We start from the raw sequence: 144,179 nt of genomic DNA, 5'->3' as shown, positions 1-144,179 counted from the left end.
TCCACCTGGTTGGGAAAGGGGGGGTGCATACTCCACCTGGTTGGGAAAGGGTGGGGGATGCATACTCCACCTTGTTGGGAAAGGGGGGGTGCATACTCCACCTGGTTGGGAAAGAGGGGGATGCATACTCCACCTGGGTGGCAATTGTCGGTGATTGGAGAATGCATGCAGAGCTAAACACTACAGACCTGAACCTCCCAAACGGAACATGACACATCACTGGAACAAATTAAACAAATAATGCATATCGATGACAACAAGTAAGAGGCACAACCAGGCCACCATGGTGATGGCAAGCAATGCATGACTGTACAGGACTGCAACTGTGCCAATGTGGCTAGTGTGACCATGCATAGTGTAGAATTAACTTCTTGAATGCGAGGCAAAACATTGTCGTACTACCACAGTACATCCGCCTCAGCATGCATGATTACACCCTGCATCATCTATTGAACGCCCTCCAGACTACCACACCTCATAACAGTATAGAATGCATCTAGGTGACAATTTATCAGACGTACAGGGACATGTGCATGTCCACACCAAATAGCTGCCGCCATGACTGTGATTCCTGAAGGTGGCAGCTCAGAGTGACACACACCTATTTGTATTTGCTTGCAGGTGATGGAGGATATCCTTTGAGGCCGTGGCTACTTACCCCTGTGCGGAACCCGCAGAACAGCCATGAAGAGGAGCACAATCGTGTGCACACCCACACCCGTGTTGTGATTAAGCAGACCATTGGCCCGTTGAAGGCACGTTTCTGCTGCCTAAGCAGGTCTGGTGGGGCACTCCTATATAGGCCTGAGAAGGTGGCAAAGATCACCATGGCCTGTGTCATGCTGCACAACATGTGCGTCCGGAGAAATGTACCACTGCCACCTGGCATTGACATGCATGCCCCGGGTGAGGATAATGAGGATGGAGACGGAGGTGAAGTAGCCCCGCTGCCAGTACGTGATGCACGGGATGGCCATACTGTACGCCAAGCACTAATTTACAAACACATCTGAACCACAGGGACTATGATAGACATGTGTCATTGACACACTGGCTCGATATGGAGATGCACACTTGGATTGTTGGGAGTTGGCTACTGAACACCATCACACATTAAATGAATATGCACAAAATGAACAATGTCCAGGCATTGATTTTTTTGGCACACAACGGTGTATTTTTTCAAACAGGGAAAAATGTGAACACCCCCCTCCAAAACTCCCCAGTGAACTCCCCAATCCACCCTACAAACCCCAAAACCCCCCAGTGAACTCCCCAACCCACCCTACAAACCCCAAATGTCCCCAAATGTCCTCCAAGAAATGTTTCCCTTCACCCACAACCATGTGTCCCACTCCCATTGTCTGGGCACTCTACTTCCTGGCCTTTTTGTTGTCTGGGAGTGGCATCTCCGAGTGCCGTGAACTCCTCCGGGTCATCCGCACAGGGCTTGCGGGGACAGAGGATGCAGGTGTTGTAGCAGTGGATGTGTCCGAGGCAGGTTCCACGCCCGCTCCAGGGCGTTCAATACCGGCATGCTCTGTTTCTAACGATATCCTTATGTGAGACCAACACTCCCATTACTATGAGCGAGCACCATATACCGCAAACTCCAATCCAGTCTCTTCCCGCCAAATTATTTATACAGCCAATTTACTCAAAGATCATCAATCTGTGTGCGATTCCCTCTCAACTATAGAATCGCATAAAACCCTTACTTGATTTCAACCAACAAGGAGACAAAATTCCTTACATGTGACATACAACAGGACATGTATAACAGACACTTGACAGACTAGACAAACACCAGCTGGACACACGTATACCTGCCTTCTAATTAATACCCCGACATGGTGTAAACAAACCCCTTTGATGCCGTCTTTAATCATCACCGTAGCCTATCGTCCCCTATTATGTGGGCTCTGGGGTCACGTTTCTTCTGACCGCTGTATTAAAGCGCAGGAATAAGGCCAATCCTTACGTTTTTCTCTCAGGTGCCCCCCACGGTAACCTTACGTTTTTCTCTCGGGTGCCCCTCTGGTAACCGTACGTTTTTTCTCTCGGGTGCTCCCCCGGAAACCTTACGCTTTTTTCTCTCGGGTGCTCTCCCCCACCCCCCCAGGAACCTTATGTTTTTCTCTCGGGTGCCCCCCCCCCCAGAAACCTTACGTTTTTCTCTAGGGTGCCCCCCGGAAACCTTACGTTTTTCACTCGGGTGCCCCCTGGAAACCTTACGTTTTTCTCTCGGGTGCCCCCCCCCCCCCGGAAACCTTACGTTTTTCTCTCGGGTGCCCCCCCGGAAGCCTTATGTTTTTCTCTCGGGTGCCCCCCGGAAACCTTTCACTTGAACCACTACTGTCCTTCATGATTCTTATTTCATTCTGCTTGCTCTTTATTTATTTGCCATATTTCCCTATTTTATGGTTGCCTTTATTTTCCTGGGGGTCATCTGTTACTACCTCGTGTCTGCAAATGTTCGTAATTCATGGCCTGCGCCTGAATTTCTAAAATCCTTCTTCTCCTTTTTCGTTATTTCTTCACCAGGTCATACCGCTAGCTGTTCTTTACCATGCTGTCATGATAATGAAATCTTTTAGTTTTCACCCAAACATTCTCATTGACCTTCTGCTGCTTTCATGCCTAAAAATCGTGCTTATCCCAAAATGGGGCATGTTCTACATCAAACATGCTTTCCTTGGCAATCTAAATGCTATCATCATGCTTTCACGTATTGTCATTGAAACCTTTCTTCATTCATCTAAATCCTATAATACCTGAATCACAACTGCTCGTCTCAAATCACAAAAGGGTTTTCCCTATTTAATAAAAATGTTCTCCACTCTGGCCGTCGAGGCCTCAAATTATAAAATACCACCCCTGGTATGACTCCATGCAAACTGTCCTACCCCTCATGGTGGAGCTCCTAGAAAAAGCCTTTAGGAGCACCCCAAAAACCCCCTTCTCTACATGTGTGCTATCGCCAAAATTCCCCAAAAGCAGGTCGCAGATGACCCAGTAACCTCCTTCAGTTTCAGGGGGCATTCTAAGTCAAAAATGATACAACACATGAATGGCAATGGACCATTCAGCTACAGGGCAGTGCCTGTTCCTGCCCGCACGTTGATTTAAAACCCCATGTAAAATCGCTTGCTTCTCATCTCATGAAGTTTATCACTACCTCTTTTAATGATAACACTACTTCTGTAGCTGTAAAGTAACCCTTGCTCATGTCATGCCAGGTTACATGCTACACTCTGCATTGTTGCACTTATCGTTTGAGTGTCATTGCAGGGACTTCATTTGGGGGTCGCCAGGGGTCGAGGCTGCAACCCCTGAGGTATCCATTGTTGCCCCGCGGTCTCCTTTGCTACCCTAAAATAAAAACTGTTTAAAACATTTCCTACAGTGATATAATCAGAGGTCAAGGGTCATGAGATGTCACTTCCGCTACCTCTATCATTTTGGTGGAATGACGTCCCTGTGTCATTACTTCCTTTTCACTACCACATATGCTAATGCCTCCGGCCCTTTCCTTTCCCCGCCATACTTACAACACCTGCTCATTCGTTTCTCGTATCACTATCAGTGTTAAATTGTATTACTACACTGCCATTCTTGCAGGCAGCTTACAAAATCTACACAAGCTCTAAAAGTGCGGAGTGCTGCTGTGCGCAACTCTCAGTATTCATTGAGAGAATACACATGATTTCGCGTCAGATGAGCTGCACACTGGCTACCCATGGAGGAAAGGCTAATTTTTAAAATCACGAATGTAAGTCTTACACAGCGCTAGTTTATTTAACTGATGCTACTACTAGGGTCAGTTCATCCCAGTGGCGGCTGGTGACTTTGGAAGTTGGTGGGGCATACATATCTTGGCGGGAATTGCCAGTGGCTTCTCCCTCTGCAAGGCACTTTGGAAAAAATGGCTTCCAAGATGTGCAATTTACTGTCCAAGCCCACAGAAATATGACATCACTAATCCTGGCCTAATTATGAGTTGGAAACAGCCTGGAATCCACTGAAATGTCGGCAATGGTTTTTTCCAGATCAAGGACATCTGGACTGGACTAATGTGAAAGCATTAACAAATAATGCATACAAATACATTTTTCTAAAATGAAGCACCTATCAACACCATCAAAGGCAGTTCACAAAAATGGGAACACTGTGCCTCTGCCATACAACGCACATACACAATAGACTTAACTAAAAGTCCACATATCAGAAATACAAAGCAATATCTGTGCCAAGATGTCTGCAATCAAAGGGTATGAAAGCCAGGTGTCCAAATAGCACACTATTGAGTGACATATATGAGGCTGGTGGCATTCACAGCTATTCACAGACACAGATTCTGCCTTTTGAAGGATCTCTGCCAGCCCAGAAAGGAGTAGAGAGCGCGGAGACCGCTACATGAGACTATAACCCCCGTTCTCTAGCTCTTTCAGAGCCACACATGCTATAGGGAGCAGCATTCATACTCTGACTGCCATATTCCATTTGCCTAAGTTGCTGGTAGTCCTGCATGTATACGTCACTGGGACTGCAGGCGCACTGAACCAGCCAATATCTTCTGTGATGCTCAGCCAGGGTCAGGTTGCCTACCTGCACCAGGCTGCTTGCCACCCCACAATATAAAGAAATAGAAAGGGAGCTGTGACCTGTTTCATTGTCATCACTGGTTCCTATATTGGATGCGCAGGAAGGTCATAGACAGCCTTGAACCCCCCTCCCCATGCAAGGAATAAAATCCCAATTTAACAAGTCAATTAGGCGCGCTCACCCTGCAACCTCAGTTTTAAAATTCACCACTACTGCTAGCATTCTGTTTCCATACAGCACTTACCAATGTATATAAACACATTCACACTCGTCGATGCAGTGCCAACCTACATGAGAAGCTTTTTTCAGCAATGCAATATGAGAGGCAAGCGCTTCTTAAATCCTGAGCTATCTCCCAGTGCTCATGCTCATGGACTCCTTGTCACCAGCTGCTGTCCCCATTAACCAAAGGAGCTAATGCCATAGGGCTAAGCTCCCCCGTATTGTCCCCGAACCATAGAATGCTTTCTCTAGCGAACTTAGGCCGGAGCCATCCCTCCTCATTTCCCGCAAAACTCTCAACCCTACTTTGGTTACCCACCTCTATCAGTTCCCCCAGCGGTGTCTGTACTCATCCCCTTTTGCTAAATTAACCATTATGCTGTGTTTTACTTAATATACTCTAACCAGTGTGAGCTTAACGTGCAGCTCATTCATAGTAATTACAATATATATCTATTTGTCTTATAACTACAGGCGATGCTTCGTTATGCAGCCCCTAGTGTATGCCTTTTTATTGTAAGATTGCAAGCCCCTTCCTTGTAATAGCACCACAATGCCTACGGGCTTCTGTGTACTCCATGCTACCAGGAATCGCTAATTCCTTGCCAGACGACAGTAGGCACCAGAGATGTTTTATTGGAGGGCACATGGGGTGGCTTCCCAGGGCCCCCCACAATGCTGCCTGGCCTGAAGTAAGATTCCAGTTTACATCAGGCTTAAATAGCTCATGCCAGGAAGATTTGATTGCATGCTGCTGAGGCTCCAAACCCATTGCCTGTCGGTTTTGACAAGTACATTCTGCCTTGATCAATTAAAACATGCACTGCCTTTCTTTTCATTGTGGAATACATAGTTTGGGTAACACGACCTTTGTAGCGTTACTTTTCCTCTGTGGGAATGTTGCTGATTGTGTCAAATAGCCAAAGTTGAAATCCATATTCATCCACGGAGGTTCAGAAGTTGTCTCAGTGTGTTAAGCACTTATTGTAGGGATATGTGTTCATGTGAAAGATCAGAAGGGCACATCCCAGTAAGACTGGCTGAACCGTCTTTAAATCTGAAGTTCCCAAACATACCTGCACATTTACTTGGGTTTGCAGCACAAGCGGAGCGATTAACAGCACGGTTCCTGCACCAGATTGGGTTGAAATTAATTTGCTCAGCTGGTCATTCTTAAAACCTAAGCAATCCCTTAAAAGATGTGCATAGAATATCCATCCAAGCGGCAAACAAGCATGCAAATTCGAGACTGTACCGCCAAAGTGTTCATGCTTGTATCCTGGCTATGCCAGCAGACAGCACAGTGATCCTGGTGAGATTATACAGGATCCCTTGCATTACTGTGCTGTCTTCTGTGAGGTTTTACCTACTTGCATGCTGGAACTCCCGTTGATGATGGAGAAACTGATGCTAACATGATTCCCACGTTGTGTAACCCCCTTCTGTAATGTTTTCATTTAAAAATTGTCAGGTTTGGAAATGTGGGTTGCATACTTTAGCAATTGAGTTTTATAACATTAGTATGTTTTGGTTCATGTTAAGAGCTGGAAGAGAAAGTGCTCAACTGCAGTAATTACAATATTGGCACAAATCCCAGCTTCACCCCTTAAACACTGTGTGATCCTGGGCATCTCATTTAATCTTTTATTGCCTAACATTTCTTAATTGTCAGTCTCTAAACCTTTCAAAATCGTCAGCCCTTCAGGGTGATTTCCTTCTCTGGGTATGTTTCTCATCGAGGCACCACTCATAGTTTCACTGGCTATGGGGTTGTTTCCATTATGATAGTGAGCATTGACATATTGCATACTACAGGCACTTGTCCCCTCGATCTCTAATGGCAACGCAATTCGAAAACCATGTCCCACTCCTACTCTCAGTCTGCCTGGATAAAGACACCTTCCTGGCAGCTTCTAATCTGCCTATTCTGGGTTGCATGTATCTTTTCACATACAGTCCTACATTAATGCTGCAGGCTGCACACTTTCCCGGATGCTAAAAGGTATCTAGTTTCTATACTGGAAGAGAAGTAACCTCTTCGTAAATTGCTAATGTTGGCCTTCAAATGCTACTTGTTTCTCATTCTGAATAGCAGAGGAATGGAGAGGGTAGGGGATTTAAAAAGGGTGTAAGCATGCTTATCTTGAATGTTACCTTGAAGCATAAGTATGTATCACAGAGAATAAGGCCTCTAAGCGCTACTGAATATTCCCATACAGATGCCTCTCATGAGACAGTAAAATAATGCATTTCTTGTTAACCTCATTGGCAGCGCGCAAAAGATGTCTTTTGGTCCGCGTTCATTCATCCTTATCGGAATGAATCACTCTTGTTAGTCCTCTAGACCCTCCAGGTCACCCCAATAATATACGCCTATTCTTGAAACTATTCTTGAAACTCCACAAACGGGGCCTAGCTTTAGTCATCCGGCTCCTAAAAGCTAGAATGTCCACCCATTAGTGCTAAAATGAAAGAATCTTGCAGTGCTTTCCACAACAGGCCGGACGCATTAATATGCAATCAAGCCCCTTTCCTACAATTCTTGGGGATGTTCTGCAGTGAGACACATTCATTCTGCATGTAATGCACTCTAGTTTCAAAAATAAATGCAATGTGTAAGACACATTAACTCAAGCATTCTCCAGATTACTGAAATAACCTCACAATTACAACGGCTGCTAGCGTGTCCACCAGGAGTCAAAATGAAAAAAATGTAATGACCCAGCCAGATCTGAGCCCTGCATTTACCATACAGTACATTCCTTTTGCTCAGCGCGCTTTACGGACGAGAACAGTACTTCTATAAATCATTATAATTCAGCTATTTTACTGTGAAAATCTATCGTTCTTGGCATGATTTATCAGTTATCTTGTCTTCCACGAGGACATCACAAATTTAACTCCATAGCTGCTGGTTTGAAACAAAATGTGTTTGCTTAAAGTGTACCAGCTTTTTGCACTTTTCACAGGCTGTTCTAACTCATTTTGGGTTGCAATCCCCACAAATTTGTCTGCTTTAAACTATAATATCTGATCACCTATTTCAATGCAATTTGTTTGCAATTTCAAAACCTTGGCTTGACGCCAATTTTTAATTTAGCTTAAAATATCATTTTATACTAATTCCAATATTTTTACAGTGCACATGCAGTTGTGCGACAAGATAAATCACATAAACAGCCGTAACATACAACAATTAGACACACAACAAAACATGACGTGTCAAAATCAGACACGATCTGGTCGGTTGCATGCGAGCCCCTCACAAATATTTTACTCTTGGTTGATTTTTAAATGCAGTTAATGTTTTTGGTTTGTTCCCAAATCTTGACTGCCATTATTCTTTTTCTCCATGTCCTTGTCTTTATTGGCTAGGGCAGTTTTCACTCACCTTTTTTGTTCTCCCGACCCACGCGATCACTGCCTTCTTCAGGTTTTCGTCTGGTCCGCCGCCCGTAGGAATGGAAATGGAGATGTTCATAAACACGGGCTCCTTCAGGTCCTGTCTGCAGTCTCAATTACACTACCATTGTCTACAGGGAGCTTCACAGTCTACTCAGCCCGAAATGGCAAAGCACTTGTGATTTTGCCGAAGAGCTAGAGTTACTTTGTGTCAACGGCCATTAGGTGTCTTATTTTGATTAATAGTTGATGGTCAATAACCATCCTCCTCGCTACCAAATGTAAACGAGGACCGAGTGACCTCTGACGGGCCCATAGAATCAGAGCTCGCCCTCGAATACCTTTAGAAAAGATAGCTGCACCTTGAGGAGGGTAGGGTGCAGGATTCACATACTCCAACTAGGGGTGTACCGAAATTTGGCTTCGAGTAATTTTTCGGCCGAATTCCGGCTTAAATTAGCTATTCGGCATTCGGCTGAATAATTAATTAATGAATACTCGAAGCCGAAGTTGTGCAGGTCATCCTAACACTCCACTGAACAGTTATCAAAGATCGCTCTCTTGTGGTCAAAGATATGTAATCTTGAAATGAGTTTTGCACTCCACTGATCTGTGTTATTAGTGCATGGGTCATTTGTTTGGATTAAGTTGGGGGATGTTTATTAATGCTGAATAATGCTTGCTGTTGGAATGTTATGCTGGCGACGGGAGCTCGCCAGAGGCATTTGGTTGGTTCGCTTGTCCCCTAACATTGTACCTGTGGGGTCTGATAGCATTGTGAGGGTTCGTTTCTTGCTTTCTCGGCCTCATGCAGAGTGCCTTCGCCATCTGAGGTGGCGGTCTCTGCTCTCCCCTGCTCGCCCGTGTTTCCTCCGGGGGTGGGTCAGCAGAGGGGCCAGTGATGAATGGGGATTGGATAGGGTACTAGTAGTTACCTGCCAGCGAGCACTCGTGTGCATGAATTAAATGTTGAGAGTGGCATTTTAGAAACGGCACGAAGGGCAAGATTAGCCTTTCCTAGATGTCATTAATTTCTGCTTTTCCTTAACCTTGCGCCAACTACGTGCTCAATTGTCTGAACTAAATAAGTGCGCAGTAAGGCCTTGGAAATGTCACAAACCGAGGAACACGAACAGGAAAACAAGATAATGTATCTGCAAACATGTGGACTCTCAAATTGCTCCATTTCAAGAAATATGTATTTCTCTTTTATGGGAATTATTCGTTGCGGAATTTGTGCTTAAGAGGAGTGGAAACTCTTCGTCGCACAATTACGTTGTTAATGCATATTCTGCCGCATGCCTGTTTAGACAAGTTTTCCCAGCAACCGAACCTGTCGTCCTGCACTGTAAGAAGTGTCTTGCATATTGCTGGTTAATTTCCCAACACCCTCCTCTCCACCTTGCTTTTTCAGGGTTTCAGGGCGTTTCTCCTGCTGATGCCCTGTGAACATCAAAAAGGCAGTGGGGGTTTATCATCCTTTATCCATCCTATGAATACTGATGAAGTGTGAAGCCAGAGACAATGTCACAGTGTCTCTCACACAGAGCTCGGGTCAAACTGCAGTTCAGTTTGCTGCTTGGGGCAATGTTTACATACACCGCAGGAAACAAACAGGAAATGGGAGCCCTTTCAGAACCCCTCGCCCCCTGACAAGTATTTACTGCTTCTCTCACACTGAGCTGCAGTCAGACTGCAGCCGAGTTTGCAGAATCAAAGTTTACATACGCCGCAGGAAACAACCAGTTTGTCTGCGGCTTTTCAGAAATCTCTGATCAGTTTGCAGCACAGAAGAGGCGCTGCTCCTTACACTAGAGGAGATGGTCTTCTGGGCTCACATTTCTGAATGCCTTCTTTTAAAATATGTACAGATTTACACTGTGCAAACCTTTATTCACCAAACACCAGTTTCTTGCCTGCAGATGACCTGCTGCGTGCTTCACTAAACGTATACTTATATATTTATTAACCTCATCATAAGTCATTCCATCTCCTGTAGTCCCTGGAACTGGCCTTTACTATTTATAAGCATGTCCTGCACTGAATTTCTGTTCAAACAAGCATTGGCAAAGCCAACTGTTTTGGCTTGTAATGTATATCTTGACATATTTCAAGTACTAATCTACTATTTGGTAACTATTCGGTAACTATTCAGTTCCGGCCGGATAATTTGGGGAACTATTCGGTATTCGGCCGAATAGTACATTTACTATTCGGTACACCCCTAACTCCAACACAATTCAATAAGGACAACTCAAGGATTTGTCAAAGAGACTGTTAAATTCATAGAGGTTTATTTCATGCCACTGCTGAAACAGAGCAACCTTTGTGCCGTGGTCGAGCTCCCAGCCTCATCCCACCTCAGCATCACACAGAGCTCATTTTTATAGCCAAATGTGAGGGAGCAATCTGCCCCCACCATTCCTGCACAATCTTAAGCAACTTCATCGTCAAACATTAGCTCATTGGGCAATTATTTTTAATTAAACTAAACCTTCAGAATTAAATATGCTCTAGCATGCATGTCTAACTTTTCTTCAGTGCTCTGCTCAATTATAATCGGTGCAGCTGGATTCTTCAGATAAGGTTTCAGACAGGGCCTAATTAAGAGTCTAGGTTCTGCCCATTCATCAAGTTTCTGACTGCATGCTACCCTTGAAAGTTTCAACTTTAAAATTACCTCATCTTTACACACTCTGAGCACTACTCAGTTTCTTCTCATTTTAGCCACATTTTCAATTGCATGCATTTTCATTAAAGGCATTAGGGAGCGCTATTATCTGTCTGTATACAGAAAATCGTATTGTCCATTCTGTGCCTTGCCACCTTACCACATCATGATAAGGACATTTTTGACATTATAACCATGATGCTTTTTGACTACTTGTATATACTAACATTATGAATACCATTTTCACATAATTACAACACTACATTAGTCCATACAAATTTCTCTGCTTAGGTTTAAGTGGGGGGGGGGGCGGCCCTCCAATTCATTCAGTTGTTGATTCAATATATCTTAATTGGGGTCCTCCAGTACAGCTCTATGCAACAGAATTTGAGGGTGACATGGTGCAAATAGCTCAGGTTCTGGATTCCCTTGAACCTATATCCAAGGAGGGGGTAGTCCAGTCCATTAAAGGGCTGAAGTCTGGTACAGCACCAGGGAGAGTTGGATTCTCAGTGCAACTTTACAAGCGGTTTAGATTCACACTGGCGCCATATATGGCCCGAGTATGCAATGGAATGCTGTCAGGGGATCCCCTGCCAAGCTCAATGTTGGGAGCAGTGATCGTGATGATACATAAAGAGCGCCGTGACCTGGAGATCTATGCCTCCTACTGCCCAATATCCCTGCTTAACAATGATGTGAAGATTCTGGCCAGAATATTGGGAGCTAGGCTGGAGGGGCTGATGCCATCTCTGGTTCATGGGGACCAAGTAGGATTCATAAAGGGAAGACAGGACACTGACAACATTCGGAAAACAATCAACTTACTGTACCAAGCACAAGCCAAGGGGAGCGATGCGTGCCTGGTCTCCGTTGACTCCGAGAAGGCCTTCAACAGGGTTGAGTGCCTTTCACAATGTCGGTTCTGAGGAGAATGGGCCTTGGGCAGGGCTTTTTGAAGTGGGTAGAGGTGATGTATACCCAGCTGACGGTTCGAGTGTGGGTCAACGGTATTGCATCAGAGGTATTCCACCTGACACAGGGGATGAGGAAGGGGTTCCCCCTCTCGCCACCACTGTATGCTCTCACGATGGAGCCGCTGGCAATCGCTATCAGGGCCAACCAGGGGATCAGGAGCATAAGATGTGGGGAGGTGGAGTTCAAACTGTCCCTCCTCGAGGATGATAGTCTGGCCTTTTTCAATTTGGTGAGCTCCTTGCTGCCTAATTTCTTAGAACAAATAGATAGTTATGGGCACTTCTCGGGGTTAAAGATCAACGTGGATAAATCCACCATTATGCCAGTGGGACAGTCTGCCCAGATTTAGACGAACGCACCCGATACTCGGGTATGAGAGTCAAACAAGCCCAAACTAAGTACCTGGGGGTGACTCTCACAGGGGACCTCACAGACCTTTCTAAGGCAAACAATATTACTCAAGATTAAAGAGGATCTCCACAGATGCCCCCAACACGCTTGTGGTGTCAAGATTAACAGGGTCTCTCCCTTGATCCTCACCTGAATCTTCCTCGGTAGATGGCAAAGGAGACCCCTCCCAGATTGTCTTCTTGTCCTTCTTTTTCTTTTTTGAGGTCTTCCTTTCTTGGAAGAAGAATGGTCTGTCACGAGATGAAGCCACTATGTCCGACTGATCAACAGGCAGACTACGGACCCCTCTCTCGGTACAGCCGAGTATGGGGAAAAAGACAAAGAAGGTAAAAAAGCCTGAAACGAGATAATGTAGATTCCAGAGTTCACAGTGTTGGGAAGAACCTTGGGGAATGTCGTGTTGAGATCAATGGAAGAACGCAGCAACAAGATGGAGGGAATGCACAAAGAAGCTAGCTGGGCTCCATGACAAGCAGGAAGAGATCAGGGAGCAAGCAAAGTTTCAAGGAGGAGAAAGCAAGCACAGAAGAGCAGCAGGGATCCAGGAGGGAAAGCTCTGTGAAACCAGGGAAGCAGGAGATTGAAGGGAACCAGAGAAGCAAAGCCAGGGAGTCAGCATGGGGAGACAGAGCAAAAAAAGAGAAGCCAAAGAAAAGAGCACTGGGATGCCAGAGGTAAGTTCCTAGCACAGCGTCCTACCAATAAGAGTAGGAAGTCTGATGGGTTGCAACGCACAGCTTTAGAGGCAGATGGGAAAGATATCCAGCTAGACAGTGGCCATCTTGGGTAAGACTAGCACACGGATTACATTCCAGGAAGAAACATAGCGGAACGTCTATGGCAGCTCGCCCACCGTTTCCATAGATGCCAGGGGGAAAGCGGCATGACACGTGGTATGGACAAATGGTATAGGTCAAAATGAATGTCCTCCCCAGGTTGCTCTACTTGTTTACCACGCTCCCGCTTAAACTCAAGGAGTTCTTCTTTGGGCAGATTTATCTGGCAGAATAGGAGCCTGCGAGTCAAGTGGGCTACCTTGACGCTACCTTGACGCTTCCACAGGATCAGCGAGGCTTTGGCTTCCTAGACCTGCATTTATATTATTAAGCAGCCCAGCTGAGAGTGATACTAGAACATTCGAGGGAAAGCCTCAGGATCTACTGGTCTTACCTAGACGACTTGGTGGAGCACCCATGAAGGCGAATAGATCTCTCTGAACGTGGCACTCTCCTAGGCATCGGTGTGGGTGTCCCCCCTTTCACCTGATAAAACCGGTGATGAAATATGCCCAGCAATGGTCAGATGATGGCCTGCAAAGGGTGGGGCAGCTTTTTGGGGAGGACCGCTTTCGGGACTATAGGGAAGTGCAAGAGGCATTGGGTCGGGACATGGTCTCAATTTTGGAATCAAGAAAAAACAACAGGGTCAATTAGGCTTGAAAAGCTGGGAATGAAACTGCTTTCCCAAACCGTAGAAACATACTAGTACACAAAAGACGGTTCTCTGGGGAAACAAAGGTCTGCTTGCAGGTGAAGGCAACAAGAAGTGGTTGTGGTGATTAAAAAATAGTCTCAAACGTGAGACACAAGATGGTGAGCTGTTCTGGCCCTCAGGAAGGACACCCTGTCACTGCTAAGGGGGTGCCTGTCCCTAGACAGCAGATGGTGTAACGCCAATCTAAGAGGGATAGAAAGAGAGACTGTCCCTAACTCTCTGCATGTGGTTATCTACACACCGCATTCAAATCTATAACCAGCAGCCTAAAAACAAAAAACAAAAAGGGGTCAACCAACGGTATTCTGGGTGAGTACGAGAGGGGGATTAGATCTCATAGTCAAGAACCAAACTACTTTGGTTGGCATGTGTGGGATGGAGACATCGGGATTTATGACAATTTTATTTACCCTGATGGCTCAATACACTTTGCATGTTAATAGTTGCCCGGTGTCAAGACCGGTGGGGGGGTCTGTACTTCCGCTCTCTATATGGTAGAGGAGAGGCACAGAGGACCCCAGCCAAGATTCTCGATTGTGGTAGCAATGGACGAGCAATCAAGGCCTAGCTTCTCAGGAGGTGATGCAGGCTGGTTCTTAAGTACAGTGTATCCCCAAGCCCCCACAAAGGAATGTCCACACACTGTATTACTGAAAACACAGTCTTTATATAATTAATATTCAAGGGTTATGTACACTTATCACAACAACGCACTTTGTGCTCAGGAAAACCAATAATGATAAATATCTACAATTCTAAAGTGGTACCACTAATATTAGACCTCATAACAGTGCATTCACAATACTGTAGCAATGGCACGCAGATCAATAAGCGGGAAACCAGCGAATAGAGAGAGGAGAGATAACAGATGGTTGAAACAATAGGCAGAAGACTGGCCCTTGCTACTGGACACAGTTCTGTGTGGAGATCCCCCCACCTGGGCAACCTGTAAAATAAAGAGATATAACACAAGCCCAGTCCATATATTGTTCAACAGTCTTATTCTCTCCTACAATGTTTTTACCCCCCCAATGTACCTGGTGGAGTCGAGTTCTTCGAAGAGGCGTCGACAGATCCTTCTTGAATGACCCCCTTTAAAGCAGGAGTCACGGATCGTCGAGAGGCGTCGAGAAACGTCGAAGACCTCGGGGTTCGGCGACGGGGAATCGACGGCCCTTCTTGAATGCCTTCCCTTTCAAGCGGGAGACACGGGGCGTCGAACGTCCGTCGACAAACGAGGTAGAACGATGTCGAGGAGGCGGCAGCTTCGTCCGAGCGGTGCTCGTCGGCGTCGGGGCGTCGGCGTCCTGCAAGGCGGAGGTGTGCGGGGCACCTCGATGACAATAGTTCTGGACCGCAAAGATTGTAGAGACGGGAGCCCAGCAAGGGCGTCGAGTCGCTCGAGTCTTTGGGATCGTGAGGTGGCGGGAAACCCACCGGCGGATTCTCCTCGGCGCGTTGGTCGTCCTCGACTTTCTCCGGTAGGGCAAAAGCGGTCGACGGTGCGGACGAGGGAGTCCTTCGAGTCAAATGTTCTTAGGCAAGGAGCGGACGGCTCCGGTCGTCGGCGGCTCGGCGTCAAGTGGTTCCCACGGCTGGGCAACACAACTTCGACGGGCCTCCAGCGGTTGCACAGACCTGCGAACCCTGGTCGACGGCAATGGACTTCGACAGCGTCGATGTCCGGGTGCTTTACTTCGGTCTCCTCGGCAGTCCCCTTCTCCGGTCGGCAGCCTTTCGATGGTCTGGCGTCCAGGGAGCTTCGGCGAAGATTCAGCGGTGCTCGATGGTCCCTCGGAGCACGGGAAGAGGGCGCCTTACCAGGTCCTCTCTCGGGTCAGTCCTCGACGATTTCGACAACCTTCAGTTCCGTCGAAGCAAATGCCACAGCAAGTCTTCTTCTTCCAGCTGGACGTCGAGGATCAGCAAATCCAGTTACTCTTGAGTGGAGACTCAACTTCTGAATGCTTCTGAACAATTTCCAGTGGTGAGAGGTCCCCAGATATACTATTCTGTCTCTCATCCACACTGCTGGCACACACACAGCAGCCAATCACACAGAAGGGCATTCATGCAGTCAGTCAGCCAATCAGGCACACAGTGCATTCAGGCCACACTCCTCCCTTTCAGACACTCACAACAAGGAATGTGGATTGGGACAAGTACCCAGCCATTCAACACTACACACTGCATTCAGGCCAGTTTCGGGCAGGGCTGTCTCAGTCTTTGTCTCTCATGCCAGAAACCAGACAACCACAACAAGGAGTGTATATTGGTCACACACTCCATTCACCCAGGTCCCACCCACAGGAGGTACCCATAACATACAGTCACTGGGAAGGCTCCAGTCAGTCTAGCTGGGCCTTCACAACAACACCATATATGGAACTTCCACCCAACAGCCAGCCAGGGGGAAGGGACAGAGCCAGGGCTTCCCAGGACTTTGGGAAAAACAAGACAACAGGCAATAGAAAGCAAGAGGCCACAGGGGCCATCTTGTTTCTATCAGGAATCAACTGATCCCAATGGCAGGGCCTGGGTATCCCAAAATGGAGGACACCCAGAGCACCTGTCAAGTTTAGCATGGAGCTGCCACCAGCCCATACCCTGCTCTGTGGGCCACCCACAGGTGCCCAAAAACATACACTAGGGGCACAGGGTTGTACCCCTACCCATGGGTGCCATAAGGGTATCCCATGGGTCTGTTCACCAAACCAAAAGAGAGCTGCACTGCCAGGAGTCCCTCATGGACTCCTGGGCAGAAAACATGACAGAACACACGGTAAAAACAGAAAAAGGACAAGGATTCAGAGGCCCTGTCCCTCAGATGCATTTCCGGCATCACAGTCGCCCCCCCCAGACTGAGGTGGAGGGTGCCTAATCTCCCACGGGATAGACACCCTCATCCAGACGGTCAACATACCTTCTGGAAAGGCCATCTGCATTATCGTGACTCTTCCCTGGTCTGTGCTCTATGGTGAAGTCTAGCCCTTGTAGGCTAATCGACCACCTGAGCAATTTCGGATTCTCACCCTTCATCTGCATAAGCCACTTCAGGGGCTTATGATCTGTTTGGACCTTGAAGGTGGACCCCGTAAGGTAGGGCCTAAAACGCCTAAGGCTCCAAACTATACTAAAACATTCCTTTTCAACAGTAGCCCACCTAAGTTCTCTACCCTTGAGTTGTCTACTGATGAATATGATAGGATGTTCTCTCCCTTTGTCATCTAACTGGGACAAGACAGCTCCAATTCCGGTGTCGCAGGCATCCGTCTGGACGATAAAGGGTCGGCTGTAGTCAGGCGCACTCAACACAGGTGCCCTACACAGACTTTCTTTCAAGCCATCAAAGGCCCTCTGACAGTCTTCAGTCCAATTAACCTTCCTAGGCTGTTTGGGTGAAGTTAGAGCTGTCAGGGGTGCAGCTATGGTTCCATAGTCTGCCATGAAATTGCGATAGTACCCAGTGAGGCCCAAAAAGGCTCTCACCTGGGTTTGAGTAGTGGGAGTCTCCCAGTTCTGTACGTCCTGTACTTTACTGGAGAGAGGTTGGATTTGACCCCCTCCTACCTCATGACCAAGATAGGTAACTTTCCCCTGAGCTATCTGGCACTTGGTGGCCTTGATAGTGAGGTTAGCCCTTTTCAAGGCCTGCAACACCTTATCCAGATGTGTCAAATGCTCTTCCCAGGTGGAACTGTAGACGGCAATGTCGTCTAAGTAAGCCACACAAAAGGCTTCCAGCCCACTGAGCGCATGGTTGACCAATCTCTGGAAGGTGGCAGGGGCATTCTTCAACCCAAAGGGCATGACCCTAAACTGGTAGAGTCCCTCAGGTGTGGAGAATGCCGTCTTTTCCTTGGCATGGTCCGTCAGAGCTATTTGCCAATAGCCTGAGGTAAGGTCAAAGGTGCTCACAAATTTGGCAGCACCTATAGTGTCCACGAGCTCATCAGCCCTGGGCAATGGGTGCGCGTCAGTTTTGGTGACGGCATTGACTCCTCGGTAGTCCACACAGAACCTCCAATCCTTGGTACCCGCCGGGGAACTTGCCTTGGGGACAAGGACCACTGGACTGGACCAGGGACTGGTGGAGGGTTCAATAACACCCAGATCCAACATCTTGGCGACCTCAGCCTGGATGTGGTTTTTGACGGTATCTGACATACGATAGCTCCTGCTTTTGACAGGCACACTGTCACCAGTGTCAATTTCGTGCTTACACCACGGTGTAAGGCCCGGTGTCAGTGAAAACAGAGGGGCATACTGCTGGAGCAAAGCCCGGCAGGCCCTCTGCTGCTCTGTTGTCAAATCTGGAGAGAGTTGTACTCCCTCCACTGAGCCATCCTGAGGGTTGCTATGCAGCAAATCAGGAAGGGGCTCACTCTCATCCTCTTCTTGCCCTGAAGCTAGCAAGAGACATGAGACCTCTGCTCGCCTGTGGAAAGGCTTGAGCCTGTTGACATGGAATACCTGGGGGGCTACCCCAGAGGCTCCCATGTCCACCAGATAATTGACTTCGCCCATCTTGGAGATGATCCTGAAGGGTCCAGTCCACTTGTCTGCCAAAGCTCTAGGCTTGGTAGGCTCCATCACAAGGATTTCCTGTCCCGGAGTCCAATCCACTTGCGAAGCTTTCAGGTCATGCCAGTACTTATTCAATTCCTGGCTGGCCTTGAGATTTGCTGTTGCCTGACCCATCATTTGTGTCATCCTCCGCCTGAGGCCTAACACATAGTCCCCCACTTGCTTGGCGGGACCTGGAGGGGTGGCTTCCAAGCCTTCTCGGATCAAGGCGAGGGGCCCCCTCACGGGATGTCCAAAGAGTAACTCAAAGGGGCTGAAACCAACACCCTCTTGAGGTACCTCTCTGTAAGCAAACAGCAGGCATGGCAGGAGGAGATCCCATTTCCTCCTTAGGGGCTCTTCCAAAGCACCTAGCATGCCCTTGAGAGTTTTGTTAAATCTCTCAACCAGACCATTGGTCTGGGGGTGGTAAGAGGTGGAGAACTTGTAGGTTACCCCGCACTCTTTCCACATGGTTTTCATGTAACTAGACATGAAGTTGGATCCTCGGTCAGAGACAACCTCCTTGGGGAATCCAACACGGGTGAAAATGCCCAGGAGAGCCCTGGCAACCACCTTGGCAGTAACAGTCCGAAGGGGTATTGCCTCAGGGTACCTGGTGGCATGATCTACCAAGACCAGGATGAACCGATGTCCACCTGAAGTGGGAGGGTCAAGGGGACCGACGATGTCGATGCCCACCCTCTCAAATGGTGTGCCAACCACTGGTAATGGCTGCAGTGGGGCAATGACCCGGCCTCCAGTCTTGCCAGACAACTGACAAGTTGGGCAGGTCCTGCAGTGGGACTCCACCTCTACTCCCATCCGTGGCCAGTAGAAATGGGCAGAGAGCCTCTGCTTAGTCTTCTTGGTCCCAAGATGACCAGCCAAGGGCACCTCATGCGCCAACTGCAGTAGGAAGGGCCTGTAAACCTGGGGTACCACCAACCTCTTGCGGGCACCAGGTTCGGGCTTAGTGGGCTCACTAACAAGGAGCTCACCCTCCCAATAAATCTTGAATGTCCTAGGCACTTCACCTTGTGCCTGGGACAGGGCCTGTTTCCTCAGGCCCTCGAGAGAGTGGCACTCTCTCTGTCCCTTACAGAAGTCTGCCCGGGAGGGTCCCCCTTCAGCTAACAAGCATTGAAGGTCGGGATGATCCTCCGGGTTGAGAACCTCTCCCACAGGAGAGTCTTCTGTCTCTTCTCCCACAGGAGTTGAGTTTGGGTTTTCCACTGGACCCAGCCCGTCCGGAGCATGGATCCCAATGGGTGCTGTCGGAACAGCAGGAAGAGAAGGTGTTCCCTCCACAGAGGTGGCCTTCTTGGTCTTCCTTCTTCTTGCCTTAGGCCTCGCCTTTGGCTCGGGTACCTGACTCACAGCCAGACCCGGTGTCACCTGTGACCTAGTGACTGCAGCAGCAGTCATGGGAAGACCATCCGAGATCAACCCCAACTCTACTAGATCATTTCCTAACAGAATGTTAGCAGGGACATTGTCCTGAACCAGGACAGGAAGCTTTGCTGTCTTGTCTCCAATCATGAGTGTGACTAGGGCTACAGGCGATAATTTGGGAGGCCCACCAGCTAACCTGGTGGTTCTCAGAGGAGCACCTACATAGTCCTCTGGCTTGAGCAGGGTCCTGTCCACCACTGTCATGCTTGCCCCAGTGTCTCTCAAACCAGTAGAAGGCTGGCCATTCAAGAGGACACTTCTCAAAAACCTACGGGTGTTCTGCGGGATAGTTGCCAGTACTTCTGCGTACTGGTCCCAGGCCCCAAGGGACACTAAGGAAATCTCTACCGGAGCACCAAATGTGATTCCTGTAGAGGAGGGGAGGACAGTGGCCTCCACCTCAGCCACGGGGTAAGGGTAGGTCAGGCTGACAGCCTGTATTCCAAGTGCCTTACCTTTACACTTGGGGTCACCCCTTTTGTGATCCAGAGCCCCACAATCCCAACAAGCGCCAGGAGTGCGGGGTACGGTACTGGAACCACTGGGAACCTGCTTTGCAGCAGGTGGACCACTACTCTTATTCCCACCCACAGAGGACTTATCCCCACCAGATTTTTGGGTCTTAGGAGAGGAAGGTTTTGGTTTACCCGACTGTGATTGCTTTTGGGACTCCTCAGCTTTCTGAGAGGTCCCCTTTTCTTTGTCCTTGTCCTTCCCACTGGAGTCCTTAGGGGACACCCGGTGGGAGACCCACTTGTCAGCCAACCTAGCCAGCTTAAAGGGGTCCAAAATGTTCTGGTCAGCCACATACTGACGCAGCTCTGGTGAACAGGCTTCAGAAAAATGCTCAAAAAACAAGAGGTGGGACAACTCTACAAAAGTTTTCACCTTGTAACCGTCAATCCACCCCATCATGTTCATGTGCGCAGTACTCACCCAGTCAACCCAAGACGCATTCTCTCTTTTCTTAAAATCCCTGAACCTTTTAAGGTATTGGGTAGGTGTCTTGCCAAACTTGGCAATCAAAGCAGACTTCATACACTCATACTGACCCCTTTCTTCCACACTCAGCTTCAGAATACAGTCATATCCAGTTTGAGGCACTCTGCTTAACAAACACTTAGCCCAATCTCTTTTATCTACATCATGAATTGCACAAGCCATTTCAAACGCTTCAATCCATTGGAGGATATCTGAACCCTCCACAAACACACCAACCAAATCTTTCATAAACTTGGTGGCTGGGGACCTGCCACTCTCAATTGGTCTAGCTGAAGTCTCCACTCTAGCTCTCTCTAGCTGGATTCTCTGACATTCAGTGTCCTTGTCTTTGAGCGCAAGATCCCTATTCTTGAGTTCCACTTGCTGTGCCAGCTCCTCTTTCTTAAGCTCAGCTTCTATTTCCAACTTGCGATATTCAAAGGCCAATTTCATCCTTAATAACTCAAGTTCCATGGAATTGCTGGGGTTTGGAACAGAGGCAGCAGGAATGGTGGCATTCCCAGAAACAGATTCAGCGACAACCCCAGGGGCAGAGTCCTCACTGGTTGCATCCCCCCCTTCATCAAGGGTTTCACCATCAGTCTGGTAGTCCACCAGGGCAGCTATCAGCTCAGCCCTAGACTTATCCACAAAGTCTAACTCCCTGGCTTCACAAGCACTCTGGAGAGCCTCTAAGCTCATCCGAGTCAATTTACCATTTGCAATGGGCTCCATTGCCTGTAATGCAGTTATTTGGTACACACCCAAACCTTAATCTAATAAAGTGCGGATATTTTGTAAGTGGCACGGTTATACACTGAGTCTTAAAACCATAAGCATCCCACCGCTGCCACCAGCTTGTCAAGACCGGTGGGGGGGTCTGTACTTCCGCTCTCTATATGGTAGAGGAGAGGCACAGAGGACCCCAGCCAAGATTCTCGATTGTGGTAGCAATGGACGAGCAATCAAGGCCTAGCTTCTCAGGAGGTGATGCAGGCTGGTTCTTAAGTACAGTGTATCCCCAAGCCCCCACAAAGGAATGTCCACACACTGTATTACTGAAAACACAGTCTTTATATAATTAATATTCAAGGGTTATGTACACTTATCACAACAACGCACTTTGTGCTCAGGAAAACCAATAATGATAAATATCTACAATTCTAAAGTGGTACCACTAATATTAGACCTCATAACAGTGCATTCACAATACTGTAGCAATGGCACGCAGATCAATAAGCGGGAAACCAGCGAATAGAGAGAGGAGAGATAACAGATGGTTGAAACAATAGGCAGAAGACTGGCCCTTGCTACTGGACACAGTTCTGTGTGGAGATCCCCCCACCTGGGCAACCTGTAAAATAAAGAGATATAACACAAGCCCAGTCCATATATTGTTCAACAGTCTTATTCTCTCCTACAATGTTTTTACCCCCCCAATGTACCTGGTGGAGTCGAGTTCTTCGAAGAGGCGTCGACAGATCCTTCTTGAATGACCCCCTTTAAAGCAGGAGTCACGGATCGTCGAGAGGCGTCGAGAAACGTCGAAGACCTCGGGGTTCGGCGACGGGGAATCGACGGCCCTTCTTGAATGCCTTCCCTTTCAAGCGGGAGACACGGGGCGTCGAACGTCCGTCGACAAACGAGGTAGAACGATGTCGAGGAGGTGGCAGCTTCGTCCGAGCGGTGCTCGTCGGCGTCGGGGCGTCGGCGTCCTGCAAGGCGGAGGTGTGCGGGGCACCTCGATGACAATAGTTCTGGACCGCAAAGATTGTAGAGACGGGAGCCCAGCAAGGGCGTCGAGTCGCTCGAGTCTTTGGGATCGTGAGGTGGCGGGAAACCCACCGGCGGATTCTCCTCGGCGCGTTGGTCGTCCTCGACTTTCTCCGGTAGGGCAAAAGCGGTCGACGGTGCGGACGAGGGAGTCCTTCGAGTCAAATGTTCTTAGGCAAGGAGCGGACGGCTCCGGTCGTCGGCGGCTCGGCGTCAAGTGGTTCCCACGGCTGGGCAACACAACTTCGACGGGCCTCCAGCGGTTGCACAGACCTGCGAACCCTGGTCGACGGCAATGGACTTCGACAGCGTCGATGTCCGGGTGCTTTACTTCGGTCTCCTCGGCAGTCCCCTTCTCCGGTCGGCAGCCTTTCGATGGTCTGGCGTCCAGGGAGCTTCGGCGAAGATTCAGCGGTGCTCGATGGTCCCTCGGAGCACGGGAAGAGGGCGCCTTACCAGGTCCTCTCTCGGGTCAGTCCTCGACGATTTCGACAACCTTCAGTTCCGTCGAAGCAAATGCCACAGCAAGTCTTCTTCTTCCAGCTGGACGTCGAGGATCAGCAAATCCAGTTACTCTTGAGTGGAGACTCAACTTCTGAATGCTTCTGAACAATTTCCAGTGGTGAGAGGTCCCCAGATATACTATTCTGTCTCTCATCCACACTGCTGGCACACACACAGCAGCCAATCACACAGAAGGGCATTCATGCAGTCAGTCAGCCAATCAGGCACACAGTGCATTCAGGCCACACTCCTCCCTTTCAGACACTCACAACAAGGAATGTGGATTGGGACAAGTACCCAGCCATTCAACACTACACACTGCATTCAGGCCAGTTTCGGGCAGGGCTGTCTCAGTCTTTGTCTCTCATGCCAGAAACCAGACAACCACAACAAGGAGTGTATATTGGTCACACACTCCATTCACCCAGGTCCCACCCACAGGAGGTACCCATAACATACAGTCACTGGGAAGGCTCCAGTCAGTCTAGCTGGGCCTTCACAACAACACCATATATGGAACTTCCACCCAACAGCTAGCCAGGGGGAAGGGACAGAGCCAGGGCTTCCCAGGACTTTGGGAAAAACAAGACAACAGGCAATAGAAAGCAAGAGGCCACAGGGGCCATCTTGTTTCTATCAGGAATCAACTGATCCCAATGGCAGGGCCTGGGTATCCCAAAATGGAGGACACCCAGAGCACCTGTCAAGTTTAGCATGGAGCTGCCACCAGCCCATACCCTGCTCTGTGGGCCACCCACAGGTGCCCAAAAACATACACTAGGGGCACAGGGTTGTACCCCTACCCATGGGTGCCATAAGGGTATCCCATGGGTCTGTTCACCAAACCAAAAGAGAGCTGCACTGCCAGGAGTCCCTCATGGACTCCTGGGCAGAAAACATGACAGAACACACGGTAAAAACAGAAAAAGGACAAGGATTCAGAGGCCCTGTCCCTCAGATGCATTTCCGGCATCACACCCGGTCACTGGGAATGTAAAACAATGTGAATCTGAATTTTCAAATTATTCTTAAAAGCATACAAGCCCCACTAAATATGGGGTTTGCTGAAGTTAGAACTCGTGCTGTGTGGGTTCTTCTTTATTTGTGGCAGTACCCCCTGCTGGTCTTGGGGATATCGTGTGGTGTTGTGGTGGAGCCACAACAAGTCTGGTCGACCGGTTTCGTTGGTTCACTAGTGGTTTTAAGCCATCTTCTTCAGGACGTGAAAAACTTCATATATTAGTAAATAACATCTTCCTGCTGGCCTCTCAATTGGACAGCAAAAGCAGGCTGCTTGGGATCCTGGAGAGGAGACACAAAGAACATTGCAAGAGGGGCATAAGTATTCCTCAATATGCAATGTTACAGAGTGATAAGTCCAGAAACTACTCAAATTCGAGTTGCATGGCTGATAAGTGCTATCTAGAGTATAGTGTGCTCGCTCATTGTTTTTGGAGCATTGCTGCTATTTTTTGTGGCTAAAAAGCTAGACAACTTGGCACGGGGGGGTAAGGAGTGGTAGGGGAAACAAGGGAGCAACAAAGAAAAGCAAATATTCTTTGAACCAGGTGTGCCAGTATGGTGGCAGAATGAACTCATATTGAATATTGCATGCTGATCTTGCCGTGTGTTGGCATGGCTCATTACGGAGTGTAGGGAGCATGAGAGGGTCGCCTACCTGGATCTTCGGAAATGGTCCAGGAGCCAGGTGGTGTGGAGGTGCAAATCCCCTGCAGATCCAAGCCTGCAGAAAGAAAAGGCAACATGAGGTAAGGCTGCCTAAGCGTATGGTGGACAAACTGTCCTTAGGTGAATGAAGGCCGGGGGACGAACGTACCTTCCTAGCTGCTTGGACAAAAATGCTGCAGCCTGCTCACTAGAGTGGTTGTTTTCTTCCACGCGCGGAGGGGGGCGCGGCTTGTCCTATCCTCAAGCGCACGGCCAATAAGGAGTGTGACCGGCACCCCTCCTATCCAGGTGCACTGGTTCGGGGGAGTGCGTATGATGGAGGGAGGAGGCATGGACACGCCTAAAGGGAGGTGGAAGCACGCTGGGCACTGTTCGGAGGCTGAAGTGAGCAAGACAAAAGAGTTCCTGTATGGAAAAACAAAATTATATTATTGCAACGGCCAGACGCTGGGGCAGAGCACCTGTGGGTGCAACATCCACAAGTAAGATGGGAGGGGCTTCCTGGTCTGCTGTCGTACTGACAAAAGTGTGGGCTGGGTAGCTGCATAGTAATGTGATGGTGAGCACAAGGAAATGTGGATAATCCAAAAAACATTATTGGTGTGGAAAATCCAAAACAAAATATGTATATATGTCTGAGACAGTGCCCTGCACGTGCTGGCACATATTAATCCAAAGGATGAGCACAGGCGTGCAGCGCTTACTTGCGAAAGGGGAAAGAAAGAAAGAAAGAAAGAAAGAAAGAAAGAAAGAAAGAAAGAAAGAAAGAAAGAAAGAAAGAAAGAAAGAAAGAAAGAAAGAAAGAAAGAGAGAAAGAAAGAGGGAAAGAAAGAGGCAGGTGGATGGAAACGGGGTGGAAAAAGTGAGCTTCAGTGTTGTAAAACTGCGAGCTCCTGCCACTGCATGGCCTCATTCAGGCCTTTTTTACACGTATCTAAACGGAAGATCCATTTTTGTTCCAGAGTGAAGAGCATTGCATGATAGTTCCCTCCTCGTTTTGGGCGCTTGATCTTCTCCAAGATGGTCCATTGGAAAGTTTCAGCTGTATGTCCCTCTGCCAGGAAATGTGGAACCACAGGTGCTGACAGTTATTTAGTCCGAATGCATGATCTGTGTTCGATCATTCGTTTCTTGACCTCATGGGCAGCCATACCGATGTAGTGCAGATTGCACAGACAGGTGATCATATACACCACTCCCTTGGTATTGCAATTGGTGAAATGTTTTTGGACCCACAGTGTCATCCACCCTGTGTCTACAATGGTGCTTCGAGTGGTCTGTTTACACATGGAACAAAACCCAAATGGACTACATCCCACTGGGTGGTTCAGATTCCATAGGGTGCCTTGCGTGTCTGGTGTGGTGTCTGCATCTGAGCGTACTGTGTTGACCAGTGCGTCTCTCAAATTGCATCTTCTTTTGAGTGCAAACCGTGGTGGCGGTATGGTGGATGCGCCTGTGTTGAGGATGGGGCAAAGGGATTTAATCTCCTTTTTTAATTTGTTGAGCAGCGGAGAGTAGCTTAATACTGCTGTGATCGTTTGGTCCTCTTTTTTCTTCTGATGTTGCTCCAGTGTACATGGGCGTGGGATGTGTCTAGCCCTTTTGTATGTGTTGTGGACAATCCTCTGTGGGTAGCCACGCTGCATGAGTTGGTTTTTAAGGATTTTAGCCTCAGCAGTGTAATCTTCTGTCCTGCTGCAGAGGCAGGGATAATGCAAGAATTGTCCAAATGGTAAGCTGTCCTTAAGGGATTGTGTATGGTGACTGGAGTATGTGAGCAATTAATTCTTATCCGTGTCTTTACGGTAGACCTTGGAGAGGAGCCCTCCCTGTGACGCCGAGATTGCTAGGTCAAGGAAGCGGGTATGTCTTCTGTCTTTGTCCATAGTGAATTGGAGGCGGATGCTCTGTGCATTAATCCATTCATGGAATGCCATAAGTTATTCTTGGTTCCTCTAAAAATGACGAAGATGTCCTCTATATAGTGACGCCAGATGAGCAATTTGTCACGGAACTGATTGGTGGGTGGATATATGCAGTTGAGCTCAAAGGAGTTGACATATAGGTTGGCCAGGCTAGGTGCAAAGGTTGCGCCATGGCAGTGCCAGAATCCTGTTGGTAGAATTGGTCGTTGAACACAAAGTCATTTCTTGTGAGGGCTATCTCAGCCAACGAGGATATGAAGGTAGATGGTACCTCATATAACTTAATTCCTGAGTCAAGGAGTTCTCTGAGCATGATAAGAGTTTCCTGTTGCAGAATCTTAGTGTAAAGAGATTCGATGTCAGTGGTTACTAGCCAGTCAAGTTCCGGGTTGAACGGCAAGGAGTCAAGGAGAATAAGCATGGCTGTAGAGTCTTTAACATAAGATTTCATTTTGGGAATTTCGTTCTTAATGAAGAAATCTACATATTGAGATAGAGGTTCCAAGACGGACTGTATCCCTGAGACAATGGGTCGGCCAGGCGTAGGAAAGATGCCCTTGTGTATTTTGGGCAAAGCGTATAAGGCTGGAATCCTAGGATGATGGGGTGTCAGGAAAGATGCTTCTCTAGAGCTCACGTATCCTTTGGCCTCAGCTTCTTCTATGATGGGTGCTATCAATGCCTGCAAGGAGGCTGTCGGATCACTGGGAAGGAGCTGATAGCTGGTATTGTTGTTTACGAGAGCATCTACCATCTTGGTGTAGTCAATGGTGTTCTGAATGACAATGGCGCCTCCTTTGTCCGCTAGGTTGATGGTAATGGACGTGTTGCTTGCCAAGGTGGAGAGGGCTTCAAGTTGGAGTTTAGAACAATTATTATGGACAAAGGGGATGTCTGCTTCGATTACCAAAGGTTTCTTCATGAGAGCTTGTTCAGAAGTGATGGATTCTGCAGTGTAGGCACTGGAAGGTACACAAAACTGTGATGGGGGTCTCAACCTGGTGGTATCTTGCTGATCGTTGGTTTTGTCAGCAAAGAATTGTTTAAAGTGTATCTTCCATAGAAGTTGGGTACATTCGATCCAGGTTTGAAATGGATCATATTGTGCTGTTGGTATGAAAGAGAGACCCTTTTGCAGGATTTCTTTCTCTGCTTGTGTCAAATTTTGTGTTGATTGATTCACAATCAGGGAGGTGGTGGTATTGTTGCCTGCCCTTTGCTGCGCATGACCACCATGGATTGCTGTGGTATGTGCCATCTGGGCCTGTGTTGCTCTCTGCCGCACTGACCTAAAAAAGGTACCACAGGAGTGTTGTATTGTGCAGGAAACAGTGAACGGCACTCATTGGCCTTGGCGTCCATAGCTGCCGTAGCTGTTGCTGGAGTTGGAACTGGAGTTGGACCATGTCCTATTCAGGCCTCTCTGTAAATTCTGGAAAGTGAGTTGTGCTGCGTCTCTCCTTGCTTGTCTAGCCTTGTCGGTGAAATATTCATCAGCGACGTATGGATAGACCTTTACATGGGTAAAACCCTGTAGGTCCTTCTTAAGTTTGAGAATTTTCCTGTTCAGGTTAGTTTCAATTTTGGAATACCTGAGGCTGAAGGGGTTGCTGACACCCAGATCTCTTGGAACCTCACCCTGTTTGAGAGGTGGCTCGATGGGACCACTACCCAGAAGTGGGCTCTCACTGTATATGTAAGATGCTGGTCTTAACCACGCAGGTGGGGAGGTAAACCTTTAAGAGATATTGGGCAGAATTAGCGGGGGTGAAATTACAGACGAAGACTGGGCCAGAATCTTTCGGGTGATATTCCACGGCAACATATTCACCTCTACCATTGAACACAATTTCAAGATGCTCCAAGGGTGGCACAGGAACCCGTTGAAGATCTCAAAAAATGTTGCGGGCATCCCCCTTGTACCTTAGAGGTTGAGGGATGGTGGGGTCCCTTGCACACATGTGGTGGCATTGCTCCAAGATCTGCTTTTTTTGGCAGGAGCTCCTTGGTTGGATAAGGACCTCATGGGGATCCAGCTGAGCCTCAACCTGCTCCAAATACCACTGGGAATCCCGGACAAGGACCGGGATGAATACCGATTACCCAGGGTGTGTGAGGCGATGCTGCGGGTGGTTCAACTGGTGGTGGCCCAACATTGGAAGGCGGGAAGGGTGTCCTGAAGACGGGAATGGGAATGTAAACTGTGTAATATTATCATAATGGAGAGATTGGCCACCATTGTAAATGTTTACAGGGAGTCATATTTGGAGGAATGGGGGCAGTTGATGTCCAAGTTGGAAGGAACAGGGGACTGACGTAGAGACTGAGAGGGTGCGGAAGGGGGTTCACCGTGGTGGCCCGGTGGAGGTGAGCTAATCCAAAACTTTTTTTCTCTATTTACTCCATGGGACTCAGAGTACTGAGCACCCACCCCGGAATGGTGTTACAGTTGACCAAACGTTTGACCCCTGCATGCACTGACCAAGAATTGGTGTTGGGAGGGAGTGGGAGGATTGGGAGCTAATGTTGTTGAATAAGACTATAAGAAACACTGTGTTGTTATTGATTGTTCAAAATGGAAATAAAACATTTAAGTCAAAAATTAAAATGGGGAGAGGCGCTTCACCTGAGGGAAAGCTATGTCCATGGGCCACCAGTCGATACCCCTACTTAATGAGAGATGGGATCAGCCAGTCACTGCCATAATTGAGTGGCGTGAGTTAGGGGCTACAGTACAAAGGGAGACAGAAGCATGTCATCAGTGTGGGAGTCATGACGGCGTTCCAGAAAGCTGAGCACAAAAAGCAGAAGACAGTCAAGCCAAATTTGCCTCATTTGGAGAGAGTTAAGGAGCAGGTGGTTGCAAAGCCAAATAGGCCAAATAATAATAGGTTTCAGCATCCGCCTTCCTAGGGGCAAACCCGTGGCTCATATTACAGAAGGGTGTGGACTGGGGTCAAGGGAAAATGGCAGATTAGCCTGAACTTAGACTACTGTTGCCGGGTTACAATTTTTGTGTCAAACATGGTTTAAAGTTGTGTAGCTGCCCCTGTGTGTGATGTAAGATGACAGGAAGCAGAACCTGAGTTGGTGCATCACAGCGCAGTCAAAGGGGTGATGGGCAGAGGGGCGGTGGGAAGAGACATGGTGAAATGATGAGACAGAGTGACAGTCACAGGTAGTGGCTGAGATAGGCATCGAGAAAGACCCAGAGAGGGGACAAAGGCATTGGAGCCTAGAGAGAAGAAGGCACTTAGGGTCAGAAACAGGCATCAAAACTGAGTTACGCAAAGACAGATAAATATATATTTACATTTTCAAAAGCAGACTGAAGCAGCTCCTTGTGTCTGCAGGTCTAGGGGTCTTCCGTGCCAGATTCAGCCAGCTTCTAAGAAGCCAGTTCCTCTCTGGTAAATAAATCACTGATGTGGACCCGTTTTGGACTTTGCCAGCATGGAGGGCGTGCTGCATTCTAACAACAAAGGCAGCTCCCCTGCCTCGTAAATCATAAGCCTGCCTGGCTGCCTCATTCTCTGTCTGCCAACAGATCACTCCGCTTAGACTTTAAACATAGTCCGATAGGAGTTCATCTGACAAAAAGCATGGTGCATACAAATGAAAATCTAATGTGCAGCTAGATAGTGCAGTCATTTTGCTCCTACTTGCAGCAGACGCAGCTCCCCGGCAACAGCAGCAGGCCTGCAGACGTGAGTGAGAGGGTCAAGGCCCGGCTGGTGTATCAGCCATTTCATAGCCAATGCATCAGCAAGTTGACATACCAATGCCATACACTGCTCCCGAACTCCCCTTTCTCCTTTTCTTTTTTTTAACATTTACAGTACCAATGGTATAGCGATTCGGTGGCTTATGCCACCAAAGCGCCAAAACCAATGAGACGCTTCATCAATGCTTGTGACGCTGTTAAAAATTGAAAAAATACAACTGCACCCAGAGGATGTTTTTGAAACATAAAGTATGATAATGTCTATAGATTTCAGAATTGTACTATATTGGTTAACATGAGAAATGTTAAGGTGTGAAAAAGTGTTTTATATAATAAACTTGAATGAAGCCGCCCATGTCACAAGTCTCTCCCCTTCTCACCTGTTTCTGTTGTGTACTTGCGACCTTCTGGGATTACTTCTTCTTTACTGTCCGGGATTTGTATAGACCCGAACGCCGCTCTTCGGCGTCCAGCGTTAGAGTAGCGGTTCAGTTTCCAGGAGCGTTCACAAAGTCCAGGGTAATTCCAGGAAGTAATTAAGGTACGCTCGGAGGCACGGAGGACTGGGACTCAAGTACAGAAGGTTTTCCAGGAGATTGGAGAGGGAAGGGAACAGGAGGGGATTCAAGGAACTGGGAACAAGGAAACAAGCGAGAGCCCCGATCGAATTCCGGCTAAGCACGTCCGACTACAGGCAGCGTTGAGATGCGCAGAGCTGCGTGGCGTGTCTCTTTTGTAGGGTGAGCAGCGTGGAACGCATAGACTGATCCGGAGCATTCCGTTTCGGGCGGCCATGTTGGAAGGATAACTGCATGCAAACCCCTGCGAGTCAGGGACCAGGAGGTCCAGAAAGGACGTAGACGACGGTTCATGACAGTATGCCTCCTCTGGAAACCAGCTCCTCCGGGTTTGCCCGGATGGATCAGATGAAATTGTCGAACCAATCTGGGAACATTCATGTTTGACACGGGTTCCCAGGTACGCTCACTGGAAGGGTACCCTTTCCACTCAACCAGATATTGTAGTTGACCACGTCGATATCTTGAGTCACAAATCCTGGAAACCTCATATTCCAGTTGATCATTTACAATAACAGGGGTAGATCTAAGAGCTGTTCGGGATGACTGAATGTATGGTTTTAACAGAGAAGTGTGAAAGACTGGATGGATTCTTTTCCAAGATTCAGGTAACCGAAGTCGAAAGGCCACTGGGTTGATGATTTCTTGTATGGAAAAGGGACCGTAGTATCTGGGAGCCAGTTTATTGGGGCGCAGGTGTCGACGAAGGAGCTTTGAGGATAACCAAACTTTATCTCCTACTGAATAGGAAGGTCCAGGTCTTCTTTGAGAGTCAGCATAACGTTTGACATCTTCTCGGGCCCGTTCTAGATGTTCCTTAACCTCCTTATGTACTGTGATGAGGTTTTCGATCCAGGAGTCTACTGCAGGTACTGGAGTAGGATGTGAGAGTACGGAGGGTAGGACAGATGGATGGAATCCTTGACTACAGAAGAAGGGACTGGTCTTGATAGCTGAATGATCTGAATTGTTATAGGCAAATTCAGCCATATGTATTAGGAGTGACCAATCGTCCTGAACTTTGGTGGCAAAACATCGTAGACATTGTTCGAGAGTCTGGTTCACACGCTCCGTGGCTCCATTGGTTTGTGGATGGTAGCCAGAGGATAAGGCACGTTGGATTCCCAGAATTCGACATACTTGTTTCCAAAACTGAGATATGTACTGAGGTCCTCGGTCTGAAATGATCTTGGAAGGCAACCCATGAAGTCGGAATATGTGTTCCAGGAAAATTCCGGCAAGGTCTGATGAGGAAAGTAGTTTGGATAAGGGTGTAAAATGAGCCATATGAGTAAACAAATCAATAGTGGCCATGATTGTTGTATAGCCTCTAGAGGGTGGTAATTCCACAATAAAATCAGTGGCAATGAATTCCCAGGGTCTTGTTGGTATTGCTGGTTGGAGTAGGAATCCGGCTGGCTTCTTATTATCGTGTTTGTTCTGATTGCAAACTGCGCATGTTTGGACATGGATCCTAATATCATCCTTCATCTTGGGCCACCAAAACTGTCTTTGTACTAGATAGAGGGTGTTCGTTATCCCACGATGTCCTGAATGTAAGGTATCATGACATAGATTTGTGATCCTTTGTCTTAGTCCAGGAGTGCGAATGACTAAGCGATTATCTTTGAATAGATACCCGTCCTTAGCTGTGAGATTCCATCTGTTATTTCGCTTGTGCTCCTTCCAGAGGTCCGAAAGTCGAGTTTGGCCTTGGATATTCTCCAGGAGGGTGAGTGCTTGGGCAACAACGATCATGTGAGGAAACATCTTTGGAAATGCCTTGTCTTGATCTGTAGACCAGAGAAATGGAGCATCTTTCTTCAAGAGAGCAATGATCGGTTGAACAATTTCAGAGATGGACGCTATGAACTTTCGGTAAAAATTGGCAAGTCCCAGGAAAGATTGACAGGCCGATTCATGGAATTAATGTATGCCGAAAAAACGGCGCACGCGTGCGAAAACGTGCGATTCGCAGTGAAATAGCGAAAATCGCAGTGCAAGTGCGATTATCGCACAGAAAACATCGCACATCAATTCATGGAAGATAGTGCACGCGCAAAATGTGGGATGTGCGCTGAAAAAGTGCGCAGCGCACGCTGGCGCACGCTGGTGCACAGGTCATCGAAAGCCGTGCAATAAGGCCACAGCGAATTCGCACATAGTGCGGCGCACATAACAAAAGTAGGCGTAACACGGGGCATCACACGCAGAATGGGGAACAACTCGTGAAAATGTGGGCGTCACGGGGGAAGTACAGGAGGCAAGTGCGCAGAACACCCACACGATCGCCTACAACACGTATTCATGGAATCGGATAGGGAAAAACAGCACACGGCCAAAGACGCGCACAGGCCCATACATGTCCGCCACACGAAAGCAGGCGGTAGCGTCCCTGCGCAGGAAAAAAAATGTGCGCCAAAGTTCTACATGCGCGAGAAGGCCCACACGCGATCGGGCCTGGGGGAGCGTGTGCGTGTATCTCAGAGGTGCGCGAGAAGTTTCACACGCGATCGGGCCTGGGGGTGCGTGTGCGTGTATTTCAGAGGTGCGCGAGAAGTTTCAAACGCGATGGGGCCTGGGGCAGCGTGTGCATGTATCCAAGAGGTGCGCGAGAAGTTTCACACGCGATCGGCCTGGGGGAGCGTGTGTGTGTATTTCAGAGGTGCGCGAGAAGTTTCAAACGCGATCGGGCCTGGGGGAGCGTGTGCGTGTCTTCCAGAGGTGCGCAAGAAGTTTCTCACACGCGATTGGCCTGGGCGCGTGTATTTCAGGGGTGCGCGAGAAGTTTCACACGCGATTGGCCTGGGCGCGTGTATTTCAGAGGTGCGCGAGAAGTTTCACACGCGATTGGCCTGGGCGCGTGTATTCCAGGGGCTCGCAGGTGTTTTCACACGCGATCGGGCCTGGGGGAGCGGGGTACGTGTATTTCAGGGGCTCGCGGGTGTTTTTACACGCGATCGGGCCTGGGGGAGCGGGGTACGTGGATTTCAGGGGCTCGCGGGTGGTTTTACACGCGATCGGGCATAGGGGAGCGGGGTATGTGTATTTCAGGGGCTCGCGGGTGGTTTTACACGCGATCGGGCCTGGGGGAGCGGGGTACGTGTATTTCAGGGGCTCGCGGGTGGTTTTACACACGATCGGGCCTGGGGGAGCAGGGTACCACTCACCGTCTGCCTTGCGTGTAGAAGAACGCGTAGCCAACACCCACCCGCTGTGAAGTAATAGCGTGTGAACCCCAACGCCTGCAAAACACATGCACCGCACCCCACGAAAAGCAACGCCCGTGCGCGATACGTCACAGACACGCATACGCGCTAAGGGCCTTTGGTCCAATGGAATCGCGTATGCGTGCTGACGCGCTTACGCGCTAAGGGCCTTTCCTCGATTCACACGCTGACGTGCAGAATTTTCACGTGCCAAATCACTCCGTATCAAGCTGGCCACGCGTAAGCACACGGAAGACCACGCTCCTGCCCAAAAGGCCAAATTACTGCCCCCCCGAGCAGCCTCCCACGAGCCATCTGCTGCTGCCTGCCTGCCTGCCTGCTGCCACCGTGCCCTGCCATTTAGTGCCTGCACATCAGCCATCTGCAGGGGTCCAGTTGCTGTGTCCACCCCTGCTGGAACAGAACATTCCCGACTGGGATACCATCGCTCCACAGCTCAGCCCCAGGACCCAGTTGCCCACCCACGCCTGCCTCGGGGGTCGCCATGTCGGGGCAAACACCATACGAGACCACTGGCGACCCCCAGCCAGAGGGGCAGAGGGCCACCAGCTTCAGTCAGAAGGAAGTTGGTGTCCTGGTGGAGCTTGTCCTGGGGCATTATGATGCCCTCTTCGGATCACCACGCGTCGACAAGGAAGGACGGGACAGGATCTGGGATGACTTTGTGGTTGCCATCAACGCGGAGGGGGTGGCAACCCGCAACATCAAGCAAGTCAAGAAGCGCTGGGAGGACTTCAGGTCCAGGACCCTCATAAAGGCCCGGCGCCTCGTGGAGGGGGCCGGGGCAGCATGAGTACCATCCAGCTGAGGGTCCTGGAACGCGTACACCCAGCACTCCATGCCCAGATCCTTGAGAGGCAGACCCGTCTGGAGTCGAGCGGTAAGTGGCCAAGCATTGCTGTGTGAGACAGGGCATGTTGCAGCATGCTGGTTGTCTGATACTTGCCTGTATGTGTGACATAGGCCATGTATGCGTGTGTGTGTGCAGGGACATCATGGTCATGCATGTGAGACCAATAATGTGTGAAGCACACGGTTGGTGTATGTGTTTAAATGTAACATGGGGAGCCCTATGCGGAATGGACACATGAGAGCATGCCAGTCTGTGTTCCTGGGCATGGGTGTGGGTGAGGGATGGGTGCTGATGCCATGTATATGTATGGTGTCCATGTCTGTGTTTCTGACCTGCGTGTCTGTGACTTGTGGATGCCATGGATGCATGACACATGTCTGTGACTATGTTCAGATTCACTGATGCAGCCTAGTTATCCTTGCATCCACTGTGTCTGGGGTGTGCGAGTCCAGATGGATGAAAGTACGTTGAAGTGTATGCATGTGATAGGCATGACCCATGATGCATGTGAGTCCAAAAACAACATTGTATGCTTCAAGAGTCCCTTGGACATGTTTGCTTATGTCCATAGCATGCGCCATGCCTGTTACTGCATGTGTTTTGCCTGCACTGACCCATGTGTTGTGGAGGGACATGATGGAAGTGATCTTTGACAGTGCCACTCATCTGCTATTGCTTCCTGTCTAGGGGACCATTGTACAGTACCTTGATGGTTGTGTTCTATGTCTCCCTCTACACAGCGCAAAGTGAAGAAGAGGGCGGAGACGGCACTGTGGAGCTAAGCGGCGGGGATGCCCCCACGGCTGCAGCGGAAGGGGTGGGTGAGCCCCCACAGGGGCTTGCAACGGCGGAAGACGGTGTGGAGCCATCCAGGTTGGTGGTTTCCACAGAGGAGGAGGAGGGCGCTACTGAGCCGCACATGGGGCCTGGTGGGGGCATCCCTGCTGGTGCAAGTGGTGCAGTCCAGGGGCAGGGGCAAGAGGCAGCACAGGTCACCGTGGAGGTGCCTGTGCATGTCACTGTCCCAGACACTGTGACTGCACCACCATGCACCAGCAGGGATGCCCCATCCCAGGCCCGTCCGCAGGTAGGGGGGATGTCCATGTCATCTGACTCCCCTCCACCTGCGGACGAGGGGACCCCTGGCCGTATGGAGAAGGTCCTGATTGGTGTCGCGTTGCGCACGGCTGTCATTCGTGATGAGGTGCGTGCTTCCCGGGGGGAGCACGCACGTCATCACGAAGAGCACCGTGCAAACGTGGCCCAGTTGGGAGCAGTCATGGTCGGGGGTCTCGTACATGTGTCGGGCACTCTGGCGACCCTCTCCTCCTCTGTGGAGGCTATGCGCCAGTCGTACTCCATGCCGTCTTCCGGCCCAGATGCCACCAGGGCCCCCTGTGGACCTGCCCCAACCAATGCAGCCACCTCGGTGGGGATCCCATCCCTGCCACAGTCGGGAGTCGGAGGTCCAGCAGGGGTGGACACACCAGCAACTGGACCCCAGCAGATGGAGGATGTGACGGCATCATCGGGCAGGGCACGTGCACGACGGCGTCGGTGGTTTCCATCAGCCTGGATGCCGTCGTGCTGGCACAGGCAGTTGCGTCGGAGGCAGCGGCAGGCTCGACGTGGGAGGCATCATGGCTCGGGGCCATCAACATCAGGGGTGCAGGCATCGGCCGGAGGGCAGGAGAACCCTGGAATGGGAGTGGCTTCCGTGTGGGAGCGGTTGGGCCAGCAGATAGGTACGGAGCGGCAGCGGGCAGAGGAGGAACGGCTCACAATGGTCAGGGCGGAGAACTCCATGCGGAGGGCGCTGAGGCGGGCTGAGTGCCTCGAGGGTCTTCGCAGGGAGTTGGAGCTGGACACTGCATTATCCCTGCGGGCACCTCGGGGCCAGGGAACATGCCCGCCTCCAAGCCATTGAACAGGAGTTCAATGATGCCCTGGCCCATGACAACAACCAGTGAGCCGTCGGACTAGCCCGCTGCCCTTGTAAATAGTTATGTAGTTAGTGTTAGGCTTCCTTTGCTTTTTTATTTATTTTGGACCTTTTGGACAATGGGCCACATTTTTGTATATAGTTTTATTTCATTAGGTAGTATTTTTATGTAGGTTTCATTTCTTCAGTTGGGATCATGGACCCTGGTTTGTTTATCTGTATATAGTTGACTGTTGGATTTTTTTATTTTTTTTGGGATTTACCCAGGGAGCAATGGTTTTCGGTTTTGTTTTTACCTTGGATTTACTTTCTTGAACTGTGACTTTGGACACCTTTCCTTTGGATTATGATTTGTCGTTTTTCATTATTTTACGGACATGCTGCTTTTGGTTTTTGATTCCCATTGTCATTTGTTTATTTTTAATTCCATTTATGCTGTTTTTAATACATTTTTTTCATCAAACTTCAATGTGTAGTATCATCTCATTGGTATCATGCATATCATGATATGGGTTTTGAGATTCACTGACACCCATTGGGTGTATGTGAGGGCCATGTGTTCATTTCCAAACTTGCTATTGGGGTTCTATCATGTCATTGCCATTTCTAAGTGGGTGGATGCAATACTCGAGTGGGTGTTTTGCATTTGGAGGCTGACCATAAGGGCCAGGGATCTAAATTGTGATGACATGTTGGCTGGGGGACATGTGTGGGGGCCTGCTGGCAGGTGCCCCGCAATGCTGGGGGGTGGGGGTGCAGGGGGACATGAGTGGGACATGAGTGGGGGCCTGCTGGCAGGTGCCCCGCAATGCTGGGGGGTGGGGATGCAGGGGGACATGAGTGGGACATGAGTGGGGGCCTGCTGGCAGGTGCCCCGCAATGCTGGGGGTGGGGGTGCAAGGGGACATGAGTTGGTGATCAGTAGTGCAAGGAGACATGTGCCTTTGCTGGGGGGCATGCCCATGTTGGGTGGGCTGCCTGCGGGACATGACCAGGGATGCAGGGTAGTCCCCCGTGGTGTGCAGGGGCCGTGGAGGGTGTACAGGGGACACCTGGGAGGACCCACACTGCCAAATCACATGTAGGACTCCCCGGCACCCCTGAAATACACATACCCTGCTGAAATCGTGTGTGAAAATTCTTGCGCACCCCTGAAATACACGTACCCTGCTGAAATCGCGTGTGAAAATTCTTGCGCACCCCTGAAATACACGTACCCTGCTGAAATCGCGTGTGAAAATTCTCGCGCACCCCTGAAATACACATACCCTGCTGAAATCGCATGTGGAACTTCTCGCGCACCTCTGAAATACACGCGCCCAGGCCAATCGCGTGTGGAACTTCTCGCGCACCTCTGAAATACACGCACTCGCTCCCCCAGGCCCGATCGCGTGTGGAACTTCTCGCGCACCCCTGAAATGCACGCGCACAGGCCAATCGCATGTGAAACTTCTCGCGCACCTCTGGAATACACGCGCCCAGGCCAATCGCGTGTGGAACTTCTCGCGCACCTCTGAAATACACGCACACGCTCCCCCAGGCCCGATCGCGTGTGGAACTTCTCGCGCACCCCTGAAATGCACGCGCACAGGCCAATCGCGTGTGGAACTTCTCGCGCACCTCTGAAATACACGCACACGCTCCCTTAGGCCCGATCGCGTGTGGAACTTCTCGCGCACCCCTGAAATACACGTGCACAGGCCAATCGCGTGTGAACCTTCTCGCACACCTATGGAATACACGCGCCCCGGGCCAATCGCATGTGGAACTTATCGCGCACCTCTGAAATACACGCGTCCAGGCCAATCGCGTGTGGAACTTCTCGTGCACCCCTGAAATACACGCACACGCTCCCCCAGGCCCGATCGGGTGTGGAACTTCTCGCTCACCTCAGAAATACACGCGCCCAGGCCAATCGCGTGTGGAACTTCTCGCGCACCTCTGAAATACACGCACACGCTCCCCCAGGCCCGATCGCATGTGGAACTTCTCGCGCACCCCTGAAATGCACGCGCACAGGCCAATCGCGTGTGAAACTTCTCGCGCACCTCTGGAATACACGCGCCCAGGCCAATCGCGTGTGGAACTTATCGCGCACCTCTGAAATACACGCGCCCAGGCCAATCGCGTGTGGAACTTCTCGCGCACCTCTGAAATACACGCACATGCTCCCCCAGGCCCGATCGCGTGTGGAACTTCTCGCGCACCCCTGAAATACACGCGCACAGGCCAATCGCGTGTGAAACTTCTCGCGCACCTCTGGAATACACGCGCCCAGGCCAATCGCGTGTGGAACTTATCGCGCACCTCTGAAATACACGCGCCCAGGCCAATCGCGTGTGGAACTTCTCGCGCACCCCTGAAATACACGCACACGCTCCCCCAGGCCCGATCTCGTGTGGAACTTCTCGCGCACCTCTGAAATACACACGCCCAGGCCAATCGCGTGTGGAACTTCTCGCGCACCCCTGAAATACACGTACCCTGCTGAAATCGCGTGTGAAAATTCTCCCGCACCCCTGAAATACACGTACCCTGCTGAAATCGCGTGTGGAACTTCTCGCGCACCTCTGAAATACACGCACCCAGGCCAATCGCGTGTAGAACTTCTCGCGCACCTCTGAAATACACGCACATGCTCCCCCAGGCCTGATCGCGTGTGGAACTTCTCGCGCACCCCTGAAATACACACGCACAGGCCAATCGCGTGTGAAACTTCTCGCGCACCTCTGGAATACATGTGCCTAGCCCAATCGCGTGTGGAACTTATCGTGCACCTCTGAAATACACGCGCCCAGGCCAATCGCGTGTGGAACTTCTCGCGCACCCCTGAAATACACGCACATGCTCCCCTAGGCCCGATCGCGTGTGGAACTTCTCGCGCACCTCTGAAATACACGCGCCCAGGCCAATCGCGTGTGGAACTTCTCGCGCACCCCTGAAATACAGGTACCCTGCTGAAATCGCGTGTGAAAATTCTCGCGCACCCCTGAAATACACGTACCCTGCTGAAATCGCGTGTGGAACTTCTCGCGCACCTCTGAAATACACGTGCCCAGGCCAATCGTGTGTGGAACTTCTCGCGCACCTCTGAAATACACGCACACGCTCCCCCAGGCCCGATCACGTGTGGAACTTGTTGCGCACCCCTGAAATACACGCGCACAGGCCAATCGCGTGTGAAACTTCTCGCGCACCTCTGGAATACACGCGCCCAGGCCAATCGCGTGTGGAACTTCTCGCGCACCTCTGAAATACACGCGCCCGGGCCAATCACGTTTGGAACTTCTCGCGCACCTCTGAAATACACGCGCCCAGGCCAATCGCGTGTGGAACTTCTTGTGCACCTCTGAAATACACGCACACGCTCCCCCAGGCCCGATCGCGTGTGGAACTTCTCGCGCACCCCTGAAATACACACGCCCAGGCAAATTGCGTGTGGAACTTCTCGCGCACCTCTGAAATACACGCACACGCTCCCCCAGGCCTGATCGCGTGTGGAACTTCTCGCGCAACTCTGAAATACACGCACACGCTCCCCAAGGCCAGATCGCGTGTGAGACTTCTCGCGCACGCGTGTTCCCAAAACCCGTAATACACATTCCCCGCTTTGCGTTTGCTGTTTGCCAGTCTGGTAAACTGGTACAGGGTTGGCGCAGCCCTTTGCGATGGTTTTGCGATCTTGATGGCTTTTCCTTGCGCGAGTGCGTTCTTGGGGGCGTAACTGGCGCTGCTGCAGGGTCGCTGCGCCACTCTGCGCCACGTCTGCTTTTGGAGGCGAGAATCCATGAATACGCTGTGCGCGGAAATTGATTTTATCGCACGCGGCTGGCGCAGACATTCGCACGGGCATGCTGAGCGCCAGCCGCGTGCGACACTTATGTGAGGAATTCCATGAATCGGCCTGTGAATCTGTTTCACGGATGTGGGAGCCGGCCAAGATAGTATGGCCTTTACCTTTGAAGGATCCATTCCAATTCCTTCTGGACTAAGGACAAATCCTAGGTAATGAACAGAAGTGACGTGAAACAGGCATTTCTCGGGTTTAGCTAGGAGTTTGTGTTCACGTAATCATTGTAACACTGCCTTAACATGCTCTTCATGCCTTAGAAGGTCCTTGGAGTAGATCAAGATGTCATCCAGGTAGGCGATAACGAAGAGGAACAGCATGTCCGAGAACACCCTATCCATGAAACGTTGAAAAACTACCTGGGCATTAGCAAGTCCAAAGGGCATGACCAGATATTCAAAATGGCCGAAGGGAGTTCTAAAGGCTGTTTTCCATTCGTCACCTTCCTTTATACGGATGAGTTGGTAAGCTCCCCTTAGGTTTAATTTTGTGAAGATTACTGCACCTATGACTGCTTCCAGGATATCCGAGATGAGGGGTAGAGGATAACGGTCCTTGAGAGTGCACTGATTAGACCACGGTAGTCCAGACATGGTCTGAGTGCTTTGGTATCTTTCTTTGGAATGAAGAACAATGAAGCACCCGCTGGAGATTTGGACGGGCGTATGGTGCCATTTTCCAGGTTAGTATCCAGGTATTCTCGGAGAGCCTTCTTTTCAGGTTCAGATAATATAAACATTCTGCCGAAAGGAATCACAGCTGGGGGTTCGGTATCGATGGCACAATCCTCTGGCCTGTGAGGAGGGAGAGCTTGAACTATCGCGGTCGAAAAAACATCAGAAAAGGCTTGGTAAGCCCTGGGAATCTGGATGATGCTAGAAACGGTGAGTGGACTTTGTTGGTTCTCTTGAAAGTCTCTAGAAGGCTTTGGTAAGGTATCCAGGGATAGGCAGTGAGCCATACAGCATTCAGATCCAAGAAACAGTGAGCCGGCTGCCCAGTTGATGTAAGGATTGTGCCTCTGCAGCCAGGGCATTCCAAGAACCATCGGATAATGGGCTGATTTAATGAAGTCAAATTTGATTCTCTCTTGATGGTGATTGATAGAAAGTAGAATTTCTTTAGTCTGAGGGGTAATGGGTCCTGAGGAAAGAGGCCTTCCATCAATTGCCTCTACTGGTTGCATTGTAACTCGGCTTTCATGTGGAATGTTATGAGCAGTGACCCAATCTTGATCTAGAAATACGCCCATAGCTCCGCAGTCAACCAATGCCAGGATGGGGTAGGATTCTGTCTTGGAAGGCGATAGTAGGGCCTGAAGAACCACAAGGTTATTTTGTCCAGGAGAGTTCAAGGATGGAATTGATGTGGAGCAAACATCTCTCTCCCGACACTGTGCTCCATCTAGGATCAGGAGCTGGCGTTTCCCGAACGCCGTGGAGGAGCAATGGGAAATTCTCTCACAAGATGTTTATCGGAGGCGCAATACATGCACAGACCAGTATGGATTCATCGCATCCTTTCTTGAGGGGTAATGGGTCCACGAAAGGCTCCTAGTTGCATAGGTTCTGGATCCGGAGTAGAAGGAACAGTAGACTCTGCTCTAGGTGCATGTTCCGTGATGGTCTTTTGGAAACTTGCCTTAGACTTCCTCTTCTCTGCTCTTCTTTCCTGGATTCGGAAATCTATCTGTAAGGATAGATCCATAAGACCCTGGAAGGAGCTTGGGCGGGCCACCCTTGCGATCTCATCTTTTATTTCTTCGTTCAGCCCCCTTCGGAAGAGAGTAAAACTAGCTTCTGGAGACCAGTCTGCTTCTTTCACAAGTTGTTTGAAACACGTAACATAGGTGAGCATATCCTGGGACCCTTGTTGAAACTCGAGTAGTCTCTCTTGAGCACTATACACCTGCTCTGGGCGATCAAACAATTCCTTAAGGGCTCTCACAAAACCATCATAGTCATCCAAGAGTGCGTCGCTATTATTGACTAGGAGGGTTGCCCAAGTCAATGCATTTCCAGTGAGGTGTGAGATCATAAAACCCACCTTTGCTCTAGGAGTGGAGAAGTAGTAGGGCTTGAAAGTGAAGTGAACTAAACACGAATCAAGGAAGGCGTGGAGAGTCTTGGAAGAAAAGCCATACTTGTCCACTATTCCTCCCAATATTAAATTTTCTTCGGTTGCGGAATCACATGATAGAACTAGCTGTTTTAATGCTGCGTTCTCTGCCTTGAGGTTCTGTACCTCCGTTGTTAATTCCTGCATGCCTCGCATGAGGTCTTGAACGGCGGCTTCCATCTCTGAATCTGTATCGTTTTTAAGGCGTCTAAATCTGTCACAAGTCTTTCCCCTTCTCACCTGTGTCTGTTGTGTACTTGCGACCTTCTGGGATTTCTTCTTCTTTACGGTCCAGGATTTGTATAGACCCGAACGCTGCTCTTCGGCATCCAGCGTGAGAGTAGCGGTTCAGTTTCCAGGAGCGTTCACAAAGTCCAGGGTAATTCCAGGAAGTAATTAAGGTACGCTCTGAGGCACGGAGGACCGTGACTCGAGCGCAGAAGGTTTTTCAGGAGATTGGAGAGGGAAGGGAACAGGAGGGGATTCAAGGAACTGGGAACATGGAATCAAGCGAGAGCCCTGATTGAACTCCGGCTAAGCACGTCCGACTACAGGTAGCGGTAGCGTTGAGACGCGCAGAGCCGCAGGGGTGTGTCTCTTTTGTAGGATGAGCAGCGTGGAACGCATAGACTGATCCGGAGCATTCCGTTCCGGGCGGCCATGTTGGAAGGATAACTGCATGCAAAGCCCTGCGAGTCAGGGACCAGGAGGTCCAGAAAGGATGTAGACGACGGTTCATGACAGCCCATCCCTGTCCCAACCCAAAGCGCAGAACCATGTTTCGAACCCAGGCGGCTCGGTGCTGAAGAGCGCACTGCCCCTGAGGCATGGCCTCAACCCTAGGAGACGCTTCGTTCTCTGAGCATGCAGTTAAGGGCGTATACAATAAAATGAAAAGAGTTGTGTTCATCTATTGATGACCAACCAATTGGCAGCTAGCCAGATTACCTGATTGCACCTTCACAAGTTTCTCGAGATCACCCAAGCTGTGGCTAAATCTGGACTTGAGCTTTTACTCACCTTCATTAACCATTGGATTCAGGAATATCTTGTTATATTGCAAAGGGACATGGGGCATGAACCTGGCTGAGGAGAGCCTCCCTGCCAGAATCTGTGTTCAGCAGTTAAGCTCTTAAGGCTCTTGGCCTCGTGGAAGCCCCCATCCCACCTTGGGGGCTTGCTCTGGGCCCAGCTGTTACTGTGGGTGGTAACCCATTTAATTTATAATGCAATAGAACCGATCTCTTAAGTATCTCAGCTCAGACTCCTGAGCCAAAGCAAATTCTGACTAAGACTGATTTGTAACCAACTTCTTAAGCAAAGCAATGTAATGTAACCATTCTCTTAAGTATTTCTGCTCAGAAACCTGAGTCTAAGCAAACTTTGACTAAGATTGTAAATGTAACCAACTTCTTAAGCAATGTAACCACAACCTTTGTAACCGATTTCATTAGCTCAAGCGCCTAGATGCCTAAGGACTTGGTGTGCTCTAGAAATGCATAAAAATAACAATGAAATTCCTCTGGAGCAGAGTCATCAAGGTGGTTGGAGGTATTCATGCAACTCCAACCTGCCTGAAAGGTAACTACAGGCACCACTTGGCTGTGATTATCCAATACTTAGGACAGAAGATTGGAACCAATGAATGAGGCCTCCCATTCACTACTTAATATTGGGCGGTTGGGTAGGCGAAAGCGGAGAGCATCTGCCCAGGGGCTGCCATTATGGTGCCAGAAGTTGAGGTCCGTAAGCGAGTAGATCAGCACCTGGGAAAAGTACTGTAGTCCAAATGACACGAAAACAATATTGGCTAAAATGATGTTGGGTATTATGGAACAGTTTGGAGCATACTGTAAAAAAAGAGCCATGGTAGGCTAGGGCTTTAAACACCTGGAGTGACTTGGGCATGTTGGGAGGCTGCATCTCCTGCCTGGAAAGGTTCCCCTTGGCTACCAATGCTGTCCCTGGACCAGCCCTGGTGCTTTTAAGCATTTACGGTGGGTACTGTTTATCTATGGGTACCCTCAATGTGATTTTGAGGGCTATGGCTTTTGTTTATATCCTAATGGAACCACAAAGTTTAGTACCAAAACAAAATAAAGATACCCAATATTTGCCATATTGCACCGAGAAATAAATATATACAATTAAATAATAAAATTACTGAGTTGGTGCGGTTAAAATCCTGAGTTTACGGGTAAAAAAAAATAATAAGTGTTACTATTTAATTTCTTTGATGAAAATAACTAAAATGTTTAAAGAAAAGTACATTGGGTTGTGTTGAGATTTGAGCTCATCTCAGAAGGCTGCTGCTCGCTGTCAAGGTGAGTGCCAAATCCAACCTCCCAAACCCCCAAAGCTCTAGGAAATACGCAGCACCTGGGAATGGATGGGGCTTCCCACAGAGTGCACGTGTTGTGGAGAGAGAAAGCCCCCGTTGAGGGGAGTAGGGGAACGGCACAACCTCAACCTGCACGGCGGTTTTAGTTATAGATCAGGATTAATGGAGGAGCAAAGCAGCGGTGCTATGGGTCTGTAAAACAACCGTATGAAACGAAAAAACCTATGCGCCCGAACAGCACTCTCAAGTAGAGGACTTGGCCCAGGAGTTGCAAGTAGTCAAGGTGTGTATCTACTCAGCACTAAATTTAGGAGGGAATCCCATAAATACCACTAGGTGCCAGCTCTACCTTATAATGCGTAGTGAAACAAGAGATAGAAAGCTCTATTCAACAGTTTTCAACATTAAACACATGACTGTTCTGTAAATATTCTATTCGTAGTTTATTAAATCGTAAAAAATACATTTATAAAAACTTCAACATTTTAAAACACTGTACATATAAAAGTTACAATTCAAAAAGTTGTGACATACATCGCTTTTTAAGCTCAGCACTGATCTTAATTGATCAGGGATTAATTTAATTCAAGAGGTTCCAATTATCGTCTCTTAAACTTATTCATCAAATTCTTGACAAATAACTGTTCTTAATTGTAATGGACATAAACCATTGTCATTCTCAACATGTTTCAGTCCTCTGTAAGTTGTTAGTGGGACCTTCGTCAGGAGTAATGTCACTATTAAATCTATAAAAACACACACAATTACAAGATACACTGTTATTGTATATAGCTGGAAATTTCCTACAGCTTCTTGTAAAAAACAGTGTAACTGTAGTAGGCTTCTTACAGTAACCGTTGTAACTTTTGAAAAACAACAACAAAAAAGAGAAAGTAAGCTTCAAGTGCTTAATTGAATCTCTTATAGATATTGACTTATCTAGAACATGCCAGATGGTAAGTATACCTGGTCTGTTCTGTGGGGAATTTAAAGAGGCAGCCTTGATTGTAGCAAGGGTTATCTTCTCCTAGGTCGAAAATCCCTCAATTTGTAGAGATAGTTCATCTGCAAAAAAGATGTGCTTTTAAATTCCTGAGTGTCTAAAACTCAAATGAATCTGGCAGAGGAACACTTAAGCTCGTTTAACTAGCATTCTTGAATTAGCATTAGATGTTTTTAAATGTAGGCACAAAATGTTAGAGAAATCTGTACCTGTGGCAAGTAAAAAGGAATCTCAGTTTTCCTTGCTCGTTGTCCCGTAAATATTAGATGATGGAGTTCTTCAGAGTATTTATCACGAGCACTGGTGTAAGTATTCTACTGTCTGGGCACCTATCAGTAATTAGAAATAGTGACCTTAGTAAGCCGTCAAATTAGGTTGGTGGTAAAATCATCATATCATGATGGGAACGAGGAAATCTTACCTCAATATGTTATGCCGTTGAATAGAAGAAGGGATATTCAAATTATCAGGTTCGGTCTCTTATAGCCGTTTGTCCTGTCCCTTTTAAATCTGTATGCAAACACAGTAACCCATGGTCTTGTTAATCGAATTTATAATTCCATGGTCGCTCAGTTTAGAATTAGTTTAGCGGGCATGTGTTGTAAATTCCAACACTACCTTGGTCCTCACTGAATGTCCTTACCTCCAGTATGTAGAGCGAATGCCAAGATCTGTGTTTGTGAGTATATCGAGCTTGCCGCCAGTCCGTGTGTAGCCGATCACTTGTTAGATCTCGGGCGCCATCTTGTGAAGTCCTTTTATGGGGGTCTGAGTCCTTTTTTAGTGTTTATCATGGATCGGAATGGTCAGAGTTCGTAATTGCGGTAATAGCGCTCTACATCGTTATATTTTGATTAGAAAACTCAGATATATCTCGAGTATTCATCAATTCCAAAACTGCCTTCTCTGAAATCTCAATCTAGATGACAAAAGAAATAATTTTATTTATTCAAGATGAATAGTTCTCAAAGGACATGGCAATTATCAACATATATTGTTTATAATTAGATGTAATAGTAACTGGTGTCTCTAAGGACCTAGCTCAAAATTTCTTGACTCATTAAGTCCTAATTCAGCTATATTTTAAAGCATTCTATGGCCTCATTAAGCTCTAACTTATCACTTTTGGTAAGGAATATTAATCTTTGTTCCTTTTCGATTAGGGTTTTTTTCTTATTCATGATATCAGTGCCGCTCATGGAAAAAAGGACAGTCCATTTTATATCTTCTGCAGTATGTTGATTAGCCACAAAGTGCTTAACCATGGGTGCTGGTAGAACTTTATTATTAATACAGCTACGGTGCTCAATGATTCGTGTTTTGATTTTTCTGTTCGTCTTGCCTATATATCTCTTGCTACACGGGCAACTGATCATATATATCACGAAATCTGTATTACAATTAGAGAAGCTGGTCTGTTGCCATTTCTTTTCTAAACCTAGCTCTACTTCTTTTGACTTTGCAGTGTATTTACATACACTGCAATGTCCACACGGGTAGTGTCCTATTACAGGACCTAGCCCCACGTTTTCTGTAAGAGTAGCATTTTGTTTCTGAATGGTTTTGAGTTTGCTACTACTAATGTGATTCCCAATGGTGGTTGACTTTCTATAGGTGAACAAAGGACAAGGAATTTGAACTGTCGCCTTTTCAAAGATTTTCCACTGTTTTCTAATTATGTTAGTCATCGTAAGGCTCAGGTTGGTAAAGGTGTTAACGCTAACCATCCAGTCATCTGAGGTTTTTTAACGTTATCTTCCTACAGTGATTCTCGATTATTGTTGAACGCTCATTTGGCTGCTTTTCGTATTAGCCTTTTAGGGTACTCTCTATCTTTAAGCTTACCCGAAAGTATCTCTGTTTCTGCCTCGTATGCTTCCTTTTGACTACTATTCCTTTTTAGCCTTAGAAATTGGCCGTAAGGAAGCTTATCTTTTAAGTGTTTGACGTGGTGACTATTTTCTGTATTGTAAACACACCACAAAAAGTACAGAAGTACAGAAGTAGATATAGGGTTGAAAACGAAATGGCAACAGAAAGCGCATACTAATTGCAATTCCAGTTTGGTGGTATATGTCATTTGGTGCCCATGTGATAAAATCTATGTGGGGAAAACGGACTGGAAGGTGAAGCTCCGCATCGACGAACATAAAAGCTGCCTAAAAAATCGTACCAGAAATGCCCCCATGGTCGAACACTGGATAGAATACCAACACACACTAGACAATGTGAAATGGACAGTGCTCTACAAATTGACCCCCAGTATGGACTCTAACAGAGATAAAACTATCCTGTTAAAAAAAGAACAACAACTTATTTTTTTAACCAATAGTTTGAGAACTGGGCTCAATGAGAAAACAGATTGCAATCTGTAATCGACTGCACCAGACACAAACGGTAATCACTAGAGTCTATACTATACCGGGACCGATTGCTAGTGTGCGATTGGCTGATGGATTTCTAGTTTTTAATGGGGAGTGCCCGATAAATGCGCAGACGGCACTGGCTAGCGTATTTTGCCGCGTGAAAGGAGGAGCTTTTCCAACCCGTTGGACTATTTTTCCAACCACTAGTACTAGCGCGACACGTCACCATATGTGTCACGCTGCCGCTCTAATCACGTGACATGAGAGACGTTCAATGATACGCAATCCTTGGTATACATATCACGTGAGTGAGTATGCATTTCGGCAACGGTACCGTGAGCACAGACGGAGGTTTACCAAGGGCAGCATATCAAACGGTAAGATCTAGAGCTTGGCTATAGGAGTTAGCTCGATACAAAGCATGTAATCCCTAAGCTAGCTACGAACGGATACTTCTTTAACTTGACGGAACGCTGAAGTTAACGAGTAACTGCCGCTGCCTGTTCCTCTTGTACGCGTCCTAAATGCCTCGGGTCTTAAACTCCGGCTTACGGTAGCTGAAGCTACGTTAAAGTCTCTTGCAGCAAAGATGCTTTTGGATAGTGGCTTTATTTTCCTTTCTTTCCATTTCTTGCGGGCATTGAGTGCACTGTGTGTTGATGCCTTTTACAGAATAACGAACGGCATTGGCAGCACTTTTGGAAATTTGTGAACACAGGAAACGCTACTGATCAGCTGACCTGGGTTCGCTCGATGTCAGCCTCAACGGTCTCAACTAGACGGGAATCGATAGGAGATGACTCTGTTCTCCGCGCGACTATGTTTGCAATAACAAGAGCGGTAAGCAGATTATTCCACCATGGTTACTGATATTTCTCACGGCCGTAGATTTCACTGACAAATACTCACCCTGTCCTTCTTTTGCCCCCCTATTGCAGAATAACTGTGAGTGCTCCTCATTTCTCGTGACTGTTGATATACTGAGCCCAATAACCATCGACTTGGATGACCTGTTTTACACTTCGTTGTGAAACTCGATTGCCTGATGTAAGTGATAACTTTGACACGAAATTTCAACATTATAAAGCTAAACGACATCGCTAATAATTGTGTCTTTTCACCTACTCCTGTTTTGGGGAGTTGCCTTTACAGTATTATAGCAGTTGAATTACCACACTGCTTAATAAGTCTTAAGTAAAGAGTTTTCCATCTATTTAACCTTGTTTTAGATAACACTTTGAATAGTGTGTTTCTTCCATCCTTTGCAACATTGTCAGACTGTATGTGTTGATACCTATTCAGCGTCGCCGTCTTCCTGTTTCTCTTTAGACCACGTTTTGTGATAACATTGCCATTTTAGACAATCTATCACTGGTTGACCACTATGTAACAATAGGATCTAACTTTAAAATGTTCATTTCCTTTAAATAAATAGAGAATGAATATACAGGGCATCACTTACCCTTTACCCTGATCTGTTGCCTTTTCAGATTTGGAGTCCCTTTCCTGTTGTTGAGTTTCAAACTCCTTTTTGGATCATTTATTGGACAAGAAGAGTTCTCTTGGATTACCATTGTATTTGTACATATGCATCTAATTATTGCATGAGTTACTGTGGTTTTTAGATGATGGTATCCGTATTGTTCCATATCTAATGATTAACTCATGTTATGTACTCTCACCAACACTAGTAATTGGTTTTTGTGGTTTTGGTAGACGGCAGACTACCCCTGATGAATTTCTGTTTATTTTTTGTTTACACACACGTTCAGAAAGAAACATGTTGGGAAAATGATGAATGTATGAATGAGAATGTCTGAATTTGAATTAGAATGAATGTAGTGAGTGATTAGGTTGAGTTGAGTGATATTTACACCGCACTACCCCGGAGTGATCCCACCCTTCAGTCACTCCTGGTTTTCACTTGGTTTATTAGTATTAATTTCTGGTATCTTTGGTGATTATTTAAATACATATTTTTTTTTTATCTGTTCTGCTGTTTTACCTCCACATTGTGAAGAGGTATATGATACTAGCACTTGCACTTTATACCAGTTTTCTGGTTACTGTTGTTTTTAATGATGACTATGAAGAAATTCAAAGTTTTTAGGCATGATGATAATAAATACGACGACAGCAACTGCCAATTGAAAAACTTGCATCTGTAACTGGTAATTTCTGTAACCGCTAATGTCTGTAACTTGTAACTGTAACCTGTAACTTATGCTCTAAGCTGTATATATTCTTACTTTTGCGCCCTTATACTCCAGGGTCTGGTGCGCACAATAAATTCCAAACAAACAAACAAACAAATAAATGAGATATAGATATTTTTTTCATAAACTTGTCTGGAATCCATTTTTATAATGGGTGACTAACCCTGCAGGTATTGGGACACAAATTGAAAGGGGAACAGTTTAAGCCTCTTGGCACTGTTTTGTTTATGGTTTTAGGTTTTTCCTAAAAATGTAGAGGTTGTGCCAAGAAGCACGCTCTTAATCCTCTTACCTCTCCTTTGGTGTTCTGTTGTTGTTCTAGATTACAGCTAGTCAGAGACTCTACCGCGGCCGTGCTGTACACAGAGTCTACCTATTGGGTCTGTAATCTGCTAGGCTTAGATTACAGCTAGTCAGAGACTCTGCTGCGGCCGTACCGTACACAGATTTTAGCTACTGGGTCTGTAATCTGCTTGGCCTAGATTACAGCTAGTCAGAGACTCTACTGCGGCCGTACCATACACAGAGCCTAGCTACTGGGTCTGTAATCTGCTAGGCCTAGATTAAGCTAGTCAGAGACTCTACTGCAGCCGTACCATACACAGAGTCTAGCTACTGGGTCTGTAATCTGCTAGGCCTAGATTAAACTAGTCAGAGACTCTACTGCAGCCGTACCATACACAGAGTCTAGCTACTGGGTCTGTAATCTGCTAGGCCTAGATTAAGATAGTCAGAGACTCTACTGCAGCCGTACCATACACAGAGTCCAGCTACTGGGTCTGTAATCTGCTAGGCCTAGATTAAGCTCGTCAGAGACTCTACTGCAGCCGTACCATACACAGAGTCTAGCTACTGGGTCCAAATCTACTAGGGCCGTAGATTACAGCTAGTCAGAGACTCTACCGTGGCCTTAGTGTACAGAGAGTCTAGCTACTGGGTCCGTAATCTGCAGCTAAGGGAGGAGCATAACTGTTTCGCTCTCAGGGTCCCCTTGTGGTGAACCTGGAAGCTCCAGCAGGTGCAATTCCAACAGCAAAGACTAGTGATGACAGTTTCAATGCGAACTGCGTCACAAGAGAAGTATGGAAAATGAGGAGCCGTTCCGGACTTTCCTGAAGTGATTTGAAAATAAAAAAAGAAAAAAATGTGCATGAATACAGTTTTGGTTCTGTGCTCCGCACATGTGAGGATGGTGGACTCCTGTGCACCAGAGTCACTGCGGTTAGTGCTGTTCTCTTCACTCCGTGACACGCGTGGGGCATGGAGCGGCTTCTCTGAAGTAAGTGATCCAACCGGAGCCCCATCGTTGGCCAATAAATCCAATGAACACTTTCTGATTTCATTGATAAAGCTTTACACATTGATTATCATTGAGATCACCAATGTTTCATCCATCTAGCAGGTGACCAACACGTGTTTCAAGTCCACAAGTTGTTATTACTCCAGCAGAACAAAGGAAACTGAAAGCAAATGAGAAATCTGCAGTAGCAGTGACCTCAAAAAGCTTTTAAGTTTCCCAAAGTAGCCTCTATGTATATGTCACTACTAAGCGGAACTCATAGACTCTCCCAATCTTGTCATCAAATTCCTCTTTGTTTCTTAGCTTGGACTTCATTTTCAAACCTCGACAGAATTCCCTCTCACATTTTGTGATTTGTATTAGTAGAAACTGATCAATTCATGTTGGCAGTTCCTTGCTTCAGGGCAGCAATGCCGCACCCGGAAGTGACATCACGGGCAGCAATGGAACACAGCCTTTCACCCCTTGACAAAGCAGGAAGTGGCATCACATAGCATTGTTACTAAGTACACTACGAACAATATGCTGACGATATCACTGTAATGTGATATAAATTTCATACAAGAATGGGTCGCCATATGTATGGTTAATATCAGTGTATATAGGACTATATTACCAAATTACTGTGAATGCAAGAAGAGGCCTAAGGCCAAATGATAATGTCTTATTACATAGCACTTACGCTTAAGCGCATTATATAGAACACATATACATACACCATCATCCAACCTGTGTTGGTACTCATTAATCAACCTCAGAAGGATGAAAGGCTGAGTTGGCCTTGCCGGGATTCGAACATGCAACCTGCAGACCACACAAACATTGCAGCAGCTAGCGCTCAACCCACTGAGCTATCTTACCAGCTCTAGCTATCTTACCAGCTATACTAAAATAAGCATTTACATGTCTGAATGTTCTCAAAGTCAGAAAGAAAATTACACTCTGCAGTGAATACCATTAAACTGGTAACTGAGATTTAACAGCAGGACAGTTCATCTGCAGGTCTGGTGAAAAGTTGGCCATATGTCAAGCCTGCCATATGTCTACTTTTCAGGCTTCAGAGGCTGGGAAAATACATACCATTGGGAGGGCTCATAAATGTGTATTAAAGAATTTAGACTAGCGCAGGGAAAGCAGCGCACTCTCACGGCATCCCGTACTCTGGGCTCTCGTCACCTCATACATGCAAACAAACATCCTGAACAGCACGCCATGGAGATAGGAAAGATAGACACATTACAACAAAGCATTCATTGTGGCGAAATGAAATCAAGGGCCACTTTATGTGCTTTGGTCAAACATTTCTACACTGTACACAAGCTTTAAGGCACAAGGATTTTGTCAAGTGACCGAGAACACAAAGATGGAATGTCTTGTGATGATCATAACAAAGACAACAGCAGAAAAAAACATGCTATAACTGCAACTTGCAAAAAGCAAAATGCATATTCTGAAATTAATGCTTATTCTACTCTAAATGCTTTTTGCGCGTTTTTGTCTGCATTGTGAATTTGAGGTGTTTAAGAACAGACTAAATGAGTGACTCGCCCCCTGAAGTGTGCCTGAAACCTTTAATGAGTCTATCAAATATTGTATATAATTCGAGAAAGACAAATTATTTGTTATTCCTATTCTTTCATACTTAGGGTCACTGCTCAAAGTGTTACACTTGTGGAACCCCCTGTTTTTTTAAGAGGTCTAAAATAGAAAGCCAGCCTCTACACAAACAAAGAGCCACATGGCGCTGGCCACAGCCAAGGAGCTTCCGTTAAAAACATTTTTTTAAAATACTTTTTTTGAGGGGTAGCAAGTTGCATGCACGACCCCTGACGACCCCCAAAGGATGTCCCTGCCATTGATATTACTCAGTACCCTTATGCAGGGCCGGCATATATTCTAGAAGGCCCGGGGCGAGTAAACAAAATGTGGCGCCCCTTCCCCTGGCACCCCTGGTACCCCCAACACAGGCCCCTGGGGGACACGCAGCCAAATGTTTTGTTGTATTTAATTAAGTGCTCAACTCCCCACTCCCATGCATGAGTTAAGCACTTCAAAACAGTGGGGAGTTAAGCACTTCAATACAGCGCGGCTGTCAAAACAGCATGCTGCCACCCCATGCTACTGCCCCATGCTACTTCCTCATGCTACTGCCCCACGCTGCCGCCCCATGCTACTGACCCATGCTGCCGCCCCATGCTGCTGCCCCATGCTGCCGCCCCATGCTACTGCCCCATGCTGCTGCCCCATGCTGCCATCCCATGCTACTGCCCAATGCTGCCGCCCCATGGTGCTGCCCCATGCTACTGCCCCATGCTGCCACCCCATGCTACCGCCCCATGCTGCCACCCCATGCTGCCGCCCCATGCTGCCACCCCGTGCTGCCACCCCATGCTGCCACCTCGTGCTGCCGCCCAATGCTGCCGCCCCATGATGCTGCCCCATGCTACTACCCCATGCTGCTGCCCTATGCTGCCTCCCCATGCTGCCAACCCATGCTGCTGCCCTGTGCTACCGCCCCATGCTACCGGCCCATGCTGCTGCCCCGTGCTGCCGCCCCATACTGCCGCCCCATGCTGCCACCCCATGCTGCCACCCCATGCTACCGCCCTGTGCTGCTGCACAATGCTGCCACCCCATGGTGCTGCCCCATGCTGCCGCCCCATGCTGCCGCCCTATGCTGCCACCCCATGCTGCCGCCCCATCCTGCCGCCCCATGCTGCCACCCCATGCTGCTGCCCCATACTGCCGCCCCATGCTGCCACCCCATGCTGCCACCCCATGCTACCGCCCTGTGCTGCTGCACAATGCTGCCACCCCATGGTGCTGCCCCATGCTGCCGCCCCATGCTGCCACCCCATGCTGCTGCCCCATGCTGCTGCCCCATGCTAGTTTGACAGCCGCGCTGTATTGTAATAAAAAGCTCCCCGCTATCCTGCTGGCGCACCCATCACAAGCAGGCGAGCCGGGCGCATTTCATTAAAATAGGGCACCTTCCAGACTTCACCCACCACACCAGCTCGGGGGCGCCTGAGAAAGACTGCTCTTATGCATCTATCTATAAGTATAAGAGGAAAATGGATTCATACAAATATATTGTAGACTCAGGTGTCATTCAAATGTTATAAAATGCTCCTGCATATTGTTGCTGCGATGGCATATATTAGAAGCGTGCCATGTGTTACCCCAGGGAATAGATTGTAACTTGTGTGGTGGTTTAACCCCATCCGTTTCTCAAAATGGTGCTTCAAAATTCACCATTTCAGCCAACTATTTTCCCAAAATGTGCCAGACCCCCTTACATGACGTAGGGCTTCCTCGCTATGACCCCGATTGCCTCGCCACTGACCCTGGATCATCTAGAATGCGGGTGCAGCCTCATGGGCCGCTCGCCCGCTCAGCCGGTCACTGTTTGCGACACATTCACCATACAAAGACACATGTGTCGCTTCCAAGCGCGTGAGGGGCCCCGTCACAGGTGCTGCAACTGATTGCTGAGTAGAGTTCCAGTGCCTTGAAACTGACCAAAAGAGGCTAACAGTCTTCGGGGGCTGGGAAGGGGCCCTGGTTATCCTTTGAATCGAGAGGAGAGTGAGCCCAAACACGGATCATGCAGCAGCAGCAGCCGGCGCCAGCAAGACCCGGGTGAGTGCACTCTACACAATGACCAGAGACACCAAGAAGGACAGCGAGTTCCTATCTCCACCACTCGAGTCCACTTTCATTACGAGCTAATCGGAGTAGTTTCTGTTCATATTGCCAGGATATTATAATGTTGGAGCGGGTTAGCAGTATAGGGCCCAGAACAGCACAAGGCTGTAAACCAGTGATCTTCAGCACGACCATACTGTTGATTTGCACAAGAAAATCACTTTCTGGTAATTTACTTTAAAAACATGAATTCACGGGGAAGTGATTTGGTAGTGTGTTTTTTGAGGGTTAGGGGCACGATGGTGGATGGGGATTTGGGCTGCTAATGGCGGGCAATGGGCTTATAGGTGCATCCACAGTTAAAATCAAATTGAAAAGACAAATCCAAGTAATTTTGTGAAAGTTAGTTACAACGAGGTCATTTACTTCGGCAGGACAAGTAGAACCCGCAAGACCATATCACTGCGCCCCCCCCCCGCCCCCCCCTCCCCTGAGATGAGGAGCGGTTAATGGTGGCATAGAAATAACCAAAAGCAGGAGCTTGAGTTCACGCGTTTGTTTCAGATTTGGCCAGTAGAGGGCGCCCACATACCACATCACAAGGATATGAGATTTAGAAGGAAAGGAGCAGGACATTTCGGCGCCGCCACTTCGGCGCCACCCGATTTGGCAAGAACGTTTGGCTCCAAGACCTGCTTTGGCGTGCCCGACGACCACACGCTTTAATAAAATAAAAAATGAAGCATTGCTGTCTTCTTGAGTCCAGGCCAGCTGTACTGCAAGGCCGAAGACATAACCACAAGGCAGTACGTTTTTCAGTGTGTTCACACTGCTCATCAAGATACAGCAGGAAGCACAATGCACCATCACACACAAACTACAACTAAGCAATAGCCCTAAGGAAGTCACCCCACGAAAACCGAAGAACCAACGTAAAGTCATGATAGGAGGAAACTAATGACGGAATACACAGGCGGACATAGACAGACGCACTAGGATGTCTCATCAACAGCATTCTGACCCTGAACCATTCAAAGCTTCCACCGACCAGTGTCACATTAGATAACAAGAGAATAGATAGTACCAACCAGTTCCACACGTGAGGAAATGGTGCAGACACACCTACCACCCCATAAAATACTCCCTGTGACACAGCTGGATACGCGCAGCACCACCACAGAGAAACAGCCATAAGGAAACCCGCAACAACCCCACCCACAGGGATATGGCCCGAACGGAACCAGAAGTACCTGCCATCGAACCTGGAATCAGGATACAGACCCCACTAACCCGACCCTCGACGTTCTGCATACTTAACTGCACAAAAGTCATACAACCAGTTCTCTCCCAGCAATCCGCACACACTTTACCACACCACAGCAAAAACACATAAACAGCACCCACAGCACACGAGGTCTCGCTCGATCTGATACTTGCACCAAAGCCCAGCACTCGGTGTATACCGAGCTGAAGCTGCCAACGGCTCACCGCTTCTCCCACTCTCCTCCTTCCATCCTCCCGACTAACCCTACCCGCCCCTTCTTGTGTACAGATCCGACAGAGCGCCTGGGGACCAATTCCGTTGGTGGCAGTGCGCTATATAAGTACCTTTAACATAACATAACATAACATAACATAACATAACATAACATAACATAACATAACATAACATAACAAGATATATATATCAACCCAGGTCATGTTTCAGAAAAAGGAAAACAGAGCATCCAGAATGACTTGGGTTAATACATGTAACTTGTACATCCAAAAACGATAAGATCCCTGTGGTTACTTGTCTTGTCTCTCAGTTCTGCAGTCCTGAGTTCGCAACCACCCAATTCTTAATTATTATTTTATTTTAACATTCAAATAGTGATATTGTCCCACAGAAACATGCTGGCACCAAAAGATCTCCGTGCCGAACTGGTCGTTCCAAAATGGGTTTTGCGGCCAAACCTCTGCGCCAAACTGGTCAGCGCTGAATTACCCGCGCTGAAATGGGGTGTACCGTTAGAAGGAAATGAGTGTGTGAATGGGGCGAATAATGGCAGTGTCTAGACGGTGAGATTGCTGGGTGAGTTCCTCTTTCCCTTGTGTGTATATCACGATTCATCGGTGGGCTATTTTGTTGGTGTTATAAACTCTGTTTTTTCTAGTTTGTCTTAACATATACATCATTTTATAAAACAAGCACTGACAAAGCCAATAGTTTTGGCATTTACTGCTGTTCTTTGTATTTTGCATTTATAGGAACCAGGGTGCAAGGAGGAGAGTGCAAGGTTTCAAAGGAGGAATGCGATAAGGGGCGCAGGTGTGCAAGAGAATGAGAAGGAACATGGAGCAAAGGAGGAAGCCATTGAGAGAGGGTGCCAGCGATGATGAGCAAGAGGAAATATGAGTGAGAAAGGGTGAGAGTGAGAAGGTAAGAAATAAAGCGAGAGTGTGAAAGGAAGAATCAGAGCGGGTAGAGGAGTTGGGTAGAGTGGGTGGCCGGGGTTAGAGAGAGAGGGGGTGGGTCTAGAGAGAGGTGGTAATAGTTATTGCCTTGGGCGGTATTCTGGAGGATTTATCACCAGAATACCACCCTACTCGTGATGAGGTCCAAAGTCTTTTAGCTGATCCCCTGAAGTTCCTTTCCAAAGTTCCAACATAAAGTTCCAAAGTGTAAAAGAAACCAACACAGTTTTACCAGTTTACAGGGTTCTTCGCCACCCCTGGATTTCTCATACTCCACAATCTCAAGGGGACGATCACTCTTCCCCTGAGTTTCCCCTGGTTTACTCAGTTCGTCAACTCAAGATATACAATCTCTCCCTTGATCTCCTTGTGGGTTATACCATTCCACAGTCTATAAGCGTATGACCATTCCCTTGAGATCTTCACAAGTCCACAATTCACTGGCTCAAGGAGTGTGCCTCTGCCCCTCAGCTTTCCTATCTTTTCCACAGTTCACAGATTTCACAGTTCCACAATTCACAGCTTCCAGGGTAATGCTTCTACCCCTGAATTTTCTTAGCTTTTCCACAGTTTACAGGTTTCTAAGTTTCACAATTCACATGCTCAAGGGATATGCCCCTATCCCTCAGCTTTACATATGATAAGTTATTTATAACGTGCTTAAAACCCAGAGGCTTCTAAGTGCAGACCCGGGGATCGAATCTGTGTTGCACTATGACGTATTGCTTCCAAGGCAAGCACATTGCTTCTGAGCTATCCTCCCGAGACCCACCTTTCTTGCCTTTACCACAGTTCACAGACTTCACCTGCAAAAGGATAGGGAGACTTCCTTCGCCTATATTCCACACAATTGGGGAATTGCTTTCTCCCTTTTCCGCGTTCAGCAATCTTGATTGGGTGCATGCCCCAGACTAACTGCAGGCTTGGTTTACTCTGCTGCCAGGACTTTCTTGTTGGGTCAATTGGGTGCGTGTCCCACACTAGCAGTATGCCTGGTTTACTCTCCTGCCATGACTTTCATAATTGGTTCAGTATTTGGGTGCAGGTCCCAGACACGCACAACTCATCAGTAATCACCTTCTCTTTTATACAGTTCCAATATTAATATTATTTAATTATACTTTTTATATATTAGGTCAGTGACCCCTCTTCATTCATCTTAGCTCTTTGCTCAATTGCCCTGGTGTCCCAGCTCCCTTGTTTGGGCTTTCCATGTACATCAACGGTGCGCGGCATCCGCCATGAAGCACCCCAGTGTCCCAACCTTGCTCTTTTGGCTGACCGGTTTCCATCGGCCGCTTTGGTGTCCTTCGCCTCTCACCGTTCTTGCTGCAGCTTGCTTACTGGTTTGGAGAGCATCCCGCTTGCTCTCAAGTTCATGCTTTGCTTCCTTCTTCACCTGACAGCACGGCACAAGCGCAGAGACCCTTCTGCTTCAAGACTTCCCCGGACGGCACCTCCAGCAGCATCTCTACTCCGCACTGCAGCCTGCTCTCCTTTGGTGTCCCGACTGATGTTGGAAGAAGTGAGTCTCTCCTTCTCTCCAGGTGTGGTGTTTTTAAATGTCTGGGCATCTGTTAACCTTTTCGAAGAACCGCTTTCCAGTTCTAGTGATCTTCATTATTCCAGTCCTCTTCCTTGTCTCAGTGTTATCAAGTAAACGGGAATGTAAATACAGTTGGTGATTGGTCATGACTGGAGGTTCTACACCCTGGGAGAAACCGGAATGTGTTTCACCTGCTATTCCTCGCAGATCTCTCTCTCAGGTGGCCAGGGCACAGCCATTGCCTTTGGATCCAGACCCTGGGGGTGGACTATTGTGGGAGGATTACCAGGGTGAGGGGGCTTTGGGGAGTGGGCCACCAGATGGCGAGACGTGGTATCCCTCCCCCTGCAACACATTTACCCCATCCTACCAGGTAGGATACATGGGAACCTTAGCCTCCCCTTTCCCTTCTCCAGAACGTTCACACGGACAACCCGCTCTGGGAGAAAACAGACTCACAACCGATCAGTGTTTTCTGATATGTCCCACTACTGTGGTCAGGCGAGGTCAGGCAATTACTGACAATCACTCACACCTGACTTCCATTAGACTTCCCCACACGGTTAAAAGGCGGAGCACGAAAGCACACTGGCAGTGAGGCAAAGCACTCAAAGGTACAGCAGTTTCAAGTTGGCAGCTGAATGAAGGGAAAAAGACGGCAAACCAAGAAGGGTTTGTAAGAAGGTATTTACCCTTGATCTTTTTAGCCAGATGCCATTACTTTCAAGAAACCCCGGAGGCAGAAAACCTAAGGGCAGGAAACCAGATAAAAGAATCCTGTATTGTATGTCAGAGATACCGAAGGCCCTCCCGCGTACCTGACCAAGGCGGGGAGTAGCAGCCCCGTTGTATTGTCTTTGGCTCCAAGAACAAAGAAGTACAAGAAAGAGCAACACAGCCGGTGAGTTGAGGAGACCAATACAAGACTGGTCAGTGTTGAAGTCAAGATTGCAAGCAGCAACATTGTATAACGAGCGCTGGAACGAACATTGTTAAATGCGTGTGATGAAAGATGCGAGTAAAGCTAAACTGCTGATGAATGTTTGAACTTAAGAAGGAAAGATACGATACCGTTTACAGAGTGGTCCGGCACCGTGGATGTGCTCAATCGAAAGTCTCTGTAAGGTATCCCACCAAGAGAAATGAAAATTGGAAGATTGATGAGATAGTTGTGTGGAGTTAATCGATGTGGTCCTGCAACGGTTTAAGCAAAACCCATCAGATATTCGAAAAGCTCCGATTTTCATATCAAGAGGATCCAAGCCCGAACGAGGGAGGTCCACATCAAGAGGATCCGAGCCCGAACGAGGGAGATCCATGGTCCAAGCCCGAACGAGGGAGACCAAGTGTGAATATTGTGACAAAAGGCGGTCTCAGCCTGAAGAGGGAGACCCATGGTAAACATTGCAAGCGAGAACTTGTGCATGTGAAAATCCTGATAGGAATGGAACTTTGAGACTTTGATTGTTACAGCAGACCCTCTGCAGTAAGAGACTGTAATTGAAGAGGCTTTGGCAGAAGGCCCTGATGTCTGTGCTTTGAACTGTATGCTCATGGCCGAGAAGCCAGAGTGTGTGTGAAGCCAGAACGTGCCACCTTGCCCCGTGCTGAAAACGTGGGGAAGGGAAACCAGCTGCTCAACCGTCCTGACAACACTTTCCTTTTTGCATACACCATTGTCCCACACCTTTTTGTATTTAGAAGTAAGGACTGGCAATAGGTTAATTAGTATAGGCCCTTTTATTTGACAAAGACTTGACTAGAACTGCTTAATTATTAGATAGACGTAACAAGCTCCCATCCTTAGCTTTAGGTTTAGATAGGTGTTAAACCAACACTATGGAAGTTCAATAAACACCCTTGAACTGCGTTCACTTGTGTCTGTCTTCGCGGTTTGATACCATGCCTTTCTTACATGTGGTCTCAGAGTGGGATGTGACTCAATTGAGACAAATTGGGGAACGTAAAATACCCGAAACATAGTTACTGAGCCTCAGATCCCTCCACCGCCACAAAAGAATCCGTAGGCTTTGACATTTATAGTAGCAAAGACACTAATATCCCTCCAGGAAAAAGAAGGATGGTTCCCACGGACTTAGCCCTAATACCCCCTAAGGGTTGTTATATAAGACTGGCTCCAAAATCTGGCCTAGCCTGGACGTTTGGTCTGGATATCCAAGCAGGCATCATGGATCTCGACTTCCGGTGAGACATAAGGTTTCTCCTACAGAATCATGGCGAAACTCCATTTGAAATACATTGCGGGAAGTTCTACTGACCTGGTATCCATGTGGACATAAAAAACATTAGCCAGACATGTGAAATATGCCAGAAAACCAGTACACATATTCCCTTACCTGCCCCTCTAAATCCCCTTACCAATCAACAAAGTCCCGTTCTGCCAAATTTGGATGGATATCATTGGGTCATTGGAAACCTCTAGACTGGGTAACAAATATGTCCTCGTAATCGTTGATTATGCTACCCTATAGCCAGAGGCATTCCCTGTGTGGAACAATACAACTTAACAGATCTTAAAACGTCTTTTACCATTTCTTTCTAGGGTTGGTTTCCCCATGGAAATTCTATATTATGGATCCAATATTATGAGCAAATTGATGAGTGAAGTCAAGAAATTACTACATATCTCCACCTTAAGAATCTCAGTTTGCCACCCTCAAATGGAGAGATTGATCGAGAGATTTAATAAAACCTTTAAGATGATTTTGAGAAAATTGGTAGATCAGGATGGAAAGGACTGGGACAGCGTCATGACCTGGGCCCTATTTGCAGTATGGAAAACCCCTTAGGCATCCACCCGTTTCTCTCCTTTTGAACTACTTTACGTTAGAGAACCAAGAGATGTCTTAGACATGCTCCAAGAGACCTGGGAAGAAAGGGAAGAGGCACCTATTCCCCTTTCACAAACAGCTGCCCGGTTACACGTACATATGAACCTTGTTCGAAATCTAGTCTACATTCACATGGAAATAGCTAAAGCCCAACAGAAGTCCACCTATGACAAGAAAGTCAATTTAAGAACTTTTCAGTAGGACAAAAGGTATTAGTCCTCTTACCTACCTCTGAAAATAAACTTGCCTCAAAGTGGCATGGGCCCTATGAGGTACTAGAGAGAGACCATTTCCCAACCTGATGAGAAGGAAAAAAACACCTTTACCATGTAAATCTCTTAAAGGAGTGGAAAGAAAACCCTTCCGCTGTCTCCACATCAATATTGTCTTGTTTAATACTGGAGGAGATAGACAGCTCAGAGATGTTCCCCCCAAGAATTATCTAGACAGAAGCAAGAAGACTTAAACGACCTGGTCATGGCATTCCCCAATGTATTCTGTGAAAAACAAGTGGGGGTAAACATGGTACTTATCATTATATCAGAACTCCAAAGGGAAAAGTGGACCAATTAAAACCCTACAGACTCCCAGAAGCCCAAAAACAAATAGTGGTAGAGGAAGTCAAAAAGATGCTGGAGGTAAACATTATCGAGCCTTCTTCCAGCCCATGGCCCTCCCCTATTGTATTGGTAACAAAAGCTGATCATTCCTGGTGGTTTTGCATAGACTTAAGGCAGGTTAACACCATCTCTGCCTTCGATGCCTATCCCATGCTGCGCATCAATGAGTTAATAGATAAACTCAGAAGTGGCGTCTTTCTATAGACCCTAGACTTAACCAAGGAATATTGGCAGGTCCCCGTACATGGACCTGATATGGGAAAGACAGCTTTCTCAATGCCCCTGGCACTATTCCAGTTTAAAGTCCTCCCTTTTGGCCTGCACGGGGCCCCAGCCACTTTTCAACAGCATGTGGACAGGATGTTACAGTCCTACTGTGATGTCTATGGGGCTTATGTTGACAACATAGTCATTTATAGTAAGACATGGGAAGACCATCTTTTCTAGCTTAATACCACCATGAGAACCCTCAGAGAAGCCGGCTTAACTGCCAATCCATCTACATGTAAGTTGGCTGAATCAGCCATGAAATTCCTCTGCTTCTTTGTAGGAAATGGGAGTGTCCAGCTCTAACGTGAAAAAGTGAAAGCTGCCCTACATACCCCTCCACCTAAGACTAAGACAGATCTTAGGGTGTTCCTTGGAATGATCGGTTATTACCATAGGTTCATCCCTAATTTCTCAGATAAAGCAGCTAGGTTAACCGACAAATTAAAGAACACTGATCCACAGAAGCTTCATTGGACTGATGAGGATGATATACGCTAAACTAATTTAAAACAAACCTTGTGCCAGAACCCAATCCTAAAGGTGGTAGACTTTTCAAAGGAGTTTGTGTTACAAACGGATGCCTCTCTCACAGGGTTAGGAGCAGTCTTATCGCAAATGTGTGATGGATTAGAACACCCTATTCTATTCACTTGTCAAAAATCCTTCCCTTGTGAAAAGAACTACTCCATATTGGAGTTAGAGGCCCTTGCCATCAAATGGGCAATCACCCATCTAAAATACTATCTTTTGGGGAGGAAGTTCAGCCTTGTCACAGACCACTCAACTTTAGTATGGATAAGCCAACAAAAGGACTCTAACCCTCAAGTCATGTGTTGCTTCTTAGACCTGCAACCCTACTGTTTCCCTGTGGAATACAGAAAAAGCAGAGACCCAGGGAACGTCGATTTCCTTTCCCGGCTTCCCTTGAAACAGATGCGGCTACATGGCATAGGGGAAGGGTGTGTGAGAAACCAGAAGGCGTCTCACCCACCAGTCCCCGTGGATATCACTATCTCAGGTGGCCAGAACACAGCCATTGCTTTTGGATCCAGACCCTGGGGGTGGACCAGTGCGGGAGGACCACCTGGGTGAGGGGTCTTCGGGAAGTGGGAGTGGGACACCGGATGGCGAGACGCAGTATGCCTCCCCCTGCAACACCTTTACCCCATCCTACCAGGTAGGATACGTGTGAACCTTACCCCCCCCTTTCCCTTCTTCAGCACTTCCACACAGAGAGCCCGTTCTGGGAGAAAACAGGCTCACAACCGAGTAGTGTATCTGACATGTCCCACTACCGTGGTCAGGTGAGGTCAGGCAATTACTGACAATCACTCACACCTGATTTCCATTAGACTTCCCCACACAGATAAATGGCAGAGCACAAAAGCACACTGGGAGCAAGGCAAAGCAAACAAAGGTACAGCACTTTCAAGTCGTCAGCTGAACAAAAACAGAGTTTGAACAACAACAACGAGAAGGGTTCGTAAGAAGGGAATTACCCATGACCCTTTCGGCCAGACACAGTTACTTTCAACAAACCTCTGAGGCATAAAGCGTAAGGCCAGGAAATCAGAATAAATCCTGCATTGTGTGTCAGAGATACCGAAGGCCCTCTCGCGTGACTGACCAAGGTGGGGAGGAGCAGCAGCAGCCTCTGTGGTATCTTCCTTGGCTCCAAGAACAAAGAAGTACCAGAAAGAGCAACACAGCCGTTGAGTTGGGGAGACCAATACAAGACTGGTCGGTGTTGAAGTCAAGGTTGCAAGCGGCAAAATTGTATAACGAGCACTGCAAGGAACATTGCTAAATGCGTGTGATGAAAGACGCAAGTAAAGCTAAACTGCTGATGAATGTTTGAACTTAAGAAGGACAGATACGATAGCGTTGACAGAGTGGTCTCTGACCATGGATGTGCTCAATCGAAAGTCTCTGTAAGGTATCCCGCCAAGAGAAGCGAAAGTACAAGATTGATGAGAATAATTGTGTGACGTTAATCAAAGTGGTCCTGCAACGGTTTAAGCAAAACCCATTGCAAATTCGAAAGTCTTTAATTTCCATATCAAGAGGATCCGAGCCTGAATGAGGGAGATCCATATCAAGAAGATCTGAGACCGAACAAGGGAGATTCATATCAAGAGTATCAGAACCCGAATGAGGGAGATTTATGGTCCGAGCCTGAATGAGAGAGACTAAGTTTAGTTTAAATATTGTGACAAAAGGGGGTCTCATCCTGAAGAGGGAGACCCATGATGAACATTGAAAGCGAGAACTTGTGCTTGTGAAAATTATGATAGGAATGGAACTTTGAGATGTTGTTTGTTATGACAGACCCTCTGAAGTAAGAGCCTGTTATTGAAGAGGCTTTAGCAGAAGGCCCTGTTGCCTGTGCTTTGAAATGTATCCTCGTGGCCGAGAAGCCAGAGTGTGTGCGAAGCTCGAACATGTTTCCTTGCCCCGTGCTGAAAACGTGGGGAAGGGAAGCCAACTGCAAAACTGTCCTGAGATATTTCTTGAACACTTTCCTTTTTGCATACGCCATTGTCCCACACCTTTTTGTATTTAGAAGTAATGATTGGCAATAGGTTTATTAGTATAGGCCCTTTTATTTAACAGAGACTTTACTAGGACTGCGTTATTATTATTTGATGGGCGTAGCTTGCTTCCATCCTTAGCTTTAGGTTTTATAATTGTTAAACCAACCCATTTGAAGTTCAATAAACACCCTTGAACTGTGATCACTTGTGTCTGTCTTCACTGTTTGATACCATGCCTTCCTTACAACCGGGGGAGTTGCTAGGTCTGGAAAAGATCCGGGGCTACGCTAATGTCCAGGATGTCAGGTCTCGGGGCTAGCTAGTCTTTTGGCTGTAGCTCCTGAGATTCTATCTGGGGCTACAGCCAAAAGATCCGGGGCCATAGCCCCCTCAGCCCCCCCCTAGCAACGCCCCTGCTTACACCCCACAGTACAGTATGTCATACAGGAATGGGGAGGCAAGTGGGTGTTACCAGAGGCTAAAGAAACAGGGCAATGTCTGTCCTGGCCTAGCGAGTCTACTTCGCCCCCCTGTGGGTTGCCTTCCCTCATGTGGTCCTCCCACAGATAGCCACCCCCAGGGTCAGAGTCAGGAAGCTTCTGCCTTTGCCTGGCCACTTGAAGGGAGATCTCCCACGGTGAAGTAGTAATGACCTCGATAGATTTGTCAGAGTAGGGAAAGTGTTGGTAGGGAGAGTGGGGTTAGGGTGGGTGGGGGTAGAGAGAGTGCATAGAGAGATTGGGGTAGGGAGAGTGAGGGTAGAGTGTGTGGGCGGCAAAATAGAGTGTGGGGGCAGGGCAGGTGGGAGTGGGTAGAAATAGTGAGGTTAGGGTGGGTGTGGGTAGAGGAAGTAGCAGTGAGTGGTGCTAGTTGGTTTGGGGCAAAAAACATGAAGAACAAAGCAGCCTACAAAGGACTTGTCAAAAGTAGCACAAAAGAGCCCACGGAAAACCCAACCAGCACATGTAATGCGGGTCGGGTCAGTGGGAGTTGATAAAGTAGGGTGGGAGTGGGTGAAGAGAGTGGGGGTGGGGGTATAGGGACTGGGTGTGGGGTGGGTGGGTGAGTGTAGAGAGGCAGCCTCAGGGAGACAAAACAAATCTGCCATCAAAAGTAGCCCGAAATAGCCCAATAGACTGCCAAATATCCCAAACTAGCCCAATATGAAATCACTGCACAGCTGGGTACTGGAAAGCTCTGCACCTGGCTCACAAAGCTGCTGATTGCAGAATATATTGTTGGGGAACTCCTCATTGGGTAGTACTGCAGGGGAGTTTAGAAAAAGAGATTATAGTGGCTTGGCACTTTCATGCCATGGCATCGTCGTTTGCTATGCAGACAAGATATTCTCAGTTCAGAAGCCCATTCCCACTCTCTCTTCTGTAACAATGGTTTAGGCAATTTAGTGACGCAAGCGCCACACAAATTCACCAAAACCAAATAAGATTGCTCCATCTCTGGGATTTCCACCCACAGGATGATCACTTGACCCAATTGATTTGGTCAACACTTGGTGTGCCAAGGGCAATGCATTCCAATGGTCAGATAGCCCAGTGGGTGAATGCATGCACGGTCGAATAAGTGAACAAATTCACTTGTTTAACCCTTTCAGTGCCCGACTGAATCAGTGAAAAATTTGAAGAGGGAAAATCCAAGTGTCCCCCCCCTCCCGATGGGCCCCCTAACCAGAAGAAGCACCCCCGACAGAATAACTATCGACTATCAGAGATGCCAACTAGTCCCACTGCCCCCAACGTAAGCTCTAACAAATGTACTATCTTAACACTTTCCGTACTTTCTGAAGCACTCTTACCAAGTAAAAAAACAGAGTTTGAACAACAACATGAGACAAGGCGAAGGAGGGGGCTCCTTGAAATTGTGTCTACTGCTTGAACAAACATTTGGGAGATAAGAGGTGCACAGGGTAAGAGAGCGAATTAAGCATGTTTTGGCTACATGCAGAAAGCTGTATAAATGACCTCCGTGAGGTGAGAAGGAAAGATACATGGAATCATGATTACTAAAGGTAGAATGGGGTAGTGTGTAGGGCAGTATGGGGTAGTGTGAGTGGGCACTGTAGGGGGTAGTGTGGGACAAGGTGCAGGAAGAGGTCAGTTTTTTGACCATCCATGACTTCTTCCCGGGCACGGACTGACCACAGCTCGAGTATTGTATGTCCATTCTTAGCTGGTCGTCAATGGCAATAGTGAATTTTGGATTTTTTTTCTGCTTCTTGATGGGGACTGGAATATTTTGGGTGCTTGAAGATGCCTGAGTGGGCGCCTATAAGTCATTCCTGCATCATGCCCTTCATAGGTTCTAATATAGTTTCTGAGATAGTCAAACATTTCAAACACAGCTCAGAGGGGCTATAAAGTGCTGGGATGTGCAGGGAGTTCAGCGTACTCTCAACCAGATGTGCAGGCAGGGTAGAGCCTGAGCGGGAAAGGCCCACTCAAAACATGTAAACGCCCTCTCAGCAGCGCTGTGAGGGCATTTACAGATGTTAATGTCACTGCAGTGGACCCAGGTACATTAGCTTCAGGCCCCGCTTGTTAGACAGTCCTGGCTACGCCACTGCTCTCAACACCTGAGTCTGTAGACCTTAGCACTTTGCTATGCGCTAGTGTACACATGCGTGTTTTAGCACATTTATATAGTGCACACTGCCCGTATTTGGTTCCTTGGCAGTGTGTATTCGGTACATTTCCCTTCCCACAGCCAATGGCACATCTATCATTTGTGAAATCAAATCCTGATAGGCTCACCCACTTTGGCAGCTGCAATTTGTTTGAAAGAGATTATCACCGGGCCAAGGCTTTTCTGGGGTCTAAAATAGGCCTCATTTTGTCTAATGAAGATCCAAGGTAGCACTTGTCATCAGTCTAAACCTTCCTTGACTAGTCATACTTATACATAAGTGAAGAAGAACTTATCTACAAATAAATAATTCATAGGTCAATATCTTATAATAGTTTAGATCAAATATGTATTTTATTTATTTATTTGGATTTGCAGAGCGCACTACAGCCACAGGCATCAAGACGCTATAATATATATGAGTTCATACATAAAGTGAATCATTGTTAACATAAAGCAACTGTCAGTAATTAATTCATATACAGTTCACAAAATTATGCAAATACACATACCATATGTTTCAATACTATACCGGTATAAATAACTGGGCCTTGACTACTATTCCAGTCCAAAAATTGCTCTCAACCCCTTTTGGACTTATCATGTCCTTCTTCTGGAGATTCTTAGTACTGTCTTCCTTAAAAAATTATAATGAATAATGATTACTGACTAATCATCATCTGATGAAAACCACCAGTTTAACCTTCAGAAGAGAGTTTTCCATCAATGATTTCCATATGAATCTATAAGATAATCTTTGTCCTTAATGTATGATCACAAACCTACAAAGAGGAGATCATACATCCAAAAACAAGATGTCACTCAAGTATATACTGTTAAGAAATGAATAAGTATAATAATAAATTGAATGCTTCTTACCCAACCAATATGTACTGGTGGGATCTCTTTAGATTCGTTTTTCCTCCAATTGAAAGTGAGCAAAAATGTAGCTCAATAATTCAGAATTGTCGTCTTTTGTGCTCTCCCTACAAGTAAAATGTCCTTTTAGATTTCATCCTATTAAAAAAATCAACTCCAAAGAGGTATTATTTAAATGAACGCACCTATAGGTCAACTATTTTTCTATCTCCCAGGAAGACACGTAGAATCTATTGGAGACACTGATCGAAACTGGGACTGTTGTCCAAACGGCAAATAAATGAATTCAAAACATCACCACGTAACATGACGCCTGACATCGTCAACGTAAACCATGCAGTGTGTGTCGGCCATTTTTACACATTTCTAAATATATTGATTAGAGTTCACATGAAGGAATCAAAATCTATAGCATTTCTAGATTTAAAAACATAGCTATAGGGCACTCCGGAAGTGCAACCAAATAGTTACAAATTACATTTATGTACAGTCCAGGAGTCCAAAATAAAGCAGCATGTCTTTGTAAGTATCACCAACTTCACGAGTTCCAATAATCACATTTGAAAAATATTAACATTCATTTGTAACTTTAGATGACAAATGTCTGAATATTGATTAGATCTTAACCTTTATGAAATTCTCAAATTAATTAAAAACATTATAGCTAATAGGTTAGTTCTGATATTAACACTGATACTCATCAAACGTCACAAGAAGCATGACAAATGTCAATCTGTAGTCATTATTTTAGGTAACAGCGCATCCATTTGTTTAATGCAGTACATGTCTCTTCTTAACATTAATATGTTTAGGTTACAGCCTCTTTTTGGTTGTTGAACTTGTCCAAAAATAATCAATTGCATTTGTGCAATTATATGTTGCTTTTTCACAAAATGTGTTTCTACTGGTGATCATTTGATATGAGTACATATAGGATTTGAGATCCGCCCATCTTATCTAAGCATTCCTAGTGGCTATGCCGACGTAAAAGATGCCAGCTAGGCATTGTATGCCATAAATGATGTTGGGTGAATCACAGACCAAGGAATGATTCAATCAGATCTTCTCTCCAGAATAAGGTTGATCAGTTATGTTACATCATATGATATGATGGCATTGTTGACAATTATTACATGGACATGTTCCTTGTGTTGATTGTATATTTTCTGGTTTACGCGCATTGTGTACCTTTACTAAAAAAAATCTCAATTAGTATGTATGCAAATATCTGAAATTCTATGAACAATTTACTGAGTGTTGGGTCAAGTTTCAGGATTTCCCAATTCTTTTTGATCTTTTGACTTTAAAAAGAATATGTAGTAACATAAATCAATTAAGAAGGGTATTTAATGGTCGTAGTTGCTAATATAAATCTCCTACAGATCTGTTGAACTTTTTCTGGTGTTTCTCTTAAATCAACCTCATTGTAATTTTGATGACAACATTTTTGTGTCATTTCTGCACTTTTCTGTAAATATTCAGGACGATTGGAAATAATCCTTCTACACCTCAAAAACGGATTACATGGAATGCTCTCAATCGTTCTGCGAGGGTGAAACTACTAGCAAGTAGTACATTATTTCTATCAGTTGGTTTAAATAAACAATAGTTTCTAATCTATCAAAACAATATATCTCTATGTAAAGAAAATGAATTTTAATTATATTATATTGAGAGGTAAATTTGATTCTGAGATGTAATAGATTAACATACTCAAAGAATTCCAGGAAGCGGTTTAGGAGTCCTCACCAAATATAAAATATATCGTTTATGTATCTGATATAACATTTCAGATAGATTTTCTATGACTTTTACATCCAAATATTATTTGTTTCAAACCGTAACATAAATGTATTGGCATACATCGGGTCAATTGTTGACCCCATCGATGTCCCTGATATTTGTAAGAAGAATTGCTTTTCATATTTTAAGAAATTAGTCATCCGTGCAGTTTTCTTATAGTGTAAATTCAAGAACGTTATCATCTGAACAGGAACATTATTGTGGTCCCTAATTGTCGAGGCAGCACTGAGATCTACCAGGGCTTTAATCCTCAGAGGCTTCCATTGATCTTGGTCAAGATCTTCCAATCTGCCACTGAGTGCTGTGAATGCATTTGGCAGTTTCCTGCTCTGCCTGCTGTTACATCCTTCCAATTCCGCAGTGACTGTATTTTACAGTATCCTGCTCTTTTTGCTAACACACACTTCTAGTTTCGCTGTGGCTGCATATTGCTCTATCCTGCTCTGCTTACTCGTACATGCTTTGGCTGCATTTAGCAGATTATTGCTTGGTTGGCTGTTATATCTGAAAGGAATCGCCCCCAATTCAGCACGATCCTCCCCGCAATGAGAGACAATAAAGGACTCTCCCGTAGTGGGAATAAGGCCAAGACAGAGTGCGGGTGAGCGTAAATGGGAGTTTATCCAAGAATAAGGCATGCAAAGAACTCTGCAACCTCCGAGAGCGCTCTGTCTGACAATAGCAAAGACAGGCGTATTTCTAATACAAAAAACGTCATCAACACCTAAACACTATAGGGGGCACAAGTTAATTGGGATTGGGTGTCGTCGACTAACTATAGGTGTTGCTGCAGCGTGGTTGGTCTTGGCAAGACGACGTCACTGGTCAGCCTCGTGGGTTGGGTTGGGCCTGGCAGGCCGGCTTGAGGTCATCCGTGCGGTGTTGGTATGCTGGGGCAGCCTGTGACAATGACGAATACCTTCCCTGTCTCATTTGCCCTAGGCCATGCACCTTGCGGTTATTCAGAAAATGACATTTACGTTCACTAATAAATCGCTCTGTAGCTTATCTTATAAAATAAACGCAACACATGAGGAATGCACCTCGTGAGAGGTCTGGTGGTTATCGGTTGGGGTGAGATTTACCTGTGTCCTATTGACCGGTATTTTAGGTCGCAGGACGGGGCTCTGGGGCCTGGGCCGAATGATACATGTCTGTCTGCTGCGTTAGAAGTTATTATATAGATGGGTCTCTGTGTCTTGTCTCAATGATGGGGGTCGTCCTTACACGGGGTCAGGATTCTTGGGGGGTTCGTGGGATTTATGAAAGGGTGCTGGTAGATCAGTGGGTTCATCCGTGGGTTTATTACCGTGCTGTAAATAACACAGGTGGTGGGCTGTGGCCTTGGTTGCGGCGCCGGGGCCTCTGACTCTCTGAAGTAACGCCAGCTTGGTTGGGGGAGGTGAGGGAGCGCGGCACAAGTCTTAGCTTTTTTATCTGGCAGGCTTGGTAGGGTGGGAGAGGGAATGGCCTTGCATATCCACAAAGGTATTTTCCTCGTGCGTTGCTGATCAGTGAATGCAGAAGTTTTATACTGTTCTGCCTTATTTTGACGTTATTTAGACACACATATATATTTCAATTTCGTTACACATTTCTTTAAGACAGTCGGTTCCAGTACCTTTTCATTACCTAACATTACGTTCACTACATTGTGTGTGTATTGTATGTACATTAGACGTTATACGAGGGATATCTAGGTTATGGCCTACAGAGATTGATGCTCGCCGCTTTGGGTGATTCAGAAAACATATATGAGTTCCAGTTTCTACATACTATGGAAAAAACACTTTTACAGATAGAGGTTATACGTTTGGTCAACATCTTTCTCCGTGGTTATAGCAGCACTAGTCCAGACCTGGAGGGATATCATATAACGTTACATTTTTATGGCTTATTCACATTTTAAACAGAGGTAGTTCATTAATACCAATACTTGAATTGTTTTCTACCTTCTTCAGATAGTGATGCTTCAGCTTTTTTCCTCGCTACCCCGGCCTTGCGGTCCGGGTCATACGGGGTGCAATATCACATTGTTACTACTATAATGTTGCCGTGTTGGCGTCTCGGGTTTAGTTCATCTCCGACTTTCTCATGGGAACGCGCTCGCAGCGGATCTGCCAGGGCTGCTGAGGCGGCAGAGATGCATGAAAGGCCCTCCAAGGGTGGGGGCCTCTTTATAGTGTGCTGAACTCACGCCATGTTTGCTAGACAAGATGGCGTCTAGGCCTAACTAAATGCAAGCAAAAGGATACGTGTGGGCAATGTCGTCGGCGGGTGAATCCTCCTCCACCTGGGCCCGGGTGGCATGAGGGGGCGCCCACCGAGTCATGGTCCTCACCTGGGGAGAAAGCTGTAGGTGAGGAGGGCCTCGCGGCCAGTCCTCCCCTACATTTCCCCCCTTTCGTTACTTAAAGTAACGAATTTCTTTAGCTCTTCCAATCTTCTACATTCTTGTTCCTCTAACACTGCATCATCCCATGCAGGGGTTCCTTTTATAGGCATCCATGCTCTGCACACCCCCCTTAAACTCTCACCTCTCCTAGCATACTCGTCTGGTGTACATGTTAAATATATACAATCGCCAGTTTCTTCCAGATCTACCCAGACCTCCTCATACCATTCCAGTTCTACGTCTCGTGGTTCTTTGATAGTGGTGTGCCATAGTTTATCTACTATGTACTTATCACGGCACATAGGCACTAACTGGTACCTGGGGGTGTTGTCTGCTCCTGTCTGCACATGTACTTCTTGTGTTGCTTTAATTGTACCACCGGAGTTGCCCATTGTCACCATCATCATTGCACCGTTAGGAACTGCATTAGCACAACATCGGAGGCCCACCTGGCATAGGCAGAACATCACAAGGACGATCACCACTATTGGTATCAGGAACTTCATTGTCACTCCAAGCCATGAGGGAACCCAAGAGAAGATATTGTCGAACCACGAGCTATCCTCAGCTCCACCTTCCATTTTCATCTTCTCGCCCAGGTTATGTACTGCTTCAATAACGTGGGACAGGGACCCATTTTCTGCATCTTCGGAAGGTACGAACGTGCAGCACGCACTTCCTATTTTTCGGCAAACACCTCCATCGATTGCTGTTAACAGGTCTAGAACATACCTGTTCTGCATGGTCATTAATCGCAGAGCTCGTAGTTCCACCTTTATTATGTTAAACCCTTCTTCAGTGTCATTGGCCAACTGGATTAGTTCCCACCGTGTGATCTGGAGCCATTTTGCATTTGCTCTTGCTTGGACACTTGATACTAACGAAGCAAAGAATGTTTCCACGGAGCTGAACAGGCGATACCTGTCTGGGATCTGTGCCAATAAATCAGATGATGCTTGTGATATGTAGTTCGAGGCTCGCTTGTTCCTTGAGAGCTCTTCTCCCTTCCCTCCGGAGGACAGGACATAAAGGTGCGCTTGTGTAGTTGGAGAAGCTGCATTCTGGTTCAAGCCTTCTTTCATCATGTTACTTCTGTCAATATGGCTTTCTGGAATCACCATTAGTGTTGAGTGCAAAGTGGCCATTGAGCAGCTACCACTCCATGATTGGGGAAGATGCAGGTACGCCTTGTTTCCGCATACCCAGTAGGTGTCCATTAGTGCTGCTGTCCCTTTTTTCATATCTGGGATGGTGAGAGTTTTGTTACAGTTCTTGTTCGTTCCCATTGCCATTTTTCCTTCTCCCTTGAAACATAGTTCGTTTTGTATTTCACTTTGTAGCTTGAAGGGTTTCTCCATCGCTGTTACCCATGTTAGTTTAGGGATGTGTTCTTTCCATGTTGGCAAGCACGTTCTTTCCATCCACCGCAACTTGTCTGGTTGGACACCTTTCAGTGCTTCTGCCTTGCACAGCACTTCTTCGTCTTTCCATTTGTTTTCGGAAAACAGTGTCCCTTGTATTGCAAAGAAAGGTTCTTTAAGACAGATCACTCCAGACGCTTGCGAATAGCACGTTTTGTTGTTCTGTAGCATTCTGAAAGAGACATCGTGTGCTTGGAAAGTGTTCTTTATTCTACACAGCGTGAGATGAAGGAGACATTGGGCATCCACAATGGGCAATTCTCGTGGCAACAATACTTTAGGTGTGCCTGATGCATGGGGGATAAGTGAGCAGACATAACAGCTCTCATTTGTTGTTTGTTTGGCTGTTGTGCTCATATCTGCATACCATTTATTTGCTTGGTGTGGGTGTCGTGGGTCTTCCATTTTGTCTAGCCCTAGTCCATAATACTCATCATACCCTTTCCCACCAATCTCTCTTCTCCGCCTGCTTTTCTCCCTTCTTCTGTACCTTCTCGTTATAGTAGGTGAAGAACCAGGCCCCCCTTCCTCCTCCCCACCCCCCTTTTCTAATTCTTCATGTAGGGACTTGTGTTCTGTCATCATAATCACTTTTCCATCCTCCTTAATAAACAAGAGATCGTTGTTTGAAATTGGGGCGGGAGGGATCGTGTGGTTGTTGTATGTTCCAGGTTGGGACATTGTGTCATTATTTACATTTTTGGTTCTCGATTGTGAGAGGACAGCAGTGGGTGGTGTAGTATAGTATCCCCACACAAACTGTGATCCATCCCAGATCAAGAAATCACCTTCTTTGATACCTACAGTCGGAATTGTTTTCGTTCCAGGGGCAAGGGTGGTGTTGTTCCCCCCTCCCCCCTCGTTCATCTCGGTAGAGATGAACGCTATAATCCAGTGTACTACCAGACAAAACATTGAGATGAAGAACACGATAGCACACATTGATAAACCACATTCAAATGAATACGTTAATCTAGCCACTAACATTTCTCTAAATCTAACATATCTATTAGTTGCAGGCTGCCCATTCGATGCCATGATAAATCCTGTTTGAGACACAAGAGTTCATTAAATACAAACATGTAAGCATTTCCACGTTATAACGTTTCGGTGATAAAATATAGGGTTGGGTGAGGGAGGGGGTGTGTTGACAGACAAGGTAGCCTTTCAATCATCATTATTCGTACCTTACTATATATATATATAAATAATAAGAAACATGACATTTTTAAAAACAACAATAATAAAAACATCTTAAAGAGCACAGGAGGGGAAAAAAAAGGAACCCCACGCAAAACTTTCAAAAATTGTAATAAAAAGAAAATTTACATATACATATGTACATGTTTTAGTCCAGGACATTTGTTGCGCGCTAATTGTGCTCACTGTTCATCTCATAAAGCACACAAAATTCCAATCATTCATTCCGCACAACTTCATCGTCTGCTGTTGCCTGTGCCTCGTCCTGCGCCTCACTTTCCGCAGCGCTGTAAGCTTTACGTACGTCTGTCAAATGCACCCAATATCGCAGGCCCTTCACCTTTACTGCTGTAGGTGTGCAAAACACTACCTCATAGGGGCCATGGAAACGTGGTGCATTCCACCTCCGCACAAAACTTCTGACATATATAAGGTCACCAGGCATTAGTTGTAGTGGTTTTTCAGGCAACCTGTCTGGTTCAGTTGCGTTCCCCTCCTCTCTTGTCGAGGGGGGGGCTAGTTGCTTTGCAATTACGCGCGCTGCCCGTGTCAGTTTTCGCAGATATTCTGTGAACTCCTCCCCCAATATAGCTGCGCTTCTGTGTGCATCAGAACGCTCACGGAGAGGCGAATGCGCTGTATGCATTCTTCTTCCCGTGACGATCTCGTGCGGGGACAAATGGTGATCCTTACTTGGCTGGTTTCGTAGTTCAAACAAGGCCAAAGGCAGGCAGTACATCCAAGTCTTTTTAAGGGAAAAGCAAAGTTTTGATAATCTGCTTTTTAACAGGCCATTTATCTTTTCCACGACGCCATTACTTTGAGGATGATAAATCGAACATAATTTGTGCTTTATTCCCAATAATGTAGTCACTTCTTTAAATAATTCATTAACAAAATGTGTCCCGTTATCTGAGCGAATAACGTCGCAAATTCCCCAGCGCGGAAATACTTCCCGCACTAGGAACTTCGCGGCGCCCTTCGCGTCAGGGCGGGCACATGGGCCTGCCTCCACCCACCTCGAAAAGGGACATACAACCACAATCATGTATCGCGCCCCGTTAACCTCCTTCCTCCCAATGTAAATGCTGTCAAATACCTGCTTTCTTCTGCTAAGGGAATCGAAAAGAATGCATTTTTTAAGTCAATTACTGTGAAGTGTGACGCTACTTTTGGAATATTGCACAGTATTGTCGCCGGGTTCGGCACTAGAGGGAACTCCTTCATTACCACATCGTTCAGTGGGCGTAAATCTTGTATCATCCTCCATGAACCCCCCTTCGCTTTTTTGATTGGGTAAATGCATGTGTTGCATGGGGAGTTTGAGGGCACGATTATACCCTGTGCTAGCAGTGATTGTCTGTGGTGGAGGGTAAATCAATATTTGGAGTTGGGGCTTTAGGTGGGGGGACTTCCTCAAACAATCTCCAGAGATCTAATATCTCCTTCCTATTCTGCCATTTTTTCCCCTTATACTTGAGGCGAATACATGTACATACCATATCAAGAACGCTTTTGTCAAAAGACCCTCCTTCTGGCCAAATCTGGGGCAACCCCTCCCCTTTCAATTCTGTTAACCACTGATCATGATATTTATTTATGCGTTCAGCATATCCTGGCAAGCTCTTACAAATGTGTGACAAGGGAGTTTCAGCCCCCATCCTCTAAATTGCTAGCGCTACCGCGTTCGCCTTCGTAACTTTTGATTAGGTGTAAATATGCGTATGTATACCTTTATGGCACAGACAAGAGCGGACCTCTCAAAATTATCACCCACTGTAATTCACTGAACAAATCTCTTCTCACTCACCATATCTCATCTCTTTCCCATTTCCAGGCACTCTTATGTGATCTCACTTGTAATTGATCAAGTACTGGTTATGGCCACACTCTCTGACACCACCTCACGGCCACCTGCTCGTCTCTAACACTCGTACGGTGCGCGCACCCTTCACAATGCTTTCCACTCACACTTTTGTCTTTTTCCTCCCTTTCCTCCCTAGCCAGCTGTCCCTGTTTTCCTGCTAAGGTTACTGTGTTCACGTCTGTACGTGCCACTACTGAGTCCCCACCTTTTAAGATCTTCTACCCCTCTTTTTTTTTTTTTTTTTTTTATTCCCCAAGTATAACTACTTTATACCCTTCTCATTTTCCCCCCCCTACCCCGTGGAAATGGAAAAAAAAAAAAAAAAAATAGAGAGAGAGAGAGCACAATCACTAAAAAATATTCCCGGTGTCTCCTTTTGCTAGACACCAATAACTTATTTCTCACTTCTTCATATATTCCCAGTACTAGTCTAGATAGTACTATGCGGCGCCGCCTTCCACCCCCTTTCGGAGCTAGGTTCCCGTCACTTCTACCACGTCACTTATTTCTTACTCCTAATGGCCATATGCAAAAGAAAGAATAAAGAGAGTTTCAAGACCCGTCTTTAGTAGACCCCCGCAATTCTCCTCCTCTACCTTTCCCCGTTCCTCTATTCCCAATTCCCCTTCTTTTCCCTTTGACGATCACTCGCACTCGGTACTCACGTGCCCGTCTTGAACCGATACTCTCCGAAACTGGGTCCGTCCAGGCGGCGTCACCGGTAACTCAACGGTCAGCCCCTGGCTCCGGCGAGCGGCACTCAAAGGGGATTTTTTTCCAATCGGGATCCCGTACCCTTTCTCATTGAGTGCGCACTTCTTATTGTGCCGGTCGCCGTTGGCGGGCGGCCTCCCGGAGACGGCTCGCCGTGCGTATCCCTTCTCGACCGGAGATTCTCGTGCCACAAGGGGGTCGTTAAGAAGGAGTTAGGAAAAACAGTTTGGGGATATCACGTCGGGGTCACCACTGAAAGGAATCGCCCCCAATTCAGCACGATCCTCCCCGCAATGAGAGACAATAAAGGACTCTCCCGTAGTGGGAATAAGGCCAAGACAGAGTGCGGGTGAGCGTAAATGGGAGTTTATCCAAGAATAAGGCATGCAAAGAACTCTGCAACCTCCGAGAGCGCTCTGTCTGACAATAGCAAAGACAGGCGTATTTCTAATACAAAAAACGTCATCAACACCTAAACACTATAGGGGGCACAAGTTAATTGGGATTGGGTGTCGTCGACTAACTATAGGTGTTGCTGCAGCGTGGTTGGTCTTGGCAAGACGACGTCACTGGTCAGCCTCGTGGGTTGGGTTGGGCCTGGCAGGCCGGCTTGAGGTCATCCGTGCGGTGTTGGTATGCTGGGGCAGCCTGTGACAATGACGAATACCTTCCCTGTCTCATTTGCCCTAGGCCATGCACCTTGCGGTTATTCAGAAAATGACATTTACGTTCACTAATAAATCGCTCTGTAGCTTATCTTATAAAATAAACGCAACACATGAGGAATGCACCTCGTGAGAGGTCTGGTGGTTATCGGTTGGGGTGAGATTTACCTGTGTCCTATTGACCGGTATTTTAGGTCGCAGGACGGGGCTCTGGGGCCTGGGCCGAATGATACATGTCTGTCTGCTGCGTTAGAAGTTATTATATAGATGGGTCTCTGTGTCTTGTCTCAATGATGGGGGTCGTCCTTACACGGGGTCAGGATTCTTGGGGGGTTCGTGGGATTTATGAAAGGGTGCTGGTAGATCAGTGGGTTCATCCGTGGGTTTATTACCGTGCTGTAAATAACACAGGTGGTGGGCTGTGGCCTTGGTTGCGGCGCCGGGGCCTCTGACTCTCTGAAGTAACGCCAGCTTGGTTGGGGGAGGTGAGGGAGCGCGGCACAAGTCTTAGCTTTTTTATCTGGCAGGCTTGGTAGGGTGGGAGAGGGAATGGCCTTGCATATCCACAAAGGTATTTTCCTCGTGCGTTGCTGATCAGTGAATGCAGAAGTTTTATACTGTTCTGCCTTATTTTGACGTTATTTAGACACACATATATATTTCAATTTCGTTACACATTTCTTTAAGACAGTCGGTTCCAGTACCTTTTCATTACCTAACATTACGTTCACTACATTGTGTGTGTATTGTATGTACATTAGACGTTATACGAGGGATATCTAGGTTATGGCCTACAGAGATTGATGCTCGCCGCTTTGGGTGATTCAGAAAACATATATGAGTTCCAGTTTCTACATACTATGGAAAAAACACTTTTACAGATAGAGGTTATACGTTTGGTCAACATCTTTCTCCGTGGTTATAGCAGCACTAGTCCAGACCTGGAGGGATATCATATAACGTTACATTTTTATGGCTTATTCACATTTTAAACAGAGGTAGTTCATTAATACCAATACTTGAATTGTTTTCTACCTTCTTCAGATAGTGATGCTTCAGCTTTTTTCCTCGCTACCCCGGCCTTGCGGTCCGGGTCATACGGGGTGCAATATCACATTGTTACTACTATAATGTTGCCGTGTTGGCGTCTCGGGTTTAGTTCATCTCCGACTTTCTCATGGGAACGCGCTCGCAGCGGATCTGCCAGGGCTGCTGAGGCGGCAGAGATGCATGAAAGGCCCTCCAAGGGTGGGGGCCTCTTTATAGTGTGCTGAACTCACGCCATGTTTGCTAGACAAGATGGCGTCTAGGCCTAACTAAATGCAAGCAAAAGGATACGTGTGGGCAATGTCGTCGGCGGGTGAATCCTCCTCCACCTGGGCCCGGGTGGCATGAGGGGGCGCCCACCGAGTCATGGTCCTCACCTGGGGAGAAAGCTGTAGGTGAGGAGGGCCTCGCGGCCAGTCCTCCCCTACATATCCTCACAGTTCTGCTATGGTCGTATTTTTGCAGCATCCTGCTCTGCTTGCAGGTGCACCCTGCTCCGTTTTTTGTTACATTCTTCCAGTTTCTGATGTTGCTGCATTTTGGAATCCTTTTCTCTGCCTGCTGTCACATACTTCCAGTTCTGCTGTGACTGCATTTTGCAGTGTCCTGCTCTGCTTGCTGTTACATCCTTCTAGTTCCCATGTGACAGAATTCTGCAGTATCCTGCTCTGCTTGTGGTAACATCCTTTGTGCATTTTGCAGCTTCCTGAGCCACTTGCTATTAAATCCTCCCAGTTCTGCTGTGGCTGCATTTTGGCGTATCATTCTCTGCTTGCTCATGAACCCTTCCAGTTTCTGCTATGGGTGCATTTGAAGTATCCTGCTCTGCTTGGTGTTACATTCTTCCATTTTCTGCGGCAGCTACATTTTGCAGCATCCTGCGCTGCCTGCTGTTACATCCTTCCAGTTTCATTGGTGGCTACATTTTGCAGCGCCCTGCTCTGCTAACTGTTACATCCTTCCAGTTTTGCCATTGATGCATTTTGTAATATCCTGCTCTGCTTGCTGTTACAGACTTCCAGTTTCCGTTATGCCTACATTAACAGTATCCTGCTCTGCTTCCTCTTACACCCTTCCAGTTTCTTCTGTGGTTGCATATTGCAGTATCCTGCTCTGCTTGGTGTTACATCCTTCCAGTTTCTGCAGTGGTAAAATTTTGCAGCTTCCTGCTCTGCCTGCGGTTACATGCTTCCAGTTCTGTAGTGACTTCATTCTGCAGTCTCCTGCTCTGCTTGTTCATACACCCTTCCACTTTTGTGGTGGCTGCATATTGGGGTATCCTGCTCTGCTTGCTGTTGAATCCTTCCAGTTCATGCTGTGACTGCATTTTGCAGAGTATTGCTTGGGTTGGGTGTTATATCCTCACAGATCTGTTGTGGCTGGATTTTTGCTGTATCCTTCTCTGCTTGCAGTTACAGTGTCCAAGTGCTGCTGTGGCTGCATTTTGCGGTGCCCTGCTCTTTTTGCTGTTACATTCTTCCAAAGTCTGTTGTAGCTGCAGTTTGGAGTCTTTTTCTCTGCCTGCTGTTACACCCTTCCAGTTCTTCTGTGACTTCATTTTGCAATATCCTGCTCTTCTTGCTGTTACATCCTTCCAGTTCACGCTGTGACTGCATTTTACAGAGTATTGCTCGGGCTGGGTGGTATATCCTCACGGCTCTGCTGTGGCTGGATTTTTCCAGTATCCTGCTCTGCTTGCAGTTACACTGTTCAGGTACTGCTTTGGCTGCATTTTGCGGCGCCCTGCCTGGTTTGCTGTTACATTCTTCCAATTTCTGTCGGGGCTGCATTTTGGAGTCTGTTTCTCTGCCTGCTGTTACATCCTTCCAGTTCTTCTGTGACTGCATTTTGCAGTGTCCTGCTCTGCTTGCTGTTACATCCTTTCAGTTTCTGCAGTGGATGCATTTTGCAACATCCTCCTCTGCTTGCTGTTACATCCTTCCAGTTCTGCAGTGACTGCATTTTGCAGCATCCTGCTCTGTTTGCTGTTGCATCGTTCAATTTCTGCTGTGGCTGCATTTTACAGACCTCTGCTCTGTTTGTTGTTTCATCCTCCCAGTTCTGCTGTGGCTGAATTTAGCAGGATACTGCTCTGCTTGCTGTTACATCCTTTTAGTTTTGCTGTGGCTGCATTTAGCATGATCCTGCCCTGCTTGCTGTTACATCCTTTTAGTTCTGCTGTGGCTGCATTTTGCAGCACCCTGCTCTACTTGTTGTTAAATGTGTCCAGTTCTGCGGTGGCTGCATTCTGCATTGCCTGCTGTTACATCCTTCCAGTTCTGCTTTGACTGCATTTTGCAGCACACTGCTCAGGTTGCTGTTATATCCTTCCAGTTCTGCTGTGGCTGCATATTGCAGTATCCTTCTCTGCCTGCTGTAACACCCCTCAAGAGCTGCTGTGGCTACATTTTGCAGCACCCGGCTCTGTATATTTTTACATCCTTCCAGTTCTGCTGTAGCTGCATTTTGCAGTATCCTACTCAGTTTACTGTTACATCCTTCCAATTCTGATGTGGCTGCATTTTGCAATATCCTGCTCTGCTTGCTGTTACATCCTTCTAGTTCTGCTGTCGCTGCATTTTGCAACATCCTGCTTTGTTTGCTGTTACATCCTTCCAGTTCTGCTTTGACTGCATTTTGCAGCACACTGCTCAGATTGCTGTTATCTCCTTCCAGTTCTGCTGTGGCTGCATATTGCAGTATCGTTCTCTGCCTGCTGTTACACCCCTCAAGAGCTGCTGTGGCTATATTTTGCAGCACCCGGCTCTGCATATTTGTACATCCTTCCAGTTCTGCTGTGGCTGCATTTTGCAGTATCCTACTCAGTTTACTGTTACATCCTTCCAATTCAGCTGTGACTGTATTTAGCCGTATCCTGCTCTGCTTGCTGTTACATCCTTCTACTTATGCTGTCGCTGCATTTTGCAACAGCGTGCACTGTTTTCAGTTACATCCTTACAGTTCCCCTGTGATTGCATTTTGCAACATCCTGCTCTGTTTGCTGTTACATCCTCCCAGTTTTGCTGTGGCTGGATTTTGCAGTATCCTGCTCTGCTTGCTGTTACATCCTTCCATTTCTGCTGTGGCTTCATTTTGCCGAGCTCTGCTCTGTTGCTGCTTCACCCTCCCAGTTTTACTGTGGCTGAATGTTTCAGTATCCTGCTCTGCTTGATGTTACATCCTTCCATTTCTGCTGTGGCCGCATTTTGCAGCTTTGTGCTCTATTTTCTGTTGTATCCTTCAATTTCTGCTGTGACTGCATTTTGCAGTTTCCAACTCTGTTGGCTACTACATCCTCCCAGTTCTGCTGTGACTGCATTTAGCAGTATCCTGCTCTGCTTGCTGTTACAGTTTTCCAGTTTTGCTGTGGCTGAATTTTGCAGCATCCTGCTCTTTTTGCTGTTACATCCTTCCATTTCTGCTGTGGCTGCATTGGGCAGCACTCTGCTCTGTTTGCTGTTTCATCCATCGAGTTTTTTCTGTGTCTACATTTTGCAGTAGCCTGCTCTACTTGCTCTTATATCTTTCCAGTTCTGCTGTGGCTGCATATTGCAGAGCTCTGTTCTGTTTGCTGTTTCATCCTCCCAGTTCTGCTTTGGCTGCAATTTACTGTGCCCTGATCTGCTTGCTGTTCATCCTCCTAGTTCTGTTGTGACAGCAGTTTTCAGCACCCTGATCTGCTTACTATTACATTCTTCTATTTCTGCAGCATTTTGCAGTATCCTGCTCTGCTTGCTGTTGCATCTGTGCAGTTCTCCTGTGGCTGCATTTAGCAGAGCATTTCTCTGTTTGCTGTTTCATCTTCTCAGTTCTGCTTTGACTCTGCATTTTGCAGTGCCCTGATCTGCCTGCTGTTACATCCACCCAGTTCTGCTGTTGCTGCATTTTGCAGTGCCCCAATGTGCTTGCTTTTACATCCTCCCAGTTCTGTTGTGACTGCGTTTTTCAGCACTGTGATCCACTTACTGTTACATCCTTCAATTTCTGCTACATATTGCAGTATCCTGTTCTGTTTGCTGTTACATCCGTGCAGTTCTGCTCTGGCTGCATTTTGTAGTAACAGTGCTTGACTGTTACATGCTTCCAGTGCACTTGTGGCTGCATTTTGCAGCACCCTGCCCAGCTTGCTGTTAGATCCTGCCAGTTCTGCTGTGGATGCATATTGGATGTTGCAGTATCCTGCTCTGTTGGCTGTTAGACCCTTCAAGAGCTGCTGTGGCTGCATTTTGCAGTATCTTGCAGTATTTTGCAATAGCTTGCTCTACTACTTGCTGTTCCATCCTTCCAACTCTGCTGTGGCCACACCTTGGTCTGTGGCCTGCCGTCCTGTTGGACCAGTACAAGCCAGTGGAGTAACTTTGCTGAAAATGTTGGGGGGACATGACATCTAAAGGAAAGATGCCCCAGAAAAATGAATGGGGACAAAATGGTGTGCCATGAAAGTTTGGGGGGACAAACACCCCCGTACCCCCCTAAAATTACGCCCATGGTACAAGCACACACAGTGTGTAGGTGAAACCCAAGAATAATACCAGGCATGCCCTCTGAGGCCCCTCTTCACCTTATGATTGGAATAATGCAAACCTTGCTTTATATCTTTTAATCATGACTCCCCTTCTGGCATAAGAAGAAGTCTTTCCCACAATTCATCTTGTATTTCCTGTCATTGAAAGTAGGTTAGTGGAGTGGACCCCCGCCAGGCTCAGGTGCAAAGACAATGACTCTGGTGGGTTTCTCACCCTCCTGGCTTGGTGAAGGCAAGCTGGGAGCAGAGGTTTGGCCCCTAGCCTCTGCTCTGGCATGAAGCGTCAATAACATATTTAGTTCCGGGCTAAGCGGGAGTGTGGAACAAGGCCTGATATAGGTGGGAGGTCAACTCCTGGGACAAGTAAAGGCAAAGTTTGTAAATCAAACTATAAAATTACAATAAAAAAAAAGAAAAAAAAAGGCAGATGCAGTCCCTTCTGGGAAAGCATCGGCTTTGTTTCAGCTGTTACACTTACCCCAATGCTCAAGATGCCATATGCAAAGAATGGGAGGATCCTTATAAAGGGCCTTCTTCCTCACCATTATGCCCAAGATGCCCAGTACCCCACATGTAAAGAATAAAAGGACCCATAGAAGATTGAGCTCTGTCTTGAGCCTGATTTTCTTAAGTTCCGAAAACTCCCCAAGTCCTTCCCCTTCTCCTCTTCCTTTTCTCTCACCCTATCCTGCTAACCTAGCTCTTTGCTCTTCCTTCTCTCCCCCCCTTCCACACAGGTTACTGACTGGCCGCCTGGTGTACCTCAAAGCAGGGGAGTTGCTAGGTCTGGAAAAGACCCGGGGCTAAGCTGATGTTGGAACTGTTGGGACTGGGGGCTAGCTAGTCTTTTGGTTGTAGCTCCTGAGATTCTATCCGGGGCTACAACCAAAAGATCAGGGGCTATAGCCCCCTTAGCCCCCCCAGCAACGCCCCTGCCTCAAAGTCTCACAGGTCCCATGCACCCGGCCAGTCCTTTCTGCACTTGCCTCAGGACCCTGCACACCACCCACTCACTGCCTTTGCAATAAATCCTTGAGAGCTTCGCTCTCCGCACTTCCCCAGTCTCTACCGACTAGGTGCACTTGGTCCCCCTGCCCCTCCCTGTCCTGTCTGCACTTGCACGATCTGCAGACAGCTCTGCCTGACGATCGTTCTTTCTGTTCTTCCTTGTCTCGCCCCTTAATGGGCACTTGAAATAAACCGCAGAATCGCCATCAGGCCTATTTGCTGTATCTATACTGTTAAATGTACCTTATTCACTTGAACTGCCTGCGCAGACCGTTATCGCTCAGAAATTCAAGGGCCCTGAGCGACTGTTGTTTTTTTTCCTGTGTTCCCATCCTCCTTGAGCGCTTTGAAACACTTGCCAGTGTATAGGCGCTTTATAAATAAACATTACCATACCATACCATTAATATCCCAGATTTCATGTTTAAACTATTTCTTTTGGTAGCCTTTAGGCACAGGCATCAGACGGTCTGGAAGTGGGCTTGCTTCTCTGTTACCGTACGGACGACCCCTCTGTGGGTGCCGAGGACTTCACTGTAAGAGATGCCAGAGATAAAATGGGTGCATTCATTTGGCACTCGTGTGCAGCGCTTTTGAACTGCAATCTCTCTCTTGGCCGATCTTCAAGCATTAGAGGAAACATGAGAAGATGCCATAGATAGTTGGGCAATACGGGGGGCCAAAATAACAGTAAAAAGGTCCCAATTTGGGAACTCATGTCCTCTGCACACTTTCAATAGCTCAATATATGAGCCCAATAGTTTAGTGAAAGTCTTATTGTTTGTGTTGTACTGTATTCACAAAATTCAACTTTTCATAGTCAAGTTTGTTATCATACAAAATAAATACTGGCATTCATTTTTATTCAATTTCAACATAACAATGTAATATTAATATGACCCAACGTGTTTCGAGATGGTTCTCTTCTTCAGGGGCAAGTATACATATTCAAATTATCTCTAGAAGAAAATTCAAAAAGATATACAATTATTGATACTGACTTCATAAGTTTTTAAGTTTGAAGTAGTGTACAGGACATTGTGATATAATTTGATATAACTGTGTCACAAACAGTAATTCAATATCACTTATAATCCTTATCTAAAATGCTAAACTTGAAAACCTCATTATTGACAATATCTCCAAACGTGTATTACTCGGAATTGTTCTATGTCCTGTGTCCATTATATTGCACACGATTATAATCGTGTAGCTATATCTCATAATTGCGGGAGGCCATCCAGAAGCAGAATGAATTATCGCCGGATCTCGGTCGTTATTTGGTCTGAGCTTGGGCATCGGGCTCCACGGTACTGGCAAGTCGCCATCTACACATTCCGTGGTGGCGTACTGATTCCACAGATCTCCTGGTTTTTGGCAATCAGCTGGAGCACAAAGAACTGAAACATGCTCAACCCTTGAGGGAGAAATCGCAGCAGGCACCGCGTCCCTCATCAAAGAAGATACCTTTCAGGCCCCTTTCCCAAAGGGTACCAACAGGAGAGGATCGAAGGAAGCCTTGCGAAGGGTCAAAAGAGCTACATCCTAGGATCCTAGAATGCCTCCCTCCAGCCAGTCTCTGGTGGGAGGCCAAGTGGGAGCATGTCTGATGCAGTTGCCTCAACTATGGAGACTGCCCTTTTCAGATCTTTGGCTGTGAAGGATTATAGTGCTTGGTTTCCGGGTGATCTAATCCTCTCGCCTTTAGAGCAAGGTGATGGTAACCCCTTGACCGCAATCGGTGCTGAATAAGAATGGATTGAAGAAGGAGAGCTAAGCTATAATGCTGAAGGGGGAGGGGCAGCAGTGCTGCATTATCCATTAGACCAAGGAGGCACCGGCCTAGGGGCGCCGCGACAATGGATGAAAATAAAGTGGTGCAGAAAATTAAAAACGTATTAGCAGGTAATTTGTGAGGGGGGGCACATTTCGACTGCCTACGGACCTCACAGGGTTTAACCCGGCACTGAGAGGCAGCATGAAAGGGGTGAGAGACCGCAGGGTCTACTCAATCCTATTCATATTGAAGAAGCTCTTAGATGGACTCCCACTGATTTAGTGCCTGAAATATTTCAGCGGCTTCATCCCAATATTGCACGTCAGGATGGAGATGCGTCTTATCTACACACCTGTTTCCATTTGGTTTTTCGGAGGGGCTTACATATTGTGGTAGGGATACTGCACTTCCAGTACCAAGCGTTGCCACTTGGATTCAAGTCTGCCCCTCAGGGCTTTACAGAAGTACCCGACCCTCTGCGGGGTCTCCTACGCGCAGGCCCGATTGCAATAGAAGAGGCTCCCAACCATGTTGTTAGGCAGGGGAGTTGCTAGGTCTGGAAAAGACCCGGGGCTACGCTAATATCGGAACTGTCGGGACTGGGGGCTAGCTAGCCTTTTGGCTGTAGCTCCTGAGATTCTATCCGGGGCTACAACCAAAAGATCAGGGGCTATAGCCCCCTTAGCCCCTCCCTAGCAACGCCCATGTTGTTAGGGAGACCTTGGGAATCTCTGCAGCGACACGCAGCAGTGTCCATGTTTTCATGTTTTTGTGTCAAACATTGTCCATGGTGACATTGAATGATATCAGAAGTGTGTAGGTGGATGCAGGAGCAGCACACCATTGAAGTAGGATCTGATGCAACCACAGCAGTACAACTGTAACATTCATTCTTGATGATTCATGCAGCACAAAAGGTGTTTCAGTTGTATAGGAAAATTGAGCAGTGTGAGCTGTGGAAGACCACGTAGGCTATATGTCTTTGTAAAACTGGGAGTGAGAGAGTAGACTCAGGCACTAACCCCCACGTGTCAGATTTGATATTTGGATGTATTGTTGTATTCTTTGTGTTGTCCAGCAAGGGTGGATTGTAACCAGAGTTTGTATTGGTTTTATGATGTTTGGTTCTTATTAAAAGCTCTATTGTTCCAGAAAGCTGGGTCTGAATGTTAAGCTGTGGTGCAATCAAGCAGGGGTGGATTGAATGTCTCGATATGGGCTCAGGAATGCCAACACGTATAGCTACATGGTACCCCCATAGCAGTATGTAGTATTTCTTCCATGAATGCAGCCTCCAGAATACAAACCCACTCAACAATATCCATTCCCACCTGCTATGGGTCTACAGAAATGAGGTGCGTGAAATAGGGGGGTTCCCATCGTGTCCCCTTATTACCACTCTGAGTCACTTTCTCAGGGACCTCTACTGCTGTCCTCTGGGTCAGGTGAATCTCACTATCTCCCTGGGTCCCCCTCATGTGACTGGCCGGCTCCCCAGCTAGCGGGCCGGTACCTAGCTCAGGCTGCACGGCCCCTGGCTTTGAGAAATCCGACACAACTACCTGGCAGTGTTTTAAAATGTTGCTGTTGTTATAATATGCTGGATAAATCTATGGGCCATCAGTTTTGATCAAACATATGTTGTACATATATGAATTGTGCATGTTTTTAGATGTGTTAGTGACAGAATGTTTGTATGCAGCACTTTGTGGGTGATGCGTTGTTCATACTAATGTGCGCCTGGCACTTTGTTGCACCGGTCATTATGATGTATGATGGGGCAGTCTATTGTATATATCCTTAATGTGATGTGTTCCTCTCTTTCACTTGTGTGGGATATAGGCGTAGGGTTTTGTGGAACATGTGACTCATGATGACGAAGCCAGCGATTTCACGAGGCTTTTCAAATTAAATCTAGTAATTAAAATTGTTGTCACGACACCAGTGTTACCGTCATTCATGCCCTTTTGTTTATATTAATATTTTCACTTGTGATTAAGGTTTTGGGGCACGCCCGCCTTCCTGTTTCATATTGTAAATGCTGCTTGTACACTTCTTGAATTGTGGCTGACTAGGCCGTAGTCCCGGTCCGTGCTAATTCTAACCGCTTGCCACCAGTGTGCCAAAATGGCTACTGTTCTGCATGAGAGCAAGGATGAGTAGCAACTAAAACACCTACTCAGCCCAATACTACTACTAAACCAGCAGTGATCCCAAATCACAAAGGTGAAACAAGGCACAACAGGAACTGCATACCTCCTTCACGTCTTAGGGGCGCGTGGGCCAAGGGCGGTTATACCCTTCAGATGAGATGTGAGCTAGCACAGAAGCATCCTGTCATTGGCCGTCCTTGCTGGAGTATGTAGATGAGATGGTGCGTTAGGCGCCATTAACGCGCCGCCAGGTTCTTCATTGAATGTGGCCAACGGTCTAGTTCTTTCCAACATGGCAGCCACCATTTTTAGCATTTATTCTAACCACGGCATTCACGTAGTGAGTGGCAAACCCTTGCACTCAGTTTCTTTGGGTAAGACTCTGTGTTCTTGTTCGCTCGCTTGCGAGTCGCAAAACCGAACCGAACCTAAACATTTTATCAAAACCAAACCTCCTTTTATCTTGCAAATCTCATCCAGTTCTTTAGCTATAGCCAGGGCTCAAGTGGAGGGCACACACAGGTGGACGGAGACCCCCCCTGCTAAAATGAGAAACATTGAATGTCCTCTTTGAATTTATGAACTGAAGTCAACCTCAGGGATCGGAATGCAGCCATCAGGTTTGCAGGCCCGACACTTCACCACTGCGCTGTATAACCTGATGAAAATTGACAAACTAAAGGTGAAATGTCCCATTCGGTACTGCAAGGTCCAGGAAAAATATTTGCATTGGTTCTTGGAGGTTACAACATGGACACCTTTTAATGTTTTCAAAAAACACTATTAGAAGAAAATATCTTCTCTTGCTTTTATGGGTGTGTTGATTTTCTGAAAGGCAAATGCCATTCGTCCTGTGCAATTTGGGTGGCTATGCAAAGCCCATTTAATGAAATGTGCTTATTTCACCCGATATGCCAGTTTCTGGCATGTCACATACCATTGCGTTTGATGATGAGTCCCCCCACTTTAGTTTTTAGGACTCGGGCCCTGCTTGCGACTGCTCTCTCCTACCTTGCATAATCGCTCCTCGATCGTGCCTCCCGCTTATCCCTCCTTTCTCCTGCTCCTCTACCTCCCGCCTGGCTGTGCCGTACTTGAACCCTATCTCTTGTACTCACCTCCTGCAGTCCACGCTTCCTTGTTGTTCTCTTCCATGCTGTGTCCCTCTTGGTTCCCGCTTTGTCCGTGCCTGCAACATTTGTGTTATGATGTTGATCATTGCTGCATGGAAAGTCATGCAGCAGAATGTTTACTAGTCCAGGTTCTGATGATGTCACAGACCCTGTGTGTATGTTTATGTTTTGCTCAAGGTTCTGTTTTAGTCAGTTGAAGCCTCAGGTGGGAGGAGAGGAGCCTTCTGTATTGTTGGGGCCTTAATATCCTGTTATCCTAATAAATACTTACTACGAACACTTACCTGTGTTCAGAGCGTCATCACAACAATGGCGACGAGGATGGGATAACAGGAGGCCCCAGCAACAAGCTGCCCTATACGTTGCCCGCTGCCAAAGCGTAGAAGCGACCATCGAAGCTAGGCCACCCCGTCGGAAGCTGCTGTCGTCCCAGCTCCGGGCTGCTCCGTTTCCCCGGCGTTGCAGTGGCCCTCGGACCAACAAGGCGAATAACCCTGTACCCAGTGAGTGCTGCCTCCAAGTAAGTGCTGCGCCGCCCCACGCATTGACGAGCGACGAGTCGGCCTCCCGTTGCATTTTTCAGCGGCGCCGTTGGCTGCGCGACTGTGTCCCTTGAAGTCACCGCTCTTCCACAGGCGGGATCCCACGACTGGACTTATAAGCCCGGAAAAAAAAAAAAGGGAAAAAAAAAGGCGGAAGGGGGCGGAGCACATCGAGAAGGAAAGGTGGGCTATTGGAACCGCCGCCACCCAGGGGAGATCAGGCAGTCTGAACCGCTGCCACCCAGAGGAGATCATCCCCTCCACTTCTCCAAGCACGCAAAACTAGTGAGAGGCCGGGGCGGCGGCGCAGAGCACTACCGTAATTTCGGTAGGAGGCGCGCAGGCGGTACACGTTACCGTGCGAACAATAGTAGGCGCGCAACAGAGGAAAGTCGCGTGGTGTGCGGATCAAGAGATTTGTGAGTGGACGTGCAGCATAGCCCGCACCACCCCAGTGTGGTAGAAGGTATATCACTCAGCAAGGATCTTGTCATTACATTGTGTGAGGAAAAAAACTGTGACATATTGAGAAAGAAGGCAGGTGGAATTCAAGAACAGTTTAGGAGGTCACAGACCGGCAGATCACACTCTTGTCACTATGGCAGGCCTACCAGGTATCGCAGGACCGCCAGTTTTCATGCCAGTGCCGGGACCTGCAAAAATCTTGTGGGCCCAATGGCGCAAGGGTTTTCTACACTACATGAGGGCAGCAGGTGGGACATCTTACTCCAGCGAAAGGAAACTGGCGTTGTTGCTGCATTTCTTGGGATATGAGGGCCAGAGAATATACGAAACGCTTCCACAACCGCATGGGGATGGTGGGGGTGATGACATGAACGAATTTGATGTGGCTCTGATGAAGTTGGATAAGCACTTTAATCCCAAGACCAGCACGATATTGGAGCGGTACAATTTCCGCATGCGTGTGCAGGCATCTGGAGAATCTGTGGAAGAATATGTGACGGCGTTGAGACATCTTGCCCTGTCCTGCAAATTTCAAGATGGTTTTGACGAGCACATACGTGATCAGTTCATGACACACTGCAGGGCCAACAAGATTCGAGAGGAGCTATGGCTAAGAGATGAGCCAAATCTGGATGACGTATTGGACATTGCGAGGAGGGTAGAACATTCATTAGCGTGTGTTGCCAAATTATCTAGAAACGAAGTGCCAGAGCCAAAGGAGAGTAAAACGGAAGTTTTAAGTGTAACAGATGGGAAGGGCAAGAAAAAATCGAGGAATCGGCAGCCAAGTCGGGGAACTCTGGAAGAGAAAAGAAGCCAAGAACTCCCGCAGAAGGCAGAGAAGAAGAATGAGAGACTGTGTTTCCGATGTGCGAGCAATACACACTTCGCATCCTCGGTTGTGTGTCCGGGACGCAGGGCTACGTGTGCTAAGTGTAGGAGAAAAGGGCATTACGAAAACTGTTGCAAAAACTTTCAATTTGGACAAAATGCTCAAAAAGAAGGTCCTATATGTGAACGAAGAAGAAGATGGAAGGTCGTCTGAGGAGGAAATGACACTTCAAATGCAGAATGTCGTGGTTAACACCGTTAATGTTGTTATGGAGGATGAAAGTGTCGATGATTGTGAGCGTCCATATGCTTTGGTAAAAGTGAATGGCCATGAGGTATCCATGATGGCAGACTCTGGGTCCAAGATCACTTTGGTGTCAAGAAGTGTGTTTGAGAAGGAGATGCAAGGGGAAGTGTCCGGCCTATCAAAACCTGATATAAATCGGGGGGGGTTATAATCAGGACAAAATTGACCTGTTGGGGTATGTGTGGAGTGAGTTTGAGTTCAAGGGCCGGAAATGCGACGGCAAGGTATACATAACAAAAAAGGGACAATCCCTGTTGGGATGGAGGGAGCAGAAAAACCTTGCCATCAAGTTGGACCCGAACAAGGATGAGCAGGTTTATCAGGTATCAAGATCAGATATAGGGTCATGTAAGTATGTGGTAGAGCACGGTGGAGTGTTCAATGGAGGTATGGGAAAAGTGAAAGGTTTTATTCACCAAATTATTTTGAAAAGAAATAGCACACCTGTAGTTGCGAAGCTTAGGCCAGTACCTTTGTCATTGAGGGAAGGGGTCAAGAAGGAGTTGATGAAATTGTTACAGTCGGGTGTGATTGAAAAGGCAGGTGGAGTAGAATGGGTGTCCCCGGTAGTGGTAGTTAAAAAGAGTTCAGGAGATCTAAGGCTGTGTATAGATATGCGTGAGCTCAATAAATGTATCATGGTTGATAGGCACCCATTGCCCAACATGTGTGAGATGTTGACCAGAGTTGGGCGAGGGAAGTTTTTTTCAAAATTAGATATGGCGTCAGCCTATCACCAGATTGAGTTGGAGGAAGGATGTAGGAAGCTTACCGCCTTTATTACTCACGAGGGTGTTTTTCAATTTAGAAGGATGCCTTTTGGTTTGGCATCGGCCTCATCGGTATTTCAAAAGGTAATGGACTACTTACTCAGACGTGTGAAGGGGGTGTTTTGTTTCCAAGATGATGTGTTGGTCTGTGGAGAAACACTTGAAGAACACGACAAAAGATTACTCGAAGTTTTGAGAATTTTTGAAGAAAGGGGGGTCACATTGAGACAGGAAAAGTGTAAATTTGCTCTTTCAAAGGTAGATTACTTAGGCCACGAAATTTCTCATGAAGGGGTAAAACCTAAAGAGAGCATTGTAAATTCGATAAAGGCAATTGAGAAGCCAACTAACAAAAATGAACTACGTTCATTTTTAGGCATGACGGAATTTTACCAAAAATTTGTGATGAACTATGCATCCAAAGTTTTGGAAATGAGGAAGATTCTAAAAAAGGGGGTTGAATTCATATGGAACAAAAAGTGTGACATGGAATTTACAAAGATCAAACAAGAGATTGATATGGCCCGCCCTTTGGGTTGTTTTGATACAAGGAAATGTTCTATAATTACTGTAGATGCCAGCGAAGGAGGGCTAGGTGCAGTACTTTCGCAGAGACAAGAAGATGGTACAGAGGAGGTGATAGCACATGCGTCACGTGCCTTGAAGGGTGCAGAGTTGAGATATTCCGTTCTTGAGAAGGAAGCCTTAGCTTGTTATTGGGCTGTGGAGCGGTTTAGAAATTTTGTGTGGGGTATGGATTTTGTTTTGCGTACTGATCACAAACCATTAAAGGTTATCTTCGAGAGTAAGGGTTTGGATAAGGTTTCGCGCAGAGTGGCCGGATGGGTTACCAGGATGCAAGCGCACACATTTTCTATGGAGGTTATACCTGGGAAGGAGAACAAGCTAGCCGACAATCTTTCAAGAGTAAGGGTTGCAACCCCGGAAGGGTCAGGTGAGGAGACGGAAATGGAAATGGTGTTTGTTAATACAGAGGGAATTGTATCTAGAGAAGAGTGGCTGGTGGAGATTGCAAGAGACCTGATAATTAATAAGGTGATTACATATGTGTCGACGTCTGTTTGGCCCAACAAATCTGATTTGGTCGAGGGTGAGAGGCCTTATTGGGAAGTTAAGGATGAGCTATCGGTCATTGATGGCGTGCTGTTCAGGTGGGAGAGAGCAGTTGCTCCGCCAGGTATTCGGAAAAGAATTATTGATTTGGCTCATAGTGGTCACATTGGTATTACCAAGACCAAGGCAGTATTAAGATCAGATTATTGGTGGCCGGGATTCGACAAGGAGGTTGAGAATCATCTTGCACGATGTCATTTTTGCATCAGGAGTGGGAAGGGGGAGGAGGCTAGGAAGCAGCCTCTGATTGATGTAGGAGTTCCATCAAAAGTCTGGTGTGATATAGCAATGGATATATTGGGTCCTGTTGACCTAGGATATGGCCGAGGAAGATACGTAGTACTGGTGGTTGATTTATTCTCCAGGTGGGTAGATTTCAAGGTGGTTCGTGAGATATCGGGAGAGAATATGGTGAAGGTGTTGCAGGAAATTTTTGCGAGTGAAGGATTACCTGAGAGTGTCCTTACTGACAATGGAACGCAATTTACTGGAGGGCTATTTCCTGCATACTTAGAAAAGTGTGGGGTAAGTCATAGGAGGGCATCTCTTTATCATCCTGAGACCAATGGAGTGGTGGAAAGACTAAATAGATGTGTGATGGAAAGTGTACGCATGGGAGAGCAGTGTGGTTTCGATAAATTAGTGATGATTCAAAACAGAATGTGGGCATTACGCATGGCACCCCATGCAACTACGGGATTGTGTCCATTCGAACTTATGAGGGGCCGAAGGGCCTTCTCGATGGCGTGTCCCCCATGGTTAGGGAAGAGCAGGGAATCGGATGTTGTTATTGAGGAGGTCAGAAATTCACTCAAGAAAAGGAAGAGTGAGTGGGTCATGCGAGAAAATAAGAGAAGAGGAAGGAAAGAATTGCATGTGGAGCGAGGTGATTGGGTAAGAATAAAGAAGGGTGTGGTGAAGAGAAAAGGTGATTCATTATACTCAGATCCAGTTAGAGTGGTTGCTGTTATGAAGGGAGCGGTACGTGTGGAAGGGGGACAGGTCTGGAACAAGAGTAGGGTGGCTACAGTGAAGAGAGATCAAGTGTAAGGTTCCAGTGTCATATATGTGGAAACTATATATAAAAAAAAAAAAAAAAAGGGGAGATGTGTTATGATGTTGATCATTGCTGCATGGAAAGTCATGCAGCAGAATGTTTACTAGTCCAGGTTCTGATGATGTCACAGACCCTGTGTGTATGTTTATGTTTTGCTCAAGGTTCTGTTTTAGTCAGTTGAAGCCTCAGGTGGGAGGAGAGGAGCCTTCTGTATTGTTGGGGCCTTAATATCCTGTTATCCTAATAAATACTTACTACGAAGACTTACCTGTGTCCAGAGCGTCCTCACAACAATTATAGAAGGGCCTTCTCGATGGCGTGTCCTCCATGGTTAGGGAAGAGCAGGGAATCGGATGTTGTTATTGAGGAGGTCAGAAATTCACTCAAGAAAAGGAAGAGTGAGTGGGTCATGCGAGAAAATAAGAGAAGAGGAAGGAAAGAATTGCATGTGGAGCGAGGTGATTGGGTAAGAATAAAGAAGGGTGTGGTGAAGAGAAAAGGTGATTCATTATACTCAGATCCAGTTAGAGTGGTTGCTGTTATGAAGGGAGCGGTACGTGTGGAAGGGGGACAGGTCTGGAACAAGAGTAGGGTGGCTACAGTGAAGAGAGATCAAGTGTAAGGTTCCAGTGTCATATATGTGGAAACTATATATATAAAAAAAAAAAAAAAAGGGGAGATGTGTTATGATGTTGATCATTGCTGCATGGAAAGTCATGCAGCAGAATGTTTACTAGTCCAGGCTCTGATGATGTCACAGACCCTGTGTGTATGTTTATGTTTTGCTCAAGGTTCTGTTTTAGTCAGTTGAAGCCTCAGGTGGGAGGAGAGGAGCCTTCTGGGCCTTAATATCCTGTTATCCTAATAAATACTTACTACGAAGACTTACCTGTGTTCAGAGCGTCATCACAACAATTTGTTAACCTACTGTCTCCCTGGTTGTGTCTCCATTGGACACAGTGTCTTTTTCTTGCACAGTTCTATTCTCTCCGAGTTTCACCTCAACTGACCTAGATTGTCTTGACCTATTTGGACCTATTTGGACGTTTCATTGTCATACCATCTCATTTCTGGATACTATCCTTTACCTGAACTGCTACAACATATTGACCAAGGAAGAGAGAAATTGGATTGAAGCCTCAGGCTTTTTTCCTTCAACTGGCATTTTCGGGAAGGGGTCTCCTGCCGTTGCTGGGTGGACAGCTGGCATAGTGGCTTCTCCCAGAGAATGACCGCTCCTCTACGAGGACAGACGATCTTCAAGAAAGAAAGGAACGCCTTCACCGAAGGACGAATCACCCAGTCCTTCCAGCTGTGAAGACTCAGGTGAGGAAGATACTTCCATTGCTGACACATCCAAACCACAATAGTACAATATTGCCAAAATAAAAGAAATATCCAATCAGGGTTATAGAAAAATGCTGTGATCCTTTGATGGGTCATCAACCCATCGCAACGGCTCTGTGTGGCCACGCACAAAGAAAACAACAACATTCATAAACAACAATTTCATTTGGGAACTTAAACAATTCACCAATTGTAACACTATAGGGCATCTATACAATTCGTTGACCCTGTCAAAAAATGTATGTAGACATTACTACCCATGTAATCTCCATATGGATTATTGAACACAGCTTTAAAATCTGCAAGAGACACTTATAAACACCATTAGGGAAGCACTTTATTGACCATCAACTTACTGAAAATGATACTGAATGGTCGATAATGGATGTCTTAAAACAAGACGTGTAGAATTTTGAACCTGATCCACAAACTTGAACAAAGATGGCTACATCGTTTATCCACCCACACAATTGGCCTGAAAGAAGACACCTATTGGTCTGCATTGATATGTTGACCGTTAATTTCAGTTGCACTGATATGTGCAACTAAACTTTACACCATTGTCTATTAATCCAGACAGCGCCCAATTTTCCACCTAAAATGGTGTCTAACCTGGCTCAAAATCCAACTTTCAGCAACTTTCTAGTCATTTGTAAATATACAATAATGAAAAGCAACAGATGACCAGTTTCAGCGTCTGTTTTGCAGCGAGCAAAGCTGAGTTTAGCGTTCATTACTATGCGAGGATCACATTGTTAGAATACAGGTAAGAACAGCATTTACTAATAACATGTAACAGTTTATTAATTTTCTGACATAGATAAATGAGTAAGAGTTACATTGTTACACAGTTACTGATTAGTTCCATAGATGTAAAGAGGGCTCTTTAACCACAACGTGAAGACTTTTGAGACTGTGTTTTGGTAAGCATATTTTGGGCACAACTTGTCTCATACATGTCCTCATTATTGTTCTCTGCAAACCTCCAAGTTGGGCCGATACAACTATTATGTGTATGTTTTTCCAGAGTGCTACCTTTTCATGCTTGGGTTACTGTTGGTTGTACGGCCGGTTGTGGCACTGCAGAAAAACCATTTACTACATACAAAGAGCTCGAATCGAATTTTCCAAAAGGAATTCAACATCAGCGGGTATGTGAACACTGTAAATAATCCTTTTTAAATGAGCCACATAAATTACTGGTTAAAATTATTGAGATTTGTTCTTTGATATTTTGATATATTTTCCATTATAGATCTACCTCTGAATGTTTCACTGAATTATTTTCACCCTGAGGAAGGCTCTGCCATAAAAAATAAGTGTCGCAGATGGCCGAAACGTAGGTTGGCGGGAAACAGATTATATCATAATCTATATCTGATCTAGCAATGAAAACAGCGGACTAACACAGCACCAGATTATTACAAACAAGAGTATATGTAAAGCCTTGGTTTCTCTCAGGATACAAGGGCCCTGACTCACAGGGATTTTTGCATGAAGTCGTTTGTCTTTGTAGTTATTTTTTTATTTGTGACTTTTGTGCGTGAACATTGGGAATTGTGTTGGGTTCACATATGGAGTGAGATGAGTGTGTGGCGATCTATGTGACATGTTGGATATATTTCTGCCTTTAAGATGTTTGTAAATGTATGGTACAGTTGTACAGATTGTATAAACGTTTTGTTTCTTTTTTCACTATGAGTAAGAATGTATGGTTTCGACCAGGATATAGATATATTGACTGTTTAAAATTTAATGAATGTTTGAAGTGATATGAGATGCATTTGCTCTGAGGTTCTTTTATTGAATGTGAACCTGTAAAAATTCAACACTTTAATCAAACTAAAAATACACATAACTGATGACAAAACACTAATAACACACACTTGTAAAGGAAAAAAAACACAAAGAATGCAGACTTTGGAATAAAGGCACACTCTGGGTTGGAGGAGTGCGTGTAAACAGGCAAGGATTGCAGCAGCAAATGTTTAAGTTAAATGAAGATGTATTTTAAAAGGTAGAGTGAGGAATCCTATAAGATACTAGGGCCCATTAAGGTAGGCGAGGGGGCCAGGACCACTTCAAATGCCTTTAGTTCTTGTTCTGGAGGCTCAGCAGCAGTATGCCAGGCTTCTAGGAGCTTTCTGAGGCAGTGATTCAGTGTCAGGTTGGTGAGCTGGTCAACTGGCTCCAACAAGTGGTGCTGTGCAAGCAGACATTGTAAGATGAAGTTTGGGACAGGCAGGCGATGTCTGGGTCAACGTAGCTCACTAATGGTTAGAGGCGGGGCTCAGGGATGTTGCTTGAATTTGGATTGCTGGGAGGCCCACTCCAGGGGCAACGTCAGTCCTTGTTCCACGCTTCCATGCTAGGACGGTTACCAGGGAGCACCGGCAGGAATTGCTACTTCCAGTGAGCAGGATCCTGGTTCCAGTTTTCAGGCAGCAGGTAAGAAATTGGTCCACAAAGCAGCTTTGCCCCAAATATGCCAATGGAATCATTGGGGCAAGAGTTTGTCTCTTGCTTTGAAGTCTCTGCTTTTCACCTCTCTGCACCTTGGAGCAGACTGTTTTGAATCCTTCTTCTGTAGTCCAAAGATGACCATTCTTTTGTAGTACAAAGATGATCCTTCTTCTGTAGTCCAAAGATGACCATTCTTCTGTAGTCCAAAGATGATCCTTCTTCTGTAGTCCAAAGATGACCATTCTTCTGTAGTCCAAAGATGATCCTTCTTCTGTAGTCCAAAGATGATCCTTCTTCTGTAGTCCAAAGATGACCATTCTTCTGTAGTCCAAAGATGATCCTTCTTCTGTAGTCCAAAGATGATCCTTCTTCTGTAGTCCAAAGATGATCCGTCTTCTGTAGTCCAAAGATGATCCTTCTTCTGTAGTCCAAAGATGATCCGTCTTCTGTAGTCCAAAGATGACCATTCTTCTGTAGTCCAAAGATGATCCTTCTTCTGTAGTCCAAAGATGATCCTTCTTCTGTAGTCCAAAGATGACCATTCTTCTGTAGTCCAAAGATGATCCTTCTTCTGTAGTCCAAAGATGATCCTTCTTCTGTAGTCCAAAGATGACCATTCTTCGGTAGTCCAAAGATGATCCTTCTTCTGTAGTTCAAAGATAAATCCCCTAGGAGGGGATCTCTCTCCTTAACTAGGCAAAATGCTGCAGAAGATTGCTCCATATCAAGCAAGCCTGCTGTTAAGTGTTGAATCCTGATTGCTTTGACAAGTGTCCTTTGTCTGCAGGAAGTGGGGAGGGGGACAGGAAGTTTGGGATCCCTTGTAAAATCCAAGACGGCCACACCCCTCTCTGGACTGAAGCTCAACCATGGGCTCTTATACACCGTGGTAGAAGGTGACCATTAAAGTAATAGAGCTGTCTTTGAATAAACACTGGTTCCCAGGGAACCTCCCAGGTAGTGTTCCGATTACCCGTAGGAAGGTGACAACTCTTCTCAGGGGGGATCAAAGATAGGGCATCCTGGGATGGCCTCAATATGGTTGTTGTAAGTACACCTAGCTCAGACAGCTTATACACACCAGGCCCTGCCATGAATAAGTCACCACCCACCAAGCTGACACCAATTGCTTGTGGCTATATAATTGTGTAATCCCAGAAGTCACCATGTCAAAACCTAGACATGTCTTATATTTATTATAATCTACCATCATCCTTGTTCACTTTAAAATGTAGTTCTGGTTTTATTGCAAAAAAGCCAATGCAAGAATTTGAATAACTTGAGTGCTATATATGCCAGCCAGAAATCCCTTTAAGGAAATCCTGCTGAGGTATATGAATGATCCTTCCAAATTGTAGCACCACGTTTGTAGCAGATTTGGCAACCATAATTGGGTGTACACATTTTAGTGAACACACAGGCTTAGCACTTCTAAAGGTGAAGCTTTTTTTACATGTGGGTGTTGGTAAGTTCAATAATGCACCCAATGGTTGGAAGGCCCACCAACACCGGTTTGCAAAACACAGAGCGCTGTCTGAAGGGAGATTGTTTAGCAGATCTGACTTTCATGGCATTATCTATTTACTAGCACTCCTAACATTTCAAAAACTCTGGGAGATTCCGGCTTGCAGATGGAAATTCGTCACAGGCGTTTTTGGCCTTGATGAAGACAAGATGGGCCCCTTTTACAGGGATTTGTACTGGAATCAATCAGGAGATGCCTTGTGCTTCTGCTTCCTCTTACTTTATCCACAAAGCCTAAAATTGGAGCAAGTCTAGAGCTGCCAGGAGCATCTCTGAGACGCCCTTGAGCAAATCTTTGAGAATCGCAGTTGACCATGAGCATTTTAATGATGCTCCAGGCATGTCCAGATTTGCTCCAATTTTAGGATTTGTGAATAAGCTATGAGGTATTAAACCTAGACCTACTCTTCTTTGTCACAGTCGTTATAACCCCTTCCCCCAACTTGCCATTTTCCATTGGATGGCTTTGTTGTAATGGCATGGCATGGAAAGTGACAGGATGAACTGTGGGTAAATGTCCTAATTATGATAGAAGGAAAAGAGGGGCAGAACCCTGATTTAACCAATGATTTAAAGAGCATCATCCTGAAATATCTCCCTGGAATGACAAGGAGGGTATCAGGGAAGCACGACAATCTGCCAGAGGACACAAAAAGAGGTGGTGCCACCAGGTGGCTGCAGGAGGTTACACTTTACATGTAGCAGGACCAAGGTATTTACCAGGCCGATACAGGTGGTCCAGGATACTGTAGCAGCAGGAGGTGGTAGAAGGCAAAGAGTCACAGAGTGAAATAAAGAACGCAAAATATACTGGGTGTGACAGGGGGATGGGCTTGACTTGGTCAAGGTGGCAAGAGCCCCTCTCAGCCTGCAGAAGGTGGACTACCAGGGCAGAGGAAGTTGAGGAAGACCCCTGCACCTGGTTCCATGCTAATCATGGAGCCGCATGTGAGCATTCATGCCTCTGTCTCGATCCCAAAGCTATCAGCCTATGCCCTGGCCAAGTCTCTTTTCTACTCTTTCATCTGGTTCCCTAACATCAATACTCACCAGCAAGCACTGGAAACCGCAGACCCCTGCAATCGGTTACAGTTCCTAGGAAGCAGCACTGTCTGGAGAAAATCTACAAGTAAATGCACCTGGGCTCAATGCACAAGACACTGACTGGAAAGGGAGGTATGGACTGGTTACTGAACTTGGAATGGACTAGGCTTCCCCATTCAGGAGCCAAATGGGAGACCAAAAACCTATACCACAAACCCCAGTGTGGATATAGGTTAGCCGTGGGGTAGCAGCAGTTGAGCCGGAACCTACAGAGTTGTGCCCAGCACTAGGGCAGACAAGGAACACTCTGCACAAAAAAAAACCTTTGTAGGCAAGGACTTACTTGATCCAAGAGAGGAACAGAGAACAAACAACCACAGTGACACATGGACTGCATGGCTGTCAGGAATCCACATTCTAATACTATGCGTATATCATGCCTCTCTCATATACCCAGTTCAGCATTTAGACATCCTGGGATTAAAGCCTTACATCAGTTCCAAGCACCACTTTATTTACTGACTATACCCAGGTTTAAGCATTCAACACCTTTCATGCGGCGTATGCTCTACAAAGCCCATACTCTGGTCCATACCCGTAAGAAAGGACGCTACCGGGGTGGAGGTTACCATGGAAATTGTCAACACAGCGCCTGCCTTCCAGGCAACTTTCGCCGTTCGGGGGTCACGTGATGTGTTCCCGTGACATATAAGAACCTCCACCCCCCGTTCCACGGTGCTTCTGAATTTGCTGAAGTGCTTTGTTTACCTATTTTTGTATCTCTTGGATTACCTGGTCTATAGAACCTTGCTAACGTCCATGCCTTTTTGACTTGGAACGCTCCTGGACTCTGCTTTGCCTTGCCCTCATCTGCTTGTTTGCTGCATTTGCTTGTTTCCAACGCTACAACCCGGAATGCTGACTGGAACTGCTTTGGTTGCTCCTCATCTGCTTCGTTTGCTGTACTGACGTATACCTCTTCTGACGTGGATACTCACCTTGGAACTCCTACGCTCTTCTGGTTTCTTCGCCTCTGGTTGCCTTGTACTTTTCTCATTGGAACCACGAGCGTGTGTAATCGAAGCACCCCACGGAGTACCGCACACAAACGAGTGGCTGCTACTGTGTGTTGTATTCCCCGCCAGGCATCCTCGTTCCGTTGGGGCAGTGTCCTGACTTGAGACATTCCTCCTAGGCGTCCTTGTTTCGTCGGAAATATTCACAAGGGGTTGCTCCGATTCTCCTGCTTCCGCTACAGCTACTGGTCAACGTTCGTCTTACAGTAATAGGACCCCATGGTAAGCTGTTTACTTAGTGCCTATTGTTCACACCCATATACCTTGATACAGGGTTAGAAGTTATTTTGGGTGTTGTTTTACAGGTATCTTGCACCATTAGGAGACTACAATACTTGGCAGATCTACATACTAGCACACAGTCCAGTCTTTCTCAGCTAAGGTCAGTTCTCAGGATTCAGTTCCATAAAAGAGGAAGTCTGTTAGTACTAAAGTGTTAACCAGTGTCCCTCCTCTCTCAGGTTCTGTCGGTCCCTTCTCCTTTCATCAACCTGTGCTCCTGGGATCCATTCTTTCAAAGAATAGATCCTGCTGTCTTGTCATTTAACGCACCAGTAGGTTATATTGTTGGGAAGAATCTGTCGTCTACACTACGAGGGCAAGTGGAGACGGATCATGACATAATCAGAAACCTTCTCAATGGATCCCAATGAGACTTTGGGTCAGATCATACAAGTCGTTACTGAATTACGGAACGACATGGCAACCGCGCATGCTTCTACCCAGGCCCGCATAGATGCGTTTCAGGCCGGTTTGCAATCCACTGCAGCCCCAGCTAGCGGTTCTGCTGAGGCCTCAGTTGCTGAGGTGGCAGCACCACACCAAGAGGCTGGTCCTGTGTATCTAACCGCACATTTTGCCCTAGCGCCACCTGAGCAATTCAACGGGGACCCCAAGTATTATCGCACCTCTCTGAATCAATGTAGGTTGCACTTCTTATGTCGACCCAGGTCTTTTCCTGACTCACCTACCAAGGCAGCTTTTGTGCTGTCCCATCTAGGTGGCACTGCCGCATCATGGGCAAACCCGTTGCTTGAATATGGGAGTCCATAGTTGTTTGATTGCGATGCACTGATCGATGCCATGGGACGCGTCTTTGATACCAGATACAAGCCCAGGCCACTGACCTGGAACTCTTGGGGTTGCAACATGGCAACACTCCCTTGCTGTCTTATCTGGCTCGTTTTAACCAGTTGGTCATGGAGACGGGCTGGCCAGATGATAAGAAGGCTGCCCTTTTTCTATAAAGGTTTGTCTGACTCCTTAAAAGACACCCTAGCAACGGTTCCGGTGGTCCCCATGGTCTTCCCAGAACTTCTTGACTTAGTTCTACAGATCAACACCCATAAGGCCAAACGGAAGGGTGAGAAAAGACCGTTGGTACCCGCTTCACTCACCTCCACTGTTTCCTCCACAGGTAATGGGAACCTATGGAAATTGGGGCGATTCGGGGCCCTTTGACACCTGAAGAAAGGGAGTTAAGGAAAAGTAACAACCTATGCTTTTACTGTGGCTCCTCTGAGCACCTATTACGTTCATGCAACAAAAAACAAAGAAATCGGGAAACGCCTGAGCTTGGCAGTAGACATAGTCATACTACTGTGTGCTCGTGATTAATAAGGTCATCTCCTTTCACGATCTTCACTAAGTGTACCATTCCAGGTTTGGAATGGACCGTTAATGCAGTACTTGACTCTGGGGCAACCAAAAATTATATTGACAAAGATTACACTAAAGAGCTAGGTATTCCAGTCATACAAGAGACACATCCTGAGTTGGTAAGCATGGTGGATGGGACCACATTGCTTTCTGGGTTAGTCACTGAGCGAACAGTGGATCTAACTATGACTATTGGTAATAGCCATACTGAGACCATCTGGTTTGATCTCATCTCGGCACCCCATTCCAGTGTAATCCTGGGACTCCCCTGGTTGATATTACACAACCCTGTCATGGATCGGCAAGCTTGTGAGGTGGGGTTTGACAGCATTGTGAGAAAGAATGCCTCGGTGAAACAGGATCCACCCTTAATCCATGTCGGCCCCTATTGTTACACTCCTCTACTATCGGGGCTACCACGTCTACATTCTTGCCGAAGGAATATGAAAAATACCAAGATGTTTTTGACGCTAAAGCGGCAGAAGTGCTACCTCCACACAGGCTGTACGATTGTCCTATTGATCTCGTACCAGGGGCTCGACTCCTCTCTGGTAGAATATATTCCTTAATCCAGAAAGAGGATCAGATTCTTAAGGAATACATTGAGAAGTCTTTAAGCACAGGCTTCATTCGGACCTCTCGTTCTCCTACGTCTGCCCCTTTGTTTTTTGTACCTAAAAAGGAGGGAGACCTCCGACCCAGCATTGATCATTGTGCACTGAATAACATCACTATTCGGAATTAATATCCTATACCCCTTATCTCCGTCCTTCTGGACCAGTTGGGTTCTTCTGTGGTCTTTACTAAATTAGACCATAGAGGTGCTTACAACCTGGTCAGGATTAGGAGCGGAGACGAAGGAAGACAGCATTTAAGACCACGTACAGTCTGTTCGAGTATTGCGTTATGCCCTTTGGCCTATGCAATGCCCCGGCAACTTTTCAACATTTTATCAACAACGTCTTCCAGGATATGATGGATAGATTTGTTATAGTCTATCTTGATGACATCCTAGTGTATTCTGAATCTATGGAAAAGCGTATTGAACATAATCATTGTATGCCAAGCTGGAGAAATGCATTTACCATGTCCAGAGTGTTGAATTCCTGGGTTATCTCATTACCAACAAAGGTATCAGAATGAGTACCTCTAAGGTGCAGGCGGTTCTAGATTGGCCTGTACCTACCTGTTTAAAGTCCTTGCAATCTTTTCTTGGTTTCTCCAACTTTTATAGGCGGTTTATAAAGTCATTTTCAGATATAGCAGCTCTTTTGACCCGGCTTACTAGTAGTAAGACTCCTTTCCGATGGAATCCCGCGGTGGATAAGGCTTTTGGTGACATGAAGACCGCTTTTATGACCGTGCCGGTTTTGCAACACCCAGACCCTACTCTGCCCTATATTGTGGAGGCTGCTGCCTATGATCAGGCCTTAGGGGCTATCCTTTCCCAGAATTGCAAGGACACCCAGACCCTTCATCCCGTGGCCTATCATTCTCGGAAGTTGACCACTTATGAAGTAAATTACACAGTTACCGAGAAGGAGCTTCTTGCCATCCAGGATGCCTTTTTGGTCTGGAGGCATCATTTGTTAGGTTCTTCCGCTCCTGTACTGGTCTATACTGACCATGGGACCTTATTAGCCTTGCAATCTGTGAAGTGTTCCACCGCACGCCATGCTCGTTGACATGGGTTTTTCTCCCAGTATAACTTCACAATTACTTATCGTCCAGGTACTAAACACTCGAAGGCTGATGCCTTGTCCTGTCTTGATAATGCTGCCACTAAGAGAATCAATAATGACAATCTGTTGGTTTCCAACTGGGTTGTTTGTGCTTGCACCCCTCATACCTCCTTAAAACAGGCTTTGCAGACTTGGGTCAGTCAGAATCCCAATCTTGTTACCAACATGAAACTTGAAATCATCCAATCCTTGCCCTACGCCAAAGGGAAGTTGTTCCTTCGACTCGAAGATTGCAGCCCATCCTGGTATCAGAAAAATGCTTGACTTGTTGCATCGATGGTGTTGGTGGCTAGATATGAACAAGGATATTGCCTTATATGTGGCATCCTGTGCTGTCTGTGCACAGGGTAAGGAGACACATGCTAAGCCTGTCGGCCTTTTGCAACCATTGCCCATCCCAGAGCATCCATGGTCCATCATCTCTATGGATTTTATTGTTGAACTCCCGGTTGTTGATGGTTACGATACTGTATGGGTGGTAATAGACTATTTTACCAAGATGGCCTTGTTCATCCCCTGCAAGGGGCTTCCAAGCGCACTCGTACTAGCGGATTTGTTCCTGAGACATGTTTTCAGAACTTTTGGGTTACCTCGTATCATCCCTCTTACCCCCGTACCAGCCCTCCTGCTCCTCCTTGACCTTTCTGCGGCATTTGACTTGGTCGATCAGGCCATCCTCACCAACCACCTCACTCAGGCAGCACATTTCTCCAAACAGGCCACAAACTGGATCACTTCCTTCCTCAAAGGAAGAGTGATGAAAGTGTTCTCCAACACTGCAAGTGCAGTGCCCACCACCATTAAGAATGGGGTCCTGCAGGGCTCAGGCACAGCTCCCACCCTCTATAATCTCTTTACCAAACCTCTCTTTGATAAACTGGACGCACTTGGGATCACGTACACCAACTACGCGGACGATACCCAAGTGCTCCTCCCGCTCACAGGAATTTACCAGCAGGACTCTGCCACCCTACAAAGTATATATGCAACCATCCAAGCATGGATGGCCACAAATGGTTTATGTCTTAATGGAGACAAGACCGAAATTCTCATCCTTGGTCAAAAATCTACATTCACTAACCTCAATCGACTATACACCAACTTCTGCCTTGACAACTGTACTATCCCAGTTCTACCTTCTGTCAAAACACTGGGAGTACACATAGACGCCTCCCTCTCCATGGACAAGCAAGTCAAGGCTATCGCATCGGCCTCAGCCCTGAGTACAAAGCATATCAATGCCATCAAACCATTCCTAACCAAAGATAATTGCCTTTCCATCGCCAGAGCTACCATTGGAGCTAAACTAGATTATTGTAATGCACTGCAGGCCGGCACCTCCAACGCTAACCTGACCAAACTCCAAACTACCCAGAACAACGCAGTTAGAGCAGCACTCAACATACCTAAGAGAGACCACATTTCTCAAGCTAGAAGGGAATCACACTGGTTACCTGTCAAAGAGCGCATTACATTCAAAATTCTTACCACCGCCCACAAATGCATCAATATGTCAGCCCCCTCATACCTATCTGACACTTTAACAAGATCTCTATCCATTAGACCCACTAGGCAGTGTCACACCAACCAACTTAGGGCCCCGTGCATCAAAAAAGCTAGAGCTGGAGGAATAAGCTTCCCCTTCATTGCTTCAAAGTTATGGAATGCTCTACCCAGCACACTCAGAGCAGAAACCTCACTCTCGGTTTTCTGAAAAAAATTCAAAACTCAAAACTACACTGTTCAACTAACTCTTCCTCCTCCCCTCTCTCTCCTCCTTATATCTGCAATTTCTACTATCGTAACTAAGTAATGACTTCCCTGTATGTTGTAATGAGTCATTGTCAAATTTTTGTAACAAGCGCCACGATGCCCACTGGGCTGCCTGTGCGCTTAATCAAATGCAAATAAATAAATAAATCATTACAGACCGAGGTTTCCAGTTTACCTCTCTGTTTTGGAGGGCTCTCACAGCTTCCTTCGGAGTTAATGGCAGATACTCGAGTGCTTACCACCCCCAGACAGATGGACAGACAGAGCGAGTGAATGCCACCTTAGAGCAGTATCTACGTTGTCTCATAATACAGTAGCAGGGATCCTGGTTATCTGGTTTAGTAATGGCAGAATTTGCCTACAACAATTCCTTGCACACAGCCATGAGTGTTTCCCCATTCTATGCTGTGTTTGGGCGCCATCCCCGAGCTCTTCCTCTTCCAACCACGGTCTCCCTGTACAATCCGGCCGCTCGCTCTTTTGCCCAGGATCTTGTCATGCTCCATGCAGCTATTAAAGGAAATCTTCTGTCAGCTCAGGCCCGTAACAAGGATTATGCAGCTGCACACCGTTCTGCTGCCCTTTTCTATATTCCGGATATGAAGGTCTTTTTATCCACCAAACATCTCCGTCCACCAGGGAAGAGGACCCTTCGACCACGGTACTATGGGCCATTTCCAATAACGAAGGTTGTCAATTCTGTAGCCATGAAATTGGCCTTACCTGCAGATTGGCAAATCCATCCAGTGTTTCTCGAGTCCTTGATATGATATGATATGATATGATATGATAGGTTATTTATAATGTGCCTAATACCCAGAGGTTTCTATGCACGGATACGGGGATCGAACCTGTGTTGCTCCGTGTCGTCTTGCTTCCAAGGTGAGCATGTTGCCGCTGAGCTATCCTGCTGAAACCATGCAATGAAAACCTTTGTATCTCCAGGGTGTCACGCCTTCTGGCCGTATCAGGTTCGGATGAGTTTGAAGTTAATGCCATCCTGGATACCAAAGGCAGGAACGGGGTACCGATTTATCTAGTCGACTGGAAGGGATATGGTCCTGAGGATCGCACATGGGAGCCTGCAGGAAACGTCCATGCGCCCTTTCTTTTGTCTGATTTTTGGTCCATACATAAAGTGAGGCGTTCTTTGGGGGAGGGTACTGTCAGGAATCCACATTCTTACACTATGCACTATGCACCTGCCTATGCACCTGTTCTGATTAGTTTACCACGTACCTTGCCTATGTACTTGCCCTTGCCTGCCCATATGCCTGCCTATGTACTTGCCTATGCACCTGCTCTGATTAGCTAACCACATACTTTGCCCAGGTACTTGCCCATGCCTGCGTATGTACCTGCCTATGCACCTGCCCTGATTAGCCAACCACGTACCCTGCCCACGCGCCTGCTTAGACTCCTGCACACGTGCCTTGCCCTCAATTGGTCCTATTAGCCAACTATGCAATCTGCCTGATTGCCTTGCAGTGCTGTCTACCCGCCGCCCGAGTCATCCCCCATGCGCTTCTACGCATTGCTGCATCTCTCCACACCATATATTTACTTCATCTACACCTCACCCCCTTCAGCCACACTACCCATGCATCTTCCTGCTATCTACACCATCCTACTAAGGACAATACTAAACCTAATCAGCATCATCAACCCCATTATGGCACACACACTGCACCTAGCAAACTCTGCACCCCAGTGTAACGAACACCCTAGCCTGATGACCTGGGACACTCTTCCTTGCAGCCCGATCCACAGAAACCTCAGACTATGCGCTAGACTTCCGAAAATCTATGAACCCCTAGCTAAATGACCCCACAATAACAATGTTACTATCCGTCATCACCTCCAGCTCAGTAGTCGCATCTCTCGTGACATCATATACAAACACCCTCATACTCAACTCCCCCCCTTGGAACATAACAAGAGTAGCGCTAAAGGAGCACTAATAAATGCACGATCAATGGTGGCACATGCCACAGCAATAGCAGACTTCCTCCAATCTGACAAGTTGGACCTCCTTGCCATAACCGAATTGTGGTTACACCCAGCAGCGGGCCAAGCGATCATGCTAGCCATACCCCAGGACTTTACCCTACTCAGAATTAACCGTACCAAATCTTGTGGCGGAGGCCTGGCCTAAATAGCCAAAACCAGCCTAGCCCTAAGACTTACCACATCACAAAAGGTAGTGGACTCCTGCAAGTCCCTTACTGCTAAATTGACTATCTCGGACACCAAGTCCCTAACCATTTTTCTGATATACAGACCCCCTGGCCCGCTTGGTTCCTTCGAAGAAGACCTCACCAACATCCTCTCCGATAACCTTAAAAACTCATCTCAATCCCGCCTTCCTGGGAGACCTTAACCTAGGAAACAATGACCCTACTGATCAAAATGCTACGCACATTAATGACTCCCTCAAGGAACTTGGGTTTACTCAAAAATTCACAGGCCCAACCCACATTAAAGGTAGAACCCTTGATTGGATTGCAGATCTCAACTGCCAGGTATCCATTACTTCTACCACTCCTCAGCTCTGGTCCGATCACAACCTGATTGCCTTTGACATAGCGACCACACCCCCCCCCTTGTCACTAGCATAGCCCCAGCCATCCTTACCAGAAAAAAAGTAATATCACAGCCAACAATCTCATTCCTCTGATCCTTCCCACTCTGAACTTTCTCCCTGACCACTCAGACCCGCGTACTTTGGTGGAATAGTACAATAAAATAATGTTATCCTCCATAGACACCATAGTGCCACTCAAACTCAGAAAAATCAAACCCAAAAAGCATCTTAACACTTGGTTCATGCCCCACTTGAAAGCTATCAGACTTGATAAGCGGAAGCAAAAACAAATATGGAGACTAGACCCCTCCACCTCTAACAAAAATAGCCTCAGCAAAATATCCACACTATACAAAAAAAGATTACTCTCGCCAAACAAACTTCATACAATCTGCCCATTTCCCAAGCCAATTCTATCACTTAAGAGCTGTTCACCATTCTTAAAGAGTTGGAAACACCCATCCAACCCCCAGACACAGGTCTGAAGAATAAAGACTAGCGTACCTGCATCCAGTCTGCTCTATCGAATAAAATAACATCTCTCCATGTTAAGATTACTAATAAAAAAGAAACACTCCTCCTGACCACTAAGCCTAACACAACCCCTAAGCCGCAGCAGACAACCAACCTACCCTGCAAGTCACACATACCCTTCAATTTCAAGAAAGTATCTATCCTAGAAGTTGAAAAAACCATCTTTACCATTAAACCTACCAACTGCCACGGAGACCCATGCCCAGCTCAAATTATTAAAGATGCTGCCCGCGACCTATCACCATTAATCTCCAAACTCATAAACGCCTCTTTCACCACAGGCACTGTCCCCAACAACTTGAACCAGTCGTGGGTCCTCCTGCTACTCAAAAAACAAACCCTCGACCTGTCCATCCCCACCAACTATCGCCCAATCACCACAGTCCCGTTTTTGCTCAGGATCCTAGACAGAATGGCCTACATCCAAATCCAACAATATTTTGAAAGTAATCACCTCCTAGGGTTACGACAATCGGGTTTCAGACCACAACATGGAACCGAGACTGCGCTTGTAGACCTCAAGGCTCAAATAGACTCACTGAGAGACGAGGGCAAGGCGCCCCTATTGCTACTTGTTAGGGAGAATTCTCTGTTTAGGCTGAATTTCCTAACCTAGTGAGTCCCAAAGCAGCTTTGCTGGATTTTTGGGGTTTATTTTTTTCTCCTGCCAAGAGTGAGACTCTTTTACCCTCACTCTTGGACATGATTTGAGTGTGTTTCTTTGAATCTAGATGTGTTTAATGGGCTATGGGGTCTTTTACTCCATAGGGCTTCATGTGTTTTTGTGATGTGTGTTACACAGCACCCTCAGTGCAGTGACACAGGGGTGTCATAGTGACCCCCCAGTATAGACTCCATACCCTGGGACTGACTACTGTCTCCCAGGGCATGTAAAGTCACCATTGACTTTACTAGTCTTAAATTCTGAACAGAACCAGTACAAACCATCATATTGTGGACGTACTGGCTGGGGCAATTCGATTGCCCCAGGGTCTGTTAGTCGAGGGGGCACGTCTCCGTCCCCCCTGATCGAGTTTTGGCTGGTGGCAGTGGATACTACTTTTTATATTCAACCGTGAATATTTCCCTATGGGATTTCCCATTGTTTTAGGCTACTACCTTTATTTAATTATTTACAGTAGCCTCGAACATACCGCCAGTTTATTTAATTAATATTATTTCTCCGGTTGGTATTTTTTCCCAAAACTTGATTCTAAAATGGCGTTTGTTTTCTCTTCTGTGACTCCAACCCAAGTCGAGCCCTTTGTTCCACTTTTTGGCGGGCTTCTCCACATAAGCCCTCCAAAGTGGTGCCACTCTGTCTGGAGTACTTACGAGGGGTGGAGGGAAATGTAGGCACCCTGGACTGAGTTGCCTAGGCAACTCAAGTCGCACTCCAGCCTGATTGGCCCAAGTGGTGAGCCGGCCGGCTCACCACTTAGCATGTTTGAGTGACAGCTAGGCTGAGTGAATGGGGGTTTGCTGCATAAAAGCAGGGCTTTGGGGACTGGAACTTCAGAAGTCTCCACAGGACCTAGGAATCCGACGAGGGAGAAGCTGAGCCGACCTGCCACGACACCACCACCGGTGGAGCCCTGCTGGACTGCCTCACCACTTTTCCCAACGACAGAGGAGATCTCCCGCCGGAGAGTCTTCTTCCTTTGACTGGTGAGGATAACCAGTTACCCCGTCTTTTCACTCTCCCGACGTACCTCGTGGCCGCCTTGCCCGTGCCAAGCACCCCGGCAACCGGGATACCATGTTTTACCATGACCGCGAAACAAAGGTACCACCTTTAACCGGAGAACTCCGCGGCTGGTTTCTGCCCTGGTAGTGCAACGGCCTTCATCTTTCCTCCAAGTCGAGATCTTTCTCTTCCCGTGGACGACGACGCAACTTGCACCCACTACCAGGAACAACTGCCACCGCTGGAGGATCCTTCCCACTTAAGGTACCGTGTCCCGCCTGGCTTCCCTTGCTACCGACTGTACGGGGTAGATTTAGCCCCCGGCTTTTGAACCTGGGTTAGCCTGGGACACCCTGGCTAAACTTTCCTAAGCCTCTCTAAACTCTTTTTGGACCCTCTGCAAGACTTTCTAAGCCTAGTGTAACTGTGTGATCTTGGGCGCATTTGTGCTCTGCTCTCTCTAAGAGTGGGCCCAGCCTTTGGACTTTGGCTCACCAGTGACTTTTGCTCTTCTGCCTTGCTAATAGTGTTCCTGAATCTTAGAGTGGTGTACCTTTCCATATTCTGTCTTTTTCCCTCCCTTTCTCACAAACGGAGTGCAATCTAGTTAAGCGCTCACCGCTGTATGAAAATAAGTGGTGCTTTACTGTGACTTAACCGATAAGGAAAAAGGGGTGTATATTTTACAATAGTAACTGTGTTTAGAATATTTTACAATAAGAGTGCTGGAGTGTTTCAAACTGTGTGTTTTTAAATAAATAATTATATACTTTGATACCAAATCTCTGGTCAGTGTTTGCTTGTATTATTGTATCTGAGTGCCTATTGTGTATACTTTGCATACTGCCTAACTCTTCTTGAGGTAAATCTGGGTGGTACAGACTGCTACCAAGTGGGTTTACTGCCAACACCTGTAGTCTTAAATCTTTTGCAGTGGTCCCTAAGGGAACTGCACAGGTTCCTGCCTAACACTGGTGTACAGCGGTGGGATTTGTATTGAGTATACACTTTAGAGTGCTTTAGGATACCTTAGTACAACTAACCACAAAGCTTAGCACTGAAAAAGTAATCTTTCTAACATGTCAACTATGGAAACTTATAGTCAAGGGTCCCTTGCTACAAAAACTGCTGATTGTTTAAGAGTATTGTGTAAGCATAAGAACCTCCTGACTAAAGGCAAGAAAATGGAATTAATAGAAAGGTTGTTAGCTAACCAAAGTCTGGATGATGGGTCTGAAGAACCTACCATGCCAGAAAATGTAGATAACAGTATAGAAAGTTATATTGATCAAAATGTTGATAATCTTGAGGAAGAGTCAGAAGAGGAGGGTGAGGCTGCTGTGACTGTCCCCCCTAGCCCTCTCTCTGCTCTACCTGCTGTACCTACTGGGCCTTTGCCAAGTCCCACACTTAGTCCTCAATATCTCGAATTAGAGAAAATGAAACTTGAACTAGATTTCAAGAGACTGAATACTCTGGCTGAACAGAGACATCAGGAAATGAATCAAGAACTAAGGCTAAGGGAAATGGAGCTCAAGCATGAGCTAGAAATGAAGAAATTATCTGTCGAAAATACTTCTCTCTCTGGCTCCTCTAGAAGTTCCAGTCCTAAAAGACCCTGGATGCCTAAAGAATTGGTTGGTATGTATGAGCCTAAATTGGATGTGTTGGATTGGCTGTCTCTGTTTGAATATAATCATGGGCTCCAGAACATCACAGGAAATGACTTACTCACCTGGTTGTTCTCTAGGCTTCCCCCCTGTTGCAACTGATGTGGTAATGGAGTTGGGGGAGGAGGATAGGAAAGAGTATGAATGTGTGAAACTAGCTTTGATAGCTAGGTTTGGGAAGACCCCTTCCCAGTATCTTAAGAGGTTTAGAACCCTCAAAAAGCATGATGGTACCCCTTGGGCTACCTGGGTGAGTGAAGGGTTGAAAAACGTAGAGGGGTGGATTAAGGGTTACAAAGTGAACACTTATGAAGGTTTGAAGAATCTTTTTATGTTGGAGTCAATTTATGATGCCTGCTCTCCTGAGCTCAGACAGCACTTGGCTGATTCAAAGGAATTAGATTCCTGAAAACTAGCTAAGTCTGCTGACTTGTGGGTTGCCAACAGGGCCACTCACAAGGATTCTGGGGTAACTCAGAAAAAGGATGAGCGGAAACAGCCTAAAAAGGACTCCAAAGAGAATTCTAATACTGCAAATTCCAAAGAGGGCCCCAAACAAAACCAGAAGGGTAAGCCACCAGGGAAACCACAGCAGAATAGTGTCTCCTCTGGTGCCAAACCAGAGGGAGGTCAGAACAAGCCTCCATTCCAGAAGGCATTTGGTGACTGCTTTGTTTGTGGCTCTACTGACCATGTGAAAGGAGATCCCAGATGCAAGGGTAAACCTTCAGGGATCCAACTTGCCTCCTTAGCCTTCGCTCCAGAGGAGGAAGTCCAAAAATGCAAGTGGAAACTTTCTACTGCTAGCTGACGAACCCATTGGAGTCTCAGCCAGCGTTTCTTTAGTATCTCTGGGGTTGTGGGAACAACAGAATTTAGATGTCTATAATTCTATCCCCGATAATACTAAAGAGTATTATAAGGACAGTGTCCAGGTGAATGGTCAGGAGACTCCTGCCATTAGGGACACTGGGGCCAGCATAACTGTGGTGGATGAATCATTTTTCAAGGCAGAGGATGTTGCGAAGGCACCCAAATGCCTCACCAAGTTAGCTGGAGGGCCTGTGCAGATGTGTCCCCAGTTACCAGTTCTCATCCAGTGTAATGACATGGCTGTAAAAATACCTGTCAGTGTAAAATGTGAAGTGCCAGGTAGGGTTCTGTTGGGTAATGACCTGAAAGCTCTTGGAGTTGTGTCACATACCCCCAGACCACCTAGTAAAAGATTACAGGAGCTCACGAAACCTGCAAGAGAGAAAACCCTGCGAGGGTTATCTCAGGAGATGATGACAGAGATCACTCCTTTACCACTGGAGCAACTCACTACAGTAACTACCAGATCAGGAGCAAAGGGGCAACCCAAGACTCCTAGGAAAAAGTCAGCAGCAAGCGCTCCAGTGCTTCCAACAGTTACACCTGTAACTCCACCTCCAGCTGAGGCTGAGAGGGAGGTACAACCCTGTGTGGTTGAACTAGACTCTGAAGAAGAGCTAGTGGGAGGCCAAGAACTTATTGGGGATCTAGACCCTGAGGACCATCCTGAGCTGCAGTCTTTACTGGCAGAAGGTGGGCCCAGCAGGGCAGCTTTCCGTAAGGGACAAAGAGAATGTCCAACTCTGGAGGGTCTCCGCCAACAGGCAGCTGCTCAGGCTGATGGGCAAGAGCCTGGGAAGTATAGGTTGCACTGGGAAGATGGCCTCTTCTACAGTGAACCAACTGAGTCTGAACCTGGAGACTACAAACGCCTTGTAGTACCTCAAGAAAACAGACAACAGTTCTTGCACTTAGCCCACGAGATTCCTTTGGCTGGTCACTTGAGTTTCAAGAAGACCAAGGAAAGGCGCTCACTCTACTTCTATTGGCCAAAAATGGGGGCAGAAGTAGATAAGTTTTGCAAGAGCTGCCATACCTGCCAAACTTCTGGCAAGGTTGGCGCCAAGAATGTGGCACCTTTAGTGCCTCTCCCAGTAGTGGGAGTCCCATTTGAGAGGGTAGGGATTGACATTGTTGGTCCCCTTGATCCCCCTACCTCCTCAGGCAACAGGTTTATCCTTGTTGTAGTGGACCATGCTACTAGATACCCTGAGGCAATTCCTATGAGAACTGTTACAGCTCCGGCTGTGGCTAAGGCCCTCCTAGGTATTTTTTACCAGGGTTGGGTTTCCTAAGGAAGTAATATCCGACAGGGGGTCAAACTTTATGTCCCACTACATGAAAGCCATGTGGAAAACCTGTGGAGTTACTTACAAGTTCTCAACCGCCTTCCACCCCCAAACCAATGGGTTGGTAGAAAGGTTTAACAGAACCATGAAGAGCATGATAGGTGCTTTAGAGGAACCTCTGAAAAGAAAGTGGGACCTTCTACTGCCATGCCTTCTCTTTGCTTATAGAGAAGTCCCTCAGGAGGGAATAGGTTATTCTCCCTTTGAACTTCTCTATGGCCATCCGGTCAGAGGTCCATTGGCCCTGACTAAGGAGGGGTTGGAAGGCGCTCATCCCCTCAAGCCAGTCAGAGTGACTGACTATGTGATAGGTCTCCGAAGGAGAATGTCACACATGATGGCAGAAGCTAGTGATAACCTGAAAGCTGGACAAGCTTTGGTCAAGCATTGGCATGATCAAAAGGCTAACATGGTTGAGTTAAATCAAGACCAGCTAGTTCTCGTTATGCTCCCAACAAGGCAGAGGGCCTTGCAAGACAAATGGATGGGACCCTTCAAAGTTGTGGGGAAACTTGGAGAGGTCAACTATCTGGTGGATCTGGGCAGACCCAGGGAAGCTCCTAGAGTCTTCCACACCAACCGACTGAAAGCGTACATCTCCAGACCTGAAGTAGGAGCCTTGCTTCTAGCTTCAGCAGCAGAGGAAGAAGAGAGTGAGTCTCTCCCTGATCTCCTCAGAGGTGTACCTTTAGATGAAATAATTGAAGGAGTCAATCTCTCTTCAGATCTGACACCTGAGCAACAAGAGGAGTGCAAATCTATGTTAAATCAGTTTGCCTCCCTGTTCTCACTCTCACCAGGCTTGACCCCTTGGGGACAGCATGAGATACTCACTGGTGACTTTCTGCCAGTCAAAAGCAGAGGATACCGAATGTCAGAAAATGTGAGATCCCATATCAAGGGAGAGGTCAAGAAGATGCTTGATGCAGGCTCTTGGACAGGCCAACTTGACTATCAAGGCAAGTAAATGCCAGATAGGTCAAAGTAAGGTAGTCTACCTTACGCATGAGTTAGGAGGTGGAGAAATAAGGCCTTTGCTCAGCTCAGCAAGATTGAAGCTGTGCAGAATTGGACAACACCAACTACTCAAACCCAAGTGAGAGCCTTCCTAGGCCTCACTGGGTATTACAGGAATTTCATTGAGAACTATGGGACCATAGTTTCTCCACTGAATGTAATCTCCTCTCCAAAATTCCCTAAAAAGGTCAAATGGGGGGAGAGGCCACCAGGGGGCGCACAGGCAATGGCTGCCTGAGTGCAGAGCTCCCGCCGAAGCCCGGGAATCCGAGGAGATTGAGCTTCCTCGAGACCCCCCCCGCAAGTTCAACTTGGGAGACCGACTCGGTGCCCCCCCCGGCCCCCTGACGAGCGAAAGAGCGGAGCTCAAGCTCCCCGGGGAGCCGGAGTTCGCAACCCGCGGCGCCTGGGCGGGTGACGCAGCAGGACTGGAGCAGCCTCGGGACTGCGAGTGAGGCGGTCTCTCCCCGGGCGCACACGGCACCCCAGCCCGACTAGCCCTCACTCCCCCTATCAACAACCCCCCCCCTCGGAGTGCGGGGTGCGACCCGGTCGGGGTCCGGGCCCCCGGGACTTCGGGGACGCGGCCGCGGGTCGGTCTTCTCCGCCCCTCCCCCCGCGGCCCGAACCAGAGCACAGAGCGCCGGGGCTGCCCGCGCGGCGAGGAGGCGGAATACAGGGGCCTGGAGCGGCGCCCCCGGGGAATCGGCGTCCGCCCCCCCAGGGAGTGAGGAGAAGGAGCGGGGCGGTCCCCCCCCCGGGGGACAGCATCGTGGGCGTTCACGGCCCGCCGGAGTCCAGGGCAGCGGAGGCGGCGTCCGGGGGCCTGGGGCGGCGCCCCCGGGGACTCGGGGTCCTCCCCCCCCGGGAGTGAGAGAAAGGAGTGGGGCGGTCCCCCCCCGGGAGTCATCATCGCGGGCGCTCGCGGCCCGCCAGAGCCCAGTGCAGCAGAGCTGGGGGAGCCCCGGTAGGCCTGGGACTCGCCCCCCCCACAGGTGAGCGGCCCGAGGGGGGTTGGAACCCCAGGAACAAGAAGACCAAAGGTGTGGACTACGGACCGGGGGCCCCGGACCCCCCCCCAGAGACAGCACGGCCTGAAGCGGGGGTGACCAGGGTGCGAGGCCCCCGCCAGCAGCTGGTCGGGCGTGTGCCCGCCCAGAGGTGCCCCCCCCAGGACTCGCGGCGTGAGCCACAACGTCCTTTCCCCCCTTGGACTGGAAGGTCGGGCCCCCTTGAACCACCATTCCCCCCCCTCAAGGAGACCAGAGGAGGCCCCAGAAGACCACGAGGCGCTTGAAAAGGGAGTGAGGCCCCTGCCTGGGAACAGGTGGGGCGTGTGCCCGCCCCCCCGGACTGTGTCACCCCATTCGGGACATCTGTGGAGTGCACAACCCAAGTAAGGAAGGACTGGCCAGCAGGGGACCCCCCGCCCCCCTCCGGGGCCGCGGGTATCCAGACGACAGGACACAGGAAAGAACCACATGAGCTGGAGGGAAGCCTTGCAGAGATACCGCTTCCAGGAGGTTGTAAGAGGTGACAAAGGCTTAACCCGCAAAGGGACCATGGCCCAATCTGGGGACGCCACCCCCTCCTCGGCGGCAATGGAAAGGGGCTTCACCTCGATCCTACAGGAAATTAGGGACATGCGCTCCGACATTGCCCAGAAATTTGAAAAAATGGACCAGAGGGTGGATAAGATTGAGGACAGGCTGCTACAGGTCGAATCCAACCAATCCTCCACAGCAGTGCAAGACATACAATATAGCATGAGGCTGGAGGCCCTGGAGAAGAGGGACAAGGAAAGGGCCCGGCAGATGGATGATTTCGAAAACAGGGAGAGGAGGAACAACCTCAGAATCTTTTGGGTGCCCGAAATTGAGGGTGAAACGGAGAGGGACGTCACCCGAGCAGTACGAGACATCATCACTCTCTTGTTCGCGGAGGAAATGACAACCGAGCTAACATTCGACAGGGTGCACAGGGCGGGGGGCTGGGCCGGGGCCCCCCGGTCGATTCTGGTCCGGTTCCACTACTACTCGGAGAAGACGAAGGTGTTGGAGGAGGCCAGAAAGGCTAGGGAAATCACCTACAACAACGCCCAAGTCTCCATATACCAAGATCTCTCCGCCTACATGCTGGCCAGGCGTAGGATGTGCCGCCCTCTCACACAGGTGCTTAAGGAAAAGGGAGTGCGCTACAGATGGGGCTACCCCTTCTCCCTGACTTTCGAATACATGGGCCAAAGATCGACCCTGATCACGGAAGAGGACATAAGGGGAGCCATACAAGAATATACAGTGGACACGAACCCCCGGAGGGGCCCATCGGGGCCGGAGCACGGGAGACCCGGTGGCCCTGGTCCGTCCGGCGAGAGGAGAAAGCGCACCGGCGCGAGAAAATTCAGGAAAATGAACACCCCCTCACCATCAAAGGAAGGAGAACGTAACGACTCCGAGGACTGAGCACGGGGGCACCCTGGTGTGCCCTGGTCGGAGGGACGCAGACTCAGAGGATTCACTACTATCAGCGTCCCTACGACCTGCAAGTAGGTGGGGTTCGCAGAGGGGTCACAGCCGCGGGGGATCTTAGGGGGCTCAAGGAGATGAGCTTCTAATGCAGATTGCCTGGCCGAGGTGGGCAGGCTGGTGGTTCGGCCAAAAGCCAGCGATGGCAGAACTACTTGGCTGGATGCCGGGGCGTGGGGTGGGGGGAGCACGGGAGTTGGGGAAGTTCAGTTACGGTTCGGGGAAGGGGGGCAGTTGGGGTTTTGTCTTAGGCCCACCCGGGGGGAGGGGGTGGGGGGAAAAGGGGAACACAGAGTTGATACAACGGAGCATACGGGGAGGAGCGCAGGGAAGGAGTTGACCGAGAGAGAGGAACATAGTGACCATGGCTGACGGGCTGCCCGCCCTGGGGGTGGGCTCACTTAATGTCCGTGGCTTAAATACCCCCACCAAGAGGTCCCTGGTCTGTAGGGAATTTAGAAGGGCACACCTGGATTTTCTCTTCGTGCAAGAGACTCACTGGCCACGGGGGAAGGAGCCCAAAATGCGGGGAGGGGGAATTGGCGAGGTTCACAGTGCATCCCACAAGTGCAAAAAGAGAGGGGTTGCCATCCTAGTAGCAAAACATGTGGGCTTCGAGAATGAAGCCACGCTGAAAGACCCTGGGGGCCGTTACCTGCTGGTGCGGGGGTCCCTGCAGGGGGCCCCACTGACCCTAGCTGCCATCTATGCCCCAAACGAAGGCCAAGCCCAATTCTGGGAGGAGGTGGGGGACAAACTCAAGTACTTCATCCATGGCACGGTGGTGGTAGGGGGGGACTTCAACATGGTTCTGGACCCCATCCTGGACAGGAAACGTGCAGGTCCGCAGTCCTCCAGGGCTGCGGACGAGATCATGGCGCGCACCTTCCAAAAAGTCAACCTAGAACTGGGCCTGTTGGATACGATCCCCGTCCCCAGAACAGACTCCCCCTCTTTTACATATTACTCAGCCATCCACACGTCGTTCTCCAGGATAGACTACATCCTGGTGGACGAGGCCCTACACCCATTTGCCTCGGGCCACAGGGTAGACCCCTTCCCCTGGTCTGACCACGACTTGGTCCGAGTCACTATAGCAAGGGGAGGTCTATACGAACGCAGAGGGAGATGGAAGTGCAACGACTCCCTGTTAAAGGACGAAGTCCTAGCCCAGGAGGTCCTCGAGGCCATCACGGAATTCTTTGAACTTAATGACAACGGGGAGGTGGGTTTACATACCATCTGGGACGCCTTTAAGGCGACCTTACGAGGAACCTTGATCAAAATGGGAGCCCAGAAAAAAAGGCAAAGGGAGGGCCAGGAAAGGTACCTCAGGGAGAAAATCGCCCCACTCCAACCTGGGGGTCCCCCCACGGTTCCCCTAGACCGCGATCAGGTGACCGCACTGGACGACTATAGACTCCAATTGAAGGATCTCCTTCTCCACAAGACGGAGAGGAGTCTCCAACTGGTCAAACAAAAGTACTATGAAAAAGGGGACAGGGCGGATAGGATACTGGCTTGGAAACTGAGGGAGGTGCAGAGAAGCCGATTAGTGAAAGAGGTTAAGAACGAGGTGGGAAAGGTAGGCTACCATACGCCCCACATTGGCGAAGCCTTCCGCCGATATTATGAGAAACTATATTCGTCCAAGTATAATGGGGAGGAGGCGGAGATGGTGGGGTTCCTGAATTCAATCCAGATCCCGGCCCTGACCAGGGAGATGGCGAAGGGGTTGGAGGGCCCTGTGACCGAGGACGAGGTAGACCGCGCGATTGGAGGGATGAAGGTGGGCACTTCCCCGGGCGAGGACGGTTACTCGGTTTACTTTTACAAAAGGTTCCGCTCGACCCTTTCCCCCCACTTGGTAAAAGTGTTCAATGCGGTGCTGGAGGGGGGGTCCCTTCCAGACTCCATGATGGAGGCAATTATTGTGGTGCTCCCCAAGGACGGCAGGGACCCTAGGGAATGCTCCTCCTACCGACCCATCTCCCTGTTGAATGTTGATGTGAAGATTCTGGCCAAGGTGCTTGGGGGACGGTTGGAGGGGGTCTTGCCGAAGCTGTTCCACGGCGACCAGGTGGGGTTTATTAGGGGGAGACGGGGCTCAGACAACATCCGGAAGACTATAGACCTGTTGCACTATGACCAGAGGTCAGATTTGGACGCGAGCGTCCTGTCCCTAGATTCGGAAAAGGCGTTCGACAGGGTGGAGTGGAGATTCATGGAACTTACCCTCCAGAAAATAGGCTTTGGTCCACACATCAGGGATTGGGTGGCAGCTTTATACAGGGCCCCTAGGGCCAGGGTCCAAGTCAATGGCGGGTTGTCGGAGCCCTTACCCTGTCGCGGGGGAAAGACAGGGATGCCCACTCTCCCCTCTAATCTATGTCCTCTCCATGGAACCCCTGGCCATAGCAGTCAGAGCTCACTCAGAGATTAAGGGGATTAAGAGGGGGGAGGTGGAATTTAAGCTCTCCCTGTTCGCAGATGATATCCTGGCTTATTTGGTAGACCCGAGATCGTCGCTCCCCCCGCTCCTCTCCCTGATGACTACCTTTGGGCGTTTCTCTGGTCTCAGGATCAATGCGTCCAAATCAGTCCTGCTCCCCATGAGAACCCGGGACCCGGGCTTGGACGCTCTTGCCAGCCTGGAAGGAATAACGGTGGGGAAGGCCTCCATTCGATACCTGGGAGTCCTCCTCACCCGGGACTTAACCAATCTAGCCCCTGCTAACTACGACCCCGTTGTGTCAGGAGTCACTGCAGATTTAAGGAGGTGGAGGTCAATGATCCTGTTTTGGTACGGCCGCATGACGGCTGTGAAAATGAACATTCTCCCACGACTACTATATCTTTTCACCGCCCTCCCATCTGTAGTCCCTGACCGGACCTTCAGAGTCCTTCAGAATGCGGTGCGGGAGTTCATATGGCAGGGCAAGACCCCGAGAACTACCAATAGGGTCTTGACCTTACCGAGGGAGGAGGGAGGGTTTGGGTTGCCAGACTTTCAACTCTATTTCCGGGCCGCCCAGCTGCGCGTCCTCCTAGAACACATGAAAGAGGGGATGGGCACTTACTGGTCATATCTGGAGGACATGGACGCTCACCCACTAAAGATTCGAGACCTCCTGTGGGCCCCTAGCAAGTTTATTCCGAACAGACTCAAATCTCACCCAACCCTGGGAGTCCTCTGGACAATCTGGAGGGAAAGCCCCCAGACGGCACACCTAACATCGTGGCCGTCACCGATGTCTTCCCTCTGGGGTCACCTCCTCAAACTGGGAAGCAGGGGGTTCCGCAACGCCCAGTCGTGGTCCGACCTGGGAATGGAGTGGGCGGGGCAGATGTTTAGGGAAGGAGAATTCCAGCCATATGAGGAACTGAGGGACGCCCTCGGTCAGGGGTCCCTCTCCATATTTGAATACATCCGCCTGAAGGGAATCCTATGTGACCAGGCCTGGGGCCAGAACCTGAAAAGACAGCTGACCCCCTTCGAGAAACTCCTGGACTCGGCAACCTCCAGGAAGGGTGCGGTATCAGGGATGTACAAGCTACTGAACATGGTTAACTTAGGGGAGAGAAGGGGGTTCCGCACGTTCTGGAATGACTTAGCGGGGGATGAGATCTCGGAGGACGCCTGGTCGAGAGGAGGACGCCTGGTCGAGAATATTTAAAATAGCCTTCCATGGGAACTTATTCACGGCGGACATGGAACACAACTTCAAGATCCTACACGGGTGGCACAGAGAACCAGTGAAGTTGGCTAAAATGTACACGGGAGTGTCCCCCGCATGCCCAAGGGGATGTGACCAGGTCGGTACGAGAGGGCACATGTGGTGGCACTGCCCGAAGGCTCAGGCATACTGGGAGAAGGTGAGGGGCTGGATCGCCGAAGTTTCTGAAGAGCTTCTTCCCCAGAATCCCCTGACAATGCTGCTGGGCCTCGCCCCGGAGGACACGAACATACCCCGATACCCTAGAATGTGGGAGACAATGTTGAGGGCGGGAAGGGTTGCACTGGCCCAGAAATGGAAGAGCCTGGAGACCCCTTCGAAGGAGGACTGGCTAAAAAAGGTAAAAAACATGTTCCTGATGGATAAACTGACGGCAACGATGAACAATGACTTGGGCTCTTTCCAAGCAAACTGGTACGGTGTACAGCAGACATGGGGCTGGGATGTGCATTGATCCTCAGGGGGGACAAGGAGTGGACAGGGCCCACAGCCCGGGGGACGATGGTAGTTCATCAGCCATTCAAGTAGTCAACGCTCTCGCTCTTCCTGGAGCTCCAGACGTTCGGAGCTTTCATAGCGGCTCCCCAGCAAAATGTTTCTATGGGGACTAAGTTTTTTTTTTTTTTGGGGGGGGGGTGGGTGCATTAGGGGCGGGTGAGCGGGGGGGGTTTGGGCCTGCTACTTGCACAATTTGTGAACATGTTTTGCGCCTTTTGTTATATTATGAAAATGCCAATAAAACAAAGTTTTTTAAAAAAAAAAGGTCAAATGGAATGAGGAGTGCAATCAAGCCTTTGAAAAACTGAAGAAAGCTCTTTGCCAAGCTCCAGTATTGAGAGCTCCTGATTACCACCAAACTTTCATTGTACAAACTGATGCTTCCAATGTAGGTATAGGTGCAGTTCTAAGCCAACTGGATGAGAAGGGTAGGGAGCACCCCATTTGCTTCATCAGCCGTAAGCTGAAGGATCCTGAGAAAAGGTGGGCAAAAATAGAAAGAGAATGCTTTGCTATTGTGTGGGCACTGAAGAAGTTTAGGGCATACTTGTATGGTTCTACTTTTGTCATTCAGACTGACCACCAACCCTTGAGATGGTTAATGCAAATGAAGGGGGAAAATCCAAAACTATTGAGATGGTCAATCTGCCTGCAAGGGTTTGATTTGAGCAGAGGTCAGGGTGTCACCATCAAAAGGCTGATGGACTCTCTAGGATGTATGTCATCGACTAGAGGTATGAGGTTCATCCAGGAGTGGATTAAATCCTCCTGTCCCTTAGTCTGGGGGGGGCGAGTGTTAGGGAGAATTCTCTGTTTAGGCTGAATTTCCTAACCTAGTGAGTCCCCCAGCAGCTTTGCTGGATTTTTGGGGTTTATTTATTTCTCCTGCCAAGAGTTAGACTCTTTTACCCTCACTCTTGGAAATGATTTGAGTGTGTTTATTTGAATCTAGAAGTGTTTAATGGGCTATGGGGTCTTTTACTCCATAGGGCTTCATGTGTTTTTGTGATGTGTGTTACACAGCACCCTCAGTGCAGTGACACAGGGGTGTCATAGTGACCCCCCAGTATAGACTCCATACCCTGGGACTGACTACTGTCTCCCAGGGCATGTAAAGTCACCATTGACTTTACTAGTCTTAACTTCTGAACAGAACCAGTACAAACCATCATATTGTGGACGTACTGGCTGGGGCAATTCGATTGCCCCAGGGTCTGTTAGTCGAGGGGGCACGTCTCCGTCCCCCTGATCGAGTTTTGGCTGGTGGCAGTGGATACTACTTTTTATATTCAACCGTGAATATTTCCCTAATTTCCCATTGTTTTAGGCTACTACCTTTATTTAATTATTTACAGTAGCCTCGAACATACCGCCGGTTTATTTAATTAATATTAATTCTCCGGTTGGTATTTTTTGCCAAAACTTGATTCTAAAATGGCGTTTGTGTTCTCTTCTGTGACTCCAACCCAAGTCGAGCCCTTTGTTCCACTTTTTTGGTGGGCTTCTCCACAGAAGCCCTCCAAAGTGGTGCCACTCTGTCTGGGGTACTTACGAGGGGTGGAGGGAAATTTAGGCACCCTGGACTGAGTTGCCTAGGCAACTCAAGTCGCACTCCATCCTGATTGGCCCAAGTGGTGAGCCGGCCGGCTCACCACTTAGCATGTTTGAGTGACAGCTAGGCTGAGTGAATGGGGGTTTGCTGCATAAAAGCAGGACTTTGGGGACTGGAACTTCAGAAGTCGCCACAGGACCTAAGAATCCGACGAGGGAGAAGCTGAGCCAACCTGCCACGACACCACCACCGGTGGAGCCCTGCTGGACTGCCTCACCACTTTTCCCAACGACAGAGGAGATCTCCCGCCGGAGAGTCTTCTTCCTTTGACTGGTGGGGATAACCAGTTTCACCGTCTTTTCGCTCTCCCGACGTACCTCGTGGCCGCCTTGCCCGTGCCAAGCACCCCGGCAACCGGGATACCACGTTTTACCATGACCGCGAAACAAAGGTACCACCTTTAACTGGAAAACTCCGCGGCTGGTTTCTGCCCTGGTAGTGCAACGACCTTCATCTTTCCTCCAAGTCGAGATCTTTCTCTTCCCGTGGACGACGACGCAACTTGCACCCACTACCAGGAACAACTGCCACCGCTGGAGGATCCTTCCCACTTAAGGTACCGTGTCCCGCCTGGCTTCCCTTGCTACCGACTGTACGGGGTAGATTTAGCCCCCGGCTTTCAAACCTGGGTTAGCCTGGGACACCCTGGCTAAACTTTCCTAAGCCTCTCTAAACTCTTTTTGAACCCTCTGCAAAACTTTCTAAGCCTAGTGTAACTGTGTGATCTTGGGCGCATTTGAGCTCTGCTCTCTCTAAGAGTGGGCCCAGCCTTTGGACTTTGGCTCACCAGTGACTTTTGCTCTTCTGCCTTGCTATATGTTCCTGAATCTTAGAGTGGTGTACCTTTCCATATTCTGTCTTTTTCCCTCCCTTTCTCACAAACTTATTGGAGTGCAATCTAGTTAAGCGCTGACCTCTGTATGAAAATAAGTGTGCTTTACTGTGACTTATTCGATAAGGAAAAAGGGGTGTATATATTACAATAGTAACTGTGTTTAGAATATTTTACAATAAGAGTGCTGGAGTGTTTCAAACTGTGTGTTTTTAAATAAATAATTATATACTTTGATACCAAAGCTCTGGTCAGTGTTTGCTTGTATTATTGTATCTGAGTGCCTATTGTGTATACTTTGCATACTGCCTAACTCTTCTTGAGGGAAGTCTGACTGCTCAGCCACAGCTACCAGGTAAATCTGGGTGGTACAGACTGCTACCAAGTGGGTTTACTGCCAACACCTGTAGTCTTAAATCTTTTGCAGTGGTCCCTAAGGGAACTGCACAGGTTTCTGCCTAACACTACTGCTTGATCTCTCTGCTGCATTCGACCTAGTCGACCACAAGACCCTCTGCAATCAACTAGACTCCGCAGCACACTTCTCACTAGAGGCGATAGGCTGGATCAAATCCTTCCTCGACCATAGAACCATTCGCGTCTTCTCACCTCTAGCAGCTGCAGACCCCATACCCATCACATGCGGTGTGCCACAAGGCTCTTGTGTATCACCCACCCTGTACAACATTTTCACGAAGCCCCTTTTTGATGATCTAGATGGCCTGGGTATCACCTACACTAATCACACCGATGATACTCAGATCCTCATCCCGTTGAGGGGAGATTATGATAACGATTTGGCCTTTGTGAACAGAGTGTACCTCATCATCCAGGCATGGATGGCCTCCCGTGGTCTATGCCTGAATGATGACAAAACAAAACTCCTCATCCTCGGCACTCCCGCCCACCTCACTAAACTAGGACAAAAATACTCATCTTCATAATAGACAAAAACAATATCAAAGTAGCCAAAGAGGTCAAAACCTTAGGCGTCTACCTGGATTCCACACTCTCCTTTGCCAAACGGGTCAACGCCATGGCTTCATCCACAGCCTATACCTGCAAGCTAATCAGAGCGGCCAAGCCATTTCTATCCTCCAATAACTGCATCACCATAGCAAGAGCCTGTGTCTTATCCAAATTGGACTATTGTAACGCCTTATATGTGGGCAGTAACAAATAGATAATAAATAAATAAAATTCAGATCTTATAAAATAATGCTTTGAGAGCCGCCTTAAGTTTCCTTAAGAAAGCCCATATTTCCAACCTTAGAAGATCTAACAACTGGCTTTCCACTAAAGACAAAATTCTCCTCAAAACTGTCTCCTTGACACACAAATGCCTCCATTCCACTGCTCCACAATATCTTACAGCTAGATTCACTAGACAACACTCCAACCGCCCTACTAGATCAGCCTACGCAAACCTTCTACTGGTGCCCAGATTCAAACGCATCAAGACCGGAGGAAGCAGCTTCCAGGTCAAAGCCGCCCAATACTGGAACGCCCTTCCTCCTCCATTGAGGGAAGACGCACCCTACTTACGCTTCAGGACAAATCTCATCCACTGGCTCAAGGAAAACGACCAGTGACAGGTTCTCATTCCTACCGCCCTGACGAGCATCACTGCATGCTCTTTATATATGTATATTACTCTTACTCCTGTTATCCATGCTGTCTCACCGTTATGTAATTTGTGTCCCGCATCTGTAAACATTTGTAAATTTTGCCACGTGTTATTTCATGTCTGACCTCGCACAGCAATGTAAGCAAAGCTGAACAATCCTCTTGTTGCCTCTTACGCCCTGATACCGTTGGGTCTGGTGCGCACTATAAATAAATAAACAAACAAACAAACAAACAAGCATATATCATGCCTCTTTCATATACCCAGTTCAACATTTAGACATCCTCGGAGTAAAGCCATACATCAGTTCCAAGCAGCACTTCATTTACTAACTATGCCCAGGTTTAAGCATTCAACACCTTTCATGCAGCATATGCACTACAAAGCCCATACTCCGGTGTGTACCCGTAAGAAAGGACGCTACGATGTGGAGTGGAGGTTGCCATTGAAATTGTCAACACAGCGCCTGCCTTCCATCAACGTTTGCTGTTCGGGGGTCACGTGATGTGTTCCCGTGACATATAAGCACCTCCCCCCGTTCCGCGATGCTTCTGAATTTGCTTTGTTTACCTATTTGTGCATCTCTTGAATTACCTGGTCTACTGAACCTTGCTAACGTCTGGATTTCGCTTGTCTGCTCCTGCTCTGGTCCCGTGTAACTACTCCTGCTATCGTCCACCTCTTTTTGACTCGGAACGCTCCTGGACTTTGCTTTGTCTTGCCCTCATCTGCTTGTTTGCTGCATTAGCTCGTCTCCAACGCTACGACCCGGAACACTGACTGGAACTGCCGTGGTTGCTCCTCATCTGCTTTGTTTGCTGTACTGATGTATACCTCTTCTGACGTGGATACTCACCTTGGAACTCCTACGCTCTTCTGGTTTCTTCACCTCTGGCTGCCTTGTACTTTTCTCATTGGAACCACCAGCGCATGTAATCGGAGCTCCCCACGGAGTACCGCGCACAAACGAGTGGCTGCTACTGTGTGTTGTATTCCCCGCCAGACATCCTCGTTCTGTCGGGGCAGTGCCCGGACTTCAGACATTCCGCCTAGGCATCCTCGTTTCATCGGGAATAGTTGCAAGGGGTTGCTCCTATTCTCATGCTTCTGCTACAGCTGCTGACCAACGTTCGTCTTACAGTAATAGGACCCCACGGTAAGCTGTTAACTTAGTGCCTATTGTTCACACACGTATACCTTGTTACAGGGTTAGAAGTTATTTTGGGTGTTGTTTTACAGGTACCTTGCACCATTAGGAGACTACATTACTTGGCATATTTACATACTGCCACACAGTCCAGTCTTTCTCAGCTAAGGTCAGTTCTCAGGATTCAGTTCCATAATAGAGAAAGTCTGTTAGTACTAAAGTGTTAACCAGTGTCCCTCCTCTCTCAGGTTCTGCCGGTTCCTGCTCCTTTCATCAGCCTGTGCTCCTGGGATCCAATCTTTCAAAGAATAGATCCTGCTGGCTTGTCATTTAACGCACCAGTAGGTTATATTGTTGGGAAGAATCTGTCGTCTACACTACGAGGGAAAGTGGTGATGGATTCTGACAAGGGCACAGATGGAGGCTGAAAAGGGTGTGGGCTAAGGGTCCTTATGAAAGCTTTCAGAAGACCCTGCCCACTAGGGGATAGCTCAGGCAGATATTGACGCAGTGAACCAACAGACATGAGTGCAGACGGAAGCTTCTAGGCAGGAAGGACTGGGCTATAAAAAGCTAGCAGAGTCGGCTGGCAGTGAGAGTTGCATGGGTGAGGTCAAAGAGCAAGTGAAGGAGGACCAAGAGACTACAGAGGAGTGTGTGGCAATTGTAGGGGGACATGGTAGAAACCATGTAAGTGTTTACAGAAAGAGGACGTAGGGGTATCAAGTGGGTGTGAGTGGGAGAGAGGATGGAGGTAATTTTGCCCGGAAGGTAGGAAACAGGAGTAAGAGAGAGAGAGAGGGGAGACAGTGGTGCCCCCAGAATTCTTTTATAGGGGTGGCCTGATGAGGCCACATGAAATCTTGGGATGGCACACACATAACTGCTCATAGGAGGAGGCGTGGCAATGATGTTTGTGGGCAGTGTGGGCAGGCCAGCAGGGAACATAGTTCCACTACTTCTTTTGATACATTTCCACCACTGACCGCTAGCATCTGTACTCTATTACGCATCTAAGATAGTTGCAAAAAAGGGCCAAACTGTTGTTGACAAATGTGGTCCACTTTATTTTTTCAGGTTCTCTGCGTTTTTTTATTTGGTCACAGTTTCACCATGCGTTAAATACTAAGAATTGCAAATCTGTTAGAAAAGAGTAACAGGTATGATCCTTTCTACCCCATCATGTCTCTCAAGTACGGGTCCTTAATATTTAAAAGCAGAACTGCTAAGCAGTGGCTGGCCATCGAGAACTACCAACATAGACCGGTGTCTCCGATAGTGTATTGCAGCACTTTGTGATGGGTCCCCTTTTGAAACTATGGTGGAACAAAAAAGAGATGGAAGGTCTTACAACCTGGCCCTACCCATTGAGCTGTATCTGGGCTCTATCCATCAGAGACAGAATTCATGAATCGAACCGAAATCAGGAATGGTATGAAGCGGGCCTAGGAAGAGTGGGGCAAATCATAAAGCGGGATGGATGCATGTCAATCCAGGACCTGGAGGCAGGACTGCACATGAGATCCCTTGACGTGTTCAAATACCTGCAACTGAAAGGTGTGCTCACGAAACCAGAGTGGAAAGATGAGCTTCAAAGAGATCTCACCAATTTTGAACAGATACTTAGCGACACCCACTCGAGTAAAGGCCTCAACTCCCGTCTACACAGATCCCTGATAGTGGAACGGGAACACAACCTGGAGAATCTAAAAAAGAGATGGGAAAAAGATCTGAGCCCCCCACTATCAGACCAACTGTGGTCAAAGATGTGCGAAACGGTGCACAAAATATCTATTTCAGCACAATATAAACTGCATGGTCTGAAGCTATTGCACAAGTTACAGTATGATCCCCTCAGACTCTCCAAGATGTTCAGTCATGCTAGCCCCTTGTGCTGGAGGGAGTGTGGAAGCCCCGCCGATTACTGGCATATGTGGAGGGCTTGTCCCAAATCCCAAACATATTGGAGTGAAGTTCTGGCCCGGATAAGCAACATAGAAGGGATTACCATAGACGGGGGCCCCAAGGCTGGTGTTATTCGGACTAGAGGAACATGAAGGGCGCTGGGTAAAGTCCTGCATATGACTCACTTCCTCCTGCTGGCCGCCAGGGTCTGTATTACCATAGACTGGAAAGACAAGGACCTTCTGACAGAGAAAACATGAGCCAGAAAAGCCAGAGGACTCTACATAATGGAAAACATTACAGGGGCCATCCACAATATATCCCCTAGCAGGGAAATGGAATGGGCTCCCTTCCTCGAAGCCTACAAAGGAATGAATGAATAGCCCGAGCCCCAATTACACTTGAACAATTTGCCCGTGACCCAAGGACTAAAATTCACGGCCTGTCTCGTCTCCATTGCGGGGCGAGGGGGGAATAAAGGAGTTAAAATCAAGTTAAATGTTAAATGTTAACCAAACTGATACTTTTGCCGAGATAAATGTTTGAGCGCTGTTCAAGAGGTGCAGTTACATACACTTTGAAAACAATCAATAAAAGTAGTAAAAAAAGAAAACAGAACTGCTACAGCCTAGCTCCAAAAGTTATGGAAGATGCCCTAGTCGTTTACACTAGAGCCACATTTCACATGCCCATTCAAGAGGCACCTCGCCTGACAGCCAGGGCAGTTTCTAGGAAACTTGGTGCCCAGGATGAAACATCAGAATGCGCCCGACCCCCCAACTGACTGGAACACGTCACTCCCAAACTACACTTCTGCCATGCGACAAAACCCCTCCTCAATATGAATAAATAATTCTGTACAAATGAAGCTGGTTTCATTACATTGTAATTCAAGTACTTTACAGAAGAATTCTAATGTGAAAACACAGCTGTTGCTGCCCAAGTAAATGGTTCTTCTGTCACCTGCTCTTAGAGAAGGCCTTGCCTGAATGCAGTGTCAAACTGTCCGTACTGGTATACTGTAGTGTGAACAGCTTATCGGAGTCTGAGGGCCTGCTGACCTGGCCCTGTGTTGCAGGTGTTGTGTTCGTACCACCTCACTTGTATTTTGCAAGGGGCAATACTAGACAAACCATATGAATTATTTTCTGATAGAAGGTTATAACTACTAGATGGACAGTCTGGTACACTCTTATTGTGCTCTTTCAAAATACCTCTCTGAGAGTGGGAAAGGGGACAAATAGCACCAATGAGGATTCCTGTATACTTTGCATTAAATCACAGAGCATTTCAGGGCTATAAAAGTGATCAGAGATCTCTACATTTGATAAACAAGTATGTGATAAAAGGATTGTATGACTCTCTAAATGCATAACTGATGGATGGCTTGGTGCTCACATCACGGTTCACAATACTCACCCTAACATTAAAATGTTTGTACCTTGAACCATACATGCTCATTTGGACAGCTTAAGTTTTTGGATGCGAGTATAAAATGTCTGCAACATCATCCACTCAAATGGGGTACACCGCACAGGGGCTCTTTTGCTTGTTGTTTAAGTGTGGGCACAGTATGGCATGCTCATCAGAGTCACATACACAAAACAGTCCAGTGTGCTCTTGTATGGACATTAGGGACATCAGACAAAAACAGGTATATGTACTGCTACATAAGGGAGCACCACATAGACACCATTAACCAACAGGGTTAGGGTTGTGACTTGTGCAGCGCACAAATCATTGCTGCACACATCACTGCATTGATTTGCCATGGACTACTGTCTGCAGGGTGACACACAATGAACTCCACTTTCCTAATCAAGGTGCCAAGTGACATTGAGTTGCCATTCGGTCTGTTGTGCGCCCGGCCCAAGAAACCGGGCTGCTGACACCCATAAACTGAAAGATTCCCAACTGACTAAAGTTACGATTCTGTTGTGGGAAAAGAAGGCTCTGGCAGTCTGGCTCATTTGCACATGTATCATCCAATAAAGCAACACCAGGTTAGGGTGCCACACACAGACACACTCTGCTTACCTCAGCTCTGTGAAGTGTGGTGGAAATAAATCTCTCAGCGCCGCAGGGCAGCCCAGGTCTCCATCTCCTTTTGCAGTGCCACCAATCCAAAAATATTGGCAGCGTGTTAACTTTGCCCCCAAACTGGCACTTCAGCTTAGCACCCGGCACTGCGGCCAGTTGCTAATAGCTTTACTGCCATGAATATGATATTGAAATTAATAGGACATCCATTGAAATTAATATGACACCCATTGAAATGAATATGACACACGTTGGAACAGAGGCGTAGCCAGGATTGTCTAACAAGTGGGGCCTGAATCTAATGAAGTCAGGCCCACATCAGTGACATTAACATCTGTAAATGCCCACACACTGCTGCCGACTGGGCATTTACAGGTTTTGGGTGGGTCTTGCCCGCTCAGTCCCTACCCTCTCCACACCTCTGCGTTGGAATGAATAAGACATGCGATGAAATGAATAAGACATGCATTGATTAAATATGACACCCAATGAAATGAACATGACACACGTTGAAGTGAATACGACATGCAATGGAATTAGTATGGCACCCATTGAGATGAATATGACATTACCTCCACGTCCCTCTTCCTCTTCCCAGTACTTACCTTTGAGTATGTTCCTTGCTCACTGGAACTCTTTCCTTTTCAAGCTGGCCTCCTCCAATTGGATGGAGTTGCCAGGCGTTCTAAGGGCTTTGGTGGTCTTCAGGTCTTTGATCCAGGGGAAGGATGTTCTGGTTCGGAAAGACAACACCTTGGCTCTGGCTTCCATCAACCATCAGAGGGTTACGGGGTCCCGCTCCCTGCAGGATCTGGCTTTGCCCATTGGGACCTGGGCCACGGCACATATGCTCTCCTTGAGAGCGGTCCATATCCGGGGGGTGGGCAATGTGACTGTGGACCAGCTCAGCAGGGTGTTTCCAGTCTCAGGAGAGATGTCTATTCATCCCAAGGTTTTTCATGAGGTGTGCCGGTGGTTCCGGCATCCCTGGATGAACCTGTTTGCCTCCCCCTGAGACTCTCAACTTTCCTGGTTTTGCTCAAGGAGTCTTCCCCCCAGGGTTTGGGGGGTGGATGCTCTTTCCTTGACTTGGCCCCCGGAGCTTCTTTATGCCTTTCCTCCATTTCCCCTGACTCCACAGGTCACCAGCACAATCAGATCATGTCCGGCCGTGTTCATCCTGGTGGTCCCTTCCTGACCTCAGAGGGGATGGTTCCCGGGCCTTCTAGATATGCAGTTAGCTCCTCCTTGTCCTTGGGTGTTGCTCAGATGGACATCTCCATTGTGAGTGGTCACTGTCTCCCTTCTCCTCTCTCATCCGTTGAGGGGGTCTGGAAACTGAGAGGAGGCATGTCCTGGCATTAGGCCTTTCAGCTGCAATAGCTGGGAAGGTCCAGAGGGCGCATCAGTCCACTACACTTAAGTCATCTGACCATCATTGGGCTAATTTTCTGGCTTGGTGTTCCCTGAATCGGTGTCCTGGCACTGGAGTGTGGCCTCCCAGACATTTTGTATTCTTCATGAAGGGGCGGAGAAGGGGTTGGCGGTCTCCACTCTCTGTTCTCAGTGGTCGGCCATTGGGCTTTCCAGGTTTCCTGGTCCCCTGTGGTATGGGGGACGCTCTGGCCTCAACGCTCTTGAAAGGGTTAGCAGATTCTCATCCTTTGGGCCTGGTTAGGGATCCCTCTGGGACCTTCCTTTGGTCCGGTCCATATTGCAGAAGCCTCCATTTTAGCCCCAGGAGGAGATGGTGATGAAAGGATTGACGCTGAAGACTGCCTTCCTGATTGCCATTACTTCAGCTTGGTGTTTGGAAGAATCAGGGCCCTCTTGTGTAGGCCTCTGTTTCTGGTGGTCCAGGAAGAGGCTCTGGTGCTGGGCTGTGACCCATTGTTTGTGTCCAAGGTCCCCTCTTGGTTACATCGGTCTCAGGATGTGGTTCTCTTGGCTTTCTTTCTTGCTCCGTCCTCTCCTGAGGAAGAGGCTTGGCATTGTCTGGATGTCAAGCGGGCGGTGTTACATTATCTGTCCCAGAGAGAGTCCTTTTGTCTCACTGATCAGAGGGCACGGGCTGTGGTCACGGGCTTCCACTCCAATAATTATCCAGTGGATTAAATCTTTGATTCTACGGGACTATGAGTTTGTGGGCCTCTGTACTGCAGTGTGGGTCCAGGGTCGGTCCACAAGAGGGGTGGCCACCTCCTGGGCACGCCTGTGGGGGGTACCTTTGTTGGACATTTGCGGAGCTGCCACATGGGCTACACCTAACACATTAATTTGGCATTACCAACTCAATGTGGAGGGACCCCAGTCTACTTCCTTTGGTGTGGGTGTTCTGGAGGCTGTGTCTGGTTGAGATGGTGGTAGGAGTCATGGTCAGCATGCCTTTTGCTTTTTGCTGCATCTTGAATAAATTCATGTTGGGTGGATTTCGCATTACCCTTGGTGTCTGTGTCTTTTGTGGTAGGCATGGGCGTCCTTCCTGTTTCTACTTTGGTACAACTCAAAGGTAAGTATCTGGACGAGAAAGTAAGACGTGGAGGTAATACTCTGATTACTTACTGGTAATCTTCAATACTCCTCCTGCTCCTCTGTCACAATCACCCAGGACCTTTGCTCGGCTCTGGCGGCACACTTCACTGAAAAAACCCAAGACATCCTTTACTCTCTCACTTCCACACCACATCATACACCAACACTTCTGGAGCCTCCCTTTGCCCCTCCACCACTTCTCCTCTCTTCTCTCACTCCCGTGACGCGTGATGAGGTCGCCAGACAGGTTCAGTCTTTGAACCTCAAACAGGTGGACCCATGCCCCTCCAAAACCATTAAGGAAAACATTGACTCTCTCGCTCCAGCCTTGGCTGATCTCAGAAATCTCTGTTTTGCCACTGGAGTTCTCCCAACTTCTCTTAAGCACTCCCTTGTGCACCCTCTGCTTAAGAAACCCTCTGCCGACCCCTCCATTCTGGCAAATTACTGCCCTATCTCTATCACCACCTCCCTGGGCAAACTCCTAGAGAAGCTGACAATCTCTCCGCTCACCCTCCACACTGAATCTGCTGGTTACCTCCACGACCATCAGTCTGGCTTTAGAGCATCCAGAGGCACGGAAACTGCTCTTCTGAACACCCATGAAGACCTGCTTTCAAATCCCAACAGTAACACTCCCTCTGTCTTCATTCGTCTTGACCTTTCCCCTGCCTTTGACACAGTAAACCACAACAACCTGATCGCATGTCTCTGTGACACCCTGGGAATCACAGGTGAGGCTCTAGCGTGGCTAACCTCCTTCCTTTCCGCCCATCCATCCCAGGTGAAACTTGGGCCCTTTCTCTCTACTATCACTCATTCAAACTGTGGCGTTCGCCAGGGTTCTAACCTATCTCCTTGGTTCTTCAACATCTACATGGCTCCCCTGGCACGTGTGGTTGCCACTTTAATCTCTTTCTTCCAGTGTTAGGCGGGTGACACGCAACTCTCCATCAGGCTACCCTCAGCCACCTCCTCTTCCTCACTCATATCTGACTGTATGTCTGCAATTCAGTCATTGTGTGCTGCAAACAACCTCTGCCTCAACGCCAGTAAGACTGAGATCGTTCGCATTGGGGCTCCTGCTCCCACTTTCCCACTCACACTTTGGCTGACCTCCCTTGGCCCTGCACCCACACCCACTTGCGAGGCAAAAAACCTTGGGGTCATCTTAGACTCAACTCTCTCCTTCGCCACTCACATTTCAGACATCTTTAAAAAGTCCAACTACCAGCTGCACCTCCTCGGAAGTACTCTTTCTTTTTTTACCATCTCTCAAAGGCTCATTGTCTCCAGAGCCCTGGTTCTCTCAAGGCTGGACTACTGCAACAACTTCTTTCTCAACCTCCCTGCCTCTACTCTGCACCCTCTGCAACTCATCCAGAACATAACTGCAAGACTTATCCTTGGCCTCAAGCCCAGGGACCACATCTCTCTGGCACTGAAGTCCCTCCACTGGCTCCCTGTGGCTCCCTGTGGCTGCAAGGATCAAGTTGAAGTCCCTCTGCATTGTCCACAAGGCTTTCTGGGGTCTGGGGCCTACTTATCTGCAATGACGCCTACCTAAATACTGTCCTTCCCGAGCCCACTGTTCTCCAAGCAGAGATTTGGAGGGCGATCGTTATCTTCAGCAGGGACCTCCATATGAAATAGCCTCCCTGCCGCCCTCTGTCTTGAGCCTGATATCCTTAAGTTCCGGAAAACTCCTTAAGACATTCCTCTTCTCCTCTTCCTTCTTGCTTGCTCTACCCTGCTAGCCTCTCTCTCCACTCTATCCCTCTCTCCCTCCTTTTCCACACAGTTTGCTGACTGGCCGTCAGGTGTACCTCAGAGTCTCACTGGTCCCTGGTACCCTCACCAGTCTTCTACTTGCCTCCGTACCTTACACTTGCCTAATCTTCTTACTGACTGGGTGCACTTGGACTCCCCCTCGCCCTCTGCACTTGTCTCCCCCCACCCCTATCCCCTCTCCTGTACTGTCTTGCACTTGCATGATCTGAATGTACCATGCCTTGAAGATTTGTCTATCTGTCTTCCCTTGTCCCACCCTCCTTGCATGGTGGCGCCTCAATGCGATTGGAAAAACTGCAGAATCGTTGTCAGACCTTTTTGCTGTTATCTACACTGTTAATTGTATTATATGCACTTACTCTGCCTGTGCAGATTTGAATCGTTCAGAAATTCAAGGGTGCTGAAAATGACTTTTGCTTTTTCCCCTTGTCCCCTCCCTCCTTGAGCGCTTTGAAACACTTGCTTTTTAGATAGGCGCTACACAAAGAAACATTACCATACCATACCAAGCCTAGTCTTACTCTTCCTCACCCCTGTACTGACTTCCATTCCCTCCCGCCCATTGGATGAAGGTTCACTGCCTGGGCTTTGGATTACTGCCGTGGGCTGGTTGGTTGGGAGGTTATACCTCCTGAGAGGGGAGGGGCGACCAGTGGGGCGCTTGAAAAGAGAAGAGTTCCAGTGAGCACGGAACATACAAAAAGGTAAGTACTGGGATGAGGAAGAGTAAGACTAGGAGCAATGAAGATTACCAGTAAGTAATCCGCGCATGCATTGAAATTAATAGGACATGCATTGAAATTAATAGGACACCCACTGAAATGACTGTAACATTGATAGATATGAATATAACACTGATTGAAATTAATGTAACATGCATTTAAATGGATATGACATGCATTGAAATGGATATGGATATGACAATCACATGCTGAAAAGCACATGACATAGTCAGCCAATTATATTGCAGTGAAATGAAAGCTGCAAAGACTTCCAGTGAATGCTGCTCACTCTTCTTTCTTCAGGCCTACAGGCATGGGCATAGGACTTGGAGAGGATGGGGTGGTGGTGAAGGGGCACAACCCCCCCCAAATTTTTAAGTAGGAGGATATAATTGAATTTATCCCCCCAGAATATGCCTGTGTTGTGCACAGTGCACTGTGTCTCTGGCACTGCCTGCTGCACATTCCAGTTGCATGCAGCGTGTAAAAATACTTGTGCAGCTTCAGCGTGTGAAAGTACAAGTTCTGCAGGCTAAAAGTACTTCTGCTCTCAAAGCATTGTGCGCCTGCGCATTTGATACGTGTCAGGGAACAAACTGCACATTCCCCTGCACAGTGTTGTGTACGTGTTACACAAAAGACGCATGCGCGGCTTGCAAGCCGCGCATGCGTAGTTAATAATAAAGGCGGCGCCCGGCAGTTGGAGCCGGAGCGCCGGAACGAGCAGACGCCTCTGTGTCTGTTCTTGCGCGGTGAACGCGCGTGGGCCGCATACACCGGAGGGGCCCTCCTGACACCACGGGCCTTCCGGACCATCACACTGGCGACGAGGACGAGCCACGGCCCACTCCCGTGCCCGGCCACGAAACGTCAGTTAAGCCCGCCGCGTCTTATACTGACGACGCACCGGCGGCCATTTTTTTTTCCTTTGATCCGCTCGCCGTCACACGCGGCGACCGTGGTTGCGGCCCATCAGGGTGCTCGTGCGCCACTCGCCGACAGCGCCGACGGCGCCAGAGAAAAAAAAAATACTATTACAATTTTTGGAACCCCCACAGTCTTGCTGGTGCAAGGCTGTGGCAATCAAGAAGAAAGAAGAGGATTTGGAATCCCCACAGTCTTGCTGGTGCCGGGCTGTGGCAAACAAGAAGAAAGAAGGGGATTTCGCTCCCACCACTACCACAAGGCCACATCTACCACCTGTGAGTACCTAGCAGGAAGAAATGGGTGACGGCGCAGACGATGAGGGTGCCGCAGCCCCAGTTCCCCGCAGAGCCCGCAGCTCCCTAGCCCCCATGCCGGAGTTCGATGCCACTGGGCCCCCTTCCAAGCTAGGACCGAAGTGGCTGCTATGGGTCAAAAGACTAGACATGTTCTTCAGGGCAGCAGGGGTTGACGACGATGATGAAAAGATTGCGACTATGATCTATTCAGCAGGCGCAGAAGTCCACAAGATCTATGACTCCCTGACCATCCCTGTGGTCAATTACGACGCCGTCAAGCAGGCACTCAAAGACCATTTCTTACCCATGGCCAATGTGGACTTCGATAGGTTCGTCATGGGCGCTGAGAAGCAGTTAGACGATGAACCCCTAGACAAATTCTGCGCCCGCCTGAGACACCTGGCGTCCTCGTGCAGATGGGCCGACGAAGAGGAGATGGTCCGCAACCAACTGCTACAAGGGTGCAGCTCCGGCAAACTTCGGAGGCAGGTGTTGAGAGAGCCTGGCCTAACGCTCCAGCAGATTCTAGACCTGGGCAGAGCACACGAACTAGCTGAGGCCAGAGGCGCGAAAATGGACGCTGCCTCGCGACCAGGACACAACGAAGATGCATTTGCAGTAGGGCGGTCATCTGCGAACAGGCCAAGATGGACGCCGAGAAAGTCTGACACCGCGTCCACTCCAAGCACCGCACCATCGTGCTCGAACTGTGGGTATGACCTCCCCCACAGCGGTGACTGCCCAGCCAAGTTAAGAACATGCGCCCGATGCGGCATACCAGGCCACTTTGCCAGGACGTGCCGCGCAGCTGCCCCTGTCACAACAACGAGAGGACCAGAGAGAGCGGGGCGAAGCAATTCCCGCAGAGTGAGAGGAATTTCCTCCATTGATCAAGGCCTGCAAGATCTGGATCTCGCAGAAGAAGAGGAGGAGGAAGAGGAAGAAGTCTTCTTCATCTCCAGCATTGCGAGAGGTCCCAGCACGAAACGCCAGCCCAAGTGCACCGTCGACATCAAGGGCGTACCCACCCCCATCCTCATTGACACCGGGGCCTCCGTCTGCGTGCTAGCCACCAAACATTACGTAGCACTGCCAGGCCCACCAGAACTGGCGACGTCAACAGCGAGGATATATGCATTCGGTGGTGACACCCCCTTACCCATCCAAGGTGCATTCATCGCCCCAGTATCGCACGGACAGAACTCCATCAAGGCAAGGTTCCTCGTCACCGACGTCAGCCCCCACTCACTACTGAGCTGCGCTGCGTCAGAAGCGCTTGACATCGTGCATTTCACTTTCGGGGTATACCATGCAGATCTAAAAGGCATGTTACACAAGTTCGCGAGCCTCTTCAAGGGCATTGGCAAACTGAACGCTGACCCCATCCGACTGCACATCGACAAATCCGTAAGGCCAACAGCCCTCAAACACCGCCGAATTCCATTTCACCTGAGAGCACAAGTAGAGGCGGAATTGCAGCAGCTAATGGACCGAGACATCATCGAACGGGTAGAAGGGCCCACCCCGTGGGTTTCACCCATCGTAGTGGCCCCGAAGCCGAAACAACCAGGGGCTGTGCGCATCTGTGTGGACATGAGGCTACCTAATGCGGCCATCAAAAGAGAACGCCACCTCACGCCCACCCTGGACGACATCGTCGGCGAACTCCAAGGCGCCAAGGTCTTCTCCAAACTAGACCTCAGATCAGGCTACCATCAACTGGAACTGCACCCCGAGTCGAGGTACATCACCACGTTCACGACACACGAAGGGCTGTACCAATACAAGAGACTCAACTTCGGGATCTCATCCGCGGCTGAGGTCTTCCAGAACGCAATAAGAGGAGCGTTGTCTGGCTTGAGGGGTGTCATTAACATGTCCGACGACATTCTGGTCTTCGCCAGATCTGAGAGCGAACACCTTAAAAGACTAGAACGCACGTTTGAGAGACTCCAGGCAGTGGGTCTTACACTTCACCAAGAAAAGTGTGAATTCCTGAAAGATCGGCTGGAATTCTTTGGGTTCACCTTCCATGCGAACGGCATTTCACCTGATCCCAGCAAAGTAAAAGACATTAGAGATGCGCCTCCTCCCACATCCCCTGCGGAAGTTCGGAGCTTCCTGGGGATGGTCAACTACTGCGGCAGATTCATCAAAGACTTGGCTTCCCTGTCAGAACCATTGAGGGCACTCACCAGGAATGACGTACCGTGGCAATGGACAGCAGCAGAACAAAGATCATTCAACGCCATCAAAGAGGCCCTGTCGGAGCAGGAGACGATGGCCTACTTCCACCCCAGCCGAGAATCAGAAATCGTCGTCGACGCCAGCCCCGTTGGACTAGGGGCAGTCCTCATGCAGGCCGACGAACTGGGAGCAATGAGACCTATTGCCTACGCTAGCAAGGCCCTCACTGACACGGAAAGGCGCTACTCGCAAATCGAGAGAGAGGCCCTTGCCATCCTGTGGGGATGCAAACACTTCAGGATATACATCCTTGGCAAACCCGTCGTCGTGGTCACCGACCACAAGCCCCTGATTCCAATTCTATCAGGCACCTCTTCAAAGCCGCCTCCCCGGATCGAAAGGTGGATGCTGTCGCTCATCGAATACAGCGTCAAGCTGGTGTACCGCCCAGGCACCCACAACCCCGCAGACTACCTGTCCCGCCACCCCGGCACGAGGGACGCCCAGAATCCGGTCGAGGTGTCTGATGCAGGGGACGCTGTGCACCTCGTCGTCGAATCAGCCCTGCCTGTGGCCCTGTCGAGGGAGAACATTGCGGATGACTCAAATTCTGACGAGGCATTCCTGCGAGTGAAAAGGGCGGTTGCGACAGGGGAATGGCGAGATGTCCTCCTGAACAACGCCAGAAGACACCCAGAGACGCAGAGAGACCTGCAACTGCTGTGGAAGGCTCGACACGAACTCTCAGTGTCCGCGGACGGCCTACTACTGCGGGGTGACCAGATCGTGATCCCCCGATCCCTGGTCACAAGAGTTCTCCAGCTAGCCCACACTGGCCATCAAGGCATGGCCAAGATGAAGGCGCGCCTGAGGCTGAAAGTTTGGTTCCCCGACCTAGAACACCGAGTGACCGAGTTCGTGAAGGCATGCATACCTTGCCAAGCGGCGAGTCCGGCAGAAAAGAGCCCGCCCATCCAAGCCATGCCACGAAGCGACGTG

This window comes from Ambystoma mexicanum, chromosome 9 (assembly GCF_040938575.1).
Source record: "Ambystoma mexicanum isolate Mex_15411 chromosome 9, UKY_AmexF1_1, whole genome shotgun sequence".
In the NCBI taxonomy this organism is placed as follows: Eukaryota; Metazoa; Chordata; class Amphibia; order Caudata; family Ambystomatidae; genus Ambystoma; species Ambystoma mexicanum.
The sequence above is the reverse complement of the archived record's forward strand: the minus strand, read 5'-3'. Positions refer to the sequence as shown.